A 144,179-nucleotide genomic window follows, 5' to 3' on the forward strand; every position below is an offset into this window, starting at 1 on the left:
TGGTGTGCGGGGATGACCCAGAGGGAGGATAAAGGGAGAAGGAAGGTGGGAGGGGGGTTCAGGAGGGGGAACTCATGTACACCCGGGGCGGATTCATGTCAATGTATGGCAAAACCAACCAATATAATATTGTAAAATAATTAGCCTCCAATAAAAATAAATTAATTAATAAAAAAAATACTAAAAAAAAAAAGAATCAATGGTTGACCATCTGAAATATCCCTTTATGAAAGTATATCAAAGAAGACTGTTTTTATTTTAATTAACTTGGCATTCCATCCTGCCCTAATGTAGAAACTTTTATTTAGTGATTTGTTTTTCTAAGACAGAAGTCATTTGCTGTTTTTTTAATCTGTTTCATAAGAGAAACTTTTATTTGCTCACAGCGCCTCCTAGATGAGTTGTAATCAATATTCATGGTATCCTGTACTCTGTCCAAACTTTCAGACTTTCCCATGACAAGATTCTCTGAGTATTTTATAATATGTCCCATTTACAAAAAAACAAAACTCACTAAGTTTCACATACCAAGAGGAAGTAATCCTTTTCATGCTACCTAAATTAACACCTCTGGATGGACAATCAGAGCTCCCTTTAACTGTGGTATATAGAAGAAATACACCCAAACCCATCTAGGAAAACCATAGAACTGTGGTTCTCCCTGTGGATAAGGGAAAGTAACCTATTACATGGAAAAATTAAATTGCTCAGTCTACCAGGACTCATTTATCTTTGGTTCTTTAGTCTTCTTTTCTGATGAAAATTCATGCTTATGTTTCACTCATAATAAATTAAAGCAGTATGGAATTTCCCTTAAAAGGGACAAAACTGAGGAGGAGCCGGCACTGCTGGATGATCCTGAAAGGTGGGTTGCAAGATGCATTTTCTGTGAGTATGTGCAACCCTGGCAACCACCGCCAGCGCTGAGCAGAAAAGAAGGAACTGAAGAATCCTGATCGCCATCCCCAAATAGCATGGATATAGAAAGATTATATTGTATTTTTCCATGAAAAGTAAGGGGCCAGATTAACAAGAGGATATATAATGAGATCCAGCTCATGTTTTTGGTACAAGTATTGTCCTACTTCACAGCTGAGGAAACAGAGTGCCAGAAAGTGTTAGCTGCTCAGTCGTGTCTGATTCTTTGTGATCCCATAGACTGTAGCCTGCCAGGCTCCTTTGTCCATGGGATTCTTTAGGCAAGAATACTGGAGTGCGTAACCATTCCCTTCTCCAGGGGATCTTCCCGACCCAGAGATCAAACCCAAGTCTCCCGCACCTCAGTAGATTCTTTACCATCTGAGCCTCCAGGGAAGCCTAGCGTGCCAGAGATGACACAAATTAAACTAAGTCTTCACTGTACTCACACTACTAACTGACAGTATATAATTTTGCTTATCTGCTTTTTGTACGTCTTCTCCCCTAGAATGAGACTTTCATAAGGACACAGGCTTGGTTTTGTTTACTCCTGTACCTCTGGTGCCTAGGACAGTACCTGGGACAGAATAAGTGCTCAACACCCTTATACTGCAAGGAGATCCAACCAGTCCATTCTAGAGGAGATCAATCCTGGATGTTCATTGGAGGGACTGATGCTAAAGCTGAAGCTGCAATACTTTGGCCACCTCATGCGACGAGTTGACTCACTGGAAAAGACTCTGATGCTGGGAAAGGTTGGGGGCGGGAGGAGAAGGGGACGACGGAGAATGAGATGGCTGGATGGCATCACTGACTCTGTGGACATGAGTTTGAGTGAACTCCGGGAGTTGGTGATGGACAGGGAGGCCTGGCGTGCTGTGATTCATGGGGTCGCGGAGAGTCGGACACGACTGAGCGACTGAACTGAACTGAACACTAAAAATGAAATAAACTGAAATCATCATCCAGTCCATTCCACTGCTTTAGGGGAGGACTTTATAACTAACACTGGCTTGGAGATACTCTGTCATTCCAGAAGTCACTAAGTTCTTTCTAGTGACTTGTTGTTTATAACAATCTCATAAAATGTATTTGATTGAGTCAACAATAAATTCAAAATAACATAATAATATGCCCACATGTTTAAAGTCTTCTTAAAAGTATTTTATACTTTCAAATACTAATACCAGCTTCCCGTCTCCATGTTTTAATGACAAATGTATTCATAGCTATTTGATATGATGTGTCTTCTAAATTTACAGAAATTTAGTTTATGATGAAAAGATTAAAAGGGCATATACACACATTCACATTTCAGAATCTGAAATTTCATTTAGCAACATTTTTTTATTTAACAGAAGTCCATTTGTCCTCAGAAATCAACAAAGGCATGAAATCATCTAGACATTATATGAAATAATCTAGACATTCAATGAAGCATTGATACTATGGGCTTAAGAATATAGTAAAAAATGACCTACTTTGTAAAATTTCTAGGTGCATTAAACAGTGAATGTAATTAATACATTTATCAAAGAACATATTGTTAGGATTAAATCATAAAAATAACTCATGAAAAAAATAAAATTGAGTAGAAGACAACACAGCCTATAGTATCTTTCATATTCTATGTGTACTGAGCTTGAACTCTATTTCTGAAGTGGTACTAAACACATTCTTGAAGACTGACGATAAAGGATGCCACAGAGGCAAATGGCTTCCACTGTACAGACTGTCAAGGATATAAACACAAGAAAATCCTGCCTTGCTTCTGAGCAGGAGCCATTTAGTCTCTTCTCTATAGATTTTCCAAACTATCCGTTAACCCCGGATGCCATATTTTTAAATAATTGACAAGAAACATGATCAACACTGAGCATCAGTACACACAGTATCCACCAAAAAGTCACTGAAGACCGGTTGTCTTCTGAAAACACTTTCAAATATGTATATTTTTCAACTTCTAATTCCTTCTTCAATACCACTTACCAACCTTTTATTTTCAGTGTCTTCTTAACAGAAGTGCTGGTAGAAAACTATAAACCTGTTGGATTGAACTACTGTAATGTAGGAAAAGGTGTAGTGGAAGAAAAGGAATAGCATCAATTTAGTAAGAATAAAAAGATAAACTGCAAAGGATAAAAATCAAAACTTGTCATACCAAGAAACAAACCAATATCTAAGATATCCGTTTACTCAAACTATGAGGAAATCTGTCAAAATAGTTTAAAAAAAAAGAAAAGAAAAGGTGGGGGGTGGGATTGTTAAGGACCAAAAATGTGATTGGAAATTCAGAAAACAGTATCTGCAAGTGAAATGCAGAGGTGAAGGAAGAAAGTTGGAAACGCAGTTAGAATATATAAGCTTGATTAATTCCTGTCATGTGGTGTCAGGATAGTGAAAAATATGAAAAGACATCAAATATAAAGCCCAATTGAGATAAGACTTCTGTTAAGAGGGTTCATAGATTAAGTGGTTGCAATATATAGATTTCTAAATAAGAAGATCTTATAAACATAAAAGAACTTCCTCATTTATCTTATAATTGTTTCAGAGGAAGGATGATCATAATCTATTTCCTTCCTTCTCCTCTTTTCCAGTAAAAGTAAGTATATATGCATATTCTCTTAATCTTTCTTTCATATTGAACATTCTTCAATTTTTAAAAATTGGAATTAGAGTAACCAACTAAGAACAACTTGCTATTGTTTTGAGTTCAAAATGACTTTTCATCTGAGATATTTTGTAGTCTCTCTAGATGTAAATATAAGCCATGAATATTTAGACACAACATTTAATGATCTTAGATAAAGCTTCCAAAGATGAAGCTCATACACTGATGTAAAACTTAGGCCCTGGGGTGGAAACCAGATTTGGGAGAAAAGGAATGTAATTCTTGGTTCATGATCCCACCATCATCAGAGAGGTGAAATTCTCACTTTGATGATGAATTTTTTAAAAAAATTCTTATCAACCAAAAAAAGAGCCCTTATCAAATGTGTACTACCAGATAATATATAACGTGCTGAAACAACAAACTAAGATATTCATGAAGTCTTCTTGGATTTGCTACTAAATTCCAGGCACTATTCAAGGCACTGGTAATGCAATGGCAAACAAGACAGACAAAAATCCCTGCCTGTGTTCATATTCTGTTAGAGGAAAATGCAAAGTAACCAAAATAAATAAGCTTTATGGTGTATTAGGAGGTGATAAAAGCTATGGAGAAGAAATAGAGCAGAAAAAAAATGTGAAGACTCAAAGGGCCATGTAGTTTTAAACAGGTAAATCCAGAGAGTTCTAAGAAGGTAACATCTGAGCAAAGATCTTAAGGAGACAAGGGGAAAAGTTACAGAGATATCTCGTGGAAAGAGGCAGGAGCCACAGAGAATGACAGTTTTGAGGTGGAGGAATTCTTGACAAGTTCCTAGAAGTGCAAGGATGACAGGAAGATAATAAAGAGTAGATGAAAGCTTAAGAGATGACCTAAGAAAAATCAAGGTCGAGGTGAAAGAGTACAGTGTCTAGGACTTCAGAAGCAAGAAATTACTTAACAGTTATGTTGGCATTGTACAGGTAATGATGCCAGCCCAATCAGAAAGTATGTTCTTCTGCTATCCTGGTGCTTACAAGCTTTCTCTCAATCCTCAAACATCAATGTAAGGACCCTGGTTTTTACTCTTGCAGAGGGTTTTTCAGAAGAATGAAATCACCTGAGCTCATCCTTGCTAATGTGTTAGAAATTGACTGTAGAGGGCAAAAGCAGAAGCAAGGAGACGAGTTTTCAGATTATTATTCCAGGTGGAAAGTGAGGTCTTGGAACAAGGTACTGATGATGAAGTTTAGAGCAGTGGACAGAGTGTGGAAACTATGAGCTAGCAGATTGGATGTGGTTCTGAGATTTAAAAAAAAGAGAGAGAGCGAGAGGATGACTATAAAATTTTAAGCCCTAGAAACTGGAAGGTTAAGACTGACTTAGGTGGGAAGGCTATAAAGAGGAAGCAGGTTCAGATTAAATTAAAGAAATTTAGTTTCATCAGTGTTAAATGCAGTATGTCCATTAAACATCCAAATAAAATGGTTAATAATTTTCTAGCAATAAAGTCTTATTATATGTATTTTAAAAATTTTAGGACTTATAAATCAGCATGCAAATATTTCAGCCCTATGCAACTGAGTGAACTGTATATTTATGTGTACAATGCAGCATTTTTTTTCTCTAAAAGATTATAAAGCATATACAGTTTCCAGTGGATATTTTTATGTTTCCAGTTAGAAAAATGGGAATAAGAGCATCTGTGTGTGCTAAGTCCACTGAGTCGTGTCCTGTGGACTATAGCCCACCAGGCTCCTCTGTCCATGGAATTCTCCTGGCGAGAATACTGAAGTGGGTTGCCATTTCCGCCTCCAGGGGGTCTTTCCTACCCAGGGATTGAACCCATGTCTCCTGCAGCTCCTACATTGTGTTGAATTCTTTAAGGCTGAGCTGCTGGGGAAGCTAAAGGGGAATAAGAGCATATCTTATCTTCAGCGAAAAGTGATTACTCAGAGATAAGGGTTTTGGTGCTGCTACACATCACTGCCCTGCCCATCATGTCCCAATGACCTCTTCTCTTGGTATTTAACTCTTGATATCAGAAACTCAACATTTTGAAATCATCTTCTGTATTTAGAATTAATGCTACAGTTTAATGCACTTTTAGGCGATAAGAAGTGCAGGCTGTATCTCTGGCTTTTTGAGTATTCTCTGGTCGCCTGGGTTTATTCCCACTCAGAATACTTCTCCAGTAGCTGCTAGAAAACTTGGGTTTCTCCTGACAGAGCTGGGGAAAGAGGCAACTCTAAGAGACATGATAACCTCAAAAGCTGTGCACAGGAAAATCATCTGCATCTCAGCTAAAGTCATACATCAGTTATAAAGGATTCCATATGTCTCTTTCCCTCATTAGATTATTTTTCATCCACAGATAGGATAAATGAGGAAACTCACAGAAGATACAACTGTGTATTTATTGAGTAGGCATTTTTTTCAAGTTAAACTGAACATTTTATTTTACTTAATATTTTGAACCAGAATTATTTTTATAGGGTTTATTTAAATCAATGCTTAATAATTAGTTTTTTGTTTATTCCAATAACTTTGCATGAAAATGCTATTTCACTTATTGATCATTCTCACTGCTCCATGAGACTTACAAGTTAACTTTCTTCATTCAAGCTCTCCTTTGAAGGCTTGTCTAGAAGTTACAACATACTGAAAATGTAATTTTGATGAAATTGTTTTTCCCTTTAACCCCAAACATACAAGTATCAGACAATTTCAGGTGTCCTAACCAAAATGGCTAACTACAATTTCTCTCAAAATGAAATTACTGTTGTCCTTTTTTAGATGACATTTTAGAAATCTCCATTTCACAGATGCAACAGACCCACACTACAAAATTCAACATTTACCATAGGCAAAATAAAGGCTTTTTTAAAAGCAGAAATGTATATTTATTCAAAATTATATCATTTATAATATTGTATTATAATAAACAACTCCCTCAAAAGGTCAAAGGTAGTTGAGCCAAATAGTAAAGAGTATGCTTAGTATTCTTCTTATTTAATCCAGACAGTTTTGAAAACAAAAACTACTTAGGTTGGAAAGTTTCATTTATCTTTTTACAGAAATATGAAAACTGAAAAACAGATTTAGAAACAAGACAAAGCTTTGAACCTTTGTTATATGTAAACCAATTATAATCCATTGCAAATTTTTAATACGGTTTAGGATTTGTTCACTCTTAATTGTTTTGTTAACGTTTATTTTGATTCTCATCTAGGTCCCTCTCATTCACCACAAAAACTAATTTTGACAGAATAAATGCATCAGTATCATTAAGGACAAAAACATATGCATGAAACTTGAAACTAAGTCAAATACTGACCAAACACCGTCTAAACATAACAATGTCCACGATTTATTATAAAAGTGCATTTATTGTATTTAATACCTATACTTATTTGGTTTCTAAATATATCTTTTTATTTCAACAGTACCATTTGCACTTCCTTAAAAAAATAGTACAACTTGGGTGTTCCAGTCCAGTGAATTGCTATTTTATATTTTTTTTCCTATGGTACAGGGGAATAAATTTCTACACAGCACAGAATAGATTCCACAGTATTATGTCCATGTATGGGGCTAACCTATAGATATTTACAAAATAAAAACCTCAATTCATGAAAAAATTTATATTCCTTAAGTTGAGATATAATAATGTTTCGAATCCAAGCCTTCTTTTGTATTGATTATTTTCTCCCTTTTAAATACTAATACTGCTGGATATGTGTGTGTGTGCTGGGTCATGTCTGACTCTTTGCAACCTCATGGACTATTCCCCACCAGGCTCCTCTGTCTGTGGAATTTTCCAGGCAAGAATACTGGTAACACTGCTAACTAGTTCTAATAACATATTAGAAAGCATTTTTCTCAACTAAAATAACAATTGAAAAAAGAAAAAAAAACAAATCCTTTTCACTGCTAAAGATAATTACACATGCTACCCACCTAGCCAATCCTCTATGTTTGTTCTAATATATTTTAGATAATCTGCTGCTTCTTACATGATCTAATAGCCTCATAAATTTAAAATGTATCACTGTTTCTTAGACCATATATCTATAATATCTATATAGCACATATAAAATGGAACATTTGCCTATTAGCTGATTAATGCAAAAAATATAAATACCAAATCTGAACGTTCACACATTGTACCAGAGCTCTGCTCCATTTATTTTGTGTGTTGAAAATCATTCTGAAATATCCTCATAACTGAAGGCAGTGTTTCAAGTAATCATTAATAAATACATACCAAATAAGAAGCCAAAGAAATATTATTAACTAACCTAACCAGCCACACACTTAAATAAAACAACAGAGGACCATACAACCTTTCAGCAGGTTTTCTTGATAGAAGTTCTCTAAAGGTATGTCCATATGATTTTGGGTTATTTGCAGAAGAAAAGGAAGTCTGTTCCTAAAGACACACTGCCATGACTCGAAGTTTCTTTTCGTGACAAGTCATAAACATATTTCTTGATGTCTAAAACAACTCTGCATTTTCTGGATGCCTTAGAAGGCCTCTGTTTCCTCAGGAATATTAAAGAAACTTCAAATGCTTAATTTAACAATGTGACCTAGTTAATATTAAAAAGAACCCAGCTGCTTGGCTCTCCCACTTATGATTGTATGAATTTCCAGTATTATAAAGTAAACAAGGATATTACATGGAAACACTTAAGGAATGTCCCTGCTCACACCTACGCAAACCATTATTGAAATAAAAGTAATCATGCATGCCCATTTCAAAAACTTGCTTGCAAAACTCAATTTAATACTGTACTTTCGTAAATAATGTTTTCAAGTAACACAATAAAGACTTAATACTATACAAGAAAGCTCAAATCAAGACCTCAAATATCCTTCTTCAAATGATATCTGTATTTCACCCTTATAATAGAGATGCAAGTATTTACTTTTTGGAAGAGAGAGCAAATAGAATCCATATTCTATTATCACTGCTTTATTCCATTTTAAAAGAGGCACTTCATATTTCTTAGAGGATATTTTTATGATAATCTCTTCCGTTAAAAATATCAGTCCAAAAAGTGTGCAAATACCACTGAAAGCATAAGGAAGCTACTTATTTTTAACCAGCATTGGAAGCAGCTGCCCCTGAAAAATTGGAGAAAAGAAATAATACCAGATGTAGAAGATAGGGAAGGCTGAGTGAGGGGAGTAAATGAATTACTGGCCTATTCCAAATCAAATGCAATGATTCTTTGATGTCTACAAAGTTTAAGTAACAAGATAACTGAAAAGTAAAAGCACAGCTGTCAAAATAGAAAGGCAAATCATTAGGGCAAATAGTGTAGTGTTTGTGTCTGTGTATGAGTGGGGACGTACTATCCAAGTAAATCGAAAGAATATAAGGGTGCTTATTTATTACGTTATGTAACAGTAGACATAACCACAAAACACAGAAAATCACATGATGAAAAAGAAAACTCCCAAATAGTGTCAGTTAGCTGGTGCTGAGGGGAAAATTCATAAAGTCGATCAAATGTTCTATAAGCAGCTTTAAAAGATTACTGAAAGTTTTTTTTCAGGCTGAAGATATCATAGGCAGACTGAACTAGATACAGCAATTTCAAACACAACATTGTCATTTGTTCAGGCATTTAAAATATTACACAACCCAGACAACTCTCAATTGCTCATTTTAAGGAGAGCAGTCGAGTAGCAATGTCAATGCATGGTTCCAAATGTTGGGTAGTGAGAGAGTGTGAATGATACTTATAAGTGGGTAGGTATACATATAAAATATGCCTTCCGAGTTATTTTACATATGACACTAGCATATGACAGGGGGAAAAAGCCGGCTATGCTGGTTAACATCCGAAGCTGGTAGAATTCTGAATTTGGCAATAAATGGTGCATATCAAAGAAACTCATGAAAATGAAAAGTTGACTGGCCTTCTGAACTTAGTTTGTTTCATTTTATTCCAATGCATCATACTGTCTAACACTTGCTTGTACAGTATATAGAGCCCAAGGCTAGTAGGAAGGAAAAAAACATAGAACACCTTGGTCAGGGTTCTTAGAAAGATTAGAGTTACTGTGGCTTTTTCTTCCAGTGCATTCCGATCTCTATAACATTTATGGGTAAAGCAGAGTACCTGACAGTCATTATTCTTCTGCACTTGATTGGAGGTTGGCATTTTAAAGGTATCCTTCATTCTTAATATCTATGTGTATTTATGTATTTTTACAATTACTAGACAGTTCATTGGTGACACGGCAGAATAATGTACTGATATTAATGATAAGATTCTGGGCTGTAGAATTATAACTGGACTTTTTAAAACTTTTGGCTAAAAAGTATATAAAGGCTGCTACATGCCTTTATTTCTGTTGGTTTCCATAAGTTCCTTGAGATATTTTTCTTTCAAGACAATATTTTAATGGTAAAGTCTCAGTCTCAAAAATTACCACTCTGAAAAGGTGGTAAGAATCTTGCTTGTTCACACTAGAATTTGAAATTTAAAGTTAAATTCTTTAAATGTGCTATCCTTGCAAAATTTTTGTGAAAAGAAAACTTTAACATAAGGATTCCAAATCTAGATTTAAACTATAACATAGACTCTCAGATGCCCTCAGAAGCTTTCATTATGTCTCCTAGATGAAATATGTTCTTAAAATCTTTTCTGAGAAGAAAATGTGTACTTCCAGGATCATTAGGATAATTAACCTGAATTTGAGAAAAACAGTATTATTCTCTGTCACCTGATACTGTCTATGCTATGTTGAGACCTGTTGCTTTTTTTTTTTTTTGAAGAAAAAATATATTTCACTGAAATGGCACAGATACAAGATTGCATTACAAATTAAATTGAATTCCCTTAAATAAATTCACAGAAAGTCTGTTTCACAATACCTCATTTTCATTTAGTGGAAGTGGCTTTCCAGAGTTAACATCTCAGACAATAATCTATAACATCTCTAAGACCATTGAATATGCATGATTTATTTTATAAGCCTGTCACATCACAGATTTACCAAAGCTCAGTAAAAATATATATGTGTGTGTGTGAATATATACATTTTTTCAACCAGTCACAAGAATTAGAAATTAGCCCCTTATCAGTACTTGGCAACTTTTATGTTCAAAATTAGCTGTCAAACACTACTCATGTATCGGTTCTCTTTCTCTTGGTCAGAGTTTTTGGGATAAAGTTCTTAAAGTACATCAGACAGGCATATAATGGGTCTTGAGGAAAGGACACATTGTGAAGACAGCAGTTTATAAAGAATCAGCTCTCTTTCAGAATTCCACATCTTATTTTGGGGAACACATTTTTTCACAAGACTCCAGGAACTAAACAACATAGAAGAGTTCAAGTGTTGAGTTCACCAGGTTATTTGCCATTTCTTGCCTCCCAAATTCAAGGCCAGTGATAATCACTAGGGTACATTTTCTGTGAATTGAAAATCCCTAGACAGGAAACACATTTATCATAGTAATATCCTGGAATCATTTAGCTCCCTGTGCCCATTAAACGTACATTTGAGTATGACAGAGTTTCAGAGGAAAACAATGAAACAATCACTATGATAGCTGAAATATGGCTTCATAGGAAACAGGGCTACATTTAATTAGCTTCAACTGTTTATGTGTCTTTTCTGTTCGTGTTATAGTTCATATCACTGGCATGGGCTCAAAAGCCAATCTTCCAATTTAAGTTACTACTAAAATTTACAAACTTGACGTGAAGATTACATTGTATTTACAAAGAACTTGGCACTTACAGAATAAATTATTGACTTTTCTTTAAATCCAGACCAGGGCACCCATGGTTCAGGCAAATGGGAAAGCCTGATGCCTTATTATATATTATGCTACATTAACATGAATAAGTTTCCAGCTGGTAATTCATCCACAGCGCTGGCCCTGGTGCTGAAAACATGTACCTTCCGTTTCTAATCCATGGAGAGGGTAGAGAAGCTATCAGTCCAGAGAGAGCAAAGGTTGCATGTTTTCTTCCTCATTTTTATCCATGCGTTTTAGCACTGTAGGATCCACAACTGATTGGGATCTGGAAACGATAAGGCAATGTCAGCGCATTACTGCCAAACAATCACATTCTCTCCTCTGTCTTTTCTCCTTTATTACTTCTCTCTTGGATGTGGATTAACTTCTACATCAAGGGATTTATGAACTGAGAATGCCACACATTGAGAGAGACACACACTCACAGTGATTGTTTCAGAGGAAACAACCCCCTCTGGCCTCTGAATAAAATAGTGCACAGCAGAGGATTCTAAATACACAATAACAGGCTTAAGTTCTCATCTTTACAATCAAGAAGAGCCTTTTCTTTGAGACTGAGAACTTCTAGTACAGGACTGATGTATTCCAAGAGAATATCACCAAAAGGGAAAATTATTATGGTGAATTTACCATTATGAGAGATGAAGTAGAAATAATAGGAGCCTTGATTTCTGGCTTAAAGGACTCTATGAAACAACTTCAACAGGAATGTGCTTTTTTAACCATCTTTTTTTAAATACATAATGAGCACATTAGGACAAAATCAATATTTCAATATGAGTTTTGTTAAATTTTTCACTAGAACATCTGAATAAAATCAATCTTATTCTTAAAAATCTATGAAATGGTTTAAAACTTAAAAAAGTTTAAAACTTTAAAAACCTCTCTTGTTTAGGCAGCAGTACTTTTGGAGTACTTTTGGAGCAGTACTATTGGAGAAACAAATAATGTGAAAACCCTTACATATGCTTTTGATAGCAGGTGGGAATTACATCTCAATTCATCACGAGGAAACAACATGAAACTGAGGAGGAAAGTCAATGAAACGTGGTACAGTGGTGGCAGGAAGCTGCCATCTAAGTGGGTATGGCATTAAAGAAGCAGCCGTCCTTTTAAATTTCTCCTCCGTAATGAATATTTCCCCTGCTGCTGCATTCCAGCCATTTGGCTATTGCTGGGACAATATGCGTCTTAGAAGACCTCATTAACTTTCAAAAAGAAAGACTATAAGTGAAAATACAACCACACAAGACAATCGAAACGAACAGCAATGGAAGGAATTATCAAAGCAAAAATAATTACAAGATTAACTGATAAATCGACTCTTTCATTTAAGGAAACTTAAATTCATTTCTAAAGAGAGAATGAAGAGGAAGGTGAGAACAGTTATATCAGGTTTATTTTATAAGTCATTTTTACTGTTTTATCTCAAGAATAGGTAATTAGATGCATAAATCAGAATGGAGACTAATCACAGTTGAATACGGTGTGTGTTTGTGTGTGTGTGTGTGTGTATGTGTCTGTGCAGAAAAGAGAGAAAGAAAGAGGGAAAGGAGCAATGATAATTTATCTTAGAAAACAGTACATGAATAAAATACACTTTAACACAATTGACAATTGCACAAAACACTTAATAATTAGACCTGTAACATTATTTTTCTTAGACTCAACTAAAATAATTGGTTCCCCAAGATGAATCCATGCTAAAATATGCAGAGGTTCATTTAATGCCCTGCACTAGAGGGTTAACCTGACGACTAGTGCACACTGGACTATAAGTTCCATAAGCAGGGACTTTAGCAGTGTTTCTCCTTGCAACAGACACAATGTGTGTCACAGAGTCTGTCACACAGTAGGACTTCAATGTCTAAATTCTTATCCAATAAATACTTTCCAAACTGAAAGAAGCTGGATGTCAAGCATTCAAACTGGAGAGTGATGAAGACAAAGCAATTAATCCCGTGAAGAAAAAAATTCTTTACAGAAAGGTTATTTTAAAATCTCACGAAGTATACAAATGTTGAAAGTGAAGTCGCTCAGTCATGTCCGACTCTTTGCAACCCCATGGACTGCAGCCTACCATGCTCCTCTGTCCATAGAATTTTCCAGGCAAGAGTACTGGAGTGGGTTGCCATTTCCTTCTCCAGGGGATCTTCCCGACCCAGGGATTGAACCCAAGTCTCCTGCATTGTAGGCAGATGCTTTGCCATCCTTCAGTTCAGTTCAGTCACTCAGCCGTGTCCGACTCTTTGAGACCCCATGAATCACAGCACGCCAGGCCTCCCTGTCCATCACCAACTCCCGGAGTTCACTCAAACTCATGTCCATCGAGTCGGTGATGCCATCCAGCCATCTCATCCTCTGTCGTCCCCGTCTCCTCCTGCCCCCAATCCCTCCCAGCATCAGAGTCTTTTCCAGTGAGTCAACTCATCGCATGAGGTGGCCAAAGTATTGGAGTTTCAGTTTTAGCATCAGTCCTTCCAATGAACACCCAGGATTGATCTCCTCTAGAATGTACTGGTTGGATCTCCTTTACCATCCTTACCACCAGGGAAGTCTGTTGTTGAGGTACATCCTAATAACATTAAGTACACACCAAAGCTCTTCAGACAGCATAGAGTCTACACATTTAGCATTTGCTATAATGTTCTATTAAAACACATTTGTACACACACACACAGACACACACACACATACACGTCTTATATATTGTTACTTTCCTTAACTACTTTGGTGGTTCAGACAGTAAAGTGTCTGCCTGCAATGCGGGAGACCTGGGTTCAATCCCTGGTTTGGGAGGATCCCTTGGAGAAGGCAATGGCAACCCACTCCAGTACTCTTGCCTGGAAAACCCCATGGATGGAGGAGACTGATAGGCTACAGTCCTTGAGGTCGCAAAGAGTCGGACACAACTGAGCGACTTTACTTTCTTTCTTTCTTTCTTTCTTTCTTTCCTGGCAATTTTAATAAAATATTTTAAATTGTAGTGCACTATTCAACCTGGGATTAAGTTTCTAGTTTGTTTTTATCATGCAATACAGACATTAAGCTTGTCCAATTATGAACACTGCTGGCTCCATATGCAGAGAAATTCCTCAATAAAGTAAGACAGAAAGAAACAATTTCTGATTAAGATTTTTTTGGTATTTAATTGTCCCAAGCGTACTGTTGTTTTAGTCTAGACTTTCTTTTTGCCCTCTTGTACAAAACAACAGGGTTATTTGCACACGATTGGTTATTGAATTGGTCTTTTAAAACTACAATAGAGGAAGCTGTCATTAACTCATAGAACATCTTCGTCTCCAGGCTCTGCTTTCTTTCAATGAATAACTTTTTCCCATAAAAACCTGTAGCTTAACTTTAATTATCCAGGTATCATTTATTCATTTATTATGCATTTACAATATTGTGCTATACCTTAGTGTTTGAAAGACTAGATTTTGGCTAGAAATGGAATCCAATTCCACTTCCTATGATTTACTAGTTCCGTGACCAACTGGAGACTATTTAAATGTCCTAAGATTTTGTTTCCGTACTTGTGAAATGAGGAAAATAACATCCACATCATACAGATGTACTAAGGATCAAGTGCAATAATGCATGCATAATCCTCAGCATTAATTCTGGCAAATAGCATATGGTAGCAAGCCACTCCAGTACTATTGCCTAGAAAATCCCATGGATGGAGGAGCCTGGTAGGCTGCAGTCCGTGGGGTCGCTAAGGGTCGGACATGACTGAGCGACTTCACTTTCACTTTTCACTTTCACACATTGGAGAAGGAAATGGCAACCCACTCCAGTGTTCTTGCCTGGAGAATCCCAGGGACGGGGGAGCCTGGTGGGCTTCCGTCTATGGGGTAACACAGAGTCAGACACGACTGAAGTGAATTAGCAGCAGCAGCAGTTAAAGAAATGACTTACAGAATACTACTGCCTGTGTTCCAATATTAGTATCGTGGCTTTGTAGCTATGAAACATGTAGAAGTTACTTACCTTCTCTGTATCCAGGTTTCCTCATCAATAAGAAGGATACAGTATCACCTTATTAGTTGTTTAGAAAAGCAAAGGAGTTGATACATACAAAACATTAGATAGGGTTTGACAGATAGTAACAACAGATGCTGAATATTATTTAATAAAGTGGAAGCACATATTACCCATAATCTAATGAGCTTTGTATTCTTTCACTTGATTTTGCTATCTCTCCACAAATTTACACAGAACATAATCTTCTTCCTATCATGCTCAGTTGCACAGTCATGTCCAACTCTTTGAGACCCCATGGACTGTAGCCCGTCAGGCTCCTCTGTCCACGGGATTTTACAGGCAAGAATACTGAAGTCGGTTGCCATTTCTTCTTCCTATACAAGAAGCTGAATTCACCCAAAGGAACAGTTATCTACTGCTCATTTGTGAAGGAATGATTTTTCCCCCTCTCAATCTAAAAATGATATAAAACTAAAAAAGAAAATGAAGGAAAAGTGGAATCTAGAAACAATTTTCTCCCATCCTTGGTGGGGAACTGCTATTCCCTGCCAGAGAGAAGATAAAAATCATGTGAAACAACTCTCTTGATCTCATTCTTCAGGAGTTTTCAAATAGAACCATATAAGCTTCACAGCATGCAAAACCTATACCAAACAAAGAGTGTCTGAAATTCCAATCGGCCCAAGTTAGAAGCAAGAAACTCGGGGTTGGGGAAGTCATCATGCTATGAGCCAAGTCTGCAGGGGACAAAATGGCCTAATTAATTGGAAAAGAGAAGCAGGATCCTAAAAGACTTCAAAAGGTGGTTTGCCGGAACCAAATCTAAGATGATGTCAATCAATTAAAATAATGTGCTTAGAAGAAAGAGCTAAGTATAGAAATAGAGAATTATGAGGATAAAGGTTTAGAAGTAAGGAGACTAGTTTTAAGGAGCTCAATATGAGTCAGCAATGTACCTTGGCTGCCTGAACGACAGCAACAGTGAAAACAGTAAACGGAGGAAGCCAATGAGGTCTACGCTGCAAAGACAGGACTCTGGGATCTCAGTGGAAGCAGTGATAGCATTAGATGCCACCTCTGCCTTTCTAAACACTGCACTTCAAAGGGGCCACCGACAGACAACAGAGAATTCCTCCATTCATTTGACTGGTACCTCGTGAGCATCGTTTGTGCAGCACACTCTACTCCAGGCACTGAAGATTCAGCAGAGAACAGGATAGACAAAGCCACTCAAGTCTCCCTGAAGCTTACGTGGCAGGATGAAAGGGATAAATAATTAAATCAAATCGATCATTTCACAGGCTAATAATGAGCTATAAAGAAAATAAAGGAGATGACTGATTAGAAGTGGCTAGAATGCAGAGTAGAGCTTATTAAGACCTGGTAACTAACCAAAAGGCCTTCTGGAGGAGGTGACCTTTGTCTGGGGCCAGCCATTGGAACATAGAGGAAAAAGACATTCCAACCAGAGGCTGAAGGAGTATAAAGAAAACTGCTGTGTGTGAACGGTGGAGAGAAAAGGGAGATACACTTGGAGGAAAGAGGTAGGCAGAGTCAGATTATGCAGCATATTGTAAGTCACAATATGAAATTGATTGTATGCATTGTACAATTACCAGTCATTAAAAATTCAAAGCAGAGAAGTGAAACGATCTGAGTTACATTTTAAAAATATTATTTTGATTGACACATGGATAATAAATGGAGAAGGATAAGGGTAGAGGCAAAGACAGCAGGTAAGAAATTTTGGAGGAAGTGCAGGTGATGAGGATCCAACTAAGGCTGCAGAGGATGTGGAGAGAAGTATGCTCAGAGGAAGGGACCGCCCTAGTTAACAAGTCACAGAGGAGGGGCTGAAGGAAATAAGCATCGCTAGCTGGCAAGGGAAAAAACTGAGGACACCTATGAGAGCTGTCTCTGAATCTTCCTACAGCTCAGTTCTAGAGTGAGGGCACTCTGTGTCATGCTGTCACAGAACAGCAGACACATTCACAATGTGAAAGACTCTGTACCTCACAGAATCCTGTTCCATTACATATAGACTATGTGACTTTGGGGATACTATCTGTTTAATAGGGTTGCTATGAAATTTAAATGAATTTTACCCAAAAAAAGTACCTGGTAAGGGCTTAACTCAGGGCTTCCCTGGTAGCTCAGCTGGTAAAGAGTCTGCCTGCAGCGCAGGAGACCCTGGTTCAATTTCTGGGTCGGGAAGTTCCCCTGGAGAAGGGACAGGCTACCCACTCCAGTATTCTTGGGCTTCCCTCGTGGCTCATATGGTAAAGAATCCATCTACAATGCAGGAGACCTGGGTTCTATCCCTGGATTGGGAAGATTTCCCTGGAGGAGGGCATGACAACCTACTCCCATATTCTTGCCTGGAGAATCCCCATGGACAGAGGAGCCTGGATGGCTATAGTCCATGGGGTCTCAAAGAGTCGGACATGACTGAGAAACTAACCACAGTACACAAGGGTTTAACTCACGAGAAGTTGGTAATAAATTATAGATTGTAATAATTATCATTATTAGGATTTTTATTTTTATCAGAAGGAACATATTCTTAGGCAACGGCTTTTAACCATTTTTTCTTAGAAAACTTTGAGAATGTGATGAAATATGCCTTCTCTCCAGAAAAAAATGCATTATACACACAAACATACACACGTATATGTGTGTGTATATGTTAGCCACTCAGTTGTGTCTGACTATTTGTGATCCCATGGACTATCCCACCAGGCTCCTCTGTCCATGGAATTCTCCAGGCAAGAATACTGGAGTGGGTTGCCATTCCCTTCTCCAGGTGTCCTGCACTGTAGACAGAATCTCTACCCTCTTAGCCACCACGGAAAAATATATATACATAGTCTATATATATTATATACACCCACACATATACACACACAGTCTTGAACACAACTTTTAGCACTTAACAGTCTCCTTTGAGAGAACATCAATGAACCCTTTTGCTGCTGCTGCTGCTGCTAAGTCACTTCAGTCGTGTCCGACTCTGTGTGACCCCATAGATGGAAGCCTACCAGGCTCCCCCTGTCCCTGGGATTCTCCAGGCAAGAACATTGGAGTGGGTTGTCATTTCCTTCTCCAATGTGTGAAAGTGAAAGTAAAGTTGCTCAGTCATGTCCAACCCTTAGCAACCCCACGGACTGCGGCCTACCAGGCTCCTCCATCCATCGGATTTTCTAGGCAATAGTACTGGAGTGGCTTGCCATTGCCTTCTCCGAATGAACACTTTTAGCAGAGCATAAAACTCAAATTAGGAAGACTTGTTTTAAAGGGAAATGAGTTGAGAAGCCCGAACTTCATTTAAACATAATCTTGTTGATTAATGGAGAAATTAAGCTAGAGATGTCATTGACCTTCCCATTTTGTCCAAGTTGTTGTGGAGCAATCTGGGAGAGAAAGGCGTCTCACACACACAGACACACACACACACACACCCCAGCATCAGCAACAGCAACAATAAAAGAGGTCACTCTAACATAACAGGTTTGTCACTGCATGAGTCATTGGTAACTGAAAGACCAAAAGATTGTCATCAGAGAAGGATGTAAGACAGTGTTGGGGATGACATACAAGATGCTCTTGGGTCCTCCCTGAACTAGGTGAAGAAAAATTGTAGAAGCTGTGGTTCCTATATTTCCAGGATGGGAAATCAACCAAGAAATAATATTTGTTGCCATTATCCAAATGAAGCCTGGGCTGGTACAGCCTGGGGTAGCATGAGAATTTTGAAGTCTTCTGGTTTGCTACAGAACGTGAACACAGAGTCAGTTCTGCATTTGCATGTGTCTAGCAACCCTGGAAAATCCCATGGATGGAGGAGCCTGGTAGGCTGCAGTCCATGGGGTCGCGAAGAGTCGGATATGACTGAGCGCCTTCACTTTCACTTTTCTCTTTCATGCATTGGAGAAGGAAGTGGCAACCCACTCCAGTGTTCTTGTCTGGAGAAAATCAGGGACGGGGGAGCCTGGTTGGCTGCCGTCTATGGGGTCGCACAGAGTTGGACACGACTGAAGCGACTTGGCAGCAGCAGTGGCAGTGGCAACCCCCTGCCCTCAATCACCAGTAGACTATGGCAGGACATATGTTTTATACACACTGAATCCAAAACATTTAGGAAAGCTTCTATTACAGAGCATGTGTTGAATAAATACACATTGACTGAGAGAAAATAAGCCTAATAACACCATAAGAGTCAAAGCAGAAAATCAGATATTCTCAAGAATGAATTATGTAAAGATTAAAGCTGTAGGGAAACAGAAGGTTTTGCCCCCGGAATGGCTAGATAGAAACTTTTAAACAGAAACCTGGCACAGATACTGAAAAAGGAACAGAAGCTTTGAATGATAATGTTTGAAGTGTGTGTGTGTGTGTGTGTGCGCGCTATGGATCCCTTTCTTCAAATGAAATCTTACACAGAAGTCCAAAAAAAATTGTTTAGACAGTCTCACCAGAGTGGAGAGGGGCACTGTCCCCACGCCACCCCACTTGCCCTGAGGCACTCAACCAGAACCTTAAAGTACAGTTTGAAAAGCCACTGATTGGGTGACTTCTAAGGGGCCAGCTAGACTCTCTGTGAATCTGGAGCAGGACTCTGAGATGAGGTTACCTCAAATGACTTTATCTTTGACTCAGAACTCCTAGACATCCAAACACAGGAGCAAGAAAGGCTTTAAAATCCCACCAAGTATCTACTTTAGAAAAATAGAAATCTAGAGTTGTATCAAGTGCCCCCACCCTGGCCCAGGCACCTTCCCAGGTACCCCCAGCTTACCTCTTCATGGACTTGGGGGAGAGTTCCTTCTCTACCTCCTTGACAGGCATGCTGTAGGAGTCCACATTGTATTCACTGTCATCATCATACTCGTGGTCCAGCAGTGTTCTTGCCCAGGTTCCCATGTCATAAGGGGGAAGCATTCCTCCAAACTCTGAGGGCAGAATCTCAGGATGAATTAGTTGGTGTAGACTGTTCAGGTTGTTACCATGCAAAAATATCTACAAACACAAGAAGAGGGTGGGGAAAACACACAGAGGAGAATAAATGTCACGTGGATACCAGGGATTGGGGCAGGGTAGGAGGAGGGATTGAGGATAGAAAGAGGCAAAACAAGAGTTTTCCATGTCTGTTAACATATTTAAGCCTCTCTTCTACTTTGTGAAACAGGCAGGCTGGTATCATAATCCTAATATTTCATATAAAAATCTTGAGGCTCAGGGATTTTTCTAGCTTCTAGAAGGTCAGATCGTTTCTAAAGAATTGGAACTGGAAATTTAGTTTCCTGCTTCATAACTGGGAACATGAGCAGAATCTAATGTGCCTACTTCGATCTGCACATTATCCTGGTGTTAGCTGTGCAAAGCTGATGATGTGCATAATGAACGCTATTAAAACAGACTTTTCTCATGAGGGACTCATCAAGTGCTGAGCCCATTCAAGTTATTGAACCCCAAAGCTGTCACCAGTATGGCTTTGTCATTATCATCAATAAAAATAAGAATACTGTAACCACTAAATTACTGCTTTATAATGCAAAGTATGTGACGTAAATAAAAATAGCATCATCACAATGAAAGGTTGACTGAAGAGTCACATCCCAAAGGAGTTATGTCCTGTAATGTTGCCATCATCTTCTCTGCTACAGATTTCCATGCTTATCATTCAAATCATAAATGGAATGAGTTGAAACTGTAAAGCTGTGTGTATATGTTAATCATTGTTATTACTGTCTACACAGAGCTTTTTGTTAAATTGGAGGATGACTTAAGCTACATAGTCAAGATTTGTTTCTCCCTAATAGCTACCTCTTTTCTCTTCTTTTATATCAATCTCAAAACTGCAGATCAGTCTTCTCTAATAAAGTACTAATGTCATCTTATATAGATTTATATATTTATTTAAAGATTATAGCTTATAAGTGGCTTAGAAATAATCTCATATTTCAGCTTCAAAATGAACGAGCTAAGACATTAGCTCTTGCTTTCCATACTTTTAGAATCCACTTAAGTAAATATTTTGGAAAACAAAGAAAGACTGTGTGCAGGTGCTTAGTCACTCAGTCGTGTCCAACTCTGTGACTGCATGGACTACAGCCTGCCAGGCTCCTCTGTCCATGGGGATTCTCCAGGCAAGAATACTGGAGTGGGTTGCCATGCCCTCCTCCAGGGGATCTTCCCAACCCAGGGATTGAACCCAGGTCTCCCGCACTGCAGGCAGATTCTTTACCATCTGAGCCACCAGGGAAGCCCAAAGAAAGTCAAAGAAAGACTAGTTTATATCAAATAAAATAAGAAGAATGGGGGTCACCAATCAACAAGTAATACTAATAAATTATGGAAGAGTAGAAAAGCACGTGAGAGCAGGTACTGGCCAAAATGATCACAGCAAGTGGCTGGTGGAATACATAATATTACAGAGGTGGAAGATACTTTCTGACCCAAGTTAAATCAGGTTATTTGCAAATTTCCCACTGCTATTTACAGAGCACAACAACCAAGGAAAACACACACCCCTATAATTTTCCTGGGAAGATGAAATTCTTGTGCCTGAAATCTCTACTTTATTAGGTATACAACCTTTCTTTCATCAGACGTGTTGCTTCACATCAGAAACCTTCTCTTTCAAGTCATGCAAGAGTTATGGTGATAAATCCATAGAAAAGTAAATGTAATTCACACTACTTCTTCTCTTTTTGCCAACACTCTGTTACCTCCTCCCTCAACATCGCTCTCGGCTTTGGCCTTGTTTCCTCTTTCCCAGAAGAAAAAAACAGGGCAACCAGATGAGATCCACCCACTAGCATCTGTGTCCATATGCTTTGCCTTTGCTCCCAGCACAATGGAAGAATACACTCTACAAAGGCCAACCCCTCCACCTGTGCACTAGAATTCAGCCTCTCTTCCACTCAGTTATATTTCCCAAGCGATCATCTCTTGTCTCTCTCATATCATCAAATTTCCTCTCTGTCCTGTATGTTTTCCATCAAAGAACAAACATGCCAACTCTACTCTTGCCTCCCCGCCCCCACACAGATACATTAAACCTATCTTGACCCTACTTCTATTTCCAGTTATTATCCTATTTTCTCCTTCCTCTTACTGCAAAACTCAACAAAGTTTTGCAGTAATATTCATTGCCCAAGTACATTTGTCCCATTTTTCCTGAATCCAATCCAAATAGGTTTGCCTCCCACAACTACACAGAAATAGCTCTTGTCAAGATCCTTCTCACTGCTAAATTCAGTGTCCAATAATTCTCTATCCTTATTTTTCTTAAACTCTCAGCAGCACTGGGTAGAATAGATGATTCTCCTCAATGAAAACATTTTCTCCCAGGAGCTCTTGGTTTCCTACTATCTGATAGAAGCCTTCTTCAGTCCCTTTTGCTGGTTGTCCCACTTCTGCAATATCTTAACAGCAGAGAGCTTCAGGCTTCAGTGCTTGGATTTATCATCTTCTCTAACCGCACTCAGGTAATTTGGAAATCAACCCCAAATATTCACTGGAAGGACTGATGCTGAACCTGAAGCTCCAATACTCTGGCCACCTGATTCGAAGAGCCGACTCATTGGAAAAGCCCCTGATGCTGGGAAAGACTGAAGGCAGGAGGAGAAGAGGGTGACAGAGGATGAGACGTTTGGATGGCATCACTGACTCAATGGACATCAGTTTGAGCAAACTCTGGGAAACTGAAGGACAGGGAAGGCTCGGGTGTTGCCGTTCACGGGGTCGCAAAGAGTCGGACACGACTTAGTGACTGAACAAATACAAGGTTTAAATATGGTCCATACACTGAAAATGTGCATCCTGAATCCAGACCTCTCTTTTGATCGCCATATTACTATTTTCACTCTCTGTGTCACACCTCCACTTAAATGATCAATGGACACCTCAAACATATCGTATCCAAAACGGAACTTACAACTTTCTCCCCTAAATCAGATTCTCCCTATTTTCAAGGTCAGCTAATGGTACAAATATGCTTCTAGTCACTCAGGCCAAAACCTTTGATTCATCTTTTACTTCTCTCATAATCTAAGTTGTCAGTGAATTCTTTTGGTACTACCTCCAAAATCTATCCTGAATTCAAACATCTGAACAACTCCACTGCTACAGCCCTAACTCAACTCCTGTCACCCTTTCCACTGTGTTACTGCATTAGCCTCCTAACTGCTCCCCCTACTTCCACTCTTGCCACCAGGACTCTACTCTCAACACAGCAGCCAAAGGACCGTGTCAAAACTTGAATCAGTCAGATCATATTAGTCGGCTCACAAACCCCCACTGGCTTCTCCTTTCTCCTTGCTCCAATCCCTTAAGATCCTCTATGAATGCCTTCAGTGAGCACATCTCCTGCGACTCATCTGCTGGAGCATCCATGTACACATCTGTCTCATCATTTATTGAAGTTTTTACTACATTCTCCCCCTTACATATTTTTCTTCCTCCATTTCACTCAAGAAGTCTGGTCCTTAGGGGCTCTTTTGCCTCAGATTACCTTACAGTTATACTTAGGCTGAATTTTTTAATTAAAAAATTTTAAAGCTTAAAATTTTATTTTCCTAAACTGTGCCATTAAAAAGATTATGGTGGGAGACCATAATTATAGGAAGAGGAGGGTAAAATATTTTTAAGAATTAGCAAGGAGTAGAAGAGAAAGTCCATGATACTGAGGAAGAAGTAGAAGCTTGTGACAACTAGTAGGAAAATCAGTTTCCTGTCAGCTCTTGGGGTGTGGCAGAACCACATCCATGGACCAGCTAAAAAGTTCACTGGGATAGTGGATTGAAACCTAGTCAATGGGGTCTAACATCAATAAAGATGCTTGGGTTCAAAAAGAGACCTTAATTCAAGGAACTAATGCTAGCTTGAACAATGAACACGTCAAAAGTGGCCGTGATGGATTGTAAGTTAGGCTATACATGAAATATTCCCAGACATTGGAGAAATTTTGAGAAGGGATCTCTGTAATGCCTAAGGTTGACATTCCCATCAACCCAGCATGTTGGAAACTCAAAGTCTGCTTTAATTTAAGAAAATGAAGAACTAAATGTCCATTTGTGAAAGATGATTCACAACTTTTCTTTAGCTTTTCTTTTACCAGCTTTTCAGAACATAGATTGATAGCATCTGCATTATAAGGTGCCTGAGTAATACTGTAAGGCTGAATCACCTGGGATTCCAGGAAGGAAATGGAACAATAGCGTTGTATTGTGCATTGATTATATAAGCAGAAATTAAGGGTGTTTTAATTTATAATTTTTTTCTCATACAAAAATTCCCAAACCGTGTAGTTTTAATTAAAATGGTAAAATTCAAATACCTCACTTCCGTCTAGAATAGTGCCAGCAATGTCTTCTTTGAGGCATTGTCAAAATCATCAAATTCCACCAAATAACTCCCAAACCTAGAGCTTTCCTCGTTTTATAGATTTGACACTCTTTAGTCTTCTCAACAGAGCAGAATCATGTCAAAATAATGTCACAACAAGTCACCCCTGAACTCAAGTCTTTCAAATGCTACTCATTTCACTCTGACTGAAAGCCCAGATCTGATGGCAGTCTGCAAGGCCCTCCAAGAGCTGGCACACCATGTTCCCACCCATCCAATGCCCTACTATCCTCTCCAATAGCTCATTTGGCTCTAACTTTTCTGACCTCCTTGCGTGCGTGCTAACTCGCTTCAGTCATGTCCAACTCTTGGGACTCTATGGACTGTAGCCCACCAGGGTCCTCTGTCCATGGGATTCTCCAGGCAAGAATACTGGGGTGGGTTGTCATGCCCTCCTCCAGGGGATCTTCCTGACCCAGGGATTGAACTTGTGTCTCTTATGTCTCCTGGGTTGGTAGGTGGGTTCTTTACCACTAGTGCCACCTGGGAAGGCCTCCTTGCTATTTGTCAAATATTCCAGGCTTGTTTCTACCCAAGAACCACTGCCTTCGCTATTCCCTGTACCTGGAACAGTCTTCCCAGTAAATCCCTATTTTCAGTTCTACTACCTCCGAGCTGAGATTTAGAGCAATTGGTTTCACCTTCCATGCCTCATTTTCCCATCTATAAAAGGAGAAAAATAATAATGCTTACCCTAAAGCCTTGTTGGAAGGACTAAATGAGTTAACATATTGAAAGTACTTAGAACAGCAGGTGGTGTAGAGTGAATGCCACATTAGCGTTCACAGGTATAACTTGTACTAAAAACCCCAGCAGGTACTTTGGATCACCTGATCATCCCTTCACAAAAGATTGTTTGAAAGTGTTATTTCTGAGACATGTCAATCCATTGTTTTGAACTATAAATTGTAAATTAACTTGATTTACAAATATTCATTGGAAGGACTGATGCTGAAGCTGAAACTCCAATACTCTGGCCACCTGATACAAAGAGCTGATTCATTGGAAAAGACTCTGATGCTGGGTAAGTTTGAGAGCAGGTGGAGAAGGGGGCAACAGAAGATGAGATGGTTGGATGGCATCATTGACTCAATGGACATGAGTTTGAGCAAACTCCGGGAGATACTGAAGGACAGGGAAGCCTGGCGTGCTGCAATCCATGGGGTCGCAAAGAGTCAGATGTGACTTAGCGACTGAAAAGCAACAACAAATTAACTGAATATTGGTGACAGACATAATTCTTAATATAAATTACCATTGTCTACAGAATTCTACCTCCTAAATTACTAAAACATATTCAACAAATTCATAAGCAGAAATCTCTCTGTTCACAAATGTTTGAAACCAACACACACCTAACGATGACTTCACTTTCACACTTACAGTGAGGCTTTTATGGCAATAAAATACCTGAAGGGCCTTCTCATTCACTGAGAAACATGGAAAATTATCCTCTGTATGGATTTAGAAGCAACTATATTTTACTGTGGAACTAATCATTTGAAAATTGGTCACAGCACAGTGGTAAAAATATCTCTAAATGCTAAGCTATTTGGATTCAAATGTTAACTCTACAACTTTACAGCTGTGTATATGAGTAAGCAAGTTATTTATCCATCCTAAAACTTACTTTTCTCAGCTTTGAAATAGAAAATGATGCTACTAATCACTTTTCAGAGATGTTTGCAGGATAAGATGAAATAATGTATATTAAATGCACTTTAAAATCATTATAGTGATTAATGTGTTTGGTATTGTAGTATGGGGGCTTCCCAGGTGGCACACTGGTAAAGAACCCACCCACCAATGCAGGAGACACAAGAGATGCAGGTTCCATCCCTGAGTCAGGAAGATCCCCTGGAGGAGGAAAAGGAAATCTGCTTCGTATTCTTGAACAAAAAAATTCCATGGACAGAGAAGCCTGGTGGGCTACAGTCCACGGAGTCATAAAGAGTTGCACACAACTGGGTGACCGAGTGCATGCACTGTGTTAAATGAGTTATATAAATTTTTGTATTCTCAGAAAAATGATTCTTTTGGAACATACTTTGAATATCCTAGTTGTTGGATAAAACTAAATCTTGGAATTCAAGTAACCTGTAATTTAAAGAAATATTAAAATTTCTACACATGAACATTCTGTCTGTAATGTATGATTGCTCACGACAATCACTACAAAACTATATTAAATATCATAAAATTCACCGTATATAATGCAATACATATTGTAAAATAACTAACACCCATTTATCAACATATAAAAATCTTCTGTCTAAACGTTACTTGAGATTAAGTGTACCAATAACAATACAGTAACATGGCATAATTTTTTTTTTACTTTTAAACTGAGGCTTTAATATATGATGAACGTGCTAAAATGTTCTCCCCATTTGTGGAAAAGCAAGAGTTCGTTTTAAAATATTTCTTTCACAGATACACTGTTCAGAATTAATCACAAGGTTTTAAATTTTGTAAAATATCTTTTATGTTAAATAGTTACATTCAGTATAGAAGCACACTTTTGCTGTAGCAAACGTTATACACACAGTATATGATAATTTATTGAATGGGGAGTGGAAAGGAAACCAAAAAAAAAAAAACAAAGAAGCAAACAAATACCCTTTTCCGAGTCTTCTCCTTCAGGAAAGGCCGAATCACGGTGTACAGGGCATGGATGTACCATGGTTGGTTAACAAAATGAATTCCTCCAAATCGTGCTGGGAAACTATCCTAGAGTAACATGGAGGGGGAAAAAATCAAAACATGCTTTAAAACATTGAGAAGGTTAAGGGAAAGCCTTATGGTGAACAAATTTGTTATTTCACACACTTAAATGAGATTATCTGTACAGCAAAGGAGAAAAAGAAAAAAGAACCTTACTGTAATTAACACTGTAAATTTCATATGGAAACTGAGGGAATATGTAATAAAGTGCATCTTTCTCAAGAACCGGTTGTTGATAGGAATTTCAGTGTTTTTAAGAGTGCCACATTTTAAGTTTGCAAATTCCTGATAGTTATTATAAACCAAGAAATATAAATAAAAGACCTGAGAAATTTGTTGCACAATGAATCTATCTTAGATATGTGAGTATTAAGTTATATTTAAATTAAAATGTTTTATTAATTTTCAATGTAGACATCTATAATGTAAGGACTGTCACATATCAAATTCATTTTATTCTCTTATTATCAAGTTTACTATGAACACTCTCTTTATTCCAGATGCCAAAAAAAGGAAATGTGCTTATGCAAAATAAAAACCTGGAAGTGTAGTGTAAGAAAATTTGCACACCCATTTTGTCAGGTTAAATAAAACTCACATGCTCTGCTCTCATCCCACAGGAGGAAAATGGGGCTATCATAAAGCCAGCTTCTCTTTCAGTAAGAACTCTCCTGTGCAAGATTTGCATCTGTAGTGATGCAGAGGTGTTTTCTTCCTATCTGTGACTAAACAAGTGCATCTCAAGTCCACCCCCAAATCTGAATAGAATCCTTAAATCAAACAGTTTATGATATTTGACAGTCCTAAGATTCTGCAGAAATGCACCTGATGGTTCAAAATTCCATGCTGAGCTGACTACAAAAGTCTCCTTTTAAAAATCCGTCCACTAGAAGTCTCTCTTGAGTGGCATCATAATAATTAACACATTTCTGGATACTACATACAGCATGCTACTGCTGCTAAGTCACGTCAGTCGTGTCCGACTCTGTGTGACTCCATAGACGGCAGCCCACCAGGCTTCCCAGTCCCTGGGATTCTCCAGTCAAGAACACTGGAGTGGGTTGCCATTTCCTTCTCCACTACATACAGCATAAATAGGAGCAAAAGAAAAGAAACAGAAATAATTGTAAATCTATTTTCTTAATTTAAATTTTCTCTTGAATAAGATTCAAAAGATTTGAAAATACTATTCTGCTTCTAGGGAACACATGAGCATTAAGGGCTTGGTTGGCTCAGACAGTAAAGAATTAGCCTGAAATGCAGGAGACTTGGGTTCGATCCCCAGGTAGGAAAGATCCCCTGGAGAAGGGAATGGCTAGTGACTCCAGTATTCTTGCCTGGAGAATTCCAAGGACAGAAGTGCATAGCAGGCTACAGTCCGTGGGGTTGCAAAGAGTCAGAAATGACTGAACGACTAACGCTTTTATTTTATGAGCATTAGAAATTAATTAGTGATTTTGTATAGTGGCTTTTGAGTCAACAAACATTGTTTTGGCAAAGAAATTTCTGTCTCTGAGAATAATACACTATGAAAACATCACGGTACTTCTAATAATAAATTGGAAAATGTGTCTTATTCTGTCAGTGTTTTACTTCTAAAAATTTGTGGTTTTCATTCATCAAAAGATTATTACAAAACAGAAATGAATCAGGTAGAAAAGAAGACATAGTTTTTAAATCATGACATTTTTATACATAAAAAGAAGATAAATAATGTATGTACAGTAAAAAGAATACTAAAATGTGCCCTCCATTTAGCTTAAGAAATAGAATACGCTGGTAACCTTGAAGTTCACTGTATTTTCATATTCTTTCACTTACCCACATTTTAAAATGTCATATTTTATTTCAAATATAAGCATTTCTTTTGCTTACATTTTATATTATAAATATTATGAATATATCATATTTATTATTTTACATTGCATATTTTACTTATTTTTCTATTTTATTGTTTGGCTATGTGTGTTAGTTGCTCAGTCATGTCCGAATCTTTGAGAGACCATGAATTGTAGCTCACCAAGCTCCTCTCTCAGGCAAGAATACTACATATACAAATATACCAGGCTTCCCCCAGTGGCTCAGCAGTAAAAACCTGCCTGTAATGCAGGAGCCACAGGAGATGCAAGATAGATCCCTGGGTTGGGAAGATTCCCTGGAAGAGGGCATGGTAACCCACTCTAGTATTCTTCCTTAGAGAATCCCACGGACAGAGCAGCCTGGTGGGCTACTGTCCATAGGGTCACAAAGAGTCAGATTCAATTGAAGTGACTTAGCAGGCACCACATAAACTGTATACAAACATCATAGTGAATGTCATCACATAATGGTGTTATTGAGGTTTGTTGGATTTGAAATATAAACATTTTGTGCATAGCTGCAGTTCACTGTCACTATCATAGAGCACACCATTGCATAGTCGTTCAGTCACTCAGTCGCGTCCAACTCTTTGTGACCCCATGGACTGCAGCACGCCAGGCTTTACTGGCCTTCTCTATCTCCTGGAATTTGATCAAACTCATGTCCATTAAGTTAGTGACACTATATAACCATCTCATTCTCTGCAGCCTCCTTCTAGTCTTGACCTCAGTCTTTAGGAGCATCAAGGTCTTTCCCAATGAGTCGTCTCTTCGCATCAGGTGGCCAAAGTATTGGAGCTTCAGCTTCAGCATCAGCATAAGTCCTTCCAGTGAGTATTCAAGGTTGATTTCCTCTAAGATTGACTGGTTTGATCTCATTGCTGTCCAAGTGACTCTCAGGAGTCTTCTCCAGCACCAAGTTTGAAAGCATCAATTCCTCGGCCCTTAGGCCTTCTTTATGGTCCAGCTCTCACATTCATACATGACCACTGGAAAAACCATAGCTTTGACTAGATGGACCTTTGTTGGCAAAGTGATGTCTCTGCTTTTTATTATGCTGTCTAGGTTGGTCATAGCTTTTCTTCCAAGGAGCAAGTGTCTTTTAATTTTGTGGCTACAGTCACCATCTGCAGTGATTTTGGAGCCCAAGAAAATAAAATCAAACACTGTTTCCACTTTTTCCCCATATATTTGCCATGAAGTGATAGGACCGGATGCCATGATCTTAGTTTTTTGAATGTTGAGTTTTAAGCCAGCTTTTTCACTCTCCTCTTTCACCTTCATTAAGAAGCTCTTTCGTTCCTCTTCAGTTAGAAGAGGTGAGATTAAATTGTACCAATTTATACTCTTCCTTCCACCAGTAATGCAGGAAAGTTCTGGCTATTCCTCATACACGTGGTATTGTCAATCTTCCTAATGCCAATCTAACGGGTATAATATAGGTTCTCTTGACACTGTAATTTGCTAGTTGCTTGGTCTTTGCTCATTATAATTCCATCATTAATAACTTGTTTGATAGCATAACCATTTTACTCAGAGGTATTCTGCTTCTGAGTCCTTAAGGGCCTATCTCTGCTGACCTTGTTCATGATATCTTGTTTACACTGAGTTTATATTTGGCTACTATTAATCACTGGGAATCCTGAAAGAGCTATCTTGAGGATGTTTCTCTCCAGGCAAGATCTACATCAGCTCCTACCAGGTTCTATCAACCTAGTTTGGCTATAATTTAATTTCTCATTTCACAGTTTCTCTGCCAGTAGAAGATATGTATGTGCAAATGTCAGACACATGAGACAATTATTACTTCAGAGTATCAAGGAAGACTATTATCACCATCATTATTAATACTAATATTATTATATTATTATTTTTATACCTGAATATGGAAGAGGCAGACTTCCCTGGTGGCTCAGCAGTGAGGAATCTGTCTGTAATGCAGGAGAAGCAGGAGATGGGGGTTCAATCCCTGGGTTGGGAAGATCCCCTGGAGAAGAGCATGGCAACCCACTCCAGTATTCTTGCCAGAAAAATCCCATGGACCGAGGAGCTTGGCAAGCTATTGTACATGGGGTTGCAAAGAGTTGGACATGACAGAAGCAACTGAGCAAGGATACATGGGCGTGGCAGACAGGTTTCCTTAAAGGTTTCCTGGCCAGCTGGGATTTTCCCAGCACAACCTTCCTCTAAGGATGTAGCACTTGGAGGAATGCAAGTTCTCATCAGTCACCAACTTGCCCTCAGTGTGTGCAAGCCTCATGCCTGCTCCTGCCAGCCCCACAGCCCCAGCAACCATTACTCACCAAAATTCTAGGTTCTTGTGCGTGTGTGTGCTCAGCAGCATCCAACTCTTTGCAGCCCCATGGACTGCAGCCCACCAGGTTCCTCTGCGCATGGAATTTTCTAGGCAAGAATACTGGAGTGGGTTGCCATGCCCTCTTCCAGATCTTTCCAACCCAGGGACTGAACCCTCATCTCTTGTCTCCTGCATTGGCAGGTGGATTCTTTACCTCGCGCGCCACCTGGGTTCTCACAGTCCACATTCACCTGCAGAACCATTCAATCTTCACTTCACCTCTTTTTTCTCTCAAGCAGACTCTGTGAGCTAGTCTCTGCTGGGACTTGTCTTCTGTTCACTGGAGTTCAATAGAACATCTAGACATATTTTCATTGTGATTTATTCAAGACTTTGGTGTTTCATGGCAGGGCGTTCTTGAAGGATTTTTAACCTACATCACTACCTGCAGCAGAACTACTTGGTACGCTTTTAAAATACACTCCTGAGTGAGCATTTTGATCCTTAGAACAAAACTGAATGAACAACAGTCACTGATTTATTTAACCAAAAGTCTTAGCTCAGAGATTTTTCAACTTTGAGAATCATTTGAAGGCCATGCTTCTTCTATTGTGACAAAAGAATATGCACACGTAAGCGCATAACTTACAAACGATGCCGTTAGACACATCTTTAAATACACAATAACCTGGTCACAGTTAAGATGGTGTAAAAGAGAAAGAAAAGCACTTGACTTCGAAATCAAGTAGACTTGAGTTAAAATTCTAGCTTAATACCGCCTGTGTCCTCTCGGGCATCCAAGTGCACAACAAGGACATAACAACATAACACACGATTCCTTCCTTCCCTCTTGTGACACCACTCATTTCCTCTCTCCTTCCTCCTGCTTGTGGTGTTACCACTGTACGTATGATCCACCTTTTGTAGTTGCCCTGCAGTCCTTGGATATTCTGTTCTGCTTTATTTCCTTTGTTCTCTTTGCATTCGGTTTTTGAGGTTTCTATTGATATATCCTCAAGCTCAGATTCTTCCTTAGCTGTGTCCAGTCTACTAAAAAGTCTATCAAAGGCATTCCTCATTTTTGTCACAGTGTTTTTGATCTCTAGCATTTCTTTCTTGGTTCTTTTTTAGAATTTCCACCTCTCGACTTATACTGCCCATCTGTTTTAACCTGCTTTCCAGTTTATCTAATAAAACCCTTAGCATATTCCTCATAGTTGTTTAAATTCCCAGTCTAATAATTCCAGCATCCCTGCCATTATCATTCGGATGATTATTCTGTCTCTTCAAATTGTGCTTTCCACCTTTTTGCAGCTATGCATTAGAATCTTTCCATGATAGCTAGGCATGACCTACCAGGTAAAAGGAACTATTGCAAACAGGCTTCATAGTATAATGGTAAGATGTGGGGCAGGGTAAAGCGTCCAATAGTCCAGAGGACTAGCTCTCATGCTTTTAATGATCCTCTCTCTAGACTGTGCACTCAAAAGTGTTTGTTTTTGTTTTTAATTTTTTTCTCCCCACTTAGGTAGAACAACACGGCTAAAGTACCCAGAGTTGGGTATTTCTCTTCTCCCATGTGGAAGACTAAAATTGGGAATTTTCTTTCCTTAGGTCAGTGGTGGTAGTTTAGTCACTAAGTTGTGTCCGACTCTTGTGACCCCAAGGACAGTAGCCTGCCAGGCTCCTCTGACCATGGGATTCTCCAGGCAAGAATACTAAAGTGAGTTGTCATTTCCTTCTCCACATAGAACAGTTAGATTCTAATAACACCCAGCCAGTTGGGCTCTGGTTACCTGCACCTACCAGGAGATACTAAACTTGTCTCTTAATCTACAAACTGTGAGCTCTTTAAGTGCAGAGGTCATGTGTTCTCCTGAGAGCAAGCCTTGATGACCAGAGCACAGTGCTCTGGCATATTTAAAAATGCTTCCTTTTCCCCACCCCCAAAGCAAACACAAGGGGATTTTTCTCAAATACTGAGAGAACTTGGGTCAAGATTCTGGAGGTAAATCTCACCAAAGTATGGATGGCCCCCCTGTACATGCACCCTAACTGGAATTTTTCACTCTCAGAATTTTGTACCATGAGCCTCCAGCAATTTATCAATTATAATTCAGGCTGTCCATCTCCAGCATTGGGTCCCACATTGGTTTCTGATAGAGAGTTTCTGCCCCACTAAGCCAAGACTGACTGTATTCACCAGTTTCTCCAGTCTTGGAGGTAGGGGATTGCCCTGTATCCTTGTATCATCTTTAAAAATCTAAGAATAATCATTGACGTTTCGATCTGTTCCATTTTTTCCTTGTTAGGACAGAGTAGCAACTTCCAAGTTTTTTATATGTGAAACTGAAAACCAGAAGTCTGATTCTTCACTTCTTACCACACCCCAAGTCCTACAATATTTATATCCAAGGCTGTGCAGCTTCATATTTTCATATTCACCTTCCATATGATGCCAATGTGATCTCAGGAAAATCTGAAACCACTATCGCCATTTCTCTGCTTAGTACCATGTCACTTCCCTCCACCCACTTCATGTCTGTTCATATTCATGTGCTGTTTTATTATTTGTTGATTCTACTCTTTTTTCCCCCCCTTTTTAAAATAATCTGCTCACACTGAACCCTTAAGAATCAGCTCAGGCAGCTCTTTTGATCCTGTTCCTCACTTCTCATCCCACTGAAAGAAAGGAAAGTTAAAGTGAAGTCGCTCAGTCGTGTCAACTCTTTGCTATCCCATGGACTGTAGCCTGTCAGGCTCCTCTGTCCATGGGATTCTCCAGGCAAGAACACTGGAGTGGGTTGCCATTTCCTTCTCCAAGGGATCTTCCTGACCCAGGGATTGAACCCAGGTCTCCTGTTTTGCAGGCAGACACTTTACCATCTGAGCCACCAGGGAAGCCCCACTGGTAGCCTCATCCCACCCACTCTCCCATAAAAGCCTACCTCTCATCACAGTGCTGGAGTCTATCACTGCACCTACCATAAGATACTAAAATTGTCTCTTAATTTATCTGCTTTCACTACTAAACTGTGAGCTCTCTGCACTCAAAGTGTCATATGATCTGTTGGTGCCAGGCCTAGCATCCATTTCCACCCACTTCATGCCCACCTAAGAGAGCAGGGCATGGAAGGCTAAACCACAGGAATCTTACCACTGGGGTTCTTAATAGGAGAGATCTATATGAGATCCACTTGAGTAAGACTGAAAGGACTAAAAGGAGGCAGCAGTCACCTTCCTGTGCAATGACAGCTGCTAAACAAGCACCAGGGTTAAGGGGTAAAGAATCTGTCTGCCAGTGCAGGAGATGCAGGTTTGATCCCGGGGTCGGGAAGATCCCCTGGAGAAGGAAATGGCAACCTACTTCAGTATTCTTGTCCGGGAAATTCTATGGACGAAGGAGCCTAAAGTACATGGAGCCACAAAAGAGTTGGACAGCATAGTGACTAAATAACAACATAAGCAAGCTCTAGAGGAGCAATTGTTTACAGCAGTATCTGGACACGATCTTCCACTTTCTAGTTGTCACTTTGGCAAGTAAAAGTCTGCTGGGACATCAGTCAGTAAGAAGGTAAGGACATTTGTTTATTGCCCTCTGAATCACATCTGCAGGGTTGTGACCTCAAAACAGGAGAGTAGGCACAGTCCTCCCTAATTCTCATTCCTCCTGCTCTTCCAATGAGGTTTTAGGCACTCACTCTCTGCATTTAAATCCAGCTTCCCTTGAAGTATCCAGAGATTTCTGTTTTGTGCACTGAATGTTGATACAGACTGTGTTTAATTCACCTTTATACTCCTAGTGTTTTGAAAATGTGTGTAGTCGGTTCCATCGTGTAATGGTTAGCACTCTGGACTCTGAAAATGTGTGTATATATGTGTGCGTCCCAGAGCAAAGCTAGACGAATATTTATTAAATGAAATAGATCTTGATATTTATTATTTCAGTTCAGTTCAGTTCAGTCACTCAGTCGTGTCTGATTCTTTGTGACCCCATGAACCGCAGCACACCAGGCCTCCCTGTCCATCACCAACTCCCGGAGTCCACCCAAACCCATGTCCATCGAGTCAGTGATGCCATCCAACCATCTAATCCTCTGTCGTCCCCTTCTCTTCCTGCCTTCAATCCTTTCCATCATCAGGGTCTTTTCAAATGAGTCATCTCTTCACATCAGGTGGCCAAAGTATTGGAGTCTCAGTTTCAACATCAGTCCTTCCAATGAACACCCAGGACTGATCTCCTTTAAGATGGACTCGTTGGATCTCGTTGTATTCCAAGGGACTCTCAAGAGTCTTCTCCAACACCACAGTTCAAAAGCATCAGTTCTTTGGCACTCAGCTTTCTTTATAGTCCAACTCTCACATCCATACATGACCACTGGAAAAACCATAGCTTTGACTAGACAGACCTTTGTTGGTAAAGTAATGTCTCTGCTTTTTAATATGCTGTCTAGGTAAGCCGCTTTCTCTGAGCTACAATTTCTTTATCTGCAAAATGGGAACAACATTTAATAGGATTGCTACGGCTAACCATTGGTGTTACTTATTCAGCACACCTCCTTGGTACTAAGCTACCAAGTTAACAATCAATTCTCCCTTTACACAGGTGGAAATGACAGTGGAGGAAATTTTATAATATGGTTTATGGGCAGTTGTTTGGCCTTAAATAACACTACAGAGTGCATGCATGCATGCTAAGTTGCTTCAGTTGTGTCTTACTCTTTGCGACCCTATGGGCTGTAGCACACCAGGCTCCTCTGTCCATGGGGTTCTCCAGACAAGAATACTGGAGTGGTTTGCCATTCCCTTTTCCAACACTACAGAGTACAAAACAATAATAAAAATATCAAGAAAATACAATATGCTAATCATTGGCTCTGCTGGGCCCATTTCTGTTCACTGGAGACAATGAAACAAGAAATGCTTTGCAATTAACGAGAGTAGGGCCAAAAAGGGCTGAAGAAAGTTAATAGAACTTCTATCCTACAAGAGCTTTTGCCAATTCATCTGCTTCCATTCATTTTCCCTTGAGCATAACATTTAAACTTAATGCAAAAACTATCTTGAATAAATTCTTCAGTTAATGCAAACGTGACCCACTAAAGCTCTAGTAGAATTCAGTATCTCTCCAAGCCTCTGTAGACCTTTCAGTTCAGTTCAGTCACTCAGTCGTGTCCGACTCTTTGTGACACCATGAACTGCAGCACACCAGGCTTCCCTGTCCATCACCAACTCCTGAAGCTTGCTCAAACTCATGTCCATTGAGTCAGTGATGCCATCCAATCAGCTCATCCTTTGTCGACCATAAACTTAAATAAAAGTCATTCTCTGGGAGAAGATGGATTTCGAAGTACTTCTATCCTGTAGCATGTGAGTTTCTTTAAGAGGTGACTGCCTTGACAAACAATTGTAAAACAAGCTCAGTTAAAGCAAAGCCTTGACCATCTCCTCATTGGCACAGAAAAACTACAGACACTACAGACTTTGGCACCATTGACACTATATGGAGGAGTAAACATATTTATGGGGCCGCCCAGGTGGCTCAGTGGTAAAGAATCTGCCTGCCAAGCAGGAGACATGGGTTTGATCCCTAGGAGGGAAGAGCCCCTGGAGAAGGAAATGGCAACCCATTTCAGTATTCTTGCCTGGAGAATCTCATCGACAGAGGAGCCTGGCAGGCTACAGTTCATGTGGTTGCAAAAGAGTCAGACACGACTTAATGACTAAACAACACCACAATGACAAACATATTTGTAACTATCAAATATACACAACTGATTATTCACATATTTCTAGCAAAAAAATATGTTTGCTCCAAATACCTAGCCATTCAAGAAAAAAGCTGGAGAATCTATTAACATATTACTTGAATTTTTTAACTGATCTTGATGAAATACAAAAACTGTGTAATAAGATTACTACTACTATGAATAAACTGTCAGATTTAAGAGCATAAATCAATATAATTTCTGGTGTAAAGTCTGAGGTCATAAATGTGAGGAAAATGAACTTTCTATTATTAAATCCACAACTTTGGTCTTGTTTACAAGTAAGACTAGTTAGAATTCCTAAACCACATTGTCCAGGATTCCTAAACTTTTTAACTGTGTTAAGAATTGTTCTCCATGTGAATATAAGCAAAAATTCAACTTGTAGTTCACCCATTCAGAATTGAATCTATTCAGCTTTTTAACATGTTTTTCTTTTTGTCTTTTCTTGCACTTTTCTATAGCACTTAGTTTCAACAACTGTATGTGCTGTGGCAAAATGCCTTTAGTGATAATGCATCAGCACCTAGCAATTAGATCTCTCATTCCATAACGCTATCCCTCAAGTTACATTAGAATAAAAAATAATACACTACTCTTTTATGATGCTTTTAGTATAAATGTAAAACATGCTTGCTGCAGAAATTTTTAACACAAAATAAATATAATTTTTAAAAAGTCACTCATAATTTTACCAACCAGAGACAAAAGCAGTACTCTAAGCATCTTGGGATATGCTTCCATTTTTTTTTTCAGTTAAATTTTATATAGATGACATGAAACTCTATCTAATAGTCAGGAATTATGATAATAGTTTTTTTTTAATAATGGCATGTGTGTATTACTGGCATAGGTAACATCGTTGTGGAATATATAACATCACTCTCTCTAAAAGTATGAGCAGATATACAAAGCAGAAGGTGACTATTATAGCAACTGATACTGCTTGTCCCTTAGGCGGGCTTCCCAGGTGGCTCAGTGGTAAAGAATCCGTCTGCCAGTGCAAGAGACATAAGAGACACAAGTTCGATTCCTGGGTCAGGAAGATTCTGATAAGGAAATGGCAACCCACTCCAGTACTCTTGCCTGGAAATTCCCAAGGACAGAGGAGCTCGGTGCGCTTCAGTCCGTGGGGTCGCAGAGTCGGACACAACTGAGGGCCAAGCACACATGCACATTCCTCAGGTAGGATCCTCAGGTAGGATCATGTGAAATGAGAATGTTTCCTGCCATATCAACAAGCAAGGAGTGTCACAGCCATCAGCGATTTCTGGCCTCCAAATGTGAATGAGGGCTCCCCAAACTGTGATCCAGCAGATGCTGTCACCCCCCACAGTAACTGCTGAGGAGCTGGGGGATGCAAGAAGCAAGGTGAACAAGGAAGGAGGACTGGCCCCAGATAGCTGAGCTTCATATGGAAGGACTGAATTCGGGGAGCCCAGAGGCTTGCATCTTCCCACACAAAGGATGCTAAATTCCTTAACTTGACACCTGATCTTTGATGTTCAGACTGCCTGCTCCCTTTGTTGTGAACTCATGTATAGCCTGACTTCCCTTCCTTCCTTCTTAGAGCAGTTTTCTCAGACCTACACATTCCCACCAAAAAAAAGAAATAACTCTCTTTCAGGTTGTGACTATATTTTTTAGACAACAGTCAACATTAATTCCCTTCAGTTCAGTTCAGTTCAGTCGCTCAGTCGTGTCCGACTCTTTGCGACCCCATGAATCACAGCACGCCAGGCCTCCCTGTCCATCACCAACTCCCGGAGTTCACTCAAACTCATGTCCACAGAGTCGGCGATGCCATCCAGACATCTCATTCTCTGTCGTCCCCTTCTCCTCCCACCCCCAACCTTTCCCAGCATCAGAGTCTTTTCCAGTGAGTCAACTCGTCGCATGAGGTGGCCAAAGTATTGCAGTTTCAGCTGTAGCATCAGTCCTTCCAATGAACACCCAGGATTGATCTCCACTAGAATGGACTGGTTGGATCTCCTTGCAGTCCAAGGGACTCTCAAGAGTCTTCTCCAGCACCACAGTTCAAAAGCATCGATTCTTCGGCGATCAGCTTTCTTCACAGTCCAACTCTCACATCCATACATGACCACGGGAAAAACCATAGCCTTGACTAGACGGACCTTTGTTGGCAAAGTAATGTCTCTGCTTTTTAATATACTATCAAGGTTGGTCTAGCAAAGCTTTTTATTTGATGAGCAATCTCTTAAACAAAATGCATGTAAATTACAGATTTAAATTTTTATGATTCCTCAGAAAACAGTGTCTTAATTTTAATAAGTATTTTAAGAAACATGGATTAACCATGATGGATCATTTAAAAGAGTGATGAATAGGGTACATTAATTTCCCATTAATATGTGGCATTCTTTTAGAGTTAAAAAATTTTGAGATATGAAAATAATTTGAAGTGACTTTGTCCTTCTAAAGGTTAAACTCTTAAATTCAAATATGTGCTAAAATAGAACTTTCTATATTCTAAAAATATAAAATTAAACTTTATATAAGTACAATGTTAAATTTTTAAATTTGTAAATTGATGTTCTTATTTGCATACTTTATAGTATCTGTTTTAAGACCTCTGGCAAAGGTCAGCTATTGTTTAAAATGTCTGTCATGAATACAAGTGTGTCAAAATGTATTTCTCTTAAGGGTGACCAATAGAATGTGTTGTACCCAAAGGCAAATGCATATCATTTCTGACATTTCTGTTTAAAAAAAATTCCACTTTCCTTCATCCTATATGCATCAATATTTGGCTAAAGAAGACTTTATGACATTATGACTCCTAATAAATCTGTCTTTTGCCTTGTCACTCTCCTTTTATAAAATTCAGTTCCCATTATAGAGATGTGCTAGCTTTGTCCTTTTTCAGTTTTGTCTGAGGGTGTTTTCCTTTTTTAAGTTAATTAGAAATGATTTCCAAGTGCAATGATGTTGCCTGATATTCTCCTTTCTGGGAAACAGAAAGCTTAGAGGGATCACTGGAGGGCTGTATCTTCTCAATGTAAATAACTAGAAAAATGGCCACACGATTCTTAGGGATTAAATTATCATGTCCTTTAAACTATGAGTGGACATATGCTATAGAGAGAGCAGGTCTCACACCAACATTTTGAAGACAGAGGTATCTGACTGCATTACTCTGGTGGTTGCACTGAGAGAGTCTCCCAACCTCCATTCCAAAGGACTAGAAGGAACATCTCTGTGTCACCCTGAAGCCAGTGGTGGCCACCGGCTGCTCCAGCTCACGAAGCTACAGACCTAGAGAAAGGGAAGGAGCAATCCTTTCCTCACCCAAGATGGTACATGATTATCACCTGCTCACATGAAAATGAGAATTTTGTGATGTTCTTATCATTGTTGTAATCTTAATATAGATCACCACTTCCCAATTTTTAATTTTAAGAATCTTAAATACACTATAGTTGGCTTTCTTAAATCTATGAAGAATAACCTTATCTCTTCTCTCACCAGTAAATCATCGCTTGTAAATCATGGTTAAAGACTAGTTCCACAGGAAAAAAAAAAATGTTATTCCATTTTTTTCTTATCCTTGTTATGCTTCAAGCACATGTATTAAAGTAATTCATAAGACTCTTGGCTTCCAGGTTCCAGGGATAAATCCACTTACCTATTAGGTAAATGTGTCTCCATCAGCAAAAGTATCCTTGTCCCTTCCTCCCCAGCTACTCAATCAGAATTATTAATATTAAAAAGACCAGAGGGATTAGTATGGCGAGAACACCCATGAGAGTATCTTATAACTTTGTGATCAGGGTCTCTGAAATTTTGGGGCGAGAACTAATTTTTCTCAAAATCTCAGGTATCTTCTAATTCCAGGCAAATCGTTATTTTACTATTGTTTTCTTGTGCCTGCGGTTGATCACCTGATGTTACTGTACTCTGTGATGACTTAGAGGGGTGGGGTGGGAGGGGGGAGGGAGGCTCAAGAGAGAGGCGATGTAGAATTATGAGTGATTCTCGTTGTCGTACAGCAGAAACCAACACAGGATTGTAAAGCAACTACCTTCCAATATAAAAGATAATAAATACAAAAGAAGAAAAAAACGACAAAAAAGTAAAAATAAAACTTTGCTTCAAATACATCCCTTCCCACCCTGTGAAGAACTCTGGAACACAATGTCAGTCTATTAGTGTGGCTGAATCACTGCCCCTAGATAAAACTCTGAAATTACACTGGTGACATAGTAATATCAACTTTGTATATGGAAGGGGATGTCTGAGTCTTGAGTACAGTAAAATATAGGTAACATAAAGTGGGATATTATATAAAATATTCCTCTTCAAAAGAGCTCTACCTAGCTAAAAATATTTCTTAAAGTAAAACCAACACTGAAAATGAATTTGTAACATGTTTAGTCATCTCATAACTGAATGAGCAAGAAGATCTCTTTTTCGTGAGCAGTTGGTATTCTCCCCAGCTACTTTTGCTGTCAGAGAAGGTCTGTGAAACAAATCACAGTCACGGAGCCTTAACACGAAGACACACGGCTTATTTGAATTAGTTGCTGCTGGTGTGTGCCTGGTACACGCAGGGGGAGGGGGGCGAGACAGCACGGAGGACAGGACACAAAGCCATTCTCACACCTCTTCACCATCCATGATGTACCAATTTCAATCAGATGTAACAGCAGGAGGGAGCCCAAGGTAAAAACCACCGCCGCATAAAATGCTAGGTTCCTCTATTAAAATAAACAACTCAAAGCAAAGGTAAGACACAATCGTGCCATTTCCAGTTAAAAGAGAATATATGGCAATTTTCTGTGACCTGTGTCATGAGTCTTGTGGCTTCAAACTATATGCTAGATGTATCAAGACAGCGTTACTTTTACCCCTAGCCAGAAGACCAATAACAAATCAGGTCTCCCACTTGACTTTTAAACTACTTTAGTAACACACATTCAGAAGTGCTGATGTTCTCATATTCAAAATTGCCAAAGGGGAATGAAGCAGCAGAACTTCAGCCAGAAGAACTGAGAAAAGCAAATTATAAAAAGAATTAGGCAGAAGTCCTTAAGTGAATATTTCAGGTCACTCCTGCCGACTCTGGCAGGTGAAGCTGGCCAAGATTGTTTGCGACGGTGAAATTCAACACTGCAAGGGTTTGGCAAGACAGGACCTGTCAGAGTCTGCCAAGGAAATAGAAACTGGTGAAACATTCTCCCCCAGTATCTCAAAGCATGTAATTTATTTCTCCTAATACCACTTCTAGAAAAAAATTACAAGAAATTATCATTAATTGGAGCAAAAATTTTTGTACAAGAAAGTTTTGTAAATATTTTGTAATGAGGAAAACACTGGAATCAATTTAAATTTATTTAACAAAAGAGTGACTAAATGAATGATGTATTTGTAATATATAAGACTAAAGAGCCATTGAAATGGCATTTTCAAAGAATTCTTAATAACAGAAAATAATCAAAATATAGTATTAGGTAATAAATCAGGAAAAATTTTAACTTAACAAAGAATATAAAAGACTTGGAAATATACGTCAAATATTGGCCTGGTTAACCCTGTGTAATAGAATAGATGACTTTTATTTTATTCTTTGTGTATATCTTTTAAATGTTCTGAAATGACCATATACCACACAAACACACACACACTTAGAGAAATATTATTTTAAAAATCAACATAAAGACAATATAGAACTAAGCATTGATTAATTCTAACAAATATTTACTGAAAACTGCTCAAGCCTAGGAAACATCAGGGGAATATGAATGAAGCAGAGTACTTACTTTGAAGGAGTATATATTCTGGTAAAGGGAACAAGTAACGTAAAATAAGGAAAGATAATGTCCACAAGATGTTATAAGGTTTAAAGGAGAGAAAGAATGACAGATTGAACAGAAATTGGAATGATGAAGAAAGAACCTCCCAAAGAGGTAGTATCTGCAGTAAATGTTAGAATGTCCATGAGAATCTGGTCACTGTGAATGAGGCAACAGAGCCAGCGGAAGACAGCACCTTGGAGAGGAGCAGTGGGACTACAGGCAGGGCACTGGGCCCCTGCAGGATGCAGACGCCAGGACTGCTTGCCTGCAGCTGAAGCGAAGTGTGAAGACGTATTGGCAACACAAGCGAGAAGCTGGTTTGGAAGTCCACCCGAACTGCCCAAGCTGACTCACAGTAGAGTTTGTGTATCTCGCACTGGGCCTGAGAAGAGTGGCATGTTTCAGTCATGCTGTGGGAACACTAGCAGGGCTAGTGCAGTTTGTTATGGAAATTTGACGTTTTAATATTTATGCTTTAGTGCACCACTTTGATGTAGAGACATTCTGTCTCAGGTTAAAAATAGAAAACAAGTGTCAGTTTTGTTTTGTTTTTTAATGACCAAGTGATGTGTGACACAGACATCCATCCACCGGGTCCTCCCATCACCAGGCAGAGAGTTCAAGACGGTAAGGGTTAGGGATGGGATGGGGCCAAAGGAACTAATGGAGACAAGGGTTGAATGAGCATCCTGGGTGTCCCTGGTGCACAGTTCTTAGAATATAAAATAGCGATTTTACAGTTTGACCTGCCCAGTTCACTTAATGAAGACTTGCAAAACATCCCACTTTACTTGATTTCAAGTAGGGAGAAAAGGAGGAAGGAGGCATGAGGTCAAGGCTATTAGGACTATGCCAGTAAAGAAACCAAATTCGAGTCATATGAAGGTGCTACCAATCAAAGGAAAACAAGGTACACTCGCAGAAATACGGGGAAGATAGACATTATATAACTGAAATGACTGGATGCAGAGGAAGCGTACAAGAGAATGGCTGAAAGCAGGCAGGTATATTTTAATCTTGCTTAGATGAAAGACCACTACTTGTACTAGAAACTGAAAGAGGGAAAGGATTATATTTGAAGGGAAGTGTGATATGTTGAATTTCAACTGGCAGGAGGCCATGTGCAGCTATCCTCAAGTTTGGATAGCTCAGACTGGAGTAGAGACACAGAAAAGCCGAAATGGAGCAAAAACTGGAGACTCGTGAATACACTGAAAAATGTTTTAAAAGGCTACAGGCACTCGTATATTTTTAATGATAACAATACACAGTTGTCTCCCTAATTGAAGCTCTTGACCAATATCACGTGAGTTGCTGGCTTGAGTAAGGAGTTGGAGAGAAGAGGTCACTGAACGCAGAGTGATGTTTTCCAGTCATTCACCAGAACATTTTTAGCTCTACCAACTCCTTCCAAGACCGTGTGGGGTCCATATGGATAGTGAGGCAGTGGATTATAAAGATAGCTTGAGAGGGTCTAAAGATGTTCAGTCACGTGTCCTTCATCGAAGTACACACGAAGAACAGCACGGCTGAGGCTCAGGGTGGAGAGAGCCCCTTCACCCAATGCTGCTAATGAGGAAATCCTATTTGGTCTCTGAGTGTCTCCTGCAAGGCCAAAGGTAAGGAGGATGATGCTTCAGTTTCGCTAATCTGGGACTATCTACTTTTTCTTACCTGGGAGTTTTACAACAGGAAGGAAGCAAGGGTATGGCTTGGGTTGATCACTCCCTCTCCAAAATCTGAAAACCATGTAATGAATGTACCTCTAAAAAAAAGAAATTCTAACTTCATTTCTCAAAGATTTTACCATGTTTTCCTAGTGTTTATTACAAAAATCAAAGGTACTTATTGATTTGGTTAATTTGCTGCTACTGCTAAGTCACTTCAGTCGTGTCCGACTCTGTGTGACCCCATAGACGGAAGCCCACCAGGCTCCCCCGTCCCTGGGATTCTCCAGGCAAGAACACTGGAGTGGGTTGCCATTTCCTTCTCCAATGTGTGAAAGTGAAAAGTGAAAGTAAAGTCGCTCAGTCTTGTCCGACCCTTAGCGACCCCATGGACTGCAGCCTACCAGGCTGCTCCATCCACTGGATTTTCTAGGCAAGAGTACTGGAGTGGCTTGCCATTGCCTTCTCCGTTGGTTAATTTGAGAAGATGCTAATTAGATCACCAGGAAATTCACATGGCCTGTGTAGGATTATCCTTCCTTTACTTTCAGTTCAGTTCAGTTCAGTTCAGTCCCTCAGTGATGACCAACTCTTTGCGACCCCATGAATCACAGCACGCCAGGTCTCCCTGTCCATCACCAACTCCCGGAGTTCACTCAAACTCAGGTCCATCAAGTCGGTGATGCCATCCAGCCATCTCATTCTCTGTCGTCCCCTTCTCCTCCCGCCCCCAATCCTTCCCAGCATCAGAGTCTTTTCCAGTGAGTCAACTCTTCGCATGAGGTGGCCAAAGTATTGGAGTTTCAACTTCATCATCAGTCCTTCCAGTGAACACCCAGGATTGATCTCCTTTAGAATGGACTGATTGGATCTCCTTGCAGTCCAAAAACTTACGTAATCACATCATAATTATGACTGTGTTCTCCCAACAGCTGGATATGGCATCAATAATGCCCTTTGATGTTTTCTACCTCTTTTTTGGGTTTAATCCAATATTTAGGACAAATAGGATGCTAAAGGTAAGATTGCAGCCATGAAACTAAAAGACGCTTACTCCTTGGAAGGAAAGTCATGACCAACCTAGATAGTAAATTAAAAAACAGAGACATTACTTTGCCAACAAAGGTCCGTCTAGTCAAGGTTATGGTTTTTCCAGTGGTCATGTATGGATGTGAGAGTTGGACTGTGAAGAAAGCTGATCCCCGAAGAATTGATGCTTTTGAACTGTGGTGCTGGAGAAGACTCTTGAGAGTCCCTTGGACTGCAAGGAGATCCAACCAGTCCATCCTAAAGGAGATCAGTCCCGGGTGTACATTGGAAGGACTGATGCTAAAGCTGAAACTCCAGTACTTTGGCCACCTCATGCGACGAGTTGACTCACTGGAAAAGACTCTGATGCTGGGAGGGATTGGGAGCGGGAGAAGGGGACGACAGAGAATGAGATGGCTGGATGGCATCACTGACTCGATGGACATGAGTATGAGTGAACTCCGGGAGTTGGTGATGGACAGGGAGGCCTGGCGTGCTGTGATTCATGGGGTCGCAAACAGTCGGACACGACTGAGCGACTGAACTGAACTGAAAGGTATTTAATTGTCTTCTTCTTATAATAATGGAAATCTTCAAGTAATTTAAAATATCCCAATTGTTTCCAAAAAACTGTCTTCCCTTTTTCTGCCCTCATCAATGCTATGAATTTTAAACACTGAATGAAGGGAAAGCATCATTATTTCTACTGATAGAATCTGCTCTTGGTTGTTTTGAGTCTGTATCTCATAGCAGGTATTTTTAAAATAGGAATGCTTTTGTGTTGCCCGCCAGGCTCCCCATCCCTGAGATTCTCCAGGCAAGAACACTGGAGTGGGTTTCTGTGCCCTCGTCCAGGGGGTCTTCCTGACCCAGGGATCGAACCCAAGTCTCTTATGTCTCTTGCACTGGCAGGTGGGTTCTTTACCGCTAGGAAAGGAAGCCCCATTCCCGCCCCTATGCATCCTGCTTTCCTCCCCAGCCTCAGTTAACCATTTTTATTAGATTTTTTTTTTTTGGTAGTCGTCCACTGTTTACATAATACAGAAACAGAATATATTCTCTTTCTGTTGCAAGACTTAACGTTGTTCTATAAACTGTTTTGTAACTAACTTTTTTTCCTTAACTTCGTTGCTTTATCTTGGAGGTCGTTCTCTACCAATTCACAGAAAACTCCCTCTTTATTATTGCATTACAAAGTCTTCTACTGTATAGACGTACTGTGATTTAACTAGTTCCCTCTCGATGGGCATTTGAGCTCTAAGTACATAAATACTTCTGTTATGCAAAAGTGCTTGCATTTTTCAAGAATTATAGGATTTTAGATGAGTAAGATAGCTTAGCGGTCATCTCATCTGACACGCTCATTTTAAACCCGGTGTTCCAAGCATTCAGTGACTATGTAATAAAAAGTGACAAGTGGAAAAGAATAGGTTTATAAAATATTCACTCATAATTATAACTGTATTTAGAAACACAAAAGCATTCCTTTACTTTACCCTCTGTGATTTTATTGGCAGTAATAATCATCCAAAGCTATTCCCTGGAAGTTTGCCTTCACATTGCTGGATCTTTACCATCATTTAATATTTTCACTATTTAGCAATTCTGATAAGTATATAGTGATATCTCATTGTGGTAGTTTTTGTTTTTTTTTTTCAGTTTTATTTATTGTCTGTGCTGGATCTTCATTGCTGCAAGCAGGCTTTTCTCTAGTTGCAGTGAGTGGAGGCTTCTTCTTATTGTGGTGGCTTCTCTTTTGCTGAGCATGGGCTCTAAGAGGTTTGGGCTTCAGTCACTGCAAAATGTGGGCTCAGTAATTGTGGCGCAAGGGGTTGAGCCCATGTCCCCTGCAAAGGCAGGCAGATTCTTTACCACTGGGCCATCAGGAAAGTCCTCATTGTAGTTTTAATTGCCTTTTCCTAAAGGCATAAAATGTCAAATATTGAACATCTTTGCTCATCCTTATTTGTCATCCAGTGAAATATCTGCTCATTTATTTTGCTCATTTTATTACTAGAGCTTATTTGAAAATGTTAACTTCTTAAGAGCTGTTTCCTGGACAAAAGTTACTTTTTTCAATATGTGGTTTGCAAATATTTTCTCTCAGTTTGTGGCTTGTCTTTTCACCCTTTAAACAGTGTTTCACAAAGCAAACATTAATTTTTATGAAGTTCAATTTATTTTTTTCTTTTATAGATTGTGTTTTCAATATCAAATCTAAAAAATCTTTGCCTATTATTAGATCCTAAAGATTTTCTTCAGTTTTTTAGAAGTTATAGTTCTGTCATTTACATTTAATTCTATAATCCATTTTAAGCTAATTTTTGCATAAAGTTTAAAGCTTAAATTGGGATTCATTTTTTTGCGATGAATGTCCAGTTACTTCCTGCATCATCTGTTGAAAAAGCTATACTTTCTCCACTAAATAGCTTTTATATTACTGCAGAAGATCCAAGCATAATTTTGTAAGTCTATTTCTAGGTTCTCTGCTCTATTTTTCTATGTGTTTACCTTCTACCAATTCAACATTCTAATATTTATATATAATATTACTGTGGCTATATAAATTTGACACAAAAAAATCCCCAAAATCTACTTCTTCTAAAGATGTAAGTTAAAATTATTTTGCAAATATAACTCTATGCAGTTCTTTGAAAGATAAAAATTGATTTTTGAGGAAACAATTCCATCCCTAAAAACAGCTGAAAATTAACTTGCCATTTTATACCTTTCAGTTTCATGGGCCAAATAGTGTTAGTTCAAAATGTTTCTGTTAAAGCAAAAAAAAAGATTAATATGCCAGTATGAAAAAGAGAAATCCCAAAATCTCAAATCTTAATAAAAAAATGCATATCTAAAGACTGAAAAACTTACTAAGAAAAAATATACAACTAAGAAATAATTTTTTTTTTTAATCTCTGACATAGACAAAGAAACAACAGACGACAAATAAACTCTGGGTGATCATGATATACAGAATACCCATGGCCTCTTGGATACATCTCTTGTTACATGATCTTAATTTTATAACTGAAAATACTGAGGCACAGAAAGTTTAAAGATTTTAAAGGACTAAATTTCTAATCAAGCTGTAGTTAAGGTAAGCATGGACTCTACCATAGTTTCAAGTCTACTGCTTCAGTTCAGTTCAGTTCAGTTGCTCAGTCGTGTCCAACTCTTTGCGACCCCATGAATCACAGCAGGCCAGGCCTCCCTGTCCATCACCAACTCCCAGAGTTCACTCAAACTCATGTCCACAGAGTCGGTGATGCCATCCAGCCATCTCATTCTTTGTCGTCCCCTTCTCCTCCTGCCCCCAATCCCTCCCAGCATCAGAGTCTTTTTCAGTGAGTCAACTCGTCGCATGAGTCCACCCTTAAAATTTTTTGTCTATTAGTTAGTAAGTGAGAAAGAGACAAAAATTTGAATATTAGAGTTAAGTATCATACTAAGAAAATACTGCACATACTCCTGTAATGGTGACACTGCTTCAGTCAGACTACAGTCAACACCCACCTTCTTAATTTTGTTAGTTTAGGCAAAAAAGAACTTCACATTTTATTGATGATATACATATTCTTTCAAGGAACCTTTCTTAAGCCTCATTTTTTTTTTCCATTACCTTAGTGATGGCAAGAGACCATCCCTGCCACTCATGGATTCTGTCATTTAGTTGAAATAAAATTTTATACTCTATGTTTTATCAGAGAGCATTTTGGTGGCTTATAGTGATACATAAAATTATATAAAAGTAGATGAGTATCTTCTGATTTAAAAAGACAGACAGAGCATGTGTATTTGTTTTCCTTACTCCTGAGACTTCATTAAAATGATGAGAAGGAAATTTTTTTGAGGAAATGAAACCAGAATAGTGAGAGGAGTGGAGGAAAAAAACATGATCACATAAACTATTTCAAAGCATTTTTAGAACAGGAGAAGGGTATGAAAGTCTAACGAATTAAGCAGAGGCAATACGGGCATGAAAACATGAAGGAAACAGATATTTTAATAAGAAACAATAGATTTAAACCAGAAATTCACTGAAGAACAATCCAACATGATAGTCATGAATCAAAACTAGAAAGCTATTAGACAAATCAGAAGAGAGAGGGACTGGGCTAAAAGAAAAATGCTTTTTAAAAGAATAAAAAGAATTTCATAAGTATGAAAAGATAACTACAAGATACTGGTAGTAAACAGCGGGAAAAGGTCTTTTAATTATAAGCTCTTATATTTTTTATGAAGAAGTAGATATCTTGATTGGAGAAGGAAATGGCAACCCACCCCAGTATTCTTGCCTGGAGAATCCCACGGATGGAGGAGCCTGGTGGGCTACAGTCCATGGGGTTGCACAGAGTCGGACACTCACTCACTTACTCAGATATCTTGATATAATATTTTGGGGGCTTCCCAGGTGGCTCGAGCAGTAAGGAGTCTGCCTGCCAATGCAGGAGACATAAGAGATGCAGATTTGATCCCTGGCTCAGGAAGATCTCCTGGAAAAGGAAATGGCAACCCACTCCAGTATTCTTGCCTGGAGAATCCCATGGACAGAGGAGCCTGTCCCATGGACATATAGTCCATGGGGTCGCAAAAAGAGTCGGACACAGCTTAGCAACTAAACAGCAAATAATATTTTTAAATAAAATTAAATATTAAAAAAAGAGAAGACCAAGATTCACAATAATGATAATGCAGTAAGATATATGTGAGTGCTAGTGGACTTCAGATATATCCCTGGGCGTTTTAGCAGCAGAATTTGGGGATGTAATTCCTGACAATCTTCAGGAAACAGTCACTTAAAAATTCATCAGAATGGTGAACAGATACGTGAGCTAGAATCAGGATCAGCATTTGCCTGTGTGAAAACAAGCAGCTTTTAGAGGTGGCCTAAGAGAGACATCTAACACAACAGAAGTTCATCCTTCCTCTGCTCTGTAATGAATCGAATGTAACCTTTCAGGCAAGATTAAGATTCTCCTTGCTGCTGCTGCTGCTGCTGCTGCTGCACAAAAGTATTTCAAACCGGTCCTAACGCATAGAAACAAATTAGCAGTTAAAGCCCTAAGATTTACTCCACGTAGTTTGGCAGAGCAAGTTTTAGTGTGAAAAAGGAAGTACATGCTCTCATTGGGATCTGCACACCTTGGTTCCACCCCAACATTACCTGGACAGCAAGTCCAGTTTGGAGATATAAGAAAAAGACAAAGGGAAGCAGATTTAAAGAAAATATTACTGAAGATAGGGCTGACCCTTATGCTTAGCCAGCAGAGAATGAACCATTCTCCAAACAGTCATATATGAGTCTGAACAAAATACAGTTTTAAGTGGCATAAAGCTTGATTTCAACATGACTCATTCCTGCTTCTCACTCCCGTAGCCCTGAGAACATTTAAACAGAACACGAGATAAGGCTTTTGGATACCTGGGACTCCACTGCAGATTAAACATGACACCAAGATTTCAAGAATCTAGTCTCTTATCTGTCTCTTATAATAGCCCCATAAGACGAGAGATGAGATCAAAGATCAAGTACAGACAGAACTGAACAAGAAAAGACCTAAATTTACACACTTTTATTAACAGCCTATTTAAAAGCCTATTTCAAAGAAGTAAGGAAAAAAATGATATAAAGATGTTAGGATAGCAAAAGGCAACAGTGTAATGGTAATAAACTTAACTTCCTGTCTTTTTTCCAGTCGGCACTGCAGAGCTGGCACAGGGCTTTGACTCAGCTCTCTGTACGGCTCGCTAAAGGTCCCGTGTGCAGAGGTTATGAGCATTTCACTAAGGAGGTTGATGCATCTTCAAGTCCAACAGCATTCTCCATGTAAGATGATGCATGAGAACTATTCTCACGGTGCTTTTAGCAAAAACTGCCTCATCAATCTGTGTTTTCATACACCAGTTCCTTGCTACCTTTGAATCCCATCATCAGACAGTGTTTACTACAAGCAGGGATGATGATCTGCTCAAGTTAACCAACAGCATGTTGCACATGTTCCAATGTTTGCCTCTGTTTAATCCATCCTTTATGACAGGCCCACTAGATTTTTCTATTAAAATACATTTTTTCCTGTCAATTCAAACACTTGACTGATTACCCACAGAAAAAAAACATTCAAACTCTAGTGTAGTATTTATGACCTTTTACTATTAGGTATCAATTAACTTTTGCAACCTTATTTCCTACTTAACTTTTTCATGAATGCTAAGATACAACTAAATTAATCTACTTTCTAATACCCATTATGTACATTATGTACATTTTCATCTCTATTTTTCCCCCAGCTGCTCCTCAGCCTATGATGTTTTTAATGATGCATTTCCCTTCTCTTAAAATCTTTGCAGGGCCTTCTAAGAATATCTTTTTTCTTAATCTTTCCTTAAGTAAAATGTAACTGCCCTTTCCATTCTCCTCTCTGGTATGTTATCTGCACTTTTAAAGAGTATTTACAATTTTAAGTTAACGTCACATTTGGCTATTTAATAATATCTTTTACTCATGATGGGCAATATTTGCACACTGATCTAAACATATGTGGAGTAATTATTGTTTTTATTTGGAGATATAGTGAAAAAGTGTTTTGAACTTAGAAGAAGGCAACTAGAAGGATACACTATTTAGAAACTTTGTCATGAGAGAAAAGGATGGAGGAACAGGCCACAGGTATTTGGAGAAGAAAACCATAAAATAGAAAATACCAGAGAGCTTCAAACGTCCCAAGGAACAGACACTCTATGATTTTGAAATATTGTTATGTGAAGGGCCTCCCTACTGGGTGTAGTAGCATTGACACCATCTTTGTGAGTTGGTCTCAGGACCTATGGGTGCAATACCCAGAGCAGATTTTAGCAGAAGAAAGGGCTTTGCTGCCACTCTTAAAGATGAAAAGTACTCCCTTTTGAGGTGCTATGCTAGCAGGCTCAGAATGTGTATAAACAGAAGCTGTAGAATCATCTCTTAATATTATCACAGAAGTAATTATTACATATGATTATCTGTGTAATGTCTATGTTTCCTTCAAATGCTAAGATTCTAGCCACATCTGCGCTAAGCTTTTCATCGTAGCATTCAACATAGAATATGCTCCTGTGTCATGCACTGCCTGAAACTAATTTAGATCTATATAAAATGGTCAAGAACCTAATACAGAATCACATAAAATGCCAAGAAATAGCATAGCTACTAGACAAGAAAGATCACACTAGGATGCTCTCTGATATTTTAATACTTGGTTTTCCATTCACATGCACTTAGTTACTAGTCCAGAAAGTCTACTGGGAAAAGAATAATCCAGTCATGAATCTGTAAGTGTTAAACATTTAAAATATGTTTATAATTTACCAACATTTGATCAGATTTGAGGAGAAAATCAATCCATTAAAAAGTCTTATAAAACAGAATGCACTTCCTTATAAATGTGGGGTTCTTCAATATCATAGTTTATCATATCTTGAGCAAATGAAAGTATAAACCTCAAGAAAATCTTTTCCACATAAGGCTTTACCACGACTTAACAACAAATTTAATATTTTAAGAGTATCTTTAAACGGCATTCTAATTTAGGTCCCAAACTCTTGCCTTGCCAAAACCTCTGGTTTGTTTCATTTGAGGTAAGCCCGACAAGCTCTGGGTCCAAGGAGCATGCCAGAACCCTTACTTGCTGTCTGTGCAAAGAGACCAAATGAGCAAAGACATGAGGCGGAGGGTCTGGTGACCAGCTCACATTTCAGAAACACGACTGTGGTCTCCACATTCACGCTGAGGAGGAGCTGGATAGGGTACATTTGGAGGCAGGGCCACTGTTTATCTTCAGAGAGAACAAAGGTGAGAGGCGGTAACAAAGATTTAAAGGAGGATAGGGGAAAAAGTGCAAATGGGAAAGAAAACAGACGAAAAGTACCCTCTCCTTCTTCTTCATATCAGTTGGCCGGCACAAACGCAGGTTTTCAGCATCTCTGGGCTGGGTTGCTATAAGTCTCCTAAGTTCCCACTTTTCCAAGTTCTTTCTTTAAAATTAGTCCCACCCAATAGATACTTGTGCGTTGAAATCATGAACAAAAGAATTATGTCACACTAATTTTTCCATTGGCCATTTTCCAAGATTTATTCTCTGACTTAAAATACTCATTGATTCTCCAGTGATCATAAAATAACAGTTTAAATTTAAAACGTATCCCATTTTGACCTTACCCTATCAGATTTCTTCAGCATATCTTTCTTGCCTACCTTACAACAACTCATCACATCAGACTGCCTAGACTTATTACACATCCAAAATGCAATGTATGAATTTTCACCTCTATACTTAGCTCTGCTGTTTCCCTCCCTATGTCTATATACCAGCTCTTGTCATCTTTGAAGATATGTTCAATCTTCAACTCTTCCAAAAAACATTTCTAGCATTTTGGTCCACACACATCAACTCTCTCTTCCAATCAATTAAACAACTTCTGTCTGCAAATTTTATTTTGCCACTAATAGAATTAACTTTAATAATATAACGATATGACTGATATACTATTTAAAAGCATGATTGTCTTTATTTATTTAAACCTTTGTTGAATTTGTTGCAACACTGCTTCTGTTTTATGTTTGGAATTTTGGCTGAGAGGCATGTGGAATCCTAGCTCCCTGACCACCAGGGATCAAACCTGCACCCCACCCCTTGCACTGGAAGGTGGTCTTTATCACTGGACCACCGGGGAAGTCCCATGATTGTCTTTATAAGGTGTAATTTATGTCCACTTTTTGTCTTTTACTTAATTCATCCATGGTTATTGTATTCAGATCGGCTTAAAGTGCTTTTAAATAGGCCTTGTTAATGGCTATTTAACAATTCCACTTCCTTTACAATTCCACTTCCTTTTCTCCTACCAAAAACTGGTTAGTACATACAGATATATTAGCATAATATTTGGGGTTATATATAAGTCTGGTAGCTTTTGCTTTTTTAAGCATGTCTGATCTTTAACTCCAAAGCATATTTACATTTTCACTGACTGCTTTCCTAGGTCTTGTAAATTTCCTTTGTGCTCCCCAAATGTGACCCATCACTATATGTGTTAGCACTGCATAATTTTCTTAAGATGAGCAGCTGCAGCTGCCTGATTCTATAAATTTTCTCATCAGACTGTATCAATATCACTTTAAATAGAAGCTAATCTTCTAACAAACACATTGTATACTTATTTGTTAATTTCCTTTATTTTTTACTGTACATCATGACTGCTTGAAATAAAATGTTTTATGATAAAAATGCAAAACTTTTTGTCTTCCCATCTTTCTTTCCTATACGAACACCGTGTTTAATAACCATATCCATAGCTCCCTATGGTTGGATGAGATGGTTGGATGGCATTACCAACTCATTGGACATGAGTCTGAGCAAGCTCCGGGAGCTGGTGATGGGCAGAGAAGCCTGGCATGCTGCAGTCCATGGGGTCACAAAGAGTCGGACACAACTGAGCAACTGAATTGAACTGAACTGCACTGATAGCTCCCTAAGGGCGAGGCCCTTAGGATTGTCATTCCAACCTTGCTCCTCATTATAATAATTGCACCCAACATACTTCTGGTGTGTAAATGCCATCAACTGCCCAGTAGTATTTCTAAATCCAGTCATCCCTATTGCTCAGAGAACCCTTTCACTGACTTTCTCTAATATACCAGCTTGCTTTACCACAGTCCTTTTGATTAGTAATTCCCCCGAAGCTCTCAAATGTCTTAGCTACTGCACTCTCCAGTACATGCTTTTCCAAGAGTATTCCATCCTATTTCACCACAGGTGAAAAGTTTTAAGGAATGCGGGTCTTTAACACACCTTTAGTCCACCCAGAACCAGAGACATAATCCTCCTTGCCGGACAGTTGGTGAATTATTTAGCTGAATTAAATGTTGTTCTTATCATTGAGGAACTCATCTAGTTAAGTGAGGAGAGATATGTATAATAATCATGTAAATATAAATTTCTTAATTATTTCAACAGAAAATATCTGTGATATTCCCAAGACTGAAAAATCCTGTCTTACATCCTAAGAACAAACCAATGAGTTCCACATGTTATAAAACATAATACTTATTACACTTATTATGATCACATTTATCCATTATCTGAGCATCCCAGGTGGTACTAGTGGTAAAGAACCTACCTGCCAATGCAGGTAGATGTTAAAAGGCACAGGTTCAATCCCTGGGTCAGGAAGATTCCCTGGAGGATCTTTGACCTAAAGTTTGACCATGGCAACACACTCCAGTGTTCTTGCCTGCAGAATCCCATGGACAGAAGGAGCCTGGCAGGATGCAGTCCATAGGGAAGCACAGAATTGGACGTGACTGAAGCGACTCAGCGTGCAGCACACACCCATTATCTTACAACTTAGAAAAACAAAGGCAGGGACTGTAAATTTCTAAGAGAAAATTATCCACTTAATTTCTTAAAAGGAGGATCATTTGCTGAATATCCAGGTGGGGGAAGAGTTTCTTCCCACCTAACTTTAGTTGGCAAGTTTTGTTATGATCTGCCAAATTAGACTAATTACATTACAGAACAACCATATTTTGTTCTAAAGATATAATCATCTTATTACATAGTTTACTTAAACTATCTTCTCTGGCACAGGGTAGGGGAAAAGTACAAGGGCAGGACTGACAGTAACCAAGTGACCTCTCTAACTAGATATCATGCCAATTCTTTCATATATGTTATCTTATTTAATTCTCATAATAACACCAGATGGAAAGTATTAATCCCAATTTTATATGTGATAACAAAGCCTAGGATCAGTTAAGCAGTCTATCTGAAATTGAAATCTGGATGTGACCGAAGCAAGATTTAATACTTGATTAAACCAGGAATACTTGATTCTAAAGTTTGACCTATTCTAGCACTTGTCAGGAAGAGAGACAATTTTATTTTCAACTATATCCTATATAATTTTTGCCCAAATGACTCTTTATGAAGAAAGCATATAATCAAACCACCATTTTCCTAGGAATTTTCTTGGGTGAAAGAAGACAATCTTTTTCTTCCTTATGTGGCCTTAAGATGAAACACAAATCACTGGGTCATTTCTGTTACTCTATATCCAACTCTGGAAAGTCTTTTGTGTTCTTAAAATTAGAATATAAATAACTTATGGGAAAATTTCAAGAATAAAGCAAAGAGAGGAGATAGTTGTAATTCCAATGCCAATACATGAGTTTCCAGTAAACAATCCCAAAAAGATAGGAGCTAAATAATAGAGGAAAAGAAGACTTAAAAGCAAAACCTTAGACCACATGAAAAATGTAACTGTGACTCAAACATGAATCATTGAAACTATGAGACTAAGGAATAATGAAGGAAATCTATACTTCTGTGAGGACTGTGATCTATTCTAAGAGGTAGAATAGAGGCTGTGTGTGTGTTTGTGTGTTAGTCACCCAGTCATGTCCGACTTTTCGCAACCCCATGGACTGCCAGGTTCCCCCATCCATGGAATTCTCCAGGCAAGAATACTGGAGTGGGTTGCCATTTCCTTCTCTAGAGACTATTCCTGACCCAGGGATTGAACCCAGGTCTTCTATATCGGCAGGAAGATTCTTTACCATCTGAGTCACCAGGGAAGCCCTTTAGAGGCAGTGACGGCCAGAGAAAAACAGAACTGCAAAGTGGAAAACATAAACCACAGCAACAGAATTCGAGGAGCTCTCCGAGGTGCTGCTCAACTCAGCCTAAGCCTCTTTTGATGGTTTCTATGGGCTTTCCTCGGAGAAGGCAATGGCAAGCCACTCCAGTACTCTTGCCTGGAAAGTCCCATGAATGGAGGAGGCTGGTAGGCTGCAGTCCGTGGGGTCGCTAAGGGTCGGATACGACTGAGCGACTTCACTTTCATTTTTCACTTTCACACATTGGAGAAGGAAATGGCAACCCACTCCAGTGTTCTTGCCTGGAGAATCCCGGGATGGGGGAGCCTGGTGGGCTTCCATCTATGGGGTCACACAGAGTCAGACATGACTGAAGTGACTTAGCAGCAGCAGCAGCAGCATGGGCTTTCCTGGGGAGAAGGAAATGGCAACCCACTCCAGTGTTCTTGCCTGGAGAATCCCAGGGACGGCGGAGCCTGGTGGCTGCTGTCTATGGGGTCACACAGAGTCAGACACGACTGAAGTGACTTAGCAGCAGCATGGGCTTTCCTGGAGGCTCAGATGGTAAAGAATCTGCCTGTAATTCAGGAATCAAAACCCAGGGTTTGATTCCTGGGTCAGGAAGATACCCTGGAGAAGAAAATGGCAACCCACTCCAGTATTCTTGCCTGGAGAATTCCATGGACAGAGGACCCTGGTGGGTCCATGGGATCATTGAGAGTCAGACACAACTGAGCAACTAACACTATGCAACCCTGAAGTCCCATTAGTTCTTCTTCGAGTTAATGTATGTTCCAGATCCAAACACTTATGAAGCTAGAAAACAGCCTCATGATTTACAGCAGAGTGCTTTCGCTCTCCTTTCACTGACTAAATTATATCTCTAAGTTTAGCATATAGTAGTAACCCACTCTGATGCTGATTATCTACTTCTTATCGAGACAGCAAGCCTCAAATATCACTAAGTGTAGCTTGCTTACCAGTTCTGTAGTAACCCAGCACTGTCCTATGTGGGGTAGAATGTTCTTTTCTTAGCCACTTTAGGAGAGATAATGGGTTGACTGGTAGCATTTCTTTGAGGCCTTCTTTTAAAGCCAAGTGAGAAAACTGCCTATCAGCCTGAATTAATTCTTTGTTGTGTTGGTTAGTCGCTCAGTCATGTCCAACTCTATGTGACCCCATGGACTGTAGCCTGCCAGGCTACTCTGTCCATGGGATTCTCCAGGCAAGAATACTGGAGTGGGTTGCCATTTCTTTCTCCAGGGGATATTCCTGACCCAGGTCTCCTGCATTGCAGGCAGATTCTTTACCATCTGAGCTACAAGGAAGCTCCAAATTACTTCTTACTTGCAAATAAGTCTGGTTTTCTAAGTTTTAGAGTCTTAGTTGCAAATAAATCTGGCTTTCTAAGCTTTAGAGTCTTAGTTCTATAATGATTGGCAAAGAATTGTGGTTATATCTCTTGGAATTTTGGGGGGATGGGAAATAAACTTACTCCATATTTCATTCCAGAAATTTAAAGAACATAATAATAATAATAATACAAGCTATAACTACAAAGAATAATAATAATCTATCCCTTAGATCTTTGTCTATAGATAAAAATGATGGCTCATGACCTTCATTTCTATTGTCTTGTGATCATAAACTATAAAATGGTTGGTTTTAAGGAGTTAAGAAGCTTCCAAGTCAATAAGGCAGACTGAATAAACACAATTTCCTCACCTTAAACCACAAATTTAAATGACAGTAAATATTACAAACTCTAATAAATTTACAGTAGAATCAAACACTATATGAGGCAAAGTAACTTTATTAAATCAGATATTGGATTAAATTTTGAAAGGTGAAAAATACATATGGTTACAGCTTCCACTTCAAGAAAGATGGAGTAATTATACTTTTCCCTATTCTTCTCATTAAGTATAACTAAAAAGCTTGGGCACTATACATAAGACAAACATAGTTCAGTTCAGTCACTCAGCAGTGTCTGACTCTTTGCAGCCCCACGGACTGCAGCACGCCAGGCCTCCCTGTCCATCACCAACTCCCGGAGTTTACTCAAACTCATGCCCACTGAGTCGATGATGCCATCCAACCATCTCATCCTCTGTCATCCCCTTCTCCTCCTGCCTTCAATCTTTCCCAGCACCAGGGTCTTTTCAAATGAGTCAGTTCTTCCATCAGGTGGCCAAGGTATTGGAGTTTCAGCTTTAGCATCAGCCCTTCCAATGAATATGCAAGACTGATTTCCTTTAGGATGAACTGGTTGGATCTCATTACTATCCAAACAAATATAAGAGGACTATAAATGGTGTAGAGAAGGAGGCAGACCAGCTGGAGACTTTGGGATCCAAAGAAGGAAATGCTAGCAAATTCCCTGGGTTTGATTTTGCTTCATGTAGTAAGAGTAGTTAGTCATTCAGTTGTGTCCAACTCTTTGTGACCCTGTGGGCTATAGCCCACCCTCCAGCATCCTCTGTCCACAGGATTTTCCAGGCAACAATAGTAGAGTGGGTTTTATCCCAGATTTATAGTTCAGGAAATTGGCCACTGGAAACTACAATGGGCACAGACCAAAAAAAAAGCCCTAACTAAAGTTTACTGTCACTGGACAGAGGACCAGGAAAGTTGCCTAGTAGCAATGCATAAAAGTTTAGGCGATAACTAGTCTACTCCAGCCAAACACTAGAGGAGACAAAAAAAATGTGAATTCACTCCCACCCACACAAGCAAAGCTTGAGAGCACCCTCACCAAGCTGTGATGAAGTATCCCAGCCCCCATCAGTGTCATGTAAGAGAAGACAGAGTGGGTAGCCAAGACTTTCATCCCTATTATATGGACATTAATATCCTGGTTGTGAGATTACACAATATTTTTTCAAGATGGCACCACTGAGGAGAACATATATGAGTCTTCTCTGTACTGTTTCTTATAACTGCATGTGAATCTAAATTAATTTCAAAATAAAAATGGAATAGTTTAATTAAAAAACATGTGATCCAGAAACATTATGGTACACAGAGGATTAAGTTCACAGATACAATGTCCATACAATAGGAATACCAGAAAGGGATCAGAGAAAAATTGAAAGGAAAGAATCACAAAAATGTTTCTTCTTTTTAAGTGAAGGATTCATTAAGGTCTGGTAGACACATAAAAAGATTTGCTCCCAGACGCATTCTTGTAAATGCCAAAGATGAAAAAAGATACTGAAATCTTTACAGACAAAATACAGGGAGCTACAAAGTAAAAAAAAAAAGTCTGAATCCAGCTTCTTGTCAGAAATAATGGATGCCTAACAACAATAAAATAATGATTTCAAAGTACTGAGGGAAATTATTTTGAGTCTATACTTCTATGTCTAAACAAAACTATCAACCAATGTGAAAATAAAAACACTTCAGAGAATGCATGTGTTCTGCAACTTTACCTCCCCTGTACTCTTACAGGAGGAAAAAGAAAAGCAGAGGGAATTAAGAATTTAAGGACTTGAGGAAAGGAAATCTAAAAAACAGTGAATATAACACGAGTGAAATTCTCAAATTTTCTAGAATGACAGCTTAATATAGACTTAATAAACAAGAAGAAAAAAATATTATAACAGGAATACATTCAAGAGGAAAGTGGATTCCTTATATTAATAGTATACAATACGATAAGTACTAATAATATAATTTTACTTTGTTAATTTATGTGCTAAAATTCCATATATATGCGTTAGTATACTGTATTGGTGTTTTTCTTTTTTTTTTTCACTTTATAACATTCTTTTTATTTATTTATTTTTTTTGTAATTAATTTATTTTTTATTGGAGGCAAATTATTTTACAATATTATATTGGTTGGTTTTGCCATACATTGACATGAATTCGCCCCGGGTTTACATAAGTTCCCCCTCCTGAACCCCGCTCCCACCTCCCTCCTCCCTTTATCCTCCCTCTGGGTCATCCCCACATGCCAGCCCCGAGCATCCTATAACATGCTTTGACCCTGAACTAGTGATTCATTTCACATATGACAACATACGTGTTTCAATGCCATTCTCCCAAATCATCCCACCCTCACCCTCTCCCACAGAGTCCCAAAGACTGATCTATACATCTGTGTCTCTTTTGCTGTCTCGTATGCAGGGTTATCATTTGCATCTTTCTAAATTCCATATATATGCGTTAGTATGCTGTATTGGTGTTTTTCTTTCTGGCTTACTTGACTCTGTATAATAGGCTCCAGTTTCATCCACCTCATTAGAACTGATTCAGATGTATTCTTTTTAATGGCTGAATAATACTCCATTGTGTATATGTACCAAAGCTTTCTTATCCATTCGTCTGCAGATGGACATCTAGGTTGCTTCCATGTCCTGGCTATTATAAACAGTGCTGCAATGAACATTGGAGTACATGAAATGATAACCCTGTATACGAGACAGCAAAAGAGACACAGATGTATAGAACAGTCTTTAGGACTCCATGGGAGAGGGTGAGGGTGGGATAATTTGGGAGAATGGCATTGAAACACGTATGTTGTCATATGTGAAACGAATCACTAGTTCAGAGTCAATGCATGTTATAGGATGCTCGGGGCTGGCATGCGGGGATGACCCAGAGGGAGGATTAAGGGAGGAGGGAGGTGGGAGGGGGGTTCAGGAGGGGGAACTTATGTAAACCCGGGGCGAATTCATGTCAATGTATGGCAAAACCAACCAATATAATATTGTAAAATTTAAAAAAAAATTAAAAAAAAATTATGTGCTAAAATTATGTTGACATTTTTGCGTGTTTTGACTAGATGACTCAACGATAAATAAAACTTCAACTGGTTTTTAAAGCATTTGATAGATATTGACAAAATGGTAAAAGTTGGTGGACTCTACATCTTAAAGTCTGACACTGATTTTAGTCTGTAAGTCTACATAAGACTTTACAGTGAAATCCTCTCAGTGTTTCAACAGCTAATAGTCTTTTCATGGAGTTTCTCAAAGTAGGTAATCTCAAGTTATTAAAAAAATCATGTTATCACTTTATGAAAATTACATCCCCAATTCAGAGACTTTCTACCTTCCAAGGTAAAACAACAAAAGTATCACTATAGTCATCTTACATGCAGTCTGGAGACCCTAGAGGAATGATGTGCCTTTATTCTCCTTTTAAAATCAGGATCTGAGGAGTTTGGCTTTTCTGCTCCTTTTAAAATCAGGATCTTAGGGGCACTGAACTGATTGAATCATACTTGTGCTACCTTTGTAACAGGGATACAGCTAAGTGATCCAGGGACATAGAAATTGCCAGGACCCCAACTAGGCAAAGCTAGCTGGGTACAGAGATTCCAATAAGTGCATAAAATGAATTGTAGGAAAACTGCATTTACTCCTTTGAGCTTGAATGTTGGAATTAAACTTTTTTGAAACACTAATTATCACCTCTTCTCTTCAGAGGACATAAGCAAACATGCTATAAGAGCTGACAGAAGAGTCATCAAAGCCATTTAAGGGAACCAGCCTTGCAATGAGGGGTCACCATCACGCTTCCTAGGAGGATCACAGGCTACATTTCTTTACCTCCTTTAGAGTTATGCATGTCAACCTGACCAAGTTTTCTAGCCAACAGAATTCAAATAAAACAATGGACATGGTTTTCAGCTTTGGCCCACAGAAATGTTATCATATGTGTTTCTCCATGCTGTTTCACCTCATAGGGAAATGTAATGAAACTGAACAAAGTGACCTGGGAAACCACACACAGAAAACGGCAGAGTAACAGGGTGGAAGGAACATGGGTTACTGACTCAGTAGGAAAAGCAGCATACATGGATCAAAGACTCTATTTGACTTCACCATGCCCCAACCAGTAATGCTGAAGAAGCCAAAGTTGAATGGTTCTACAAAGACCTACAAGACCTTTTAGAACTAACACCCAAAAAAGATGTCCTTTTCATTATAGGGGTCTGGAATGCAAAAGTAGGAAGTCAAGAAACACCTGGAGTAACAGGCAAATTGGGCCTTGGAGTATGGAATGAAGCAAGGCATCCAAATTGATAGACATGAGTTTGAGTGAACTCCAGGAGTTGGTGATGGACAGGGAGGCCTGGAGTGCTGCAATTCATGGGGTCACAAAAAGTCGGACACAACTGAGTGACTGAACTGAACTGAGATGGCTAAGCCAATGCACACATTTTTGTGTGTTACAGAAGCTATTACTACCTTTTGTAATTACCTCACAGTCACCTACATCTTATAATTCCAATGATTGAAGCCTTGCAGTTGACTTGAAAACACACTATAATTCACTGTGCATGAAATATTAGCCCAGGATAAATACAAGGACACACTCCTCTTATGAGTTTATTGTGACTTCTCCAACTGCAGAAACTGAAGAAAATTAAGACCATTAAATGCAAATCCTCAGAACGGTTATAATGAAGAATAAAGTGAATGTCACTCAGTCGTGTCTGACTCTTTGAGTTTCCATGGACTGTGCAGCCCACGGCATTCTCCAGGCCAGAATACTGGAGTGGGTAGCCTTTTCCTTCTCTAGGGGATCTTCCCAACCCAGGGATCGAACCCAGGTCTCCCACTCGTGGGCAGATTCTTTACCAGCTGAGCCACAAGGGAAGCCCAAGATTAATGGAGTGGGTAGCTATCCCTTCTCCAGGGGATCTTCCCAACCCAGGAATCAAACTCAGGTCTCTTGCATTGCAGGCAGATTCTTAGGGAAGCCCTGATATGAAGAATAAAAAGTATTTTAATTTCCAGATCAATCTTGAGAATATAATAAGACTGCTTGCTATTCATGGATGGAACAGAAGAAATGCTCACCTCCCAAATTCTGGCAACATGTTACTAGAATTTTAAAACTTAAGAAAACAAAAATGACACCTTAATTTGTGATTTTTAAAGGTTTTGATTTAGAATCCAGGAGGTTACATTTATGAACGGGAAATGACTAAGCATTTGAGAGATACGCATATCAATTTTATTAACATCTGTAGGAAATCTGATGGCACATGGGTCTTAAACCAATTTTTTTCCAGTTTTACTAAGATGATTAACAAAAATATATTTAAGGCACACGGCATGACGTGGTATGCCACAACCAGGCTAACTAACAAATCAGTCACCTCACATAATAACTTTTATGTATGCGTGACAAAAAACAGTTGAGATCTACTCTCAGCAAATTTCAAGTATACAACACTTTATTATTAATTATAGTCACCATGCCACCATTAGGTCTCTTGGATTTATTCATCTTATAACTGAAATGTTTTACCTTTGACCAGCATCTTCCTATTTCCCCCACTTCCTAGCTGCTGGTAACCACCATTCTCCTCCCTGTTAACTACGAATTTGACTTTTTAGATCCCACATTTAAATGAGACCATGGAGTCCTTGTCTTTCTGTGCCTGGCTTACTTCACTTAGCATGATGTCCTCAAGGTTCATCCATATTGTTGCGAATGGCAGGATTTCTTTCTTTTTTAAGGTTGCAGCTAAACTACTTTTTTGAAGATACATGAACATTCACATTTTGCCACTTTGCTTTGAAGAGAGTGAAAAAAAATGTAGTTCTACTGGGAGAGAAGACTATATCAAGATACATTTACATTGCTAATAAAAAGATTAAGAAAGAACTTGCAGTTACTTATCTTCTTTGTTCTCCAGTTAAGGACTTGTCTAAACACAGCCAATAAAATGAAATGCAGAATAACTCATCTGACTTGTTCAGTTTTTCTTTCTAGATAATTACTTTCTATCCATTTATCATTATCTCAATGACTCAAACAGAAAGATTATTTGCTTCCTTCCCTTTTGTTGCTTAAATTATTTGACTATTTGAAAAAAAAAAAAAGGTAACTAGTCTCCTTTCCAGTGTCTGGAAGTGTAGAGGTTTTAAATTTTATTGATACTGATATTCTCTGCTTCAGTTCAGTAAGTGTATGTTAAGTAAATCTAGAGCACTCGTCTCCATCTTTTGTCAAGGTTGACAGCTACTTCCTGTAACTAGACATTTTAAATAGATTTAACTCCCAATATAAAAAAAAAAACAGAAATTTTAATGCAAGGAAAAAATTGTGATATATATGCAGATACACGTGTATATAGGTACATAAATGTGATGTGTGTATGTGTATATAGGTATACAGAATTAACTTAGCCTGTTAGCAAAGATTATATAATCCTTAGCCTCCTTGCTGAACTAAATATTATATATAGCTTTTACAAGCCTATGGTCAGCTTTTAAAAAGATTTCCAACATTCTACTTCTGGGGACTAAACCTCTCAACCAAGCCACATTATCACACCATGAAATAAAGTAACTTTAGAGTTTTCACTTATTTGGTTTTAGGTTAAGAAACAACTGAAAGAAAGCACACTTAGCTCAGACAGCTAAGCATGTGATGCACAAAATGTCACTTTTTTTATACACTGCCCTTGTCACTGTTTCTCAATATGGTTCTGCCTGTGCATACAAAATGTGGAAATAAATGCTCCCACCTCCAGGCTGTCTGAATGAATACAGTTCATGAGGCCGTGTGTTCATTTTCAAAAAGATAGCTATTGTTTCAGACCTCTCCCATCAATGCACCATCATGCTGCCTTAAATTTACAAGGTAGCTTGCATGCAAGAGGTTTCTGCTATTGTCCAAAGTTAATGAGCATGAAAACTATTGGCAGGTTAACAACCATTGCAAAAAAACAGTTGCAAAGCAGAGGCCTTTTGTTTTATTATGAAAGCCTAATTTACTCAAGATCTCACTGACTTTTTAATATTCTCTCATAACCGTCCTACATACAGACACACACACACACATACACACGTACAATTTCAAAGCTAGCGAGAATTGTGGGTAAGATAGGGAAGACTAAATAATCTAATACAAGACTGAAGTTAATGGAGTTCTTCACCCCCTGGCCTTGGATAAGGATATTCCAAGTCATTAGCATGGCCTCTGCTTTTGGCAAGATCCCCTAGGTAGGACTGGGCTTCCAAACAGTTAGAGCCAGAATTTGTAGTGGCAGCACTTTCAGCCTTCTATATGAATGACCAGAGCTCTTAGAGCTAGCAGATTGGTGGTTGTTAGTAACACTGGACCCTTGAGTCAAAAGAAAGGGCCAGCACTAAGTACTGTGAATTGATTACATATTCTTTATTCTTTCACAAGTCCTATTTATTACGGGTTCTTACAAAATTTGGCACTGATTTAGGCACTTTGTGACAGCCCTACATCTGAGTCTTATGTAGTAATTCAAAGAGCTATTCAATTCCTTGTTACAGCCAAACCTCTTGCCAGCAAGCCATGTCCTGACTACATTATGTACTTTTTAGCAGATGGAGTTTGGGGATTCCTGTGAAATCGTGAAAGCAAAAGCACAGAGACTCAGCAGGACAGAGCTAAGGGGGAATAACAGATAAATGCATCCAAAAGGCAACAAACAACAGAGTCAGGATATGTTTTTTAAAAATCACGAATAAGAGATTCAGGATTCACAAGAGAGTTTGAGCTTTTCATTACCAAAGAGTTTTAAGAATTATAATATTTTATAAGAAAAAAAGTAAAACAGAGCAATAGCAACCAAAAAATATTAAAAGCATACCACTTCATTATAAATTCAATTTCAGCTGTTCCAGGTATTTCCAAACATTTCATGTTTTAATTGGCCTCCCAGGCAGATATCTTAGAGTCAACAAGTCACATCCACTTAATCTTCTATTGATTGTTCTAAGATGCTTCTTGTTACTATGACTACCTTAATCAATTAACTTCATGTAAGGTGCAGACAATTTTCTCTTTCTCCTTTCTTTCCAAAAAAAAAGCCTGAATTCTTTATTTCCACAAAAAATATCTGACGCTGCCTCTTATCTATCAAGGAGCACTATGTTGATAAAAAAATGTTTTATGCCTTTCATTTGAAAAAAAATGTTTGAAGATTCTGCAGAAAGAAAGCCTACAGAATGGCCTTGGATCGATATAATGAGTGGCTTACCAATTTGTGGTTGTGAGGATAAAAGTTCTCTTTGACTATCAGAAAAGTGCCTTGCCCTTGTCCTTCATCACAGGGAACTGGGAGGCTGGTAGTCACTCAAGGAGACCACTCACTGGGAAGAAGAAAATAGTTCTGCCACTTGGTTTCAAAAAAGTGCAAGGTCAGCCATTTGTGACTATTTTAGTACAGTGCTATCCCGATAAAGCAATTTAACCTGTACAAAAATGTGAGGGAAGTTGGCCTGGGGAGGGAAGTTACCCTAACCTAAGCTGACCCATGTTTTCTTAGGCAGTCTTGGAAATAACAGAAACATCAACAGGGGATGGGACGCACAACCTGTTGGATTTAGAAGCTCAAGGATGTATCATACAAAACAAGAAATATGTGCACTATTTTATAGTAACTGTAAATGGAAAATTGTATAATTTTTTTAATGTTTAAACAACAGGAACAACCAGATTCAGGGCAGATATTCATTCTTTGGAATCCAGACAACCTGGACTCAAGCCTTGATATCTGTTGAGAAAATTTAGGCTAAGTGTCTTAAACTCCCTGAAGTTTCATTATCTGTCCTATAAAATGGGATCAATATAACTACCTCAAGCGTAGTTTGGGGGTTCTCTATATCTAACCCTTCCTCCTTTGATCCCTGTCATTTCTTCTACTCGCCAGATCTTTTCAAAGCAGAGGGATGACCAGGTCACTTTTCTATCCCAAACATCCCCATGTCTGGACCACACAGGTCAAACCACAAAGCATGCCTTCCTTCAGTCCAAAGAGCCAGGTCTCAGCCTGTCTTTCCCAGATCATCTCTGGTCACATACTTTCAATCCTTTATAACTGTTGTTATTGTTTAAAGTCATGTTTGATTCTTTTGCAACCCCCATGGCTTGTACCCCACAGGCTCCTCTGTCCATGGGATTGCCCAGGCAAGAATACTGGAGTGGGTTGCCATTTCTTTGTCCAAGGGATCATCCTGACCCAGGGATCAAACCTGCGTCTCCTGCGTTAGCAGGAGAATTCTTCATAGCTGAGCCACGAGGTAAGCCCTTTTTTTAATAGCTATATGTTTGTTCAAATTACCTCCCCAAAGTTTCCTTGTCTGAACTGTTCTTCCTGCCCTTATCCACTTAGCAAACTTTTGCTCATCCCGTAAGGCCAAAACTATCTCTACAATCACCACCATTCCAATTGTGCATGGAGCTTCTGGCTAAAGAAACAAAGATTAATTTTTACCAGGTGGGAAAAAACCTCATTTTTTGCCTGGCTTTCAACAGGAAAAAATATATTATTTGGCACCTACTATGAAAATATCTAGATGCTATTTAACCACAAAGTGAAGCGATTTTTTAAAAAATGTAATCTGAGCACTTAAGACAAAGTATGGTATTTTTCAGATTCCCAAAGTCAATCATCTTTAAGTCTTCACAGTCAAGGTAGTCACTGAATTGTGAGAAAATCAGCACACATCCAGAAAGTAATGCCACTTGAAAAATGAGCTTATCCACATCAATTACTTTGATCATTAATATCACCTGCTAGGTACAAGATGTATCACTTCTAATTTAATACTTTAAAATTGGTATAAATGAACAGACTGACATCCAAACAAGTTAAGTAATTTGCTCAAATATTTGATATGTGGCAGGGCTGCCATCCAAATCCAGGTCTGTCTGCCTCTATAGCCTTTTCTGTCTCCCTATTGGCCTTGTACTGTGAACAGGGGTGGATATTATAGCAATAGCCTATATATTTTATCCAAAGTATAAGGTGCTATCTCCAGCTGAGTCACTCAAAATACTTGAGAAAAAAGGGGATTGGTGAGGGTAGACAGGTTACGTAGTCCCCTCAAAAGGATGAGAGATAGGCCCTCTTCAAAACATAGTAACATCTCATTAATAATCTACATCATTAAAACAAGTTTCCTCCCTGGCATTAGACCTGCTGGCAGCTTTTTTTATTTTGGGTTCAATTTTGTAGGATATATTTTATGCTTGATAAAGTAGGCTTCCCAGGTGGTCCCACCTGCAATGCAGGAGATGTTTGATCCCTGGGTCAGGAAGATCCCCTGGAGAAGAAAATGGCAACTCACTCCAGTATTCTTGCCTGGGAACCCCATGAACAGAGGAGCCTGGTGGGCTACAGTCCATGGGGATCACAAAAGAGTTGGGCATGACTTAGCAACTAAACAACACTAAACAACACTAAGTGAAAGTAACAATATTATAGCAGGATGATAGCATGATATAAATGATCACTGAGTTATTAAAAATATGTCTACCTCTTAATTTCTCCAATTGGGTTAATCGGAAGGGGTTTATTATTGTAGTGTTGGTGATGATCTTATGGATAGTGATCACTGTGTTTAACAATCAAAAATTGTGTGTATGTATCCTCAAATATGTTATGATCTTATGTTAATCTCAAAAGAAGTTTATTCAAGCTCTGCATGAAACATGTCTCATTATACAATAGTATTTCTTACATAGTAAATGTAAAATAAAACAGTCTTAATTAGAAAAGTCAGAAAATGTTGCTTTAGTATGTAAAACCGAGTATGAAAGCACACATGTCACAATGGAACATTTTTAGCACATCTTTCAGTCCCATTCAGAATCACCATTGTTTACAGATACCAATACAGACAGACACAGATACAAATATGGAGCATTTAAAGTTAATCCGAGGAGAAGCTACCCCAATGAGAAGCCCACGCGCCACAATGAAGAATAGCCCCCGGCTCACCACAAGTAGTGAAAGCCCGCATGCAGCAATGAAGACCAGCGCAGCCAAAAAAAAAAGATTAAATTCAAAAGAAATTAATTTGAACCAAGGAAAAACTGAGTTTAAAAGTAGTAACACATCAAATTTATTCCCAGGAGGAGTTCCCTTCTTTTAAGTGGCTTCCCAATCAGCAACCAGGAGGAATCAAGCCTGCTTACGCAGTCTGGGTCCTGGGAGCAAGGAAAGGGAATTGGGAGAGTGATGGGGGATACAGACAAGGAAGTTCAGTAGAGGTCCCTGCGGGGAGAGGGGACCATTTCCCTCTCTAACACAAGCACAGATGTTGAATCTGACTGTAGCTCTTGCTATGCTGACTCTCAGCACTTAAAAAGTCCTAATTGGGGCCATGAGTCATGGGAAGCTCCCAAATATGTACAAGCTCCCAAGCATGTTTTTTTCTCCAGTGATGACTTATTACTATTAAATGACTCGGTAAAGTGTGTAAATAAGCAAATAGCAAGATACTAGGCCTATCCTTGAGGTGGTTTTTTTCAATCTTTTGGAAATAATATGAGTCCTCTAGTTCTTCGCGTGCTGACAGCCTAGCCTGTGCTTCTTGCCAGCGAAACTGGAATCACAATAATCAAGGGCTGAGTTACCATTCTGTGTTAAGCAGTAAGCTGGTGGCAACTAACTTTCTCTGTGAAGAACACTGTATGTGCTGCTGGCAACAGGGCAGAATTAGGACTGATTCAACCTGACATACACATCACCAAGCGGTGCCCTCTCCAACCCATATTAACTGTCTCTATGGTTTTTCCCGTGGTCATGTATGGATGTGAGAGTTGCACTGTGAAGAAAGCTGATAGCCGAAGAATTGATGCTTTTGAACTGTGGTGCTGGAGAAGACTCTTGAGAGTCCCTTGGACTGCAAGGAGATCCAACCAGTCCATTCTAAAGGAGATCGGTCCTGGGTGTTCACTGAAGCTCCAGTACTTTGGCCACCTCATGCGACAAGTTGACCCACTGGAAAAGACTCTGATGCTGGGAGGGATTGCGGGCAGGAGGAGACGGGGACGACAGAGGATGAGATGGCTGGATGGCATCACCAACTTGATAGAGGTGAGTTTGAGTGAACTCCAGGAGCTGGTGATGGACAGGGAGGCCTAGCGTGCTAGGATTCATGGGGTCACAAACAGGCGGACATGACTAAGCGACTGAACTGAACTGATGGAGTTAAAAAGAAAATGTTGTTTAAGATAAGGCAGGAGCAAGGCTGACTCACCAGGAGCAAGCCAAGAAGCCTGCATCAGGAAAAACATACTCGTATAAAAAAATCAGTTTTTTATTCACTCCAGAGGCAAAACCCAAACTGTGAATTCAATTTGGTTAGGGTGCCCTGCTGCTTGGAGAAGTGACCCTATTTTAGGGGGTCATCAACCATCAATTTAGGTGCCTATAGAACACAGTCAGAAATTATTATGAAGAAGGCAGGAGGAGAAGGGGACGACACAGGATGAGATGGCTGGATGGCATCACCAACTCAATGGACATGAGTTTGGGTAAACTCAGGGAGTTGGTGATGGACAGGGAGGCCTGGCGTGCTGCAGTCCATGGGGTCACAAAGAGTTGGACACAACTGAGCAAGTGAACTGAACTGAGAGCTCTAGATAATTTTAGCTATTTGACTTAAATAAAACTAACATCCTGGCCTAATGAATGACAAAGATAAAATTAGTTATTTTATGATATTTTCACTGGTAAAAGTTACAAAAATTTAACTGCTGCAAAATTCTAAAATGTGCGTTGAATACACTGATAATAAATACTGAATAATATCACTTAAGAATTAATTTAAAATCTTTTTAAGAATTTAAATTTTATTCCATAAATATTATATATAAAGTAGCAGACAGCAGAGAGTAGAAGGACATCCTAAAAACTAAAAAGAAATTGTCAATATTAGGTTATAACATGCCACTAAATAATAATTGATTTTCTATTTCATAATCTGCAACCAGGTAAATGTCATTCACTGGAAGACATACCATTCCTATGTCATTTCCACATGATGGCCCCTCCACAAAAAAAGAGCAACAAAAATCCAAATTAAGTCTAAAGAAGTAATTCAAAACAGTGATTCCACATCTTAGGCATGAAAATACATATTGATTGACTGGCTTTCCAACAGTTGTTGGACCACATGAAGATACTGCTAATCATCCCCCAAATTAACCAGGTTAAATGTAATAATGAAGCAAACAGTTAGCTAATTAACAACTATACACAGAAAAAGAAAGGGAAACAAAAACCTAAATAGCTAATAATTAAAATCCAGATTTCATTCTGATGATCAAGATAAAAATCTCAGATCATCATCCACTTAACTTTTAGACATAGTGAAGGTTTTGCCAAGTACCACAAAATTCCCTTCATTGAAAGGCCCACATCTTCTAGCTTTTCTTCTATGATCCTTTATCCTGTTAGTGTTTCAGTGTTTGTGCTTAAAATATAGTTTTTTAATTTTTATTAATATTATTTAAGTAAGACATCTTGTTACTCTGATAGAGATAAGCCAAACATTGGAAACTGAGAAGCTCGATAATCTGTAAATCATTACCTGAAGGCCTTCGATGGCCAAGCGCAGCATGCTTGGTGTCAGTTTAGAAGCTTGCTTGAAGGTGAAGTTACTCCAGTCTATGATCAAAACAAATCCATTCACCTGAAGCTCAGGATCTTCAATCATGGCTTCTAAAGAAAGTAAGATGGCACGCAAAATATCCACCAGCGTGTACCTATCAGCAACAGAAAAGTACTGCATTAAATCTGACAACCACCATTTGTAGAAATTATGGAATGTCTTTAGCATACTAAAAATTCCCTTTAAAATACCTCAGAAAGTTTAAGGAAAATATTTTCTTTATAAATCTTCTAAGATGAAGTTTACTTTATTCACTATACTCAGGGGACATTTTAGAAGTTAACATGCATTCTACCAAAACAAATTCCAATGCTTTTGAAAATTCTATAATTTGTTTCATATTTTACAATCATTCCTTTTCCTTGCAGACCTTCTTATAACCTTATAAAATCTCATTTTCAGCAAATGTATCATTCCCTAAAAACCAGGCATGGTACTTTTAAATAGTTCAGGAATGCTTTTAAAAGTACTGATATTTCATATCTTCACATGTGGACAATTTGAGAATGAGATTTGAAGAAGTTTCATCAATAAACAACACCATGTGTAAACATGGTTGAAGGTGTCAACCAATTTTAATTACTTGGACTGAGTTTATATCATAAAGAAAAAAGAAAAGAAAAAAGGAAAAGTGGGATGGATAGAAAGAAAGGGAAATCAGTAAAATCAATGAAAATAAAAGGGAAAAATGTATCTCCTGTTATTACATAGGCCACCCACATTCAGGAGTTGAGTCTTTATCTTTTTCTATCTTGCAGCTTAGCACAGTCCCTGACACACTGTAAAAATCCAATAAAAGCTCTTCCTTTCTTGTAAAATGGAGCTCGAGTACAAAGACACTTATTGTACACAAAGGCATTGTCTCAACAAAGGCAGTGGAAGTAAGAAGAAAAGAAGCCAAATTTGAGAAGTATGTTTGAAGTAAACTTGTTAAAATTTAATACTTAATTAGATGTGAAGGCTAAGATTGAAGGAAGAGTAAAAGATGACACATAGATTCTAGCTTCAGATCCTTGCCTTTGACAGTACCAGTAAGCTATCTAAAGTAAATGGTACTTTAGATTTTACCATTTATCAAATGGTAAAATCTTTCATCAAAATCAATAATGCAAAAAAAAAAGAATGCAGTTAAGGATGGCAGGAAATGTAGAATTTGGAATAGAATAGATTGTACTTGAGAAATGGGTAGTATACCCAGGAAAATATATCAGGTAAACATCTGAGAAAGTAAATTTCAAACTCAGGAGAAAGCTCAAAATTGAAAATTCCAGAACCAAAAGCATATAAATCCCATGTTCACAGAAGTGAAAGAGGTAATGCTATCAGAGCTGAGAGGAAAAGGAGGTAATTGTTCTAAGAGGGAATCCCTGGATTTCCAGAGAAATTAGTAAATTTATGGAAGATATTAACAATTTTCCTTTTTTATCACACTGCTTTCAAATTTACCTTTTTTGCTCATTCAGGTGGAGGTCTCCAGGAAAAGCTAGAGAAAGAGATACTGATACCAGGGGAGAGGTGGGATGGGGAGGGTGATGGATTAAGAGTTGAAATCACTGGGATTTAGTGGAAGTGAGGGGCTCACCAGGAAGACGTCTGAGACAATGAACACATGTGAGGGCGTATTTCTATTTTTACTTCTAAAAACATTTGGAGGAGAAGGGAGAAAGCATAGTAGTTCAGAAAAGAAGGAAAAATTAACAGTGAAACCTCAGGCGATTTCTCACCTTTTCTGGGCCTCATTTCCTCATCTGTAATATCAGTAGTTTGGAATAGGATCTCTTTAGGGTCCCAGCATTAATCAAGCAAAGGGCCTGGTGTCAGAAGACTTCAGGATGGAATCTCTTCATTGTTCCTCATTAGCTGTGTGGCCCTGGACAAGTCAATGATTTATCATTCTGAGGCTGAGTTCCTTAAATGAGAGTTATCTATGACTATCTTGGGAGAAGGCAATGGCAACCCACTCCAGTACTCTTGCCTGGAAAATCCCATGGGTGGAGGAGCCTGGTAGGCTGTAGTCCATGGGGTCGCGAAGAGTCGGATACAACTGAGCGACTTCACTTTCACTTTTCACTTTCATGCATTGGAGAAGGAAATGGCAGCCCACTCCAGTGTTCTTGCCTGGAGAATCCCAGAGACGGCGGAGCCTGGTGGGCTACCGTCTATGGGGTCGCACAGAGTTGGACACGACTGAAGTGACTTAGCAGCAGCAGCATGACTATCTCACTGAATCTCACTGGCAGGGGCCAGGTGGGAGGAGGGGGAATGGGAAGGGAAGTCAAAGATATGAGTCTGGTGAAAGCACATGAGCAATGCTAGGTATACAGTGTGTGTTCAAGAAGGCTTTGTTGGAATACACACAGAGCACACTTTTCATTATAGTGGCAACCACGCTCACAGTGCACTAGGCAGGGTGTAATCAGAACTACAGAAGATTTGTTTGTAAACTTTACTTAAAAAGTAATGATAATCTTTAGATAGCTTACTGTTACTGTCAAAGGCAAGGATCAAGAGACTATTTTTAAATCTCTGGAAAGTATACAGACTATGTATAGGCCTAAGGTTATGGTATCCCAAAATACTACATAAGTTTAGAAGATAAAACTTTTTGTAGAGCTCTGTCACTTACTTGTCTTTAAAACTGTAAAATAAGAATGACTGAATAACTTTATCAGTCACTTCATGGCTGGCTCATCTCCTTTTTAAATATAATGGCCTAACACAGTACTGTGACCAGAAGCCTATGAACTTACACAGACTGAAAAGTTTGGAGCAGGAAGACTGTATTTCCGGTTAAAATTTAAAGTGAAAAGTGTTAGTTGCGCAGTCATGTCTGACTCTCTGCAACCTCACAGACTATACCCCACCAGGTTCCTCTGTCCTTGAAATTCTCCAGGCAAGAATACTGGAGTGGGTTGCCATTCCCTTCTCCAGGAGATCTTCCCAACCCAGGGATTAAACCTGAGTCTCCTGCATTGCAGGCAGATTTCTTACCATCTGAGCCACCAGGGAAGCTTGGTTAAAATTTAGAGCCCCCTCTAAAAAAATACTCACTTTAATTTTTGAAATTCATAATAATAACGGTTAAGAAAATTAAAAATTAGAACAATCCAACTTAGAACTTCCTCCCGTTATGATCATTCTTAGATTTTCCTGTGAGAATACCAAATACTATTAAGTAAAACTTGAATTTGAAATCAGCTTTGAAAGAATGATGCACTGTATGTAATAAGAATAAACCATGACACCAATAAGGGCTGAAAATAGGCAATTTATTTTAAATAACACATTTTAAGTATGATTTTCTAAAACTGTGTCAAATCAAGAGAAAAACTTATATACGTATCATTATTCCAAAGGAAATAAAATAAGGTAAATCCCAGGATCGTCAATAGAGTAAATCTAACCAATGGTTTTTTTTTTAATTTAATATCTTCTTCCAAAAAGAGAATTAAATGACCTTGATATAAATTATATTAATGTATGTGTGTGTGTGTGTGTGTGTGTGTGCACTCAGTCACACAGTCATGTCCAACTCTGTGACCCCATGAACCTTAGCCCGCCAGGCTCCTCTGTTCATGGAATTTTTCAGGCACGTATATTGGAGTGGGTTGCATTTCCTCCTCCAGGGGATCTTCCCAACTCAGGGATCAAACCCTCTCTTGCATCTGCTGCATTGGCAGGTGAATTTTTTTCTGACCTGCCCTTTAAATGCAGTTAGCTTGGGGTGTTTTTATATTTCTTTTATTAGAAGTATATGTTATATACTATACATTTAATAGAAGAAATATAAAAACACTCTAGCTATTAAAAACGGCATTCAAAGGGCAGGTCAAAACCACCCTTGATGTTCCAATCCTCTGTTGTCAAACAAGTCACATTACTACCATTAGCAGCTCAGCAGGTTATTCCTAAGCAGAACGTTATTACATGAGATCTTGCCAAAGTCCGTAAAATATCTTCCGAAGAAATGGAGTATTCTGTCTTCATGAATCTGACTTTCATTATTCTTGTTAAAACTATTTTCTAACTTCTATACTTCACAAATTAGATGTTACTACAGTAAGTATTTCATAAGCTCATGTTTGGGGTTTACACCCCAATTATAGTAGCTCCACCATTGCTATTCTTCCCTTCTATGTTGAAAGAAAGCCATAAACAATAAACCAACATGTTAATGGAGCTCTTGACTGCTAACTGAGCTTCCCAAAGCAGCATCAGGTATAGTCTGCATCTGAAATCAACTTGGGGATGATGAAATAATGACACCAGTAAGGAATCTTACAACTTGGGACTATGTAAACCATTGCTTAAATCAAAGTTGCTACAATATGTTAAAAAAAAGTCCTACTTTTTTTTTTCAGTACCTGGGTGATCAACAGCAGGGAAGCCTCTTTTCCTGCCTCTGACCTTGCAAGGTTTTGGGGAGTTACCTGGCCTGTGCTTCTCTCCTGGGGTTCACAAGGTCTCATCCCCGACTAGAGCTGACCATCAGTGCAAAGAGCAACACAAATCACAAACAGGTCATTTCCTTCCTACTCTCCAACCCTTTCTTTAGCCTGACAAGGAAAAACTGGCATCTTGGCATCACATTGAGCAGCACAACAGCAAGCAGCTTGCCTTGGTCATTAAATCAATCAGCCATTATTAAATTCTTCATTAAGGCTGCCCCCAACCCTCAGCTTTCATTAAGCCACATTTCCTAATGTCTGAAGCACTTGTGTTAGAAAGGTGCTAGAGGGAGAGACAAAGGAGCAGAATTACCTTCATTAAGGCCTTGGGGTATCGTTGGTGCTAAAGTTGATGAATCCATCAAGGTGCTTTATATTACTGAGTGGTAATAATAATATCTCTATCTGTGTAACCATTTAAGATTTCCCAAGCAATTTCAAAAGCATTATCTTAATCTCAAAATAAGCCCAAAGTCTCTGTGCATGGCTTAGTTCCTATTATTTTGAAGATGAAGACACAGAGGAGGTCTCAGAGAATTTAGAGTTTTTCTGAAATCACTGTAAGAGTAAAACTGGAAGCCTAGATGAGAAGCTAGGTCTTTCTGACACCACAGAGCTCTCTACTCCTTACGGTGCCAAGACCTAGAACAGAGTTTGATGAATAGGTGTTCTGTGTTTTTATGTGTCAGTGGCATAATGTACATCAGAAGAAGGATCAAAAAGTTGATACCAACATGGCGCCAGGCCAGGTCTCAGGGCAGCTCCAGCCTGGTCCCAGCAAGGGGCTTTGGTGGAAGGAAAACATCAAGACATCTTGAGTCAGAATGGGAAGACGCTAGGTCTACAAACCTTGGAGGCAATATGAACTCCAAAATCATCACATCATCACTAGGTATAGATTAGCTGTCTCAGCCTTGCTGAGCATTTTCCAGAATTTTGCTGCTATGGAAACATAGGTGAGTAAGAACAAAAACATAATTGGAAATGAAACATCTAGAGGAAAAAATGTCTTTCTTTGAAGAGAAAAAAAAGGTTAAGAAATGTGCACCTACTGCCACCAAAATGAAATAAAACAGAATGAAGTCATGCTGGAAAAAAATACAAACATTGGAAAGGCAACTCTTCCTCAGGGCAGAATACTCTGCTTACTTAGCTGCTTAGTACAGTCTTTGTCTAAGAATATTTATTCTACCAACTTAACTTCCTGTGCCTAATTGTCTACACTCTGATGTTTAATCAAGATTTTCTAAACCGTACATAGATTTTTTAATTATCAGAGCTTGCTTTTTTTGATATAATTATATTTGTTTTTTTCCCAGATTTATGTTGGTTCACTATCTGTACACACAAAACAAGTTTGACCAATTCACTTACTCGTTGTACAGTTCTGGGTGAAATACTTAGCTGCTCTGTGCCTCGGTTTTCTTATCTGCAAAGTGTGGATATTAACAGGACCTGTCTTATATGATTGTGAAGAAGATTTAATAAATGAATGCTTATAAAGTGCTTAGAATAGTGCCTGACACATATAAAATATATATGTGTATATAAAATACATGCCATGTGTATATATATATGTATCTGTGTATATATGTGTATATAATATATATAAAATATGACACATACGCTACAATATAGCATATTGTATAAAACTGTTTTTAAATGAATGAATTAATTAAAATGAAAAAATAAAAGGTTGAAATACATTGCTCAAACAAGTGATATTCTTTCCACACAACACAGAGCAGGCTGCTACAACCTCTGCCCAGACTTTTCAGCACCAGCGAGCAGTATCCTCATTAAGCACTCACCATCTCTCTGGGAGTCATTTAGCTTTTCATGCTTTTTCTTCCCAGAGAGGCTGTATGTTCCTTGATGGTACGACAAATGTGTTATGTGTCTTTGTTTGCCCCTAGCACCTATTAAAATTCTAAGCGTGTAGCAAATGCTGGGGAAAAGTGTACTTTTTTAAAACACTGATTTGAATTAAGTACTATTCACTCAGTTTACTTGTTGTAAAGATCCAACCAACATACAAGGACATCTTTTCCCTCACATCAAGAATGCCACTTACTATGTTAATGACAGGGGTATATATATGTGTGTGTGTGTGTGTGTGTGTGTGTGTGTGTGTGTGTGTGTATTTATATATACACCTGCCTTCAGTGGTGTAAAAGAGCTCAATCTTTTTCTCAGAATGGAAGAAATATAGTTATTTACTAAGGATAATCTGTGAATTTACTAGCTGTTGGCTCATGTTTTAAAATATCTTTAAAGATTTCTTTTGAAGCATCCATTCAGAGTACTGTAGTAACACCAAATCCATTGCTTCTTTTCAACTTTGTTTAAAGTTGCATATTTGAAACATGAAAATGGCCTGGTTTGGGCCAGACCAAATCAACGTCCTGGTGAAGTCTGGCACTCTGGTCACTGCTGTTATTTCAGGATTATTTCTCTAATTACTGCATAATTGTCCTAGTTTTTAGAGACTGTCCTATTTTGTTCAGAGATTTGTTCCAGTATTTGGTAACATTTCTCAGGACAATACTTTTTCTCTCTCATTTTCCATGGTATGAACCAAGGGCATAGTCTGAAATAAGCTGCAGTTCCCAGAATATTTGTTTAAAGAACATCCCTATAACGAAGCAATACAGAAGCTCTTCTGGGACAGAAACCTTGTGGAATCCATACCTGCCACTTCTAGGATTGACCTAATCTTAAAATCAGGCTTCCTGGTGGCTCAGTGGGAAAAAAAATCCACTTGCCAATACAGGAGATGCAGGAGATGTGGGTTCAAATCCCTGGGTTGAGAAGATGCCCCGGAACAAGAAATGGAAAACCACTCCAGTATTCTTGCCTCGAGAATCCAATGAACAGAGGAACCTGGTGGGCCACAGCCCATGGGTTCCCAAAAGAGTCAGACACAACTGAGTTACTGAGCACAATCTTAAAATCAGCCATAATACACCACAGCAGTGCCTCTAGGATTCTGAAGTTAAGGAATCCTGACCCTACCACGAAACAAAAAGTTGAGAAATATTTAAATATTTTAGTAAACAGAGCCAGGAAGACTTGAAAAATCAGTCCAAAATATTAAACCTCTTTTTTGCCTTGCTTTTTTCAAATTACCAGAGTGTTTCTCTATAATTATCTAGCTAATTGCTCTTGTCTATTTTAATCTATTTCCAGTTATTTTATTTTACAGTCATTTTACTTTATTGCACTTTCACAGAATAGTAAAGCCTTGTGGCTGAGAACAAAACAAATATGTATAGTCGATGGCTATTTTTTAAAAAAAATTAAGCTACTATCATCATAATCTTTGTTCATTTTGAAGGTTGGCCACATAATTTCTTTGGAACCCCATGGACTGTAGCCCACCAGGCTCCTCTGTCCATGGGGATTTTCCAGGCAAGAATACTGGAGTGGGTTTCCACTCCCTCCTCCAGGGGATCTTCCCAGTACAGGGATCGAACCCAGGTCTCCTGCATTGCAGGCAGATTCTTTACTGTCTGAGCCACCAAGGAAGCCCAATAAATTACAATATAATCATAATTCAAACTAAAGCTTCAAATAGCTGGCCATTTGTATATTTTCTTTTGTATGAAAAAGCCATACAGTGGGAACAAACAAACTGACAATAGTAATTTTTCAGACAAATTCCAGGATAGGTTAGAGGATCTTAACATGGTCTCACCAATCGGTCTTCCAGCCCTTTCAGACTTTCAGTACTAAAAGTGATAATCAATGTCCATTATGACAAGCCAAACATGGTGCAAGACGGTCAGTGCTTTCTGAATTGACTCTATATTCAAATCATTAACTTCACTGTATTTAATTGTTTTCTAGTGGTTGTTAATCTGATTCCAAATCAATGGTTGTCTGCTGGATTAAATATAGCATCACCAACTCAATGGACATAAGTTTGAGCAAACTCAGGGAGAGAGTGAAGGACAAGGAAACCTGGGGTTGGAATGAGTCAGACATGACTTAGCAACTAAACCACAGCAACAAATGTGACATACCACTCACAGGCTAACTGACAAATTACAGGCCAATTATCAGAATATATGTTATCATTATGTTTTGGGTGACGCAATTTACTCGTGAACATTCCCAATCATTACATGCCAGGGAATTTCAACCTCTCAGATACCTGCTCTCGTGCTCTAGGGTCTAGACCATAAAATACTTTCATTCCAAACTTCCTTTCTTAAGGTAGTGTAATCTGCTTTAGCTTCTTGGTACATTATCATCACATTCTGTTGAAGAAATCAGGTGGAAAATGTGAAGGTTTTGCTGAGTCCTAAAGCAGGGTACCATCAGTCAGGAAAGCAAGACACCATGTAAGCATGGAGGACTACTGCATCATATTCAATCGCTTTTAATTTTCTGGAATCTACTTTTGCTTTCAGAAATTATGTTGGACAATTTGAAAGAAAGAAGATAAGATTATGTGAATCTTTTCCAAGGATAGCCTGCTCAATAAATGTAATAAATCATCTGAACCTGTTCTCTGTTTTTTTAAAAAGAACCACAGACCACACTGAAAGTCATTTTGACATTTCAGCATTTTGATTATTTTTTTATTTTTATTAGGTGGGCACACTGTAAATATTAGACCTTCATCTTACCGACAATTCCATATTTCTTGTAAAGGCTCTGGAAATGCTCCAGTTATTTGCAGTAACCTGATACTGACCTGTACTATATTGCAGTAGGAAGAGACACTATTTTATTTATAGTCACCATCTCACATATATTTACTGTCTCCAGTCTCCTGAGAAGCACAGAAAACTGTCCTAAAAATTTAATATAGGAGAAAGTATATACCAGATAACTTCCTACTTAGAAACCTTTTTTTAAAAAAAATGCATAATTCAATTCAACTCAGCAAACATTTACTGAACATTAACTCTAGTTTAGGCGCTGTTATAATATAAAGCTGAGTTTTGTTTTTGCTTTTTGTTATACAGATCAATTATTTCATGGGTCTTTACAAAGTTTTTCAAAATTCACAAATAATATTTTGCTTATCCCCTTTGAGAAGTTGGAAATAAAAGGGGAGGGTGCATTTTCTTCTACCTCATTTCTAGAATTTCCCTATGTAACCCTGATCAATTTCCACCTATTCTTTCTTTAAAACAATTCTATTTTGTTTCTTCTAAAAATGTTCTGTTCTTTTTTTTGTTGTTGTTGTTACTGAAAGCTAGACAACTCACTGAACAACTCAAGGAAGATGGCTAAAATTATGCTGACATGTGCATTCTTCTCCAGGGACCCAGGTTGTTTGGGCTGGAGGGATCAGAGCAGGAAGGTGAGAACAACTGACTTACAGAACAGGGAGGGATGAAGAGCAAGAGAATCTGGTACATGGCATATCCAACTAACAAAACAATCATAAGGTAAACATCTAGGGAAGGTGGCAGAAACTTCTGTAAGAGTCAGGTCAGATAAACCCTGAAGATGTATAGTGGAGGAAGGAAGAGGATTCAGGCAGAAGGCAGGAAAAGGGCTGGTGACACCCTGGTACTGTCAGAAAGGCAGCGGTCCTGCTGGTTTCAGAGCAGGGCAGAGACAGTCCTTATGCACAGGTCCCCATGATAAAGCTTCACAGAAGGTACCACGAGAATGGACCTGTTTATCCACTGCTGCTGCTGCTACTAAGTCACTTCAGTTATGTCCAACTCTCTGTGACCCTACGAACTGTACGTAGCCCTCCAGGCTCCTCTGTCCATGGGATTCTCCAGGCAACAATACTGGAGTGGATTGCCATGCCTTCCTCCAGGGAATCTTCCTGAGCCAGCAAGAGAACCCATGTCTCTTATGTCTTCTGCATTGGCAGGTAGGTTCTTTACCACTAGCTACATATGTATACTTAGATCTGGGATGGGAGTGGCAGGAGACAAGGAGAAGGAAGGGGAAGCTTTTGTTAAAGCATATAAGAGGAGGAAACTCAACTGAATTTTAGACAAGCTCTAAATACCTTTTGACCTTGAAGTACTATTACTTGATCATACCTATTCATTTAAACCTTAGAAATAGAATTCACAATTATTAGTCTATAGATCCTATAAGGTATTTTTACAGGACATAGCTTTTCATTTTAATGTCCCATATACATTAATGTCACATATGTTGATTTAAATAATTAAATAACTCTATATTTGAATAATTAAATAATTTGATATATCAATTAATAATTCTATATAATTTAAATAAATAATTCTATATATCGATTAATAAGTACCCTCCCATTGTAGATTTCTAGGAAGATATATTTTGATTACTAGCAACTTATACTTTATATGAAAGCATGAAATAGACAACTAAAACAGTTTCTTTAGTAAATCCAGAATAATCACCTTCTCATATAGGTGAGAACTACAAGTGATTTTCAACTTAATTAGGTTTATAAATCAATGTGAATATTAGATCACTTATAAAAATAAAGGAAAATAGGTCTGATGTATATTCATGTCTCTAAGGGCTATCTGCCTCCCTAAGGATATCTTGAACAGACTCTGACACATATTTAAACATACCATTTCCACAGCTCCCATTTCATGGTAGCTCAATAAACTAAGTTCCTGCCTAACTGACACATGAAATATTAGATTCTTTCTTGAATAAATTTTTTCGACTTTGATCTACACAATAATTGTTTTGCACAAATCTTCAATGTACTTCTTAGATGAATCAAAAATTTTTTAAAGAGAAATTGTGGTCAAAGAATAGCATTTCATGAGACTTTAAACTTTGCTAGCTGATAAAAAGTACAGTAAAATCTCTATAAATAACCAAAGTAACAAACAGAAAGAGAACTTCATTTCACCTCAATGGCTAACTCCTTCTATGAGTGTCTTAGCTTTATGATCCTTCAGGTAGTCATTTATCTTTTTATTTACCTAAAAAGGAATTAGAGTAGTTCTCAACCTAAAACTAAAGGGAAAAGGAGACCAACTGAAGGGTCAAACACCTATTAAAAATATGTTTGCATTCTAAAATCCCTGAGAAGCCTATCTAGAGATCTATAAGATCTATAAGGTTTCTCAGTAACTATAAAAGTATCTTAAAATTGCTCCAGAGATGGTTTAAACTAACCAGATGCACCAAAAATCTCAGTTCACAGAATTAAAAATACACTGATGTTTTAACAACAGGCTTCCTATGATCATAATTCTGGTAACATTTTTAAGTTTCATGAAATTTATTTAACCTCGAACTTAATTGAAACTACTTTCCACAAGAGTCTTTTATAATTTCTTATATCTTTCAATCTAAGAGAATAATTCCCCCGACTGAGGAAGTAAAAGTCATTGTTGGTTATTTTTTATTGTCATGTCGATGAAATAAGAATATTAGTTCTCCTCTATTAAAAAGACAGAAAGCTCAAAAAAGTCTACCAACTGACAGATCTGAACATTTTTCACTTCCTTCCAAAAGATGAAAAATCACATCAGACAGGAAACACATTCTTTAGATTAGTGACAGGTGTAGAACAAGCACACCAGTCGGCCTTTATTTTCGGTGTCAGCAGCACGCTCAGCAACAGAGGGGACAACTCTTCCTTTTTTATTGAAGTGACACACATCATATTATTCCTTCATCTACACAGCACCAAGCAGAAAAGTTCCCAAGCAATAAAGCTACTTGATATTGGTTGAGTGCCAGGCTCGTCTTTAAAAAAATAAAATTGCAGTGCTAGAGAGAGAGACGAAAAGGAGGATGAAGACATGGAGAGGAAGGGGGTGGTGCTGATGAATCTAGCTTAAGAATTTCTTTAGGAAAAAAAGAATATTTTCTTTAGGGAGGAAAGAGGGAAAGTTGTCTCTATTCTCAAACTCAGTTCTCCACAGAACAGTAAACTTATTCAGGAGCTGAACAATTTAGCAGCTTTATTTAGAAGCCAAATGATTTAGATTACACAGTACAACAATATGGTTCAGGATATACTTAAATCTCCCATAGAAAAGGGTGCTAGTGAAGGATGAGTTTCAACTGTAAACATAAACGCCCCCGCCACCCCCAAGGCGGCCACCAAAAAGTCTTGTCTTAGTTCGGGTTTCTCTTTTTCTCACGAGCCAAATAAATAGTACCATCAAAGCAGTAAAACAGTGACACTACTCAAGATACATTCTGGAAAATGGGAGAGTAAAAGACCCAGCACAAGACTGCATTTAGGACTTACCTGCTCTGATCCCAGTTGGCAGCGAAAAGGACTAGAATCTTCCTGCCATAGTGGTCAAGATTGGCCAGGCCCCCAGGGAAACCATCCTTCAGTGCCTGCTTGATGCCAGGGTCAGTGGCCTTGAAGCTTTTGAACATGTCCAGGTTCTGCTGCCGGTACTCAAAGTATTGGGCCAGGAGGCGGAAGGCCTCAAAGTGGTGAAACTTCCTAGCCCGCAAGAAGCGTAAGATGAAGGCGTCATCTGTGCGGAGGAAGCCAATGTCCGGCCTAGTGATGACCATGTCCCTCACCTCCTGGATGTCCTGGTGCAGCGTGTCGGGATTCTCGTTGAGCTCCAGGCGGGCTTTCTCCAGGGTCTCAGGAGAGAGACCCGCTTGTAAATGAGTCATTGTCCTGCGTGTTCCTGAGCCTTGCCTCTCTCTTGCTGACTGTCCCACCACCAAGCTGGCCCTGGCCACCACCACACTCCGGCCTCCAGACCTCCCTGCTGCCTGCTTCCTCTTCTTTACAGGAAATGATTTGTCTTGGTGTCCAATCAAGTACCCTGTTGCTCCTGCTTTCCTGCACCTTTTCTCTGAAAGATAGGAACTTCTTTCCCCACCCCTCCTGAAAAACAACGTCCCGCCCTGGTTCCCTCTTCCTTTTCCTCCAAAGAGATGCGGCCCTCCGGTGGCCCAGGACCCCCTCTCTCCTAACAGAACACCCCTAACTGCACCCAGCACAGGGGGTGCTGATCTTGGTACCGTCCTCTTCTCTTCCGAGATGGAACAAAAACAACCCCCACGCACATCTCAGCCCCAGCACTGTGATGCTTCTGCGGTCCCTACTGAGCGATGCTCCTGCCAGGGATAACGATGGAAATTCTGATTAATAATAAGGTGGCTCTTCAGCGCGCTGAGCTCGGGGCGGGGGAGAGAGAGCGTCTTTGCCAGAAGGAAAAAGAGAGAAAGAGAGGGGAACGGAGCTTATTTCTCCTACTTATTCAGAGATGGCTATTTCTAAGACATTTGTGGGATTCCGTTGAAAAGGATTAGGATCCAATTAGGTGGCGACTGCAGAGAGCGCACCTTCCCTCCTCCCCCTCCTGGATACACCGTGATCTCCTAAGGCACCAGAAGGGTTTTTGGTGGCGTTGGCACCCGCGTGGGCTCCCCCCCAACCCCACCCCCGCCAACTTCTGCCTGCTTCTAGCCCTTTATTTCAACGGACTTGCTGCGGAGGGGGCTGGGGGGGGATATCTCTCCCGGAAGGTACATTTCAAAAGCGAGGCTGGGGGGAGGAGAGGGTAGGAAAGAGGAGTGGAAGATAAAATTAAAATATCTCTACCTTTTCTACAATGCCCCAAAGCAAGAGAGAAGAAAGAGCAGCCGGCTCCTACCAGCAAACCCGGAGGCGGGGACGCTAAGCAATGCGGCACTCCCTGGCATCCATCAGCCGCGGCTTCGGAGGCGGCGGCGGCGATCGCAGCATCAACTCCTCTCGGTGGGATGGAGCGAGCGGAGAAGAGGGACGACAGCGGGGACCCGGGCAGAAGACGCACTGGGGAGCAGCCCTGACCACATCGTCGGCGAGCAGCCGCTTCCTCTCCCCGCGGGAGGGGCGGGGGGAGACCAGAGCTAGGGCCACCGCCGTCCCAGGTCGTCGCCCGGCCCCGCCATTCTCGCCTGCCGGAGAAGAGAAGGAAGAGCGAGACTCGAACGCCTGGATGCAGGAGGCCACGCGGGCAGCCGCCGCCTTTGTGCGCTCGGAGCCGCTGGGGCCGAGGGCGCGGCTGCCGCGTCCCCGGGCCCTCAGCCGGTGCGCGCCCGGGCGGCCGAAGTCAGACGCGCCCCTCCGGGCTGCCGCCCGCTGCTGCTGCTGCTGCGGCGGCCCCGGCTGCTGCTGCTAAGAGGACGCGGCTCAGCCCAACTCCTCTCTAATTATCCCAGCACAGATCTCGCTGCGACGTAAGCACTCACTCAGCTCGCGCACGCACTCCGCTCCTCTCGCCCTGACTCGTTTGGATAGGACCGCAATTTCCGAGGCATTCAGATATCCCGAGCCCCAAGTTTAGCCCGTTCCTGGTCCCCCCACTCGCGGGCCGGCCACTCGGGACGGGCGTCGCGGGGCCAGGCGGGGTAGCGACGCCCCGCAGCCTCCCCGTGACCCTCCCTCACCCTTTGTGTGCAAGACCCTTGAGCTGCCCGGCGGCGAGTGGCTGTTGTAGATGGTAATTCAGCGACACAACATTTTCTAGTTCCTGTAGGAGGTAATTTTGATGTGGAAGAGTAGGGAAACAGTATGTACTTTCCCATTTGTTGTCGACAGAGATGTTGAATTTAGAAAAGACCAAAGTGGTTCCACAGCATTCGGCTGGTAATTAAGCCTCCGGAGGAACTTATATGAATAGTATTTCAACCACTCTGGCTGCTAAATTCCTGTTGAAGAGGATGGAAATGAACCCGGGGTGGGGATGGGGGACCCGTTTTCAGAAGAAGGAAAAACAGGCACTCCTTGACTTCTCATTTCATAATAAAACACGTTTCTGGAGATGCATTTGAGAGTTCCCTCAGTTTGATATATCTGTATACTAGAATCATCATGATTGAATAGAGGTCTTTCAGGTTAAGATGACTGTCTAAGGGTTTGAGAAAAATGCATGTTTTGTATTTTCAAAGCACAGCATGTATTACTGAGCCTGTCACTTTATAAACTTTTGGCTTATAAAGTGTCGAATGGGGTCCTGAGTTCAGGTTAACTCAACACAACAAATATCTACTGAGCTCCACTGGGTGTGAGCCATTGTCCTAGAGTCTATGGATGAGTGCTCTTGAAGATAAGAAAGCATTGTTGTATTTGATGACTATGAGAACCTTCAGATTAAAAAACAGGCTTTCTGTTATTGTTCTAAATATGATGGTGCTGACAAAGAGAAAGAAGAGGGGTGGCAGACCTGTATATCACTTTATTAATTAAAGCAGGAACCAGAATAAGAAAAATTGTATGCATACAGGTAGTCATTATCCTCAAAGAATAAGGGAGGTGGAAAATAGACCATATAGATGTGTATGTTTGTATAAACACGCATATCTATATGTATATATATGGGCTTCCCAGGTGGTGTTAATGGTTAAAAAAAAAATCGCCTGCCAATGCAGGAGACTTAAGAGAGAGGGTTAGACCCCTGGGTGAGAAGATCCCCTGGAGGAGGGCTTGGCAACCCACTCCAGTATTCTTTCCTGGAGAATCCCATGGACAGAAAAGCCTGGCAGGCTACAGTCCATAGGGTCGCAAAGAATCGGATACCACTGAAATGACTTAGCACTACCTATTTTACATATATGCACTATACATATATATATATGCACTATATATATTCAAAGTCCTTCTAGGACTTTATGTGTTTATGACACTCAAAAGCATTCTGAGTGCAACATGAATTGTTAAAATATTTGGGTTCTTATTTCCAAAAAAATTGAAAAATTCAGTGTAGGACAGTATTCAGCTTTCAATTTCTAGCTGAAGAAAATGATTCATATCAAATGCATAGAGAGGTTTTAACTATCAACAATAAGGAGACACAGTTCTCCATGGGTCTCATGTTTCTTCATGTCTTATGAGCAAGGCACCAACTATCCTTTTTTCGAGACCATCTTTTCAAGGCTGTGTGCATGGTGAGCAGCTTTGGAGGAGCCTTAGAAGCTGCAGGTAGTACTTCCATCTGAAGGAAGGACTGGTTTGCTTAGGGCTTTAGAGGAAGAGAGATACTGTCTCCCTCCTGAACAAAAGGCAAGCAGATTTATTTGGTTTCCTTCAACTCAAGAGTTACTCTCCTGTAATGCCACCCACTGGGTATGCAAATGTAACTCTTCTCTTAGGCTTGTGGGAATTGGGCTCAGAAAACCAGCCCCAAATATGCTGATGTTCAGACTGCTTGCTGAGTCTGAGTCTTTCATCTGTAACCCAGGAGTTCTGCATCCAAGAAACTGTGGCCATCTAACTTGTTGGCTTGCAGGAAGGGTTAAATCTCAAATCCTTCAAGGTGCTTAAAATTGCTTAATTTTGTTCCCTGAGATGGAAATATTAAACTATATTTTTAGAGAAGAATTTATAAAATAAAACCTGTTGGTCATTGAAATGGTATAACCCATGTTTAGTGATGATGTTTTCATTATATATCAATAATACAATTCCCTCAAAAAGGTTCATTTCAACATATCAGTATATTATATAGATCACTTCTGTCATGCAGTAGTATTGTTGGAGTTGGCCAGTAGTTGTATTTACAAACTACTAAGTCCTTCAATGATTGAACTTTTATTCTGTCTCCCTTGTACATTTGAAATCAGTTCTGAAGCCAAAATAAATATGTAAAGCCTTCTAAGAATGAAACAAGATGTTTATCCAAATGACACCAGAGCATTTAATTCTCATTCAAAATTACCTCACTTTGACAAATTAATGGAAAGTAATGTAAAACTTGTTGTTCAGTCACTAATTCATTTCCAACTCTTTGCCACCCCATGGACTACAACAATGTAGAAACTAGAATATAAAAATAAATTAAGCAACAGGAATAATTAAATCATAATTGGAAACTGATTAAATTAAGGACTTCAAGTGACAGTTTGCTTTACTGCTGTATTAAAATGGAAAGAGTGGTTTTTGTTTTAAAGCATTTTATCCCGTTTGTTGTCCAATAAAATATGCGTGCCATAAGAGGCACAAAACAAGATGTAAAATTCAGTCACATATTATAAACACCCACCCAGGTTAAGGAATAGAAAATTGCAGATACCCCAAAAAGCCCCCTTATCCTCCCCTCATAACCACTGGCTTTTCTTCCAAAAAAACAAAACCATTCTATCTTCATTTTGAAAATAATCACTTCAAATCACTTGTCTTTCTTTAAAATTTTGCAAACTAAGTAACTATGCCCTACAAATTAGTCTTTTTTCTTTGACTTAAATAAATATAATCGTTCATATATGATTTTGTGATTGGTCACTTTCTTTCAATATTATGTTTGTAAGATTCACCTAACTGGTTGCATGTAGTTAGTTCAACCATAATCAGTGATGACGCATACTGCTGCTGCTAAGTCACTTCAGTCGTGTCCAACTCTGTGCGACCCCATAGACGGCAGCCCACCTGGCTCCCCCGGATTCTCCAGGCAAGAACACTGGAGTGGGTTGCCATTTCCTTCTCCAGTGCATGAAAGTGAAAAGTAAAAGTGAAGTCCCTCAGTCGTGTCTGATTCTTAGTGACCCATGGACTGCAGCTTACCAGGCTACTCCATCCATGGGATTTTCCAGGCAAGAGTCCTGGAGTGGGTTGCCATTTCCTTCTCCGTGATGACGCATAGAATTCCATTTTACAAATGACATTCTTATCCTTTCTCCTGTTCAAGAAAATTGTGTTGTTTTCTCTTTGGGCCTATTAGGAGTCATGATGTATAAACATTCTGGTACAAGTCTCTTAGTGCATGTGGACATAACCTAGGAATGAAATTGCTGGGTTGTGTGGAATATGCATTTTCAAATTCAGTCGTTATCATTGTTGTTTAGTTACTCGGTTGTGTCCAGCTCTTTTTCGACCTCAAGGACTATAGCCCGTCAGGCTCCTCTGTCCATGGAATTTCCCAGGCAAGAATACTGGAGCAGGTTGTCATCAACCCAGGGGTGGGCCCCATGTCTCCTGCATTGGCAGGTGGATTCTTTACTGCTGAGCCACCAGATAACACCATCAAATTCAGTAAACAATGCCAAACTATTTATATCCTAATGATTGTGCCATTTCACCCTGCCTCCAACAGTATGTAAAGTTTTTCACTGTACACAGTTCTCATAAGTTCTCACTAATTGTCTATCATTTTAACTGTATTTTAATTAAAACTATGTTTTGATTTTAAACAGGAGAATTTCATAGTGTTTTTCGTATATATTTCCATGATTGCTAATGAGGTGATGAAGTTTCCATACATTTGACCATTTGTATAACCCTTTTTGTGAAGCATCATTTTGAGAATTTTGCCCACTTTTAGAGTGGATGGTTTATTATAGTTATAGTTCTTTATAGATTCAGAATATGAATCCCTTGTCAGGTATTTATGTTACAACTATCTTCCTCCAGTCTGTGACTTGTTTTTTTACTCTTTTTAATAGTGTCTTTTGATTCACATAATTTAAAATTTTAATGTAGTTTAATTTTTTCCTATATATAGCATTTTTGTGTCCTGTTCAAGAATGTTTTAGGTCACTGAGATATTACCTTTTAGTTGGTTTATTCTTCTGCCTTTCACACTTGGACCTTCTGCAGTCCATCTGAAACTGAGTTTAGTCCAGGGTGTGGGAAAGATCAAACACTGGTTTTTTTCCCTGTGTGAATATCCAATTGACTCAGCACCATTTACTGAGACTATTTATTGAAAAGACTGTTTTTCCTAATGAGCAGAGGAGCTACCATTGTCACAAAATAACTGTCCGTATATACATTGATTTTAACTCTATACAAATTTTAAGCCTCACAAGACATCATTGTTTTACAACCAATATTTCTCAGTGTTTCTCAAAGTAGGTACCCCAGGCCAGTACCATTAGCATCACCTGGGAAGTTGTTAGAAATGTAACTTCCCAGCCCTTACATACTGAATCAGAAAACCTGGTTGGGATCTAAAACTGTCATCCGGACAGCCTTTCAGGCTTTAATAATTTACACTAAAGTTTGACTATTGTTGCTCTGGATTTACATACATATTTATCCTTTTCATTCTTCTTCATTCCAAATTATCATTTATAGTCTCTATTGTGATAGTTAATAGGCAAGATTCTTTCATCCAGAGGTTTGTTTTTTCTCCCTCTCTCTTTTTTTCCTATATAGGTAGTACTACAGATAAGGGTATGGTCTTTAATAATATTGCATAGATGAGGTGTTGCAGAAGTAGTAGACAAATTCTCATTTCATCTTAGTATTGTATCACTGGTAATATCACACCTTCACAGAAACCAGTAATGGGAAATTGATCCAGCTATCCCCTTGATGAACAAATGCTTCCCAGAGATCCTATTTCATGCAGTCTAAGTGATTGAACTGCTCTCTCCCTTCTTCCGGAGAAGTAAATGTACTCAAGGAGGTGATTACATTAAATTATTAGCCTGACAGTTTTTGTTAAATTTATAATACATACTATATATAACTATTTTAATTATTATCTCATATCACAGATCTGTATTAAATTAATTTCTTAGTTATTTTATTTTACTTTGTAAAGTTGTTTCCTACTTTTAAATAAGACTTTACTAAAAAGATTTGCCTGGATCACTTCATTTTTTGTGTCAATAGTTCTGATATAGCTGTGCAGATGGAACTAGATTAAAATAATCATTAAGGACCACCTCAAGGAAAAGGATTCTATATATGGTTTAAGAGGGATGTGTGTGTGTGTGTGTGTGTGTGTGTGTGTGTGTATGTGAAGGTCTGGATGGATGTATATGAACCTCAGCTATTTTTAACACAATCACCAACTGAATGCTCACTCCCTGGCAGCAGTTTTTTATAAGCAACACTAGCCCCCAAATGAGTCCCCCCCCCGAATACAATACTAAAGAGCCTGTCAAACTGAAGATACTTCAAGAGAAAAACATGTAGAAAACTAACATTATGCCGAATTTCCCAGACTTGTCTCTCTGTAAATAAAGGCAGCATATCCAGGCTTGTCGTTGGCAGTGAATAATGTCATCCTGTTGATGATGTCTTATCAGTAGATAAGAACAATTTCAGTTCTGCTTCATTGCTCTTACTTTGAGGCATATAATTTCAGTTATAACATATTTTCATATCAACTGCTCAAACTTGAATCTTTTTCATTTTTATTCTCCAAAATATTGAGAATCCTGTTATTGCATCATATCTGTTACCAATCAGTTAATAGGACCTAGGTTTGTTCTAATGGAACATAATTAGCTAACCTTCATGAAAGTTTGAAGTAAATTTTGTACAAAAAGTACATGAAAATCATACATATGTTTGGTATGCTTATAGCCCCAGTGTTCAGCACACATTAAATGCTCAAAAAGGCCACCATGAAAAGTAAAACTTTTGGAGTTAAAAAAATCCCTACGTGTTCCAACTATAAGTGAGTATTTTTAAGTGGAAATAGACCACATAATATACCAGTGAAATATTTTAGATTCTTGAAAGCAATTGTTTTTGACATTTGACTGTATGTTATAAATTGGTTTTCTAGGATTTCTTTTGCAGTTCAGTTAAATCATCCTTTGAAAGTGCCTTCCTTAGATATCCATTGGTTCACTTCCTTTTAGGCTACAGTTACAAACATTCAAGTGCCTTTCCCAAACTGTTTATCTTCTGGCTTACTAGAGAGGATTATGTAGTAGAAGAAAGTCTTGAAACTGTCCAGCTGGATCTGTGTTGACAGATTATTAAGATGACACTCTGACTGATACAAAGAGTACTTTAAACATCATTCTAGTAAGTCATGGACAATCCTCGGATGAAGTTTGAAAAAAACAAAATGTTTTTTAAAGATGGGAATGCAGTTTCAGTTCTCTGAAAATTCATTTTTTCTTTCACCAAATATTTATTGAAAACCAATGTAGACCCTGTAGTAGGCAACTTTTGCTTCCTTTTTAGCTCACCACTGTATAATATACTGTAGCTAAATTATCTGAACTATTAGAGGATTAATTTGCAAAAGCCTCATTTTTAGGGTTGTTTTGCTAAGATCATGTTTTCTGGTTTCAGATTGGCACAGGTCTATTAATTCAAACAGAATCCTTTGGGATAGTGACCATTACAGGTGATACTGTGGCTTTTCAAACTGTAACCTAAAGGGCATCCTTCAGCATCTCTTTAGGAGCACCTAAATTTCATCCAAAACAGGTTTCCTCAACCTATTTAAGATATTGTCCAATGACCTCATAGGTAAGATTGACCTTTGGGTGTTGTACAATCTCTGGAACGCTTGCTTATCTAGTTTTCTTTCGTTCAAATAAGTATAGAATACAACCTGGAATCCTTACAAAATGTGTCTATTCAGTTCAGTTCAGTCGCTCAGTCGTGTCTGACTCTTTGTGACCCCATGGACTGCAGCATGCCATACTTCCCTGCTCGTTGCCAACACCCTGAGCTTGCTCAAACTCATGTCCATTGAGCTGGTGATGCCATCCAACTATTTAATCCTCGGTTGTCTCCTTCTCCTGCCTTCAATCTTTCCCAGCATTAGTGTCTTTTCCAATGAGTCAGTTCTTCGCATCATGTAGCCAAAGTATTGGAGTTTCAGCTTCAGCATCAGTCCTTCCAATGAATATTCAGGACTGATTTCCTTTAGGATTGACTGGTTTGATCTCCGTGCAGTCCAAGGGACTCTCAAGAGTCTTCAACACCACAGTTCAAAAGCATCAATTCTTTGGCGCTCAGCTTTATTTATAGTCTAACTCTCACATCCATACATGACCACTGGAAAAACCATAGCTTTGACTAGATGGACCTTTGTCAGCATCAGAACAAGACCCAGTTTTCTCCACGGTCAGTCTCTCCAATCAGGAAGCTTCTATAAGTCTCTTTTCCTTATCCATCTGAGAGTGGGCAGAATGAAAACCACAGTCACAGAAAACTAATCAAACTGATCACATGGACCACAGCCTTGTCTAACTCAATGAAACTATGAGCCATGCTGTGTAGGGCCACCCAAGATGGATGGGTCATGGTGGAGAGTTCTGACAAAACATGGTCCACTGGAGAAGGGAATGGCAAACCACTTCAGTATTCTTGCCTTGAGAACCCCATGAACAGTATGAAAAGGCAAAAAGATGTGTCTGTTGGTTCCCTGTAATTAAGAGCGACTGGCCTTGGTTTCATCAATTGACATGAAGCTTAGCTAGTTTCTGTGTCAGAGTAACCAGACGTCTTTGATAGTACCTCTGATGACAGTTTTCCCTTTAGCAATGTAAGCAGCTACTTTACTTTTCTACCTCTGGTTGATCCAGTTTCTCACAGTTGGATCCAATCTGCTTCTGAAAATTCCAGCCCTTCTCAGCTTCCCAGGTCAATCAAAACAAAAGGTGTCCACCAGAGTTTCCAGATTCAGATGGCATTAGGGACCCAGCAGCTGGGTATCTTAAAATGTGAAACAGCCTGTGTAAGGCCACAGGGAATGTTGGTAACTGTGAAAAATGTGAAAGCATATTTAACTTTCAGATCTTCTGATTTCTTTCCACACTATGTGTATGTGTGTGTGTTAGTCATTCAGTTGTGTCCGACTCTTTGCGACCCCCTGAACTGTAGCCCACCAGGCTCCTCTGTCCATGGGATTCTCCAGGCAAGAATACTGGAGTGGATAACCATTACTAAGCCTCCAAAACATCTGCTGGGCTGTCAGTTTCCATCCTTTGATGTAAGCTAGTATTTTCTGCCTAAGCGTCTTCTCTATCGTGCTTCAAACCTGAGACTTTGTGAGCCACTGTCCCTGCAGCTTCCAGATGCTCAAGTTGGTTGTGCTGCCCCACTGACCTCTCCCGCCCCTCAGCTTTATCAGCCAAGCTCCCTGGGACATAGTGTGCCAGAAGTTCATTCCCATATGATCCATGAGTCACAGCACCTCAGAACTCCCTAATATTTGACACACACGTGGGCTCATTTTGCAGGATTGAGCTATGAAGCCTGCTTCAGACACTTCCATGCTGAACAGCCATCTGTTATTCTGCTTTGCTGGTTCTGGTTGCTCTCCTTGTGGCCAGAATATTGCCTTGTGTCTAAACCAGGCATCAGTCCTCAATAGGAAATTTCTCCAGAAGTTGACCAGGAACTCTCTGACTTGTGAATGTTCTTCCACCAGTCTGAACACTGGAGGTGGCACCATCACTTTCTGCACCTGCAGCCAGGCTGCCAGAGTCATGGTCAAGGGGACATCTCTCCTACAACCCTGTGTGGGAAGGATAGAGGCCCTTCCAGAGAATGGAGCCCAGCAGCATCTCAGAGTTAGATTTTCTGCCTCCACATTTCTTCTTTACCCAGGAAACAATTGTGCTGAGTCTACCAAAATTACAACTCAAGGCAGAATATACCTTGAATAGGCCAGAATATGCTTTCTGTTTTCCACTGAGTGGATTACGCAAGTTTCTCCTCACATTTCAAGAAACTGATGAGGAGTTTGATGTTGGCCACCAGATGCAAAGCTGTTCGTAACATACAGGCCAGGGTACGCTGCCCTGTAAAATTGACATTTGGCTCAGTCAACCTGCTAGCTGTCCATTTTCGTACTACTTGATTCCAAAGGGTGAAAGACTTATTTACTATAAATAACGTCCCCATACCTCAGCAACTTTTTGCAGCAAGTGCCTGTCAAATTACTGTGAAAAAGTTACCATGGAAAAAGATCTGAAGGACTCTCACAAAGAAGCAAAATATAATTTTAAAATAACATTGTAATGAAAAACAGTAGTCATTTCTCCAATTAGTAGCAATTTTCTCCAGTTAGAAGTTTCAAATTGTCTATTTCTCCTTCGCTCAGTCATGTCTGACTCTTTGCAACCCAATGGACAGTAGCCTGCCAGACTCCTCTGCCCACAGAATTTTTCAGGCAAGAATGCTGAAGCAGGTTGCCATTTTCTTCTCCAGGGGATCTTCCTGACCCAGGGATTGAACCTGTGTCTCCTGCATTGGCAGGCAGATTCTTTACTACTGTGCCACAAACACTAGTCACTAGAAAATAATATCCTATTTCTATCTTTTGATCTTATAACCCTCAAGAAGCTACAAAACAAGACTTTAAAGATAGTTGACATTTTCTGGGATCCAAGTTACAAAAGAATTTTGTAATAGTTTGATGTATATTCATTATGGAGCAGAAGAAATAAAACACAGGTGTCATGATTCCAAAATTAATTGAACAATAAGTGACTTCATATGACTGTAAGAATTCCTAAAGTATAACTGATGGAAAAAATGCATGGCCCAGTTCTTCAAAATACCCCATGCTTCATATAAACGGATTTACTCACTATTCCCCATTATCATCTTATACTTTCTTCCAGAACTACTCTGCTCACTCCTCACAGCGTCAGAGCGGAGCTCAAGTCAAAAATGTGGTCTGGCTTCCCAGCAGAGGGTGCTACAAACTTCAATAAGCTTAGCTATCATCCAGGGGCCAAATGCACAGTGGTCTCCTGGGGTCCGGGCTATCAAAAGGTAGTTGAAAGTAGGACTGCTTAATTCAGAAAAAAAGAGAACAAAATTGCCTGATTCAGAAAAAATTGATTTTCAAATAACAAAATTTTACCATGAATATGCCCCATGAAATATGTGAGATATATTTATACTAAAAACAAAAAATATTTAAATCCAAATCTAATCTGGACAACCCAGATTAGATTTGTTTTATCTGGTATGCTGTGCTTAGTCGCTCAGTTGTGTCCGACTCTTTGCAACCTCATGGACGATAGCCTGCCAGGTCCTCTGTCCATGGGGATTCTCCAGGCAAAAATACTGTAGTGGGTTGCCATGCCCTACCCAGCAATCGAACCTGGATCTTCCACATTGCAGGTGGATTCTTTACTGAGTGAGCCACACCAGGGTAGCCTTAGTTGAAAAGGCTGTTGCCCACAGAAGGGAAAAAAGAATCTTTAACAGTAAAAGACAGGTCCTGTTTAATCAATAGCAGAAATGGAAGTAGGGAAGATATAGGCAGTGAGCTGGTGAGCAAGACCAGGCTCATACTAATGGCACTGAACCTGTCAGCTAGGAGCTTAGACTGAGAGTCTGCGGGGTAGCCATGATGGAGAATAGGAGCAGTGGATCCAGGAGGCACTTTCCACTGGAATTCACCAGGGCTTCTGTAGTCTGGGAAGACTACATTTGATTTATCTGGTCATTTGATCTATCTGATCCATCTTACATGATTGCGTCGACCCTTGTAGGGAGGGCAGAGACTCCAGGACACTGCTCTGTCTCATGCAAGGGAATTGAAAGGCTGGAGAGTTACAAGTTCAGAGAAACTCAATGGATGTTTGAGTTACATGTGTCTTTTGAGATAATCCCTGCCTTTGAAGTGTGCTTGGTTTAAAGGACCCAGAAACAGCAGGCACAGTGGGGTCTGCTTGCATCCTCAAGGAAATACTTGGGCTTTCTTCAGGAAATTTGTAATGATTTCCCAACACCTGATGCAATCGTGTCCCTCAAAGGAGCTGCTGTAGATGTTTATGTTAATGTTTCGTGATTATGAGACTGAAAATTATTTTTCTCCAAAGACAAAAATGGAACTTTCAGAGCCTCAAGAACTGTCTGTTTCAGAAATGATCAATGAATCAAAATGTAATTGAGACTTTCAAAAAGAGGGGAAAAAGTAATCTGGTAAAAAATAATTGCATCTCTTTATTGCTGTAAAGCTGAAATATTTCACTGTGAATACTAAAACTACTGAAGCTAAATCTGTGCAAGACCAAGTACTCCTGTCTTACAGAAAATGGTTAGCTATCCTCCAGTGAGAGAGTGATTTTAATGTGACCAGGATTTAAGTTATTGGATAAGCAAGCAGTACCATGTGGACTTTATTAATATCTGGTGATGTGCTCCTGGACTTACATCCTATCTTCTCCCCTTCTCATCTCACATCAACTAGCCCAGTGTCTGGACTTGCCCTGCTCACCTGTATAAACAGCATAGCACTTCTACCAAATGAACTGTAACATTCACAAGGAAGACTGGTATTTCAGCCTAAGAGGCTTAATCCTGGAAAAAAATCATTCTGAGCACAAAATACCATATTAGACACCATGAGAATAAGGAAACGGCATGAAATTAGGAACACCAGTCAAAGCAAGAGCTTTAGTTTAGCTCATAAGCTTTATCTTTTATTATAATGCCCAGACTATCTGGTTTACATGAGAATTTACTTATCCTGCAGGGCTTAAGCCATCTTCTAAAGTTCATTTTGCTAAGTCACTTCAGTCGTGTCCGACTCTGTGTGACCCCATAGACGGAAGCCCACCAAGCTCCCCCATCCCTGGGATTCTCCAGGCAAGAACACTGGAGTGGGTTGCCATTTCCTTCTCCAATGTGTGAAAGTGAAACGTGAAAGTGAAGTCGCTCAGTCGTGTCCGACCCTTAGCGACCCCACGGACTGCAGCCTACCAGGCTCCTCCATCCATGGGGTTTTCTAGGCAAGAGTACTGGAGTGGCTTGCCATTAAAGTTCATTTTACTGTTTGTATAAAAATATGTTCTAAACTTTTTCAAAATTGAGAATTTCTCATAGTGTCAAATAATAAATCAACATTATACTAATCCTGATTCGTGGTCATTTTACTTTCAGGAAAATGACACAATGAGAACGTATTCTTAGTTTGTCTCCTGAGGAGGTGTCACCAGATTCGCAATGCTAGTAACTGCTCAGGTGAAGGCAGGGAGATAAAATCAGAGAGGGGCACCTTGGGGCTTTAAGCACTCTGGCATTACTTTATTATAGTATATAACTGGGTGTAAGGGTTACCTCATAAGACACTTTCTATGTCTCGGTCTTACACGTTTCACACTAAGCTTTTAAGAAAGAAGAAACCAGAGACGCTTCAATAATATACATACTTCAGTGACTCAAATATACAAATCAAACTACATGATACACATTTATTCAGTATGATTTTTTTCTTTAGGTACACAATTATCCTTCCTGCTTGATGTCTCTATATTCATCCAATTGCAAGTCAAAGAAAAATATTTTGATGAGTTCTCAAAATGATTTTGTGTTTTTTAAAACTGTTGTTGTTTATGGGGTTCTTCAACCTCACAAACCTCTCTGACTCCCACCCTACCCCTCTCCTCCCCACTCATCTCCTTTAAACCTTTTCAAAAGGCTATTTAAAGTCTTTGGCACCAAGGTAGAAGAAACAGAAGCAGAGCCCTGTAAACTGTGTAAGGAGATTGGACTCTATCCTAAGGAGCATGGAAACCAACACACATCAGGAAGTCACCTAGCAAGATGACTACCCAGACCACAGAGGTGCCAGTTCCTGCCCTTAGACCACAGTGAACTTTGTATCTCCTCCTTAAACCCCTTCACCAGACCTCTATTTCCCTCAGTTTAAAGTCCAAATATTATCTCAACCTTGCATACCTCTTGACTCATTTCTCTTGTTATTCGCTCAGCTTCAGTAAAATCAACCTCGTAGCATATCCTTGAAAGCAGAAGTACTGCACAGTCTCACTTCTGAGTCTTTCCACACTCTGCTTCATACTTTGCTGCCTAATCTTAGAACATACTTCTTCTGTCCTTCTGCACTGTAGTGGAAACAACTATTAACCATTCAGGGCTCAGTTTGAAACCAGCCTCATTATACAACCTCTGGCTAAGATTGATCTGAGCTTCTACTCTACTCATAATGCTATATGATAACCTTACTGTATCACATATCAAGCTCCAGTGTAATTGCCTGCTTTCTCCTGTTTTTCCTGTTCCTTAGTGTGCATGGGCTTCCCTGATAACTCAGTTGGTAAAGAATCCACCTGCTATGCAGGAGACCCCGGTTTGACTCCTGGGTGGGGAAGATCTGCTGGAGAAGGAGTAAGATACCCACCCCAGTATTCTTGGGCTTCCCTGGTGGCTCAGCTGGTAAAGAATCCACCCACAATGTGGGAGACCTGGGTCCGATCCCTGGGTTGGGAAGATCCCCTGGAGAAGGGAAAGGCTACCCATACCAGTATTCTGGCCTGAAGAATTCATGGACTGTATAGTCCATGAGGTCGCAAAGAGTCAGACATGACCGAGCGACTTTCACTTTAAAGTTACGGCTTTGTCTTGTAGGGATGTGATAAATATATATTGAATTAATGAGTATCACCATTTGTCTTTCTAGCTTAAGGAATATGCCAGGTTTCTCAGTGGATTCGAAAATTCAAATAAATATATCGAATGATATATGATAGCAGTAATTTAAAACAGATAAGAAAAAGCTTTATGAATTACATGGTAGAAATTATGTGAGTAGGAGTCAAGAGACCCAATATTAATTATGTCATTCTTACTTGCTGCACTTTAGGTTAAGCTATTTAAGATCTCTTAACCAGTTTTTCTTCACTTACGAAGGTGTTCAGTTAGACACTTCCCAATACTTCTTTCAAATTTAAAATTCTCTACTCAGATAATAGCAACAAATGTAGGCAGCATCTATGTAAAGTATGAATGTTTCCCAGATTATTAAACTAGGAATAGGGCTTCCCTGGTGACTCAGCTGGTAAACAATTCACCTGCCAATGTAGGAGACACAAAAGACACGGGTTCGATCCCTGGGTTGGGAAGATCACCTGGAGAAGGAAATGGCAACTTACTCCAGTAATCTTGCCTGGAAATTTTCATGGACAGAGGAGCCTGGTGGGCTACCGTTCATGGAGTCACAAAGAGTCAGACACGACTGAGTGCACATGATGGTTTGTTTACTTCTATTCAGTTGTATAAAATGGGAGTAAATGAAATAATATATGTATATTTATTAGCCATTATTATTTGATTAACTATCTTTCACACTCTTTATAAATCAATTTGTTTTTGCGATTTTGCTGTAGAATGAAAAACTTAATTCTTAAATAAAATTGAAGTGGAAAACAAGTTTGTCTCAGTTCTAAACGGTGTCTTGAGATCCACTCTTAAGTCTACTTTTAGTAATTCAATTTTAATTACTAGGATTCAATCTCAGATAGAAATTCACTTTTCAATTAAATGGTCTTTTTTTTCTCTGACTCTGTGTCTTTTATTAGTACCTTTGTATGCATCCTTCTTTGATTAGCACAATATGGAAGCCGGCATGGATAATTCAAAATGTTAGCATTATTCTCTTTCAAATGAGTATGATTTAATGTCAGTGTGTTGCTATGAGGCCATAGGATTAGAATTTCCAGTTTTCAATGAATAAGGTAATATCACCTTTGAGAATCCACCACAAACTGTCAGAGCAAAATTAAAAGCAATTCATCAAAGAGCATACTGGCTGTCTTAGTAGAATGGACATTGATGATGTACCAATTAAAGCAAACATGACTCACTCTGATTGGAAATCAATTGACTCTATCTGTATGATAAGCATGATCCTGCCTTCACTATCTAAGACAATGGCACTATGAAGATGGCTGGGGAGAGAGAAATGTGTTTCATCCGTGGGTCACATAGCGCTGTAGCGAAGCTCGGGAAGGCTGAGGATGGTCCCAAGGAATGTGTGGCCAAGGGAAAAACAAACACAGTGCACCATGCATGTCCCCCCAGTCCAGCTGACCTGAGGAGGGTACTGGAGAGAGAACTCTGTGCAGTGCTGACCCCAGGGAGATCCAGGTCTTCTCCGTGGAAGAAGCCTGCACTTACGGGAACAGCTGGGTGAGCGGCAAAAGAGGCCCCTTCTTCCATTAGAGCCAGACTGTGTGAATTAGGAGGACAGAAGCATAAAGTCTGGGCCTTTAAAGAGTTGGGTGTCATCCCTCCGCAGCCCTCACAGCAGTAGAAATTCCACAACACATCTTCCCTATGCAGCTATGTACAACACATTCAAAGACTCCCCCCACCACAGTATTTTTAAAATGGAAAAAAAAAAAAAATCTCAGTTTGTTACACAGCCCTAGAGTGGTGAGAGCTACAGCCTTTAATCTCATCAACTCCATTTGTTAGACACTGTAAACCTTTTGTGGCTTCTACGTGCAGTTGAGTATTGTAGGGTGATGAGACAAGAGCAACCACCACGGTGACAAAATAAGTAATCCCTCTGGGTTGTGTGAATTCAGTAAACCCCACACAAATCACAAGAGCAGCTGCTTTGGCTAAAAAGCTTCCTGTAATTCTATGCCATTTTCCCCACAAAAACTGTTTAATTCTGCATTTCCTAAGCCATTTCCTTCACAAAAACTATTTAATTCTACAATGTTATTTCTAGGTGATGCTAGTGGTAAAACACCTGCCTACCAAAGCAGGAGACACAAGATACACGAGTTCAATCCCTGGGTCGGGAAGAGTGGTAACCCACTCGAGTATTCTTGTCTGGAGAATCCCGTGGACAAAGGAGCCTGGCAGGCTAAAGTCCATGGGGTCCCAGAGAGTCAGACACAACCGAGGTGACTTAGCATGGCACAGCATACAGTACATTTAGAAAAACTGCTGATTAAAGTTCTTTCTAGAACTTTCTGTCTAGAAGCAGACCTTTATTTTAGCATGTTTTTCTCTATGACACAATTGTAAGCTCTTAAAAGGCAGTGCCCATGGCTGTTTCATCTTAGCATCTTTCACAACCACAAAATATGGTACTCTCCAAAGAGACAAAATTTCAGTATTTTTGTGTCTAATTGAATATGGTTTAATTTAACCAGTTCAAAATATTACTTTTTTAAAAAATAGGGGAAGAACATAATTTCTTGCAAAAATTATGTTGCTGCAGTTGCCATGAGCAGCTAGTAATCAATAAGAATTCATGTGAGAAGATTCAGTCACCATGTTGCTGCTGCTGCTGCTGCTAAGTCGCTTCAGTCGTGTCCGACTCTGTGTAACCCCATAGATGGCAGCCCACCAGGCGCCCCCGTCCCTGGGATTCTCCAAGCAAGAACACTGGAGTGGGTTGCCATTTCCTTCTCCAATGCATGAAAGTGAAAAGTGAAAGTGCAGTCGCTCAGTCGTATTCAACTCTTTGTGACCCCATGGACTGCAGCCTATCAGGCTCCTCCGTCCATGGGATTTTCCAGGCAAGAGTCACCATGTTAGGCAACAAAAATGCCCAAACACACAGGTTGCAGATCTGACACCTAATATAAGCAGTAGTATGCAAACTATAGCATTTTTCTTGCTATTACTACATAATAGTAAAGCCTCTAAACGAAGAATGAAAATATCTGTCCATTATATGGTGTTTTATTGACAAAAGAATAAAAGTCAAATAATCTCAAAGTGTATATACTTTATATACACTATATGGTGGTGGTGGTTTAGTCACAAAGTTGTGTCCGACTCTTGCAACCCCATGGCCTGTAGCCCACCAGGCTTCTCTGTCCGTGCAATTTCCCAGGCAAGAGTATTAGAGTGGATTGTCATTTCCTACACCATGGGATCGTCCTGATCCAGAGTCGAACCCGCGTCTCCTGCATTGGCAGGTGTGTTCTTTACCGACTAAGCTAACAGGGAAGGCCATATACTATATAGTCAATCACTGTTACTAAATAGCTACCTGCTCAACATTAGTTGAGCAAAACATTTGGTGAAGTGATTTAACTTTATGCAGTTCGGACAACAGTCTGACAGTGTACAGATAATGTCTTTAGTTCATTTTTTATATACTTGTTCTTCCATTTAACACACACTTATTTGGTGCTTTTATGCTAAGTTTCTATTAAAGTTGCTGTTGTATTTGAGATAAACAGAGTATGTATGTTATGTGTACATCTTTGTATGTATGTATACATTCTTTGTTGGAGAAGGAAATGGCAATCCACTCCAATATACTTGCCTGGGAAATCCAATGGACAGAGAAGCCTGGTGAGCCACAGTCCATGGGGTTACAAAGAGTCAGGCACAACTTAGTGACTAAACAACAGCAACATCCATTCTTTGTATGTATTCATTGTAACAACATAGCATTTGTCTCTGACGTAAAAGACATTTCAAAATTTCCACTTTAGAAAAGAGAACTGAGGACACAGAGGGAAAGGTGCGTGACTGAAATCTCACTAATTTGTGCCTGAGTCAGGATTGTCACTCAAGGGAACTAGAAGCTTGCCAAGGCTCCTTTTCATTCTCTACTTCTTGAGCATATCTAGAGGTGTTAGAGGAAGCACACTGACTGAAACCACCCACCCTGGCCAGACACCATAGTAACCATTTGTATGAGCTGTTTTACGACAGGCGGTCCTGTAAGGATCTCGGAACTAATAACCCACAACCAACCGGAAGAGTTCGGGAAAGGTCAAAAGGAGACACCGCATATCCAACCACCTCCCAGAATCCTTCTCACTGGCATCCATCTTGGCTGAACAAGGCGTGCACCACCAGGAAGGACTCTGAGTCAGAATGTTTGTCTAAAGACAACCCAGAAACTAGTCCCTTCAGCATAAAACCTGAGGCTGAGAGCCACGTGCAGAGCAGCTCTCCTCGGTTCCCTTACCCTACTGCTCTCTGTCTGGGCACCCTTTCCCAATAAAATCTCTTGCCTTGTCAGCACATGTGTCTCCTTGGACAATTCATCTCAGAGTGTTAGACAAGAGCCCAATTCCGGGCCCTGGAAGGGGTCCCCCTTCCTGCAACAGAGGGATAACTGTGATTTTCATATTCATTTGGATGTTTTTCTTACACAATTCTTACTCTTTAACAAGAGCTCAATGCAAACGATATTATTTTACTTATAAGTGAAATGATATGATGTCTGGGATCTACTTTAAAGCACGTTAGGAAAAAAAAATTGAGTGTAGTGGAAAGTTTAAAAATAATTGGGATAATGTTGATAACTGTTGAAGCTGGGTTATGGATATAAGTGACTTTGCTCTGCTAGTCTCTCTAATTTTGTGTATTTTGAAAATCCCCCTAATGAAAAGTTAAAGGAAATAAAGAGGATTTTGAAATGCACACTTGGGAGCATAGATGGTAAATTATTCAAGTAAATGGTTCCTTGTGATACTGACAAGAGTATAATTTTGGAGAAAGTCCAAGATTACAATTTTTAGAGTTTTAGACCTGGATAGTCTACTTAATTTCATCCCCTTTCAACAGACAGAGCTTTCACTTTCCAGAATGTTCACTGATGATTCAAATTATTCCATAGACTAACCAAACAGTCAAAGAGAAAACTATACATAAAAAAAACAAAAAAAATTAAAATTCCTTCTCAGAACAATGGGTAAGAAGAACTATGTGGAAAAGGGAAATTACTGTATAACAAAATACAATATATAATATTATTTTCAAATTCTATTATACTGTGAATAATAGTATATTGGCACACTCAAATTTAAGGCTTTAATGAAACAGAATATATTGCTCTAAGTAATTCAAGGATAAAACTAAGAATATATACAAATTTAATATAGTGTTGAGAAGAAAAATGAAGAATTTGAAAACCATGATGTCGTACTACTACTTTATTCTGAGACCCTCACATGGTAATTCAGAGCAAGAGTGACACAGGAAAATGACTACAGATCCTACACTGTGACTATATCCACAGTGTAGGTGTGACAGCCCTTAGCATGTCACCTGTGAAAGTGAAGGAATATAAACTAAAAATGTAAAAGTAAAAATGGAGATGAAAGTCATCAAGCTTGCACCCATTCTTGGTGACACAAAAGTAATATTTAGCCCAAGAGGTTAAATGTCCCCTGGAGAATTAGCTAGTACTGGTCAATCAAGAGAATTTTTCCAGTTTGCTGTACAGAGCTACAGAGCTGAACTTTCTAGGGAGAACTTTCTAGTAAAGCATTACTTTAAATGATTTACGGTTACCTCTTAGAATATTTAATTGTACTTTGTGTCTATCAAAGTAGGCAGAAATTAAGAGTGCAAATATTAGTCCTCTAATTGTTTCTGCATTAACTAAGGACAATAGAATTCACATTTTTTTTTTCTGTCAGGAAGTCAAGAGAAGGTTGACTTCCACATTTAAACAGTGAAAGAGAAGGGTGCATGTTAGTGTCACATCAAGAGAGACAAAATATTATTCATGCTTCTAGTTCCTCCTTTTATCTTCAAGTGATCACACATCACACAAGATGCTGTGAATCACTGTTAATATTTTTGTTGCTTTTGAGCTGCTGTAGTGATTTTGTCAATCATGTAAGGTAGGCTAACTCTAACATACATTTTTTCATAACAGCCCGCTTTGGAGTTTTCTCTCATGTGTTTCAAGAGAGTGGGCTCTGCAATTATGCTACTTGTGTTTGAATTCTTTTTCTACACTTTAGTTACCTGAAGCAAATTGCTTTAACTTTCTGCTCTTAATTTTCATGTCAGTAAATAGACATAACTGTATTTACTTTAATAAAATTGTTGTGAGGGTTAACCTAGGTAACACATATAAAGAGATTAAATAAGTCTTTGACATATACTTAAACAGTAAGTTTTGCTCAATACAATATACATTCCTTTTACCTAAAGTAAAATTTCTATTTTAAATGAAAATTAGTAGATCACAGGCCAACACATCGTAGCCTCTGATGCTGAAATATAGTTTTGATTCCTCAGGAATCAAAAATGTTGTTTTAATAGAATAGATTGTTTGCTTACCCAGAATCTAACTCTGTTCTTCCTTTTTAACAGAACTCAATTTTTCAATTTGCTTTTATTGTGGTAAAAAATAAATTGTGAAATCCCTCTTAACAAATTTTGAAGTGTACAGTACTGTATTGTTCACCATATGCACATTGTTGTACAGCAAATCACTAGAATTCTTCCATCTTGCATGAATGAAACTGTGCCCACTTAACAGCAACTCCCCATCCCACCCTCCTCCAGCCTCAGATAAGCACCAGTTTACTTCCTTCTTCTATGAATTTGATTACTTTAGATGAAAGTAGAATAATACAGTGATTATCCTTTGACTGTCATTCCACTTAGCATAATGCCCTCAAGCTTCATCCATACTGTAGCATATGACAGCATTTTCTTATTTTTAAGAATCAATATTATGCCGCATGTGCATGCCACATTTTCTTTATCCACTCATCTATCAGTGAATATTTAGTTTTTCCACATCTTGGCCACTGTGATAATGCTTCAGTGAACACGAGAAGGCAAATGTCTTTTTCAGATCCTGTTTTTTATTTCTTTGGGGTTATACCCAGAAATTATATATGGAGCTAAATCATATGGCAATTTTATTTTTAATTTTTTTGCAGAAACTTCATACTGTTTCCCATAGTAGCTACACCATTTTACATTCTCACTAGCAGTGCACAAGAGTTTCAGTTTCTCCACATCATGGCTGGTTATTTTGATTTTATTTCTATTGGCCACCCTAACAGATATGAGGTGGTATCTCCTTATGGTTTTGACTTCTATTTTCCTGATGATTAGTGTTATTGAGCATCTCTTCATATCTTTTGGCCATTTGTATGTCCTCTTTGGAGAAATGTCTATACAAGTCATTTATCAAATTTTTAATTGGGTTATTTGTTTTTGTATCATTTCTCTTATCGATATATTTTGGATTTAACCTCTGATCAAATATATAATTTTCAAATATTTTCTCCCATTCAATGTGTCACCTTTTCACTGTTGTTTATAGTTTGAAATCGCACTACTTGTTTATTTTTGCTTTTGTTGCTTGTACTTTCAGTGCCATGTCTAAGAAATCATTGCCAAGACCGATGTTCTGAAGCTTTACCATAATGTTTCCTTTTAGGAGTTTTTATAGTTTCAGGCCTTACTTTTAACTCTTATCCATGTTGAGTTGATTTGTTTGTGTGGTGTAAGATGTTCAATTCTATTCTTTGGTATGTGGATATCCAGCTTTCCCAACTGCTTTTGTTAAAGAGATTTATTTTCCCCATTGTGTAGTGAAGGACAGGGAAGTCTGGCTTGCTGCAGTTCATGGAGTTGCAAAGAGTCAGACAGTACTTGTCTCCTGAACAACACAAAGTCTTAGCACCCTTGTCAACTATTATTTGATTGCATTTCCCTGATGCTGGGAAAGATTGAAGGCAGAAGAAGAGGGCATCAGAGAATGAGATGGCTGGATGGCATCAATGATGCATTGGACATGAACTTGGGCAAACTCCGGGAGATGGTGAGGGACAGGGAGGCCTGGTGTGTTGCAGTCCCTGTGGTCGCAAAGAGTCAGACACGACTGGGTGACGGAACAACCTAAATTTATTTCAAGTCTCTCCATTCTATTCCATTAGCCTATATGTCTGTCTTTATGCCAGTACTATACTATTTTGAATACTACAGTTTTGTAATATGTTTTGAAATAAGAAAGTATGAGGCCTCCAGCTTTAGTCTTCTTTAACAAGATCCTTTTGGCTTTTCAAGATCCTTTCTCATTCCATATGAATTTGAGGCTTGTTTTTTCTCCTTCTATATAACATGATGCTAGAATTGTGATAGGAATTGCATTGAATATATAGATTACTTTGGGTAGCATGAAAAATTTAATAATATTGATTCTTTCAATCTGTGAACATGGATGTCTTTCCATTTATTTGTCTTTAATTTATTTTACAATATTTTGAAGTTTTCAGTGTATGAATCTTTCACCTCCTGGTTAAGTCTATTCCTAACAGTTTTGTGCTTTTAGATGCTATTATAAATATAATTGTTTTCTTAGTTTCCCTTTGGGATTATTCATTTTTATTGATTAGAAATGCAGTTGGTTTTTATGTGTTGATTTTATATCTTGAAAATTTACTGGATGTACTTGGGCTAACAGGTTTTGTTGCTGTTGTTGAATCCTTGATAACCTATTTAGCTCAAATCAATCAACACTGGAGCCCACCCTTAGCTCTGAATTTCATGCAATGTGAATTCTTAATGTGTAAGTTTGAATAAAAAATTCTAATAGTTGTAGACCAAAGCATAGTGGGATGAATTGAAGAATTTTGTTAATATCTCTAAAGCTCAACTCTCTGATCTATAAAGTTCTTGTCATGGTTAAATGTGGTAATTTTTGTAAAGCTTCTATCGGTGTCATGCACATTCAGTTCTCAGTAAGTATTAGTTCCCTCTTCTTTCTTGTATACTGAGACTCAACATTTCTTTCTCCACATACTCTTAGACTTATTAAGGAAAGTGCTTTCTGTTTCTTGTTTCCTAAGGTAAAAACAAATAAATTTCACATGGTTCCCAGAAGAAAAGAGTACAATTCCTCCACCAGAAAAATGGTTTTTGTCTTTTGTTCCAAGTAACAAGATTAGAACAAATCCCTTGTCAATTCCCACCCTCATGCCTCAGCCACAGTTTTTCCACAAAATTTAAAAGTCTTATACCTGAGAGAATTGTTGTTTATTTTGTAATAAAAATTGGAATATAGGAACACAGGATCCAAAGCTTGTAGTTAATGTTCGAAGTCTAAGAGCAGAAGGAGTGTCCCTTTGCCAAACTCTACACACTAGGCAGTACTTTTTTTTTTTTTTTAATAAAAGCAAAAGAGAAAATCTGCTATCCTTGTGGGCAGTGGAAGAGTCCATTGGGTTTTACTCAGTGAAAAATACACAAATACATATGCCAAAGGAGTGGGATACCTAAGGTCCTGCATGTTACCATTTGTAGTTCAAGAAATCAATTGGTTCAGCTACTTCTTTCTGTAATTGTGATCATGTAAACTTCCATCATTTTTTCCCAGACACGTTGGAGTATCAATCATATGGACACTATGCCTTGTAACAAGCTAAAACATATTTAAGCTGATATAATAAAAGTTTAGTATTTCGTGTTCCCTCGTGGAATATTTGTGCATTTATGAACTGTGTCATTTACATGGTTTGTGTAGTCATTAGATAAGTGACACTGATTCAAATAGTGTTCGTGGTACAACATAGAGATTTTTAATTTTGTGTGTTACCAGGTAATGTTTATCATACTTTAAAACTTCCGCACAGCTAGCAACAAATTACAATTGAAAAGACTACTAGCTCTAAAATAACTCTACCATAGATTTTTGCTCTCAGAACACATTATCAGACATTTTTTTTTTTCAAACTTAAAACACATCAGTGCCCTTCACTTGTGGATTTAGCTTCCTCCAAGTTGTTATCATTTCTCTCGCTTACATTTTCTTTTTAAACAAGAGCTACACTTCTTCAATGATGCTGCTTATAGTTTGGGACTACATGGTTTCAAGCAATATTGGCCATGTTACTTTTTAATCCATCAATGTCCATAGCTTTTAAAATGGAAAACCCCTGTGGAAAAGCATATAAAACTAACACAGAAAGTTCTGATTCAACAGTACCTCAAGCTAGCTACCCCCTATGTGTAACTATCTGCTGCTAATAGGGCACTTTAAGAAGTTCATTAACTCTGGGAGACTGCTTAATAATAACTCATAGAGGACAGCGTATTTATCCTGCACACATATAATTGTTCCAGCAATAAGTTACTGATTTACACTTGAATCATTTATTTTATTTCATTTCATATTTTACTTCTAAATCTCTGACATAAGCTTTCAATTTAAGAGCAAGTGGTTATAAAGGTCAGTGGGTTAAGAATTACTATAACTCGAACAATTTTATACAAGCTCATGTATTTATTAAACACTTTAGCACCAAGCAAAATTGAGAACCAAATAATAAAGAAATTATAAGGCCTAGTTCCTATTTTAGAATTTTATTGAGAAAAGAGTATAAAAGTTGTGGAGACATGCAGTAATATCACATATACATGCATAAGAGTTTTTAATATATACACATATATGTATGAGTTATGGAGAGCTAAAATTATATATTATTATTGTTGTTTTTGTTGCTGTTCAGTCACCCAGTCATGTCTGACTCTTTGTGAGCCCATGAGCTGCAGCAGGTCAGGCATCCCTGTTATTTATATATTGTTATAAAGTGGTTCCTGGTGGCTCAGACGGTAAAGTGTCTGCCTACAATGCGGGAGACCTGGGTTCGATCCCTGTGTCGAAAAGATCCCCTGGAGAAGGAAATGGCAACCCACTCCAGTACTGTTGCCTGGAAAATTCCATGGACCGAGGATCCTGGTAGGCTACAGTCCATGGGGTCGCAAAGAGTCAGACACGACTAAGTGACTTTCAACAACAACAACATGAGCTGCAGCAGGCCAGGCATCCCTGTTATTTACATATTGTTATAAAGTGTATACAATTGTATAGCATATATAGTTGTGCTAGTAAATAATATTTATATATTATATAATGTACTTGTGCATTTAATATACATGAAATTGATATATTTATAATATACATTTTATTTGTATGAATATATGTTACATTTATACATTAATGTATGTACAGTGAATATTATAAAATATACATTATGTGGTCTATGATAATATAATTATATGATAAAGTATCAAAATTGAGTTTTTTTTCATTCATTCAACAAACATCTGTGGAGTAGAACAGAGGTTGGCAAACCTTTTTGTAAGGAGTCAGACAGTACATATTTTAGGCTTTGCAATCCTTATGGTCTGTTGGAACCAGTCTACCCTGCAGTTCTGCAAAGCCCAAGTGAATGGGTGTGTCTGTGGTCCAACAAAGCAAAAGTTTTTTTCTATAACCTACAAGGCTCTACATGACCTATCCTTCTGTTTGCTCACTGTCATCATTCAACCCTGCTTGCTCACAGATACAAGAACTCCTTGTCTGTGGCCTCCACCACAGGGCTCAGTATTTTTTTCTCTCTGGAATTCTCTTTCCTCAGATATCTGTATAACTTGCTTCATCACCCCTTCAAGTCTTTGCTCAAATATCACCTCCTAATGAAGACTTTCTTACTGTTACTTACTGCACAGTATGTAATATTGTCCCAAAATATCCTATGCTGCTGCTGCTAAGTCACTTCAGTCGTGTCCGACTGTGTGTGACCCCATAGACAGCAGCCCACCAGGCTCCTCTGTCCCTGGGATTCTCCAGGCAAGAACACCGGAGTGGGTTGCCATTTCCTTCTCCAAAAATATCCTATCAGTTATAGCCTTGTCCAAAACTCTACATTTTGCTCCATGGCACTGATTTAGCCCTGTGGTTGGGAAGAGCATAGACTCTGGAGCAAAAATGTTTGAGTTGAATTCTGGTTCTTTTACTTACTGACTGTGTAACTTTAGGCTAATTATTTTCTCTCTCTAGGGCTCATTTTCCTTTACCCATAAAATTAACATACTAGCAGCATATAACTCATGGAACTGTTTGAAAGAATTAGCTAATATATAATTCATTTTATATACATAAAATGCCAAATTAATGTTGAACTGAATGAAATTTCTAAAAATAATACAAGAATAAAAAGAAATAATCCGGCAGGAGGCAGGAAAGAAGAAAACTAGGAAAAGAAAACATAAATATATATATATATATATATAAAGTAGAAAATGCAAGATAAGTTGAAAGAGTAAACCCATGCTGTTAACCATTAATTATAATCATTAGCTCCAATATATGTAAATGGATTAAAACCAACTATTGAAAAAAAACATTGTTGGATTAGACTTTCTTAATAGAAATCCAGCTTTATGTTGCTGATAAGAAAAACATCCAAAACGGTCTCACACACACACAACATATGTACATATACACACATATATGTATTGAACTTAAAATGATGGGAGGAGATATATTTTGCAAAAACTAATAAAAAGAAAACCAAGAAAGCATATTAATTTTAGATAAAATATGCTATGGCAAAATTCAAAAAATAAAAAGACACATAGAAATAAAAATGAAATTGTATCAGAGATATGTATAAATGATGAACTTGTATATGCCTATCAGTCTGTTATTATAGTATGGGTGGCTTATGAACAACAAACATTTATTTCTCACAGTTCTAGAAGCTGTGATCAGAATGCCACTGTGATTGGATGAGAGCCTTCTATCAGGTTACAGACTTCTTGTTGTATTTTTCCATGGCAGATGGAGCTAGGGAGCTCAGTTGAACTTATTTCATAAGGACACTAATTTAATTCAAGAGGGCTCCACCATGAGTGAAACACTTTACAAAGTTGCCACCTCCTAATATGGTTACACTGGGTGTTAGGATTTCAACATTCAGATTTATTGCAGTGGGAGCAGAGAAACAAAAATTCAGATCACAGCAGTACCTAAAATACATGTGCAAGGATTTTTTTTGTGGCACTATTTATAATAGCAAAAAATTATGACATGTTGTTAAAAATCATGATTAAAAATTCAAATTATAAATATATTTTATATGCCATGTTTTTAAAATATGTATACAAATTTATATTTGCATAGAAAAGAAATTTAAAAGATATCAAACACTTAGCAGTACTTGATTTCTAGATGGTAAAACTGTAGTATTAATTTTTAAATTTCTTTCTTAAAAATGCCTTCTTATTTAATACAATGTACATCAATATGCATAATCTTTAAAAGCAGAAAAATAAATAATTTTAATTCAAATTTTACCATTAAGCAACCGAAGTTTAAATATATATGCATCATGAAATCAACATTAACTTATTTTTTAAAAAGGAACTTCTCACAGAATGCTTATTAAACAGCTATTTCCAACTGAATGTTGAACATATGCAGATATTTCAATTCCTTGTTGCCTCAAACCTGAGTTCAGTGCTCCAGTATTAACTATATATCCATCGTAGAAGTTCTTCACATATTTATTGAGAACATAAATATTTATGAGCATATCTTATTTTCCTCCAGGGTAACCTCAGTCTATATCAACACTCCAAACTCTCAGTTTCCTCACTTCAGTTTTGCAGCAACGAAGGTGTATTATTTATGTTTTCACACATATACATTCTAAACATTTGAGATATGAAAATCCCCTGCTCACATTATCACTCATTTAAATCGTTTTGCACAATGCCACAGGAGAAATGGTTAAGAAGAAATAAAATGGGCTTCAGTTGTTACATTTCATGATCTACACAGAAAGGTCTGGACAAGGAGCTTGGTGGGCTACAGTTCATGGGGTTGCAAAAGAGCTAGACACGACTTTGCAAATACACAGCAACAGTTTAAAGGAAGTTTTCTGTACTCTGAACTCATGTTCAGTTCAGTCACTCAGACGTGTGCCTACTCTTTGCGATCCCAGTGGTTCTCTGTTAAATCTGCACTTGACCTCAGGTGCTGCCTATCTGTCCTCTCTCTCTCTGATTCCCCTTTCCATCCCTGATCTTAAGCCTTGGGTTGCTGCTGCTGCTGCTGCTAAGTTCACTTCAGTCGTGTCCGACTCTGTGTGACCCCACAGGCAGCAGCCCACCAGGCTCCCCCGTCCCTGGGATTCTCCAGGCAATAACACTGGAGTAGGTTGCCATTTCCTTCTCCAACGGGTGAAAGTGAAAAATGAAAGTGAAGTCGCTCAGTCATGTCTGACTCTCTGCGACCCCATGGACTGCAGCCTACCAGACTCCTCCATCCATGGGATTGTCCAGGCAAGAGTACTGGAGTGGGTTGCCATTGCCTTCTCCAGCCTTGGGTTAGGCTTGAGTTAAGAAAAGAAGAGGAGCCTTGAATTGTAAGTAAAATTAGAATTTTACATTAGATTCCATTTTTCAATGTCTGAAAATGACTGAAAACTATGAAATCTTTCCAAAATGCTGAGAAGGGATAGGAAAGATTGATCCGGGATATTGTGTTTGAGTGGTGGTGTTGTACCCTACTGAGTTGAATCCATGTAAAGAACCAATTATAATTCATTTCTCTGGGAGCTCAAACCTGGTGCTCTGTGACAACAAAGAGGGGAGGGGTGAGGTGGGAGGTAGGAGGGTGGTTCAAGAGGGTGGAGACATATGTATACCTATGGCTGATTCATGTTGATGTATGGTAGAAATCAACACAATTCTGTAAAGCAATCATTCTCTAATTAAAAATTAAAAAATTTTAAAAATTCATTTCTAATTATCAGTCCATTCCATATCATGCCTACTGTACTCCTCATGGGTTGTTGTTTTACCAGAGTTTCCAAGTTGACATGAGCTCTGAAGGTCTTTCCTGCAGTCTTAAAGTATTTAACCTCCTCTTTATCTCCATCATAGGAGCTGCACTGCAATATATATATAACTTTTTTCTTCAGTGCAGCTGTCCTTCATATATTGTGAATTTGTTTACAATAATCACATTTCAAAACTAGATATATGCTTCTAAAGTGAAGTGAAAGTGAAAGTTAGTCATTCAATCATGTCCAACTCCTTGCAACCACATGGACCGTAGCCTGCCAGGCTCCTCCATCCATGGGATTTCCCAGGCAAGAACACTGGAGTGGGTAGCCATTCCCTTCTCCAGGGGATCTTCCCAACCCAGGGATCTAACCCAGTTCTCCTGCATTGCAGGCCGATCCTTTACCATCTGAGTCACCATGGAAGTCCCATATGCTTCTAAGTGCATTCTTAATTCAGTCATCAGTACATAACAAGTGCATTTCTGTTTAATTAATTCCTTTGGCCAATATTATAAAAGACTTCAAGTTGCCATCAAAATGACATTAGATGTTTCTGAGTAGGAAGAAAGATATGAAGTATAACAATTATAACAACTTTCTCTCTCTGGAGGCTTTATTGTGTAGAGACTGGCTGTAATTTGTATCTGGATCTTGAAAAACATGGAAAGACATATATACTCCTATGCCTAAAAACAGAGAATGTATGTATATGATGTATATGTAGATTTATATCAAGTGAATACATTTACAAGTCATTTTTAGTATAATAAATCTCTTCAGAATTAAGACATTAAGTTGCTGATTACTGTTTTAAATGTGTCTGGGCTAGAGCTTCTGAGAGTCTGCCCAGATAAAGCAAGGGGCCCTGGAAAGATTCTCAAAAACATTCTTCTCAGTTATGCCAATTAAAAGTTATTGAGTTTTCAAGATCTCTCTTTGGATCATTAATCATTCACATATAAACATGAACTAATCAGCTAAGTTTGAAATCTTACAGATTAGCAGACTTAATAGATGAGTAGTATAAATAAACTAGACATACTTTGGGGAAAGAAAGGCCTGAACGGAATCTCAGAGTAGACAATGTGAGAGCAGTGACCAGTTTGGGTTTAGAGAAAACAGGAAAAATAGCTATAAATAAGAATAGGAAAGAGAAAGAGAACTAGGTGAATACACAACACAAATTCAGCATCTTTGCAATTTTGACAGTGGCAAATCTTGATGATGCCCCCAAGATACACCACTGAAGTCAACATCCAAGTTGTCATATGTTGTTGGTCCTTGTATATATCATCCTCCACTCTGCCTGAATTAGTCTTGTCAGCTGAGGAGTAATGGCTTTATAAAGTCAATATCTCTGTATAGAAATAGAACCATTAAAGTTCCCCTCAATCCTTTTGTCAATTCAGAAATGAGGAAACACATTATCTGCCTGTTAGTAGTAAAGAATGAGACAAGTAGACTTTAGTATAAATGCAGTTGAGACTGGAGGAGATATCACGTCTATATCTGAAACAATACCCTGCAATAAAAAAGTAATAATAGGAGTAAATTTAAAAGATCATGAAAATTTAAAATATGATTACAAAAATACAAATTCAGCTGAGAAGTAATAAAATGAAGTTCACCTCTCAGATATCATAACAATTAAAAAGAGGTGAAAATGTAAGAGCAAAGAGAAAAAAAAAACAAACTTAGAAGACCAGTTCATGACATCTTCATCAAACATGCAATTAAAAGAATTTCCAGAAAGAGAGAATGAAAAAGAGAAGTGGGAGGAAATTGTCATTTGATCAATAACACTAAATATCCCAGAATGGAAGCAGATCATAAAATCCTAGATTCAAAGGTGAATGGCACAGAATGAAACAAAACACAACATTCCATTAAGAAGCTGCAGCACACCAAGAAAAAGAGTGAGTCCTAGAAACCCTCAGAGGGCTGAGCTGGTCACCTGAAAGTCCTGTTCGGAAATCCTCACCACTGGATCCCGGTTGACATGGAGAAACTCCTTCAAAGTCCTGAGGAAACACTTCTTTTCATTCTGAGAGTCCAAAAGTAGGCCATTACCTGTCTTTTGGGAGATAAAACTGAGACATTTTCACATATGCAGGGACCACCAAAATCCACCTCTGTGCACTTCTTAGGATACTCTTTCTGGCCATGTGGCTCAGACAGTGTGGTCTCAGTCAAAAAAAAAAAAAAAAGTATTTCAACAGCCAATCTTTCCATTCTTCTGCTTTTGCAGTCAGGAAAGGACTGGACAGTTGTCTCTCTCTCTCCCAGATGGTCTTGGAATGGTAATCGTAGCTCTTCAGTTCAGTTCAGTTCAGTTCAGTCGCTCAGTCGTGTCCAACTCTTCGCGACCCCATGAATCACAGCACGCCAGGCCTCCCTGTCCACCACCAACTCCCGGAGTTCACTCAAACTCATGTCCATCGAGTTGGTGATGCCATCCAGCCATCTCATTCTCTGTCGTCCCCTTCTCCTCCTGTCCCCAATCCCTCCCAGTATCAGAGTCTTTTCCAGTGAGTCATCTTTTCCATGAGGTGGCCAAAGTATTGGAGTTTCAGCTTCAGCATTAGTCCTTCCAATGAACACCCAGGATTGATCTCCTCTAGAATGGACTGGCTGGATCTCCTTGCAGTCCAAGGGACTCTCAAGAGTCTTCTCCAGCACCACAGTTCAAAAGCATCAATTCTTCGGCAATCAGCTTTCTTCACAGTCCAACTCTCACATCCATACATGACCACTGGAAAAACCATAGCCTTGACTAGACGAAACTTTGTTGGCAAAGCAATATCTCTGCTTTTTAATATGCTATCTTTATAGGCAAATTTTGATTATATAAGCCAATCATACTAATTTCATTTTGTTTAGGAGTGAGACAAGAGCAGATATCTGCATAATGGCTTCTATATTAAGTTTTCCTAACCTTAAAGTAGAGAAATAAAAAAGAGATGATATTTTCATGCCTATGTGTGATCCTTAGAATTGTGACTTCCATGTTGCCATCCTGACAGAAGCAAGACAGTTGGACAAAGACAATAACTCTCAGGCTGTCAAAGCAGAAAGATGGAAAGTAATTACATCCTTCCTTCCATTTAGTTATTGAATTAAACAGCCCTAGAATCACTCCATCTCAGGCCTTCTTTTGTGTGAGGTGATTATTTTTGTAATTACTTAGGTCATCTTGGTGTAGTTTTGTTCCTTGTAGTCCAAACTATTCTAGTGATACAAAGAAAAAGATGTGCAATTCAGGAAATTGGGGGATCAAATATGAAAAACAGAAAGTCTCCAGATGATAGTTATACTAAAGGTCTAGACGACAAACAAGACCAGAAAGAATTCATAAGAGAGCCTCTAGAGAAAAGGTGAAGCTAACAGAATGCTTGACTGGTAGATTCAAAAACAAAAGTATGATAAACCAAATAGTACGGGAAAAGAAAAAAGCAAGGGAAATGAGGAAAAATTTAAAAACTGCACACAAAAGAAAAAAACTCATGGCAAACCATTGGTTCTGTAAAGAGCAAGATTTTACTACTCACAGTAATGTAAACACTGTTTTCTTTTGAATTTTTAGAATGAACTTATGGAAAATTGAACAGCTAGGTTTGGGTTTTAGAAAATAAAATAGAGTTGTTAGCATTAACAATTCCAAAGTTTAGATGACAATACTGTAAAAGGGAAAAGGTGAAAAGGAGATTTTAAAACAATGAAATCCATATTGTATATATTGCAAAAATGAAGATATGTTAATAGAAATGGAGCAAAAGCAATTTCCTAAGTATGCAAATGTGCTACAATTTATGTAAAATCTAATTACTATCATAATGGAAAATTTTTCAATTCTAGGGTCTTTGCTTTTGCCTTTTTTTACTATCTTGGATGTACAGCCCAGATTTCCGTAAGAGGAATTCCTTTATCCTGATCCTAGCTCAAGATCTCTTTCCCAGAAAGACTTCCCTGACTCTATGTAGAGCTGTATGTGGTTCCACCCACAATTTTCCTTAATATTGCCATGCTTTACTGTCTTCATTTCACTCCATTAACATTTGAATTTTCTCATTAATTCATTTACATATTTATCTCTCTTCTCATATAACCATATGCTCTTTGAGAGCGTGGACCTTATCTGCTTCATTAATTGTTGCATCCCCACGACCTGGCACACAGTGACTGTATATTTAATGAATAAATGAGGAAGGGGATGAGAAAAGCACATAGCATGAAATCAAAATATAAGGCATAAAATCAATAACATAATGCATTTTAATGTGAGGATATTATAAAGAGATATAAAGACAACCAGAGAAGAAATAGTAAAAAGATTCAAAAGTGGTTACGTTGCCTTTTGGAAGGCATTGTTAATAGTCGAGTATGAACTTTCTGTATATTGTGTTTCAGACTGTATTTATAATATCCTATGTTTTCTTTGTGATGACATTTAATATCCTTAATTCACTTTTTTTAACCACTTGCACGTGTCTTCCTAGTTCTCCCATGCTGGGACTGAAGATCATAAATTGAGAAAGATGGTGCAGCAACTTCATTTCTTAGACAAATGAGTATAATACTTGGGTAGATCATTATCCTGCAGGCAGTGCTCTCATAAAATGCTTTATGCCTCTAAAGCATTTCTTAAGCAAGGGCTTAAGAAACAAGTGTCTGAAACAGACTCATCTACTGGGACATTGACCTACTCTTTCACAGCCAACTGACAGCTTGATCTGGACTATAAACTTATTACAGAAAACAGGAAATTTACAGAGAAAGACATTTGTCTATAAGTATACCAGTGTATTACCTATCCATGTGCTCAGTCACTCAATCATGTCTGACTTTTTGCAGCCCCACAAATTGTAGCCTGCCAGACTCCTCTGTCCATGGAATTTTCCCAGTAAGAATACTAGAATAGGTTGCCATGCCCTCCTTCAGGGGTTCTTCCCAACCCAGGGATCAACCCACATCTCTTGCATTAGCAGGTGGATTCTTTACCTGTAGCACCACCTGTAAAGTCCTACTATCCATAGAGAAATAATTCATTTTGTAGATTTCATAATGAAAAGATAATTGCTTTGTCTGAATTTAATATTCCTGGGAGAAGTAACAAGGATTCACTTAGTCTTTAAAGATAAGAGCTGAAGGAAATATTATTTATTTTTAATAAAAAATAATTATTGAAGGATACTGAAACAAAATTGAAATTCCCTCGGGTTTTAATTTCATCCTAGCCCTCAAAGAAATATAACAGAAAAATTTTCCTTTTTATTCTGTATTATAGGCAGAGTTAAGACATTTCTCAGTTTATCATTACTGTCTGTTTATTCTTAATGTCTTCTATATTGCAGCTCCTGCTGTTATAAGGTCAATAGAGTTTCCTATCAAATTGGATAATCTGCACCCTATCATTAAGTGTTTGGTATAAATTCTTTGATTTGACTCTGAATAGAGTAAATGACTCGTGGAATAAAATTCTTTGATGAACTGTGTATACTCTGATTTGCTATTTTTAATAATACTATTTACTTTCACCAACAAGAATAAAAAACAACTTTTCCCCTATAAGACTACAGTAGATTTGATGGAGAGAAGTATGGAATATGACAGTACACAAAAGAGAAACATAAATGAAATCATTTAATAATGCTTTTTAAACTTCCAGAAAAATCTTTATAGATAATTCCAAGTTGTCCAAATCCTATGTTTACATACTGATTTTTGAAAGTTTGGTATTAAAATTTTCTATTATTGTTTTGCTGTCTGTTTCTCCCTTCAGTCCTGACAATGTGTGCTTCATATATTTGGGTGCTTTGATGTTGGGTGCACACATATTTATAATCATTATATCTTTCTGATAAAGTGACCCATTTATTATTATATAATGACCTTCATTGTAGAGTTGACTTACAATGCTGTGCTAGTTTCTTCCGTGCAGCAAAGTGAATCATTTACACATATACATATATCCACTCTTTTTTAGAGTCTTTTCCCATACAGATCATTACGGAGTACTGAGTAAATTCCCTGTGCTATATAGTAGGTCCCCCTTAGTTATCTATTTTATATATGAAAGTGAAAATGAAGTCGCTCAGTTGTGTCCGACTCTTTGTGACCCCATGGACTGTAGCCTACCAGGCTCCTCTGTTCGTGGGATTCTCCAGGCAGGAGTACTGGAGTGGGTTGCCATTGCCTTCTCCAGGGATCTTCCCAATCCAGGGATCGAACCCGGGTCTCTCGCATTGGAGGCAGACGCTTTAACCTCTGAGTCACCAGGGAAGTCCATTTTATATACAGTAGTGTGTAAATGTCAATCCCAACCTCCCAATTTACCCCTCCCCCACCTCCCCCTGGTAACCATAAGATTGTTTCCTACATCTGTGATTCTACTTCTGTTTTTAAAATAAATGTATTTGTATCATTCTTTTAGATTCCACATACAAGTGATATATGACATTTGTCTTTGTCTGACTTAAATTACAGTTTTGAGTAATTTTGCCTGATTTTTATTTCCTTTTTATTTTTTATTGTAGTTGACATACAGTATTATATTAGTTACAGGAGTAAACCTAGTAATTTGAAATTTAAATTCATTATGTATTGATCACCATGATAAGTCTAGCAAGCATCTGTCACCATACAAAGCTGTTAAAATTATTGACTAAATCGTTTATTTAGAACTTGAAATGTGTACCTCTTAATCCCCTTCATCTAGTTCGCTTGACCCTCTGCCACCCCCTCCTCTGGTGACCACCAGGTTGTTCCCTGTATCTATGAATCTGTTTCTATTCTATTTGTTTCCTTGTTTTCTTCTTTTCAGTGCATAGATTCTCATCCATTCATCTATCAGTGGACACTTAACTACTACACAGGTCTGGCCCCTGGCATGACTGGCTGTGAGACCTAGCTGCAACTATTCTGGGTACACTGATGTGTGTGGCTGGCCCCCAGAGTGAGAGCTGCTTTGGAGGGGCACTTGAGCTGGCCAAAACCACTATCCAGGCTTGGAAGGACTGGGCCCCCCTCCCCCAGATCAGGAACCACATTGAAGGGGTTCAGGGATGTTCACCATGTGTGATGGGACAGGAACTCCTTTGGAGGTGGCAGCCAAGCCCTGTAGGTGACATGAGGCAGATCCTCAAGGGAACGCCAGTACAGGGTGCATGATGTTAGCAAGGTTGATGGAGAGTGACAAAAACGGCGCCCTCCGATGCTGAACCTGATAGGAAGAGCTTGAAACTTGGCACCTACCAGCATTTCTGTCCCAGAGAAAGTTCCACCAGAATCCTACCCTTCTGGCACACATTCTAAAACTAGTCAATGAACCTCCTATGGCTCAAGCTGCTGCCTTTCCTGAGACTCAAAGTGAGGTTGTGTGTGAGCCTTTCAAGAGGAGAGCCTCAGTCTCCCTCAGCCCTTTGGCTCTCCAGGATACAAGCCCTGCTGGTTTTCATTTTTTAAGCCTCCCTTCCCGGGACGGAGCTCCGTCCCTCCCTCTTTTGTCTCTTTTTATCTTTTATACTCTTTCCTGCCTCCTTTCGAAGACAATGGGCTGCTTTTCTGGGTGCCTGATGTCCTCTGCCGGCATTCAGACGTTGTTTTGTGGGATTTACTCAGCGTTCAAATGTTCTTTTGCTGAATTTATGGGGGAGAAAGTGGTCGCCCTGTCCTATTCCTCCACCATCTTCTAGCCAGACATTGTGGGTGTTCATTTTCCCAGTGCAGTTCCCCCAGGATGGTGAGACTAACCTGGGACTTGCATCCCAGATTCTTCAGGATGAAACTACAGTTGTGATATCGTTTTGTGGGTTCTGGTGTGGGTTCTGACATCTCTGCCCCACTACCCGTCTCAGTGTGGGCTTTTTTTTATGTCCTTAATTGTAGAAAATCTGTTCTGCTAGTCTTCTGTTCACTCTCAGAGATAGTTGTTCTCAGTATAGTTGTTAACTGTATTTTGCGTGTGTTCATGGGAGGAGTGAGTTCAGGATCTTCCTACTCTTCCATCTTGATCTAGAACTGCAGCTATCAGTTCAGTTCAGTTCAGTTCAGTTGCTCAGTCGTGTCCGACTCTTTGCGACCCCATGAATCACAGCACGCCAGGCCTCCCTGTCCATCACCAACTCCCAGAATTCACTCAAACTCATGTCCACAGAGTCGGTGATGCCATCCAGCCATCTCATTCTCTGTCGTCCCCGTCTCCTCCCACCCCCAATCCCTCCTAGCATCAGATTCTTTTCCAGTGAGTCAACTCGTCGCATGAGGTGGCCAAAGTATTGGAGTATACGCATCCTTAGAGTCTCCTGTAGACAGCATTGAACTGGATCTTCTTTTTTGTCTTTCTCTCTCTCTCTCTTTTCTTAAAGTCTTTTGAGCTCCTCTATGCTCTTTACTTAGGAGTTTAATCCATCTACTTTTCTACTTTTAACATAATTAAAGACAGTAAATTGTCATTGTCTCAATTTTTTTTTCTGTAGTTCTTTCGTCACTCTTTTCTTCTCTTGCTGTCTTTGTGATGTTTTGATTTTTAAAGTAATATTCTATATTGATCCTTGTGGAGAAGCCTCCAGCTCTGTGCCTTCTCTCAATCTCACAGAGCTGTGCTGAATACAAGTTTCTTGTTCTTAGCTGCCTTCACCAAACTTAGCAGGTTGCTTCAGTCTTCTTGGTGAGACAAGACAGAAGCCAGCCACTCAGACAACAAAGTAAAAGATTGTGCTCCAGGACACTCCCCTCTCCCCCGGAGAAGAAGCCTCAGGTTCTGTGGCTCACCTCCCTCTCATAGAGCCATGTCAGCCACAATAAGTCACCTGCTCTTTTTCCTTTGATCTTAATGAAACCATGGTGTCTGGTGTATGTCAGATCCATCAGTTCTCTCCAAAGGAGGTGAGACAGGAGACTGGCCCATAGGGTGGCTCACCAAAAGACCTGCTCCACTCTCTCTTTCCTCCCAGGTGCTGTCTTGGGGAGGGGCTGATGCAGGTAAAGTAAGATTGCTGTTCTCACTCACTTCTTTGTGGCTTCTTTTGGTTTTATACTCATCTGAAATAATACAACTGTTTAACTAGACTGTGGACTTCTTATAAAGTTCTTTTGATCCACATATCATTGCTAAATTGTTGCTCTATGGGGGTAATGAGGGCCAGAAATTCTTATTCTGCCATTTTTTATGGAATTTCTTCTTCTATGAATCTGTATTTTATAATTTTTTTTCCACATTCCTAGTTAACTTCTTCAACTCTCAAGACAAACTGAATACTTTAATATATATAGTTAAAAGCCTAGTGATTACAGTCGAATGCCCTACGATTAATTTAAATTACGAGGCAAAAATTTTTAATATGAATATTGCTAAAATTATAATGTTTATTGCAATTGAAATGATTCAAAATCAGGGGGCTGGCAATACTAATATTTTGTTATTTAAATGCCTACCCATTCAACTGTATTTAACACAATTTGCTATTATAGTATTTACTTGTGTGAGTTACGAAAAATAGGAAGATTGACCTTTAAAAAATTAACTTACTGAATGATAAACATCCCAATGAGTGCTACCATCCAAACAATCCATTTGAAAGACTGAACACAAATGCCAATGCTGCCGCAACCATTTTTGGAAACTCTCCTTTGAAATGTCTTCGCAAGTCAACTTTGTTTTCTAGTTTCATATTTTATTTATGAATCAAAATTTCACATTTTACCAAACATAAAATGAGATATAAAAAAATTACCACCACTGCGTTAAAGTGTAGGATCTACTGACAGCACAGCTGATGGGCATAGAGGTACTGCTGACAGATGGAAAGCCATAGGTGGTCACTCTACCTGGAAGAGTTTAAGGAACAGATGGTATTCATCTGTGCTTTTGAGCAACAATGAAAAGATGCTTATTCTTTTTATTTGAAGTGATATCCAGAAAGATATGAAAGAACAGAAAACTGCCTTGAGAATACCATGGTGAGCAAACAATGAGGACAAATAAGTTTTATGTGCTACAAAAGGAAAGAGCACATTTTCTTTCCATTTAAAAAGCTATAATCTAAAGAAGGTTGACTTAAAGCCTAAATCAAACTATAGAAAATGCATACTTTGAGATGCAATAGATCTTGATCTTTTTACTAGCCCAATTACACAAACACATTGATGTCAACTTTATGGTAGAAATTATTACATTTCAGAATGCATTTTGGTTTGTATTTGAATTATCTTTGTAGTCTTATTCCCCCTGGGTTGCCTAAGTAACAGAAATCAATATGATAAACTAACTGGTCTATGGTGGTGAATAGTGGATGTTGAAGTAAGTTATTTCTCCTGTAAAAGACTTCTAAAAATAGGAGTAAATTAATAAGATATCTTCTTTGAAACCAAAGAACGTGTACATATAATTGAAAATTATTCTTCAGAATATCCTTCATCTTAGAAAACTAAGTTCAGTTGGTAAAGAATTCACCAATGCGGGAGACCCCAGTTCGATTCCTGGGTTGGGAAGATCTGCTGGAGAAGGGATAGGATACCCAGTCCAGCATTCTTGGGCTTCCCTTGTGGCTCAGCTGGTAAAGAATCTGCCTGCAGTGTGGGAGACTTGGGTTTGATCCCTGGGTTGGAAGATCCCCTGGAGAAAGAAAAGGCTACCCACTCCAGTATTCTGGCCTGGAAAACTCCATGGACTATGCAGTCCATGGGGTCACAAAGAGTCAGACACAACTGAGCGACATTCACTCACATACTCATTCCAGGGAGGCTGTCACTAGTCAAAATATTTCGGGAACTTTTTTTTTTACAATTACCTTATGCAAGTTCTGAAACCAAAAAAATTTTTTAAAGCTTATATTTACGTTCACATTGTAATGATCATGCATTTCAATCTAATGAAATACTTTTTATATTACTTTGGAATCCCAATACCTTTTGGAGTGTCCGTTGAACCTAATTCTAATTATCCACTAAACAAAAGGGATAGGAATCTGCCACTGTTGAAGATTTCTGTAAGATTTTGACACAGATTCTGAGGACTCAGACATGAGTTTGAATTCTGCCTCTATATTTATAACCGTGAGACTTTGAACTAGTATTACTTAAACTCTTCAAGGCTAAGTGTTTCTGTTATGAAATAATAGTGATAATATTGCTAATGTTTGAGCCCCAAATCATGATGCTGGAAGATGCTGGAACACTAGAAGTAAATTTTATGCATTCTATATCCTCAGAGACATACATATCATACAGGGCATGCATTTAGAAGATGTTTATTGTCTACATAAATGATGGTTTCATTTTTCAAAACTATGATTTCTGCAATTAGAGCTGATATACTTTATTAAGATTATTGGAGGAGTTTTTAAAACAACAATTTGAGCCCTGTTTAAAAAACAAAAGTGAAAAATGTGTGATGAGTTAAAAAGAGGATGTTTTAGAGGAACGGAGAGCAGAACCTCTGCAGAAACTGGAAAAGAGATAAGATAGTTTGTTCAAGGTCACAAGAACACCTGAATGCATTCATCAGCCAGGATGCAGTGTGATAACATTAGAGCAGGAAGAAAAAGAAGGGTCCAGTGAGAGAGATTTCTAAAACAGAGAAAATACAAAATACTGATTTCAAACCTGAAAACAATTCTTAGCTAGGATGAATGGATGATACTGGGTCTTAAGCAGAAAAAAACCTACTTCCTTGGAATCCATGAAATCTCTGAGAAATATTTCTAGTATCCTATTGAGAACACTATTTATGTGGTTTGTAAATCCAAAGTCACCTGTCACGTGCACTGAGAAGCAGAAAAAGGCAGTCTGCGGGGAGTGAAAAGAAAGCTTACCAGCTTGTAAAAACCACCAAGAGAGACCTCACGGCCCTGAGAGATGGAGTGGGGAGCAGCAGGTCATCACTGCCCAGCTCCTGGTGCCAGGGTCCCCTGAGGACCACCTGCACTTCTGCTGGTCAGTCACACAAAGCAACTCTGAACACGTCCAATATTTCCCATTTTCATTAAGCTAACTTTAATGGGTTCCTGTTCTTTGCAACTAGACTCTCTAGACTGTCAGAGAAAGATTCAGAGAGTGCAAACTTATCAGAATTTATAACACATTTTTGGATGCAAACATGCTTGAATTTTAATTTTGAAGCTACCAAATGTCATTTTCCCAAGAACAAATCCAGTATAACAGAACTATTTCCCACGGCCCCAGGTAATGAGGTTGAAGTAGGAAGAAGCCATATCCTTAAGGACCCAGGGGAGTTAAATAAGATAAGGAGAAAGAAAGGAAAGGAAAGAAAGCAAAGAGGGCTTCCCTGGTGGCTCAGTGATGAAGAATCTGTGAAGAATCTGCTTGCCAGTGCAGGAGACACAGGTTCAATCCCTGGTCTGGGAGGTTATCATATGCTGAGGAGCAACTAAGCCCATGGGCCACAACTACTGAACCCACGCTGTAGAGCCCGCTAGCAGCAACTACTGAAGCCCTCGTGCCCTGGAGTCCATGCTCTAAAACAAGAGAAGCCTTGACAATGAGAAGCCCACACACAGTAACTAGAGAAATCGTGGGAGTAGCAATGAAGACCCAGCACAGACAAAAATTAAATAAATTTTTAAAAAATGTCAAAAGAAAAAGAAAAGAAAGAAAGGAAGGGGAAAGGGAGGGAGGGAGAGAAGTAGGTAGTAAAATCCTATTAGAGTGCTGTGTTGGCGGAAAGTTAAGGCAGAAATCAAAGTTTCCTTTGAAGGGTAAAAGCAATAGAACAGTTGCTGGTACAGAGTAGGTCTGGTTATTTTTATATAGTTGTTTACTTGGCTTTTTATGTTTTAAATTAATTTAATAAGGAGTTATATGAGTGTGTTTAAATTCTAATGGAAAGAGATAAACCCTAAAGAGCTGTCTCATTTTACTGAAAAGTGAAAATGTTAGTCACTCAGTCATGTCTGACTCTTTGCAACCCCATGAACTGTAGCCCACCAGGCTCCTCTGTCCATGGGATTTCCCAGGCAAAAACACCGGAGTGGGTTGCCATTTCCTTCTCCAGAGGATCTTCCAACCCAGGCATCAAACATGGGTCTCCTATGTTGTAGGCAAATTCTTTACCATCTGAGCCACCAGGGCTCATTTTATTAGGTAGAAAAAAACGACAATTTGATGTAAATATACATAATTAGGTTTACAGGTTCATGGGCAACATTTTGAAAAAAAATTTTTGATGGATTTATTTTCTTTAAGAAGTAACAGACAAAATGATTTGCCCAAAATATGAGGGATCTTAATAGAAAGGTATAATGAGAGGATTAAGAATAGAATAGGACTTTCAAAATGGCACCTACGGAGAAAGAGAACTGACAAGGGAAACATAGAATTCTTGACAACCTTAAGGGCACGGTTGGTGTGGTCCCCAGATTCATTAACATGCAGTGACAATTATCTGCTTAATTGTGTAATTACTTCCAACAATGCTGCACAGTCCCTATGCAGACATTAAGAAATGTAAATAGCTGGATTGGTCCAATACTGGGTTAGTCAGTGTGAAAAAATAATGGGTCAAAGGAACCTAGTATACTCTTCAGGAATTGATTGAAATTGTGTACCATGAAATCTAACCTAGCTTGGAGATGACAAGAAAATAGAAAATGTATAAATAAAGTACATTTAGAGTGATATGCACTAGAATTCCTGGTAAGGGAGAACCAATGGAACGAGAAATAATTAATAGAGTGGCTATTTGCAATATTTTCTGGCTTCAAGGAACTTTTTGAACACATATATGATATTTGAGTACTTGCTGCCTTCTAAGCCCTGCTTACCCAATGTAGAAACCGAGAACAAACCGAGTTTGTTCTTCCCCTAACTGCAACCAGCTTCATGCTCCTGGAATATCAATTTTAAAGAGTGAACAATGTGAGGAAGTGAGCAAAAGGGATGCATTTCCTAGCAACTATATCAGTAAAGACGCCTGACTTTTCAGAAGAATTGGCTGGGAGTCTTCAGCATCCAATGACACCCACGTCGTCATTGGGACCAGCAACACTGGTGATACTGAATACTGGCAGCAGGGATATTTTCTCTAGAGCAGTCCCTAACAGGGTCAAACACCATTCCTACTTTCTGGCATTTAGACATGGCTCCCTGGTTTCCTTGATCTAACTAGTATATGTCAATATTTTTTTTCATGCTTAAACAATCTAGATCAGATTATTTTGTTTACAATAAAGAACCCTGACTGATACACTCAGTGAGGTAGATGAAGGGATTAAAAGTACGAGTAATAGGTTGGATCAGTTCTGGGTGCTGTCCTGGTCCAGAACATGGCAATAGAAATGGGTTACTAAGAAGCTGAAGATGTCAGTACAGAAGAGGCACCAGAAGAATGGGCAGCCCAGATGTTGGCTTTTTATCCAGAGATGTTGATGTCACCCTGGATCCTGGAAGGGAATGAGAGCATAGGATAAAAGAGAAAGAATGTTGATGACATCTACAGATAACACAAAAAGCACCGCTTATTACAAAATCCTCGAAGAAGTAGGACACTCACACGAAGCAGGAGGATTCATTGTTCCAGTATGGTAATGTGGACCCAGAGCTCATCAACCCCATTTCCTTTACCCTGAAATCTGGGGGTAAGATTTGTAGTCTTATTCTGAGAGTTTTCAACTAAAGTGCTCAACTATAATTTAATTCATTAGGCTAAAGTCACCAAAATGACTAGATTACCTTGAAGCCTCCCACTCCTACAAACAAAAACTGTGTGAGTATGAGTTAATTTCTCTGCACGATTGTCACTGGTTCATTACCTGAGCTCAGACTTTATGTAAAGACTATCCAAAGCTCAGGAAAACAAAGCGTAAAAATAAAAACCCAACAGAACCTTTCCACATGAAAAATACTAAAATTTCTCTTCCCTTTTATCCTCATTCATGTAGTCCCCTGAGGTTAACAAGGCTCAGTTTCATAGGATTTTATATAATACAGGGCCAGCCTAACACTCAACTTGGAGACCGTAAGAACTTGCACTACACAAATAAATGTCCATCTGAGTGGTGTGCAATTTATGGGAGAAGGGAAAGAGCACTATTACTTTCCACTACCCAATAAACTTCTGTATTGTTGCTGTTTCCACAATAAGTGTGCCTGACTTTTTTAAATTAAAAGATCTGGTAAAATATGTCAGTTATTCAATTCTTTTAAAGAAGCAGACCTTATTTTCAAAAGTCAATAAAGTCTAATGACAACTCTGGATCAGACTGCTGGGTTTACAGCCTGGATCTGCTATTCTAGATTGTAACCTTGCATGTGTTATTTAAACATCTGATGCCTTCATTAATTTACCTACAAGCAAGGTAAATGCTTTCCTACAAGGATTAATAGAGTTAACACGTTAAATACTTAAAAGAGTACGTAGTATATAGCAAGCTCTTGATAAATATTTACTAATACTATTATTTCTTTGAATAGTGATACTTCTCCATTTGTAGGATTTCTTTTAGTTTTAAGCCCAGCCCCTCCTGTCATATTTATTATGTGTATTCTACTACATTCTTATGTTCATTTTCCTGGCCATATAGCAGTGCATTTTATGCCAGTCTGCCTTAACACTTAGGTCAGGGAGATTTATACAATTTTAAGCCTATCCATCATTTGAGACTCTTCCCACCTTTTGAGAATTCATATCCTACCACACATGAGAAACAGAGCAAACTCTCTCTGATGGAGCTGAAACCACCAGCTGTTCATTTGCCAGCTTCCTTTGCAGCTATGGCATCCCAAATGTGATCTAGAACTGATCAATCAGATTTACCCAATTTAGACTGTGGACAGGAGTTACTGATTTAAAGAGGCAAGGGCCTTGCAAACCTTATTCCATTGGCAGGTATTGGCAACAGTAGCAAAATCATTAAATCTCCAGAAGCATCAGGGACAGTCAAGAGGGGTGGTGCTTGGGGTCTGGTGCCTTGATGATCTGCCATAACTTTGTGGTCAGTGTCGGCAGCAATAGCAGGAGCATCTCCACAGGACTCTCAGTCCAGTCCTAGTTGATGCCTGGCTCCCTAGTTCCTATTTAGTTTCCAAATCCTATAGTCAGTAATGTTCCCAATATCTTCTCAGTAAACTCATTTTCTGCTCAAATATGTCAGAGTTGTTTTCTGAACCTTGCAACTAACAGACCTTGACTGATACAATTTAGTTTCATGTACTGTTGCATGGTTGAATGTATACTCTCTCAATTCGCCTTCCTCTCACAGCACCCTGGGAATATCTGATGTAGAAACAAGTGCTCTTTTACTAGATTTATAGAAAGCAGTTAAATTAATAGAAAATACACAAAATACTGCTGCTTTCCTATTGCTGCAGTAACAGATTACCATAAGTCCAGTGATTTAAAAGAAAACAAATGTATTCCCTTAGAGTTCTGGAGGTCAGAAATCCAAAATGAGTCTTAACAGGGCTAAAGTCAAGATGTTGGAAGAGCATGTTTCCTCTGGAGGTTCCAGGGGAAAACTCATTCTTGCCTCTTCCAGCTTCTGGAGTCTGTCTGCATCCCTTGTCTCCTGTCCATACCACTGGGATCTCTTGCTTCCTTCCTCACATTTCTGATTGATCCTTTGCATTCCTCTTGTAAGGACACTTGTTATTACATTAAGAGCCCCCTAAAATAATCCAGAATAATTTCTCCATCTGAAGATTCTTTTTTTTAATATATTATCAAGGTTGGTCTTAACTTTCCTTCCAAGGAGCAAGCGTCTTTTAATTTCATGGCTGCAATCAGCATCTGCAGTGATTTTGGAGCCCAAAAATATAAAGTCTGACACTGTTTCCACTGTTTTTCCATCTATTTCCCACGAAGTGATGGGACCAGTTGCCATGATCTTTGTTTTCTGAATGTTGAGCTTCAAGCCAACCTTTTCACTCTCCTCTTTCACTTTCATCAAGAGGCTTCCTGCAGATGCTGATTGCAGCCATGAAATTAAAAGACGCTTGCTCCTTGGAAGGAAAGTTATGACCAACCTTGATAATATATTAAAAAGCAGAGACATTACTTTGCCAACAAAGGTCCGTCTAGTCAAGGCTATGGTTTTTCCCATGGTCATGTATGGATGTGAGAGTTGGACTGTGAAGAAAGCTGATCGCCAAAGAATTGATGCTTTTGAACTGTGGTGTTGGAGAAGACTCTTGAGAGTCCCTTGTACCACAAGGAGATCCAACCAGTCCATTCTAGGGGAGATCGATCCTGGGTGTTCATTGGAGGGACTGATGCTGAAGCTGAAACTGCAATACTTTGGCCACCTCATGCAATGAGTTGACTCACTGGAAAAGACTCTGATCCTAGGAAAGGTTGGGGGTGGGAGGAGAAGGGGACGACTGAGAATGAGATGGCTGGATGGCATCACCGACTCTGTGGACATGAGTTTGAGTGAACTCCGGGAGTTGGTGATGGATAGGGAGGCCTGGAGTGATGTGATTCATGGGGTCGCAGAGAGTCGGACACGACTGAGCAACTGAACTGAGCTGAAGATTCTTAACTTAATCACATTTGCAAAGTCTCTTTTGCCATGTATAGTGACATTTACAGGTTTCAGGGGTTAGGATGTGGTCATCTCTGAGAGGTCATTCACTACCACAAACATCTAGCCACTTATAAATAAGAATAGCCTAAATATAGTAATCTTAAGTCCTCCAGGGATCTCTGATTCTCTTTCTATTAGAAAACATCCTTAGTCTTCTCCAGCTTTCAGCCCTACTTCCAGGTAAAAGTGGTATAAAAATGCTGGCTGCCAAATCCAAGGAAAGTGTTCTTGAGAAAACATCATAGGGAGAAAGAAGTCACACATATAGAATGGAGCGATCTATCTCATTCCCTGCCTAGCTTGGTCAAAACTCAGTGTGTACTTCACCAAAGTATGCTTGCCCACATGTTCCAGGCAAAGAGAAAAATTCTATTCAATTTTCTGTCACATATATTTACATATGTAAATCATATATTACTATACATATAATATATATTTGATAACCATGAATATCAGTATGTGGTTTCCTTGGTGGCTCAGTGGTAAAGAATCCGCCTGCCAAGGCAGAAGATGTGGGTTCAATCCCTGTGTTGGGAAGACCCCCTGGAGAAGGAAATGGAAGTCCCCTCTAGTATTCTTGCCTGGGAAATCCCATGGACAGAGGAGCCTGGTGGGCTACAGTTCATGAGGTTGCGAAGAGTCAGACACAACTGAGTGACTGAGCACACATGCATGAACAGCAGGATAGGACAACACAGTCCTAATCAAAGTACATCATCTTTATTTTACATATGAGGACATTTCTCATCCCATATACATGCTTTCAAAAGAAGAAACAATTCCTGATGGTCTCATTAGGTGATCACAGAGTTGCCTCTACGTGTCGGGAGCCATCACTCTCAAGGACCCCTCTTCCTGTTGGACCAATCTACCTTTGATTGACAAAACAACTCACTCTGTATATGGTTAACTCAACTCGAGTCACCATCCACCTTGCTGATTTTGCTTTCCCATAAACTTCCTCAGTTCAGTTCAGTCGCTCAGTTGTGTCCAACTCTTTGCGACCCCATGAATCACAGCACGCCAAGCCTCCCTGTCCATCACCAACTCCCGGAGTTCACTCAAACTCATGTCCATAGAGTCAGTGATGTCACCCAGCCATCACATCCTCTGTTGTCCCCTTCTCCTCCTGCCCCCAACCTTTCCCAGCATCAGGGGCTTTTCCAAAGAGTCAACTCTTTGCATGAGGTGGCCAAAGTATTGGAATTTCAGCCTCAGCATCAGTCCTTTCAATGAACACCCAGGACTGGTCTCTTTAGGATGGACTGGTTGGATCTTCTTGCAGTCCAAGGGACTCTCAAGAGCCTTCTCCAACACCACAGGTCAAAAGCATCAATTCTCGGTGCTCTGCTTTCTTCAGAGTCCAACTCTCACATCCATACATGACCACTGGAAAAACCATAGCCTTAACTAGATGGACCTTTGTTGGCAAAGTAATGTCTCTGCTTTTTAATACGCTATCTAGGTTGGTCATAACGTTCCTTCCAAGGAGTAAGTGTCTTAATTTCATGGCTGCAATCAGCATCTGCAGTGATTTTGGAGCCCCCCAAAATAAAGTCTGACACTGTTTCTACTGTTTCCCCATCTATTTCCCATGAAGTGATGGGACCAGATGCCATGATCTTTGTTTTCTGAATGTTGAGCTTTAAGCCAAATTTTAACTCTCCCCTTTCACTTTCATCAAGAGGCTTTTGAGTTCCTCTTCACTTTCGGCCATAAAGGTGGTGTCATCTGCATATCTGAGGTGATTGATATTTCTCTGGGCAATCTTGATTCCAGCCTGTGCTTCTTCCAGCCCAGCATTTCTCATGATGTACTCTGCATATAAGTTAAATAAGCAGGGTGACAATATACAGCCTTGATGTACTCCTTTTCCTATTTGGAACCAGTCTGTTGTTCCATGTTAGCAACAGTTCTAACTATTGCTTCCTGACATGCATACAGGTTTCTCAAGAGGCAGGTCAGGTGGTCTGGTATTCTCATCTCTTGAGGAATTTTCCACAGTTTATTGTGATCCACACAGTCAAAGGCTTTGGCATAGTCAATGAAGCCGAAGTAGATGTTTTTCTGGAACTCTCTTGCTTTCTCCATGATCCAGCGGATGTTGGCTATTTGATTTCTGGTTCCTCTGCCTTTTCTAAAACCAGCTTGAACATCTGGAAGTTCACGGTTCACATATTGCTAAAGCCTGGCTTGGAGAATTTTGAGCATGACTTTACTAGCGTGTGAGATGAGTGCAATTGTGCGGTAGTTTGAGCATTCTTTGGCAATGCCTTTCTTTGGGATTGGAATGAAGACTGACCTTTTCCAGTCCTGTGGCCACTGCTGAGTTTTTCAAATCTGCTGGCATATTGAGTGCAACACTTTCACAGCATCATCTTTCAGGATTTGGAATAGCTCAACTGGAATTCCATCACCTCCACTAGCTTTTTTCATAGTGTTGCTTTCTAAAGCCCACTTGACTTCACATTCCAGGATATCTGGCTGTAGGTGAGTGATCACACCATCGTGATTATCTGGGTTGTGAAGATTTTTTTGTATAGTTCTTCTGTGTATTCTTGCCACTTCTTCTTAATATCTTCTGCTTCTGTTAGGTCCATACCATTTCTGTCCTTTATCAAGCCCATCTTTGCATGAAATATTCCCTTGATATCTCTAATTTTCTTGAAGAGATCTCTAGTCTTTCCCATTCTGTTGTTTTCCTCTATTTCTTTGCATTGATCGCTGAGGAAGTCTTTCTTATCTCTCCTTGCTATTCTTTGGAACTCTGCATTCAGATGCTTATATCTTTCCTTTTCTCCTTTGCTTTTCGCTTCTCTTCTTTTCACAGCTATTTGTAAGGCCTCCTCAGACAGCCATTTTGCTTTTTGCATTTCTTTTCCATGGGGATGGTCTTAATCCCTGTCTCCTGTACAATGTCATGAATCTCTGTCCATTAGGCACTCAATCAGATCTAGTCCCTTAAATCTATTTCTCACTTCCACTGTATAATCATAAGGGATTTGATTTAGGTCATACCTGAATGGTCTAGTGGTTTTCCCTACTTTCTTCAATTTCAGTCTGAATTTGTCAATAAGGAGTTCATGATCTGAGCCACAGTCAGCTCCCGGTCTTGCTTTTGCTGACTGTATAGAGCTTCTCCATCTTTGGCTGCAAAGAATATAATCAATCTGATTTCGGTGTTGACCATCTGGTGATGTCCATGTGTAGAGTCTTCTCTTGTGTTGTTGGAAGAGGGTGTTTGCTATGACCAGTTGTTCTCTTGGCAAAACTCTATTAGCCCTTGCCCTGCTTCATTCCATGCTCCAAGGCCAAATTTGCCTGTTACTCCAGGTGTTTCTTGACTTTCTACTTTTGCATTCCAGTCCCCTATAATGAAAAGGACATCTTTTTTGGGTGTTAGTTCTGAAAGGTCTTGTAGGTCTTCATAGAACCGTTCAACTTTAGCTTCTTCAGCTTTACTGGTTGGGGCATAGGCTTGGATCACCGTGATATTGAATGGTTTGCCTTGGAGATGAACAGAGATCATTCTGTCATTTTTGAGATTGCATCCAAGTACTGCATTTCAGACTCTTGTTGACCATGATGGCTACTCCATTTCTTCTAAGGGATTCCTGCCCACAGTAGTAGATATAATGGTCATCCGAGTTAAATTCACCCATTCCAGTCCATTTTAGTTCGTTGATCCTAGAATGCCGGCATTCAGTCTTGCCATCTCCCATTTGGCCACTTCCAATTTGCCTTGATTCACGGACCTAACATTCCACGTTCCTATGCAATATTGCTCTTTACAACATCGGACCTTGCTTGCATTACCAGTCACATCCGCAACTGGGTCTTGTTTTTGCTTTGGCTCCACCCCTTCATTCTTTCTGGAGTTATTTCTCCACTGATCTCCAGTAGTATATTGGGCACTTACCTACCTGGGGAGTTCCTCTTTCAGTATTCTGTCATTTTGCCTTTTCATACTGTTCATGGGGTTCTCAAGGCAAGAATGCTGAAGTAGTTTGCCATTACCTTCTCCAGTGGACCACATTCTGTCAGACCTCTCCACCATGACCCGTCCATCTTCAGTGGCCCCACACAGCATGGCTTAATTTCATTGATGTAGACAAAGCTGTTGTCCATGTGATCAGATTGACTAGTTTTCTATGATTATGGTTTCAGTGTGTCTGCCCTCTGACGCCCTCTAGCAACACCTACCATCTTACTTGGGTTTCTCTTACCTTCGATGTGGGGTATATCTCTTCACGGCTGCTCCAGCAAACCGCAGCTGCTGCTCCTTACCTTGGACAAGGTCGCCCCTCCTGACCTTGAACGTGGAGTAGCTCCTCTCTGCCCTCCTGAGCCCACGCAGCCACTGCTCCTTGGACGTGGGGTAGTTCCTCTCCGCCGCACTTCTGCGCAGTCCGTATACTTCTTACTTACCTCCATAGAGCTTCAGTCTGCTTTTCCTGAAGGTCAGGAGTCATTCTCTGAATTTAAGGACTCTGTATATTGCAGTGAATTGGGGTAATTTCTGCCTGCCTTTTTTCTTGCTCTCAGTCTCATTTTCTTCTCTTCTTTTGGTTCTGTCAAGTCATGCCTTTGTTTCTTGCCACCCATATCTTCTTGTTTTCATATCATGATATTTCCTTTGCTTTATCTAGGTGATTATGTTATCAAGAAATTCAAATTATTATGAGTGGCTTGCGGAGAAGAGTTTGCAGGAACCAGTTACTAGAAATTATGATGAAATAGATCTAGGTTTATGTTAAGAAGGATTTTGAAACAGTGCTGTTTAGAGAAGGAAGGAGCTGTTTTATAAGAACATAATCGATTAGAAGTATTACTGCAATGGACAAGTGGTCATCCATCAGGAACAGTGTTCTCAGTAGAGGAAACTACATAACAAAATCAATGATTGGGTCAAAATTCCGCCGGAATTTTTTTTCATCTCTAAATTCTATTATACCAAGTCATATGGTATATGTATTAAAATGTGTTTTGCCTATAGTTGATAATTATTGTATAATTATAATACCTATTTTAGTTTGGTAATGGATCTTATTTTGTATAAAAGTAAATATAGTATAAAAATAAAGGTATATGTTTAAAAAGGGAGGGGATATATGTGTACCTATGGCTGATTCATGTTGAGGTTTGACAGAAAACAACAAAATTCTGTAAAGCAATTATCCTTCAATTAAAAAAATAAATAAAATTTTTAAAAGTATATGTTCAATATGGAAGTAAAATGATAAACAGACAAGAAAGAATACTGTCATTTCTAATCAGTGTGAGATTTTCTATGAGGATGTATATGAAATTAGAGTTGCATTAGTGAAAAGAATGAATATATGTCAAATGTGTGCTATCAAAGTTTTCAGAGCTACCAATTATCTTGAGACAGTTACATGTACTACCAGGGCCCTGGGTAATACACATGGGATAGTTGGATGCTAGCAAGTTAAATTTACTGCTAAAAAAATGTGAGGCACAGCAAGTTGAAACCTTTGCACAAAGAACCAAATGCAACTAGGGAATCGTAGAGTGAAGGCGCTAAAAGAACAGATCGGCAGAAGAGGCAGTGTAGTCAGCAACAATTTCTGTGATGGTGAGGTTTCTGCTGGCAATGCCACTATTAACGCTTGACACCCAGAAAGTCACATCATTAACTTGTATTAAGGTTAATTCTTGAAGTTATACCACATCATCATAAAAGATTTAGTTCTACTATCATTTGTTTTACTTGGAAATGTATTCAAGCAAATATGCTTGAATTTAACTGCAGAAAATTAAGATTAGTAAACTTTCTAAGGCATGTACAGTATTCAGAGAAGTGCTTTATTGAGTGAATTTCTGCCTTTCCCAGAGTGTACACATGTTCCATCTGGGGCTGGTACAGGAATAGGATTAGATATTTGCAGGAGGCATTAAAGAGAATTTAGAGTCTAGAAGTCAAAAGCTTAACTCCATTGGAAAAGTCTACTATAAGAACAGAACAAAGTTGGTCTTAGGTCTTTGAGAATGGGTGATCTCCCCTGATCCCCTTGAAGATCCCAGAAAGCTCTCTTTAAGCTGCTAACCCTGTGTTTGCTGAAAAACTCCTCTGGTAAAACGGAAGGGCACCTAAGATATCTGTCATTTCAGGAATGATTCTATTTTTGAATTCTATATGGGGTTTTTTCCTCAAGTTTTATTGACAAACCGCACTGAATAGGTTTAAGGTGTACAGTATACATAATTTGGTTTCCCCAATGGCTCAGCAGGTAGAGTCCACCTGCTATGCAGAAGACACGAAAGACATGGGTTCAATCCTTGGGCTGGGCAGATCCCCAGAGGAAGAAATGGCAACCCACTCCAGTATTCTTGCCTGAAAAATCCCATGGACAGAGAATCCCCAGGCTACAGTCCAATGGGTCACAAGAGTCAGGCATAACCGAGCAACTAAGCACACAGCACAGCATATCATGATTTGACTTACACACTTCACGGAATAATTTTCACAATAAATTTAATGACCATCCATCATCTTGCACAGACACAAAATTGAAGAAATAGAGAAGCATTTTTCCTTGGGATGCAAACTGTCAGGATTTACTCTATGTGTTGTTGTTGTTCAGCCGCTAAGTTATGTCAAATTTGTGACTCCATGGACTGCAGCACACCAGGCTTCCCCGTTCTTCACTATCTCCCAGAGTTTGCTCAAACTCATGTCCATTGTGTTGATGATGCCATCCAACCATCTCATCCTGTGTCGCCCCCTTTTCTCCTGCCCTCAATCTTTCCAAGAATCAGGTGGCCAAAGTATTGAAGCTTCAGCTTCAGCATGAGTCCTTCCAATGAATATTTAGGGTTGATTTCCTTTAGGATTGACTGGTGTGATCTCCTTTGTATTCCAAGGGACTCTCAAGAGTCTTCTCCAACATCACAGTTTAAAAGCATCAGTTCTTCAGTGCCCAGCCTTCTTTATGGTCCAGCTCCCACATCCATACATGACTACTGGAAAAACCATGGCTTTGACTTTACAGACCTTTGTTGGCAAAGTGATGGCTCTGCTTTTTAATATACTGTATATGTCCGTCATAGCTTTGTCATAGCCAGCTTTTTCACTCTCTATACAAGTTTCGTATGTAACATACAGCAGTGTTAATTATATTTATCATGTTCTAATTATATCCCTAGTACTTATCTCATAACTACAACTTTTTATATTTTGATTACTTTTATCCGTACACTTTTAATTTTTTATAATTTTTATTTTCTTGATATTTTTTAAAGTTAGGATAGTCATTCAAATACCCGCCTTACAGAAAACAACAAAATTCTGTAAAGAAATTATCCATCAATTAAAATAAATAAATAAAATTGAAAAAATAACCTGCCTTATTCCTTAGTTCTGATTTTCAATAACTTATAATCAAATACAAATACAGTTGTGCAAATTCATATCCATAATCAGTTTAATCCAAGAAAAAGATAAATGTGCATGTGCTCTAAATGTGAGGCAGGGCACCTCAAGGCTCTTGATATAGTTCATAATTCAAAGAAATCCCCCTAACAGCTCAAGTAATTGAAAGCAATTTAAATGGGATCCATTTCTCAACTCAAGGCAACATTTCTTAGGGGAATCTCATAGCACTGAGCAGAGGAGCCCAGGGGCCCAGCTGAGTGAGGAGGTGGCAGAAGGAAGTAGGAGGAAACTTGGAATTTCGCACAAATCCATCCTTGATGTTTCTGGTATTTTCTGCTATGCTTTTTTATAGCAACAACAACAACAAGACTCCTGACTCCAGAAACCAGAGAGATCACGACTTACTTGTAATACTAAATATGTTTTCATAGATGGAATATGAGAAGAGAAATTAGCCAGATTATTATTTTCTGTAGAAAAATGCCCTAGGGGTTCCTGAATAGTTTATTTATACATAGCCTTTGGGAAAGTAATATATTGCTGAGTTGGAGACTTCCTATAATATTTCATTTTTGTTCTAATATGCTTCTGCTATCTTAGCATCTAATAGTTTATACATAAATAATATATATAAACCTATTGGTGCTATTTGGAAACCAAAATTTTCAAATATTTCTGCTAGAGCTCACTTTCACGTAAAAGCATAACATTGGCCACCTCCTGCTGATAATACACATGTTTCACTAGGGGCAAGTAGCATATTATCCAAACAGTGGGAAATGGTTAAAAATTATCATCCAGATAGATAATTCCTAGAGGAGTGGGGAGCACTTTGGCTTCTCGTTGTATGAATTATCTGGATTATTGCTCCAATTCAGTTTTTTGCCCTGGGAGTAAGGGTTTAGACTCAGAAGCCTCTAAGACTACAGCAGCTCTACCTTTAGACCCAGAAACCATGGTAACTGACAGCTACAGCAAAGGCAACTTCCTTAGCAGCTGTGTATTTTCTAGACCTTTACAGCTGAGACTTGAAACATGGCTTACAACCTGCCAATCCCACAGAATCCGCAGAGAGCTCATTGCCCTTTATTGATATGACTGGCACCATTAGTTTCTGATGAATGTGCACATCAGGCAACATTGTAGAAAGAAGAGATTAATTGTGTGCTGTTCTCTTTTGCTATCATCATTATGTGGCAAACTACGGTAGCTCTCTCTATTTTATTATTTTAATTAAATTCCCAGGACGCAGAGAAAAGTAAGGAGATGTAAGTCCCGAACATAAAAACAGATGCTTTTATTTGTTTTAAATATGACATATAAATATATTTTTCTCATAAATGAATATCCCAGATATCTGTCTCATGGGCTATAAATTAAATAAAGAATAGACATCAGGATATGGGGGGTGTGTGTGTGTGTGTGTGTGTGGTGACGTGCATGCTCAGTCATGTACAACTCTTTGCAAACCCATGGACTGTAGCCCATGAGGTTCCTCTCTCCCTGAAATTTTCCAGGCAAGGATCCTGAAGTGGGTTGTCATTTCCTACGCCAGGGGATCCCCCTGACCCAGGGAATTGAATGCACATCTTTTGAGTCTCCTGCATCAGCTGTGCACCTATGCCACCCGGGGAGAGTGGTAAAAACCCGGAATTTTATTAAATCAAATGACACTGAAAGGTAGCAGCTTTGTTATTGTGGGGCTCCACAGTTTTTTAGTGGGTCATTAAATAATCTCTACTAATCAGAATGTAAAACTTCCATTCACAGCATCTAATAAATATTGAAAGGTAGAGTGTAATAGTTTATAGAACAAATTCAGGAGTCAGACTACTTCAGTCAGTCTCCTGCTGTATGCTGGCTATGCCACCTTAGGCAAACTATTTACTATCTATCTTGTGCCTCAGTTTCATCACCAATAAAATGAGGTTATAGGAACTTCCCTAGTGGTCCAGTGGTTAAGACTCTGCCCTTCCAACATAGGGGGTGTGGGTTTGATCCCTGATTGGGGAACTAAGAGCCGGCAAAAATTTTTTTAAATGGGGGTAATACTAGTTCTATTTTTGGATACTTATGAGGATTAAATGATTTAATATATATTATTCATACATATACCTAGAATCTAGTGTTTCATAAATTTTAGCTATTATCATCAAAATTATCATTAACATAATTTTACTACTATTGAACTATTTCATATAAAATTGAATTTGAAAAATAAAATAACTAATTGAAGACCAAAACATTAAGTAAATAAATACTAGAGAAAAGGAATTAGATACACAATTGCTTCAAATAATAAAAAATAAAATTATTGCATTCTTAACTAGAAAAAGTCTTAGAGATCGTTCAATGCAAATGCCATATTGCACAACTGTGGACACCAGTTGCAACAGGAGCTATGGTGGGCCAGGGTCTTGGAGATGGTCTGTGCTGTGGAGGCAGGTTGGGAAAAGCAACTGGCCAATGTTTCCAAATTCCTAGTCCATTTCTATCCCATCACACCAAATTCCTTTATAACTCGGATACTAGGTTAACTAGGGCCTCCCAAGTGGCAGTAGTGGTGAAGAACTTGGGTGCCAATGCAGGATATGCAAGAGATGTGGGTTTGATCCCTGGGTCAAGAAGATCCCCTGAAGGAGGGCATGGCAACTCACTTCAGTATTCTTGCCTGGAGAATCCCATGGACAGAGGAGCCTGGTGGGCTGCGGCCCATAGAGTAGCAAAGAGTTGGACGCACTTAACACACATAGGTTAACTATGGTAAACTCAGTCTTCAAGAGATATAAGTTAATTTGCAATACTAATACATCTAATAAATAAGGTCTTCCTATTCCTGCATCTGTGTGTGTGTGTGCATGCCTAAGTGTAAGTGTGCATGGGTATGTATGTGTGGCATTCTTTAATAGTTGTTGGAGAAGGAAACGGCAACCCACTCCAGTATTCTTGCCTGGAGAATCCCATGGACGGAGAAGCCTGGTAGGCTACAGTCCATGGGGTCGCAAAGAGTCGGACACGACTGAGCGACTGAACGGACGGACGGACGGAATGACAAGATAAACTTTTTAGCTTGCTTCTGGTATATTATATGTTTCAAAATTATCAATAGGTACAATTCAGTGGCTAAGAGCATTGGCTTTGAAATCAAACAGATCAATATTCCAGTCTAGGA

General features: G+C 38.9%; 1 protein-coding gene across 1 annotated transcript; it reads right to left on the bottom strand.

Annotated features, from left to right (window-relative positions):
- Window positions 1-11,474: 11,474 nt before the first annotated feature.
- Window positions 11,475-85,924, bottom strand: CLVS2 (clavesin 2). The gene is made up of 5 exons (XM_055433467.2): window positions 85,536-85,924; window positions 72,816-72,990; window positions 27,312-27,422; window positions 20,080-20,300; window positions 11,475-11,562 (listed from the first exon to the last, which is right to left on the bottom strand). Exons 1-5 carry the CDS (start codon window positions 85,922-85,924, stop codon window positions 11,475-11,477), a joined length of 984 nt encoding a protein of 327 aa, XP_055289442.1.
- Between the last annotated feature and the right edge of the window lie 58,255 nt (window positions 85,925-144,179).

This window comes from Moschus berezovskii, chromosome 10 (assembly GCF_049115385.1).
Source record: "Moschus berezovskii isolate FMDL1 chromosome 10, NW_MosBer_1.0, whole genome shotgun sequence".
Taxonomy (NCBI): Eukaryota; Metazoa; Chordata; class Mammalia; order Artiodactyla; family Moschidae; genus Moschus; species Moschus berezovskii.

Excerpts from the sequence above, each read along its gene's own strand:
- CLVS2 (XM_055433467.2), bottom strand. The coding sequence starts at position 85,924 with ATGACTCATTTACAAGCGGGTCTCTCTCCTGAGACCCTGGAGAAAGCC. Across the intron at positions 27,423-72,815 it reads TGGCCATCGAAGGCCTTCAG|GATAGTTTCCCAGCACGATT; the intron begins GTAATGATTTAC and ends ATGTTACTCTAG. Across the intron at positions 20,301-27,311 it reads AGGAGAAGACTCGGAAAAGG|ATATTTTTGCATGGTAACAA; the intron begins GTATTTGTTTGC and ends TTGTGTTTGTAG.